At 40.9% G+C, this 144179-nt stretch overlaps 5 protein-coding genes across 6 annotated transcripts; 4 read left to right on the top strand and 1 right to left on the bottom strand.

Moving 5' to 3' along the window:
• Positions 1-22644: 22644 nt before the first annotated feature.
• On the top strand, positions 22645-40712 carry LOC117393820 (glutamine synthetase-like). Of its 2 annotated transcripts, none has more exons than XM_033991830.2 (9): positions 22645-22817; positions 23181-23327; positions 23656-23799; positions 26278-26402; positions 31115-31314; positions 31394-31448; positions 38875-39073; positions 39153-39459; positions 39618-40712. In XM_033991830.2, exons 1-9 carry the CDS (start codon positions 22649-22651, stop codon positions 39766-39768), a joined length of 1497 nt encoding a protein of 498 aa, XP_033847721.2. In that variant the 5' UTR covers positions 22645-22648; the 3' UTR covers positions 39769-40712. The 2 variants fall into 2 exon arrangements, with proteins under 2 accessions (XP_033847721.2, XP_055076977.1); XM_055221002.1 differs by having other exon boundaries at positions 39153-39450; positions 39618-39768.
• A 562-nt stretch (positions 40713-41274) lies between these two features.
• LOC117391178 (guanylyl cyclase-activating protein 2-like) lies at positions 41275-45825 on the top strand. The gene is made up of 4 exons (XM_033988916.2): positions 41275-41630; positions 42103-42252; positions 45362-45458; positions 45704-45825. Exons 1-4 carry the CDS (start codon positions 41436-41438, stop codon positions 45823-45825), a joined length of 564 nt encoding a protein of 187 aa, XP_033844807.1. The 5' UTR covers positions 41275-41435.
• Positions 45826-49991: 4166 nt separating this feature from the next.
• LOC117393821 (guanylyl cyclase-activating protein 2-like) lies at positions 49992-55743 on the top strand. Its single transcript, XM_033991831.1, has 4 exons — positions 49992-50204; positions 52129-52278; positions 53974-54077; positions 55617-55743. The coding sequence occupies exons 1-4, from the start codon at positions 49992-49994 to the stop codon at positions 55741-55743; spliced, it is 594 nt and encodes a 197-aa protein (XP_033847722.1).
• Positions 55744-58949: 3206 nt separating this feature from the next.
• LOC117393822 (golgin subfamily B member 1-like) lies at positions 58950-103056 on the top strand. The gene is made up of 29 exons (XM_055220986.1): positions 58950-59095; positions 60347-60406; positions 62788-62937; positions 63502-63627; positions 64135-64242; positions 64563-64709; positions 65563-65742; positions 65861-65983; positions 66659-66772; positions 67739-68063; positions 69653-69768; positions 70712-70829; positions 71333-71424; positions 72249-72399; positions 77202-77311; positions 78233-78365; positions 80185-80318; positions 81381-81428; positions 82082-82191; positions 82869-83037; positions 83829-83933; positions 84811-88980; positions 98103-98173; positions 99004-99043; positions 99543-99674; positions 99841-99974; positions 100303-100395; positions 101588-101693; positions 102210-103056. Exons 2-29 carry the CDS (start codon positions 60362-60364, stop codon positions 102366-102368), a joined length of 7509 nt encoding a protein of 2502 aa, XP_055076961.1. The 5' UTR covers positions 58950-59095; positions 60347-60361; the 3' UTR covers positions 102369-103056.
• A 2769-nt stretch (positions 103057-105825) lies between these two features.
• On the bottom strand, positions 105826-119168 carry LOC117385803 (NLR family CARD domain-containing protein 3-like). The gene is made up of 11 exons (XM_033983135.2): positions 119076-119168; positions 118018-118074; positions 117094-117177; positions 112682-112736; positions 112214-112403; positions 109946-111749; positions 109263-109430; positions 108741-108908; positions 108511-108675; positions 108351-108397; positions 105826-107864 (listed from the first exon to the last, which is right to left on the bottom strand). The coding sequence occupies exons 2-11, from the start codon at positions 118068-118070 to the stop codon at positions 107299-107301; spliced, it is 3300 nt and encodes a 1099-aa protein (XP_033839026.1). The 5' UTR covers positions 118071-118074; positions 119076-119168; the 3' UTR covers positions 105826-107298.
• Between the last annotated feature and the right edge of the window lie 25011 nt (positions 119169-144179).

Raw genomic sequence — 144179 nt, forward strand, 5'->3', positions numbered from 1 at the left:
TATGTAAAACCACATCCAGTTTGATCTTTAGCAAAGATCTTTAGCCTGTAGGTTTCATAGCACATTAATGCATCTGAGCAGCACCTTACAAATCCAATGACCTGGCATTTAGAAGCACATCTCTACAAGTTAAGAACTAAACAGAAACACCATGCTCTTCAACTTCATCCTCTTTCTCCTGCCACTGGCCTGGTCTGCACAACTTGGCAAGTATGTTTATATTCAGCGACATGTGGATTGGTACACAGCTCAGAAATATTGACGGAAAGACACCAGTCTCCTCCAACAACTTGCTAGCTTCTCTACTAAGCAATTCTGGTTTGGACTACAGTGGAACTTCACCAGCACCAATGAAAAGGCATGGATGTGGTCTGGAGGCAGCAGGGTGAGGACAATGTTCTGGGGTTTCAAACAGCCCAACGGTGGAGAGGATGTTGGATTGCTCATCAATTATACTTGGCATGATTTTCCACCAACCTTATTACAGCCTAGTTTCTTCTGCTATGTTGTGACATTCATGGCAGAGCTGAAGACTTGTGATGAAGCTCTCCAGTAACAACTAGAAAGTGTGATGACTGTTTTCTGAAAGTAGGTCTATGTTAAGTAAGCACTTGAAATATATATTGATGAGGATGTATGATGTCATTCTCTCAGACTGGGGCAAGAGCCAGTTTTCTCTAGTGGTTACATTGTACTTTGCCATGAAATATCCAAAAGGTAAATTTGCAAATGTTGAATCTGATGATTTATTTTAGTGACTACACCCAGCAACTCACTGTATTGCCACAAAAACCTGCATTTTAACAATATTAATTTTAACTGCCCCCATCTGTATTAAATATGACTGGCCTATTGCATTTTTCAAATCTTACTGCTCTCCAGTGTCCACTGCACAACTGTGTCAGAGATTTAAAAAAATTAAAAAAAAAAAAAAAAAGCAAACAAAAGCATACGCAGAGGCTCGTAATGGCCTGTAATAAGTCAATGAGATGCTGCTGAAGGTCCCTAGACAGTAGTGCCAGTCAACTGTTTGCTAACTGTGGTGTACACGGTTGTTCTCCTGCACTTTGAAATCTGCAGGACAGTTTCATGAGTATTGGATCTTCAAAAGGTTCTAAGTAGTGCTTTAAAATGCAAAAACAAGTGAGTGAGACAAAAATAAATAAATAAATTGAGTAAGTAATTTATTGCAAACAACCATTAAATTGAAATAGGCTGTTCATCAGCTCATCAATAGTTTAAGACCACATCTCAAAAAAAATCCCAAAAACCTAAAATAGAAATACAATTTTCAAAGAAGGACTCAGTAATGAGTAGCTGCACCATTCTTGTTGATCACCTGAAAAATTTGTTTCGGCATGCTTGATGCTAGTGTTTCCAGGAGGTTAGTGGGAATGTTGCTCCAAGTGGGGAAGATGGCTTCATGGAGGGCATCCACTGTCTGGAACTAGTGTCCATTTTTGTAAATTTCCCTTGCCATCCAACCCCAAATTTTCTCAGTTGGATTTAGATCAGGGGAACATGCAGGATGGCTCATAAGAGTGATGTTATTATTCTGGAAGAAGTCCTTTGTCAGGGGGCACTGTGAACTGCAGCATTGTCCTGTTGAAAAACCCAGTCATTACCACACAGACGATGGCCTTCAGTCATGAGGAATGCCCCCTGCAACATCACCACAGCTGCTGTTTGACGCCTCTGCACAACCTGAAGCTCAGTTGTTCCATTGAAGCAAAAAGCCCCCCAGATCATGATGGTGTCTCCTCCACTGTGCCATGTAGAAAACTTCTCAGATGGGATTTCCTTGTCATGCCAGTAATGTTGGAAGCCATCAGGACCATCAAGTTTAAATCTTTTCTCATCAGAGAATAAAACTTTCTTCCACCTTTCAATGTCCGATGTTTGGTGCTCTCGAGCAAACTCCAAACAGAGTTAATAAACATTGTTAAACCTTTCCCCGAGTTCTGTCTCTTTGGTCCCCACGTCAGTCGTTATGACACATACCCAATGTTGTGTTTTGTTTCATTCACACATGTTTAACACATAAATCCTGCATCTTTTAGTTTAGAGTTATTCTCTCAAACAGAAAACTCTCATTTCCACCTTGTGATGTCACGTGGTAATACAGGAAGTGCTCCACTGTGTTTTTAAACTCCACACACCTTCACTAACATCATTTGGATCATTTCAGCCCTGGAATTTTGACAGACAGATTGATAATAAAGGGTTACTGAAATATGTGTGATTCAAACCAAATACAACTCCAGGTATGCTTTTGATGAAGTAACAAGATTATAACTGTTTACATTTACTCACAAGAACACAGTGACAGATGGATTTTCAAGTGTATGTGACTAACTGAAAAACAGCTGACTAATGTTCAATGTTGGGAAGGTTATAAATTATAAAAATCCATATTGTGAATAATAATTTTAAGCAGCAGTATTGCAGTACAGTTACTCTTTTTTATTTTATTCAGAATACAGTAACTTTTCTAAAATTAAAGCAATACCTCAGGGCACTTTATCAAGAAATTCTGTGTTGAAACTGCCACCATTATGAGTGCAAATGACAAAAAGCAGTTTTAACTGCAGATGCTACAGTATATCGATTATCGGTGATATCGAGTATTATACTGGTAGTTTTTCTGCACTGCACCAGTCTGTGTGCCCATGTGTCGTTCCCAGTTTATCCTCAAAGCAGTAGCTTTGTCTTTTTGTCATTCATGAGGGGACATATGAATTTATATCCCAGATAAACCTCAAAATAACACGTCCCAGGAGACCCCGGGGAAGACCCAGGACACGCTGGAAGGACTATGTCTCTCGGCTGGCCTGGGAACGCCTTGGGATCCCAACCGGAGGAGCTGGAGGATGTGTCCGGGGTGAGGGAAGTCTGGGAGTTGCTGCTTAGACTGCTGCCCCCGCGACCCGGCCCCGGATAAGCGGAACAAAATGGATGGATGCAAGAAAATAAAAGTGGTCGATAAAATTGTTATTAATTTTAATTTTCTGCAGTTCATTCCATTTCCATTTTTACTCATTACTACCTCTAGTTAATTGTGTATATATGTTGTTGTTTTTTTTGTTAATATATGATTAATTATATGTATAAAATGTAAAAACATAAATTATTTACACTAAACTGTATATAATTTTGCCAATTTCCTCACCTGTAATGTATACAACACATGTTTTTTTTTCCTTCTTTAATTTACCGGAGTACATTCCCCACCCAAGCACTTGAACAGGGACTCACAACAAACACCTGGTCAATTCTCAGGAGGTGTCACAATTATGGCAAAACATTAGTTTGCAAGTTAAATTTCAAAGGAAAAATGCACATGCCATCAATGTGACGTAGGTTTAACGACCAAATTAGACAATACAAACAAATATTGCCACTATGACAATGCAATGCATTCCAGAGAGAGCATCAAATCAAAATATTTCAGTGACAAAAAGTAAGTAAGTAAACTTTATTTATATAGCACCTTTCACAGATAAAATCACAAAGTGCTTTACAGAGTGCAAATAAAAATAGATTAAAAATAGATAAAACAACAGCAATAAATGTTCAACAGATAAAATAAGACAAAGAGTAGTAAATTAACTAAAAGCTTGTCTGAATAACAGTGTCTTCAGCTGCTTCAACAGAGTCAGCCACACGAAGAGACAAGGGCAGGGCATTCCACAGTTTAGGGGCTACTGCTTGAAAGGACAGGTCTCCTTGAGTTTTAAACCGGGTTTTAGAGACCTTCAAAAGGTTTTGGCCCGAAGACCGGAGGGAGCGGCTAGAGGTGTAAGGAACCAGCATTTCCGAGATATATTCAGGGGCCTGTCCATTAAAAGCTCTAAAAGTCAAGACTAAAATTTGGAAAGCCCTTTAGTGAACCAAGTGTTAAACTTTGTTTTCTCATAAGTACCTTAAGTTTTCCTTCCCAGATTTTTTGTAAAGCTTAAAAAAAAAAAAAAAATATTGACCTCTACACTTCCTCATCTAATAATGTTAGAGCTAAAGCTAAAGCTTTTTTTTTACTTGTAAGAAAGTGTCCAGTGATTCACTGTATTATTTGTTGAGATGAGAGCTGCTTGGCTGTTCATGGATAAAACCAGTGCTTCACTTTTGCGTTTGAAAAAATCTGTGTTCAAACAATCTATGTTTTATTGGTCCCTGTGCCAAGGACCAATAAAACATGCATGTGATTCTAATAAGACAAAAAGGTTTGTGAGTGTGAGAGAGATTTACTATTGTAAATTCTTTGGATGCAGTTTGAGGCTGACCAAACAAATCGCATTATGTATGAATTATATTTTGACTCATCTTTTGCAGGCACTGCAAAATGGTGACATTGATGTGACCATGGCAGTCATTGCAACACCTACAGACGTCAAAATATTTCTGGAAGGTGAAATAGTCATGATTAATCCAGTCGCTGATTAAAGGGTTTGTCATGCTCTTTAGACTGATCTACGCCCTTAAAATGAGGTATCCTAAAAAGTGCAAACGCACATGTGAGTTTATCCAAAAAGTGCTTCTGGGACTGGATGGGAAAAAATTTGTACAAAAGTGCACAAAGTGAGTTTGCAACATGGCAAGTAGTTCATTCATCTGCTTTCAGAAAAGTTTTACACATTTTACAGTTTTGCTCTTAAGCCATTTGTATGAAGTTACAGCAGAAAAAATGTTAATGTTATTATTATTGTTTTGTTTTAATGGTTTGTAGAGCTCCTGCACCCATTATCTTTGTTCCAGCTATGGCCGAGTTGTGGAGCTCTACTGAAATAATGCCATTTGGGGTTTTTTTTTAGAAGGTCTCAGAGACCCATAGCTTTTATTGTACAGTGTCAGTTTTGTGCATGCACTGTTAATAAAAAGCTAAATTATCAATGTGTCATGTATTCACTAAGAATATAGGACAACAATATTGAGGTTTGAAATGCATTACAAAGGACTTTAACTCTTTTAAATTTGCTTAATTAATGTTGAAAATTAAGGTGACATAATTTTCATCTTGAATGTTGAGTGTGTTTGGGGACATGAGCGCTTCGCCCATGCACATCATTGCGGAAGAAATAGGCCCTACGCCCTGTATGGGCTCGGGCCTAATAAAATAAAGGTGACACATTACTACATGGGAAAATATATATATATGTTTAAAATCCCATTTGTTTAATTGAAGTCTTGCATTAGAGATGTATTAGATTGCGATCAAAATGAAGCTATAGCCTACACAGATAGGATCAGCAAGAAATGTTCACTTTTTAATCTATACATTTATCCCTCTCATTCTAGACAAATAAAAGGCTAATTTTGAGCATAAAAACTATGTCAATAAATTTACCAAGTATGGTGCAGCTTTGGCCACAAGATGCCAGCGCAGAACCAACAAATCTTCCAAAATGCAGTCTTTTTTCCACTCACTTTGATTCAAATTCAATAGTTCAGTTTAGACCACTTAGTTCTTGAAGAATTTGATCATTTCGTTTATACCGCCGATCTTTGCTCTACATATTTTTAAATCAATAGTATTAATGCTGTTTATTTTAATGCCTTCAATCTAAGGCAACGTCCTGCGTTGTCATGGCAATCAAGCAAATCAAATCCAAATTTCTGGTAAAGGGTACGCTACCTGCTTGTTTCTTTGGACACATTATTGCTTTGATTAGAATGCTCCCCAGTATGACAGTAAACCTAACGATCTCCACAGAGACAAAAAGTTGATGCCCCCCGGCCAAGTTACAAGTTACATCTGTGGAGAGGCAGCCCTGCGCACAGTAAGAACGCATGTTTTTTGCTGATTTTTTTAGCACTTTAAAAAAGACATAATTTATAATGTTAAGATAGCTAAGTTTTTATACTATGTAGCTTTCCAGGAGACAAGCATGTAGCGGGCTTCCCAAAATTATATAATACTCTTTTAAGTAAACTGTACAAAAAATATTTACATTTGTATAACCCTTAAAAAAACACGTAAGAATTCCAAATCGCAGTTCTTCTCTTTATTGACAGATTTCCAGACATTCTTTCAGGGTACTCTTCTAATCAGCTCCATCTTGCTTTTCATCTTTATCTTCTGGAGACACAGTTCCTCTCGTCAGCTTCAATATGTCACTTCTGATCATCACTTCTTCATTCTTCATTGCAGGACCACAGCTGTCCCCTCCAAACCAGTCACCATAGAAAAAGAAAGAGACAGTGGTAAGACACTGAGTAAATATTCAAAAGCAGCTTCTATGGAATTATTATTATTTTCTTACCTAATGTTTGTGATCAGTTCTTGCACTTCATCTTCTGGAGACACATTTTTTTTCCTCAGCCTCATTAGATCGCAGGACCACAGCTGGCCCCTCCAAACAAGTCACCATGGAAAAAGAAAGAGAGACAGTGGTAAGACACTGAGTACTCATTCAAAAGCAGCTTCTATGTAATTATTATTTTCTTACCTAATTTTTGTGATCAACTCTTGCGCTTCATCTTCTGGAAACACATTTTTTCTTGTCAGCTTCATCAGATTACAGGACCACCGCTGGCCCCTCCAACCAGTCACCATGGGAAAAGAAAGGGAGAGTGTTAAGACACTGAGTAAACATTTAAAAGAAGTTTCAATGGAGTTATTACTTTCTTACCTAATTTTTGTGATCAGTTCTTGCACTTCATCTTCTGGAGACACATTTTTTTTCCATCAGCCTCATTAGATCGCAGGACCACAGCTGTCCCCTCCAAACCAGTCACCATGGAAAAAGAAAGAGACAGTGGTAAGACACTGAGTACACATTCAAAAGCAGCTTCAGTAGAATTATTATTATTTTCTTACCTAATGTTTGTGATGAGCTCTTTCACGTCATCTTCTGGAAACACAGTGGTAAGACACTGAGTACACATTCAAAAGCAACTTCTATGGAATTATTATTATTTTCTTACCTGATGTGTGTGATCAACTCTTGTGCTTCATCTTCTGGAAACAAATTTTTTCTAGTCAGCTTCATCAGATTACAGGACCACCGCTGGCCCCTCCAAACCAGTCACCATGGGAACAGAAATAGAGAGTGTTAAGACACTGAGTAAACATTTAAAAGAAGTTTCAATGGAGTTATTCCTTTCTTACCTAATTTTTGTGATCAGTTCTTGCACTTCATCTTCTGGAGACAAAATTTTTTCTCGTCAGCTTCATTAGATCGCAGGACCACAGCTGTCCCCTCCAAATCAGTCACCATGGAAAAAGAAAGAGAGACAGTGGTAAGACACTGAGTACACATTCAAAAGCAGCTTCAGTAGAATTATTATTATTTTCTTACCTAATGTTTGTGATGAGCTCTTTCACGTCATCTTCTGGAAACACAGTGGTAAGACACTGAGTACACATTCAAAAGCAACTTCTATGGAATTATTATTATTTTCTTACCTGATGTTTGTGATCAACTCTTGTGCTTCGTCTTCTGGAAACACATTTTTTCTTGTCAGCTTCATCAGATTACAGGACCACCGCTGGCCCCTCCAAACCAGTCACCATGGAAAAAAGAAAGAGAGACAGTGGTAAGACACTGAGTAATCATTCAAAAGCAGCTTCTATGTAATTATTATTTTCTTACCTAATTTTTGTGATCAACTCTTGCGCTTCGTCTTCTGGAAACACATTTTTTTTTGTCAGCTTCATCAGATTACAGGACCACCGCTGGCCCCTCCAAATCAGTCACCATGGAAAAAGAAAGAGAGACAGTGGTAAGACACCGAGTACACATTCAAAAGCAGCTTCAGTAGAATTATTATTATTTTCTTACCTAATGTTTGTGATGAGCTCTTTCGCGTCATCTTCTGGAGACAAATTTTTTCTCGTCAGCCTCATTAGATCCTAGGACCACAGCTGGCCCCTCCAAACCAGTCACCATGGAAAAAGAAAGAGAGACAGTGGTAAGACACTGAGTACACATTCAAAAGCAGCTTCAGTAGAATTATTATTATTTTCTTACCTAATGTTTGTGATGAGCTCTTTCACGTCATCTTCTGGAAACACAGTGGTAAGACACTGAGTACACATTCAAACGCAACTTCTATGGAATTATTATTATTTTCTTACCTGATGTTTGTGATCAACTCTTGTGCTTCGTCTTCTGGAAACACATTTTTTCTTGTCAGCTTCCTCAGATTACAGGACCACCGCTGGCCCCTCCAAACCAGTCACCATGGGAAAAGAAAGAGAGACAGTGGTAAGACACTGAGTACACATTCAAAAGCAGCTTCAGTAGAATTATTATTATTTTCTTACCTAATGTTTGTGATGAGCCCTTTCACGTCATCTTCTGGAAACACAGTGGTAAGACACTGAGTACACATTCAAAAGCAACTTCTATGGAATTATTATTATTTTCTTACCTGATGTTTGTGATCAACTCTTGTGCTTCGTCTTCTGGAAACACATTTTTTCTTGTCAGCTTCATCAGATTACAGGACCACCGCTGGCCCCTCCAAACCAGTCACCATGGGAACAGAAAGGGAGAGTGTTAAGACACTGAGTAAACATTTAAAAGAAGTTTCAATGGAGTTATTACTTTCTTACCTAATTTTTGTGATCAGTTCTTGCACTTCATCTTCTGGAGACACATTTTTTTTCCATCAGCCTCATTAGATCGCAGGACCACAGCTGTCCCCTCCAAATCAGTCACCATGGAAAAAGAAAGAGAGACAGTGGTAAGACACCGAGTACACATTCAAAAGCAGCTTCAGTAGAATTATTATTATTTTCTTACCTAATGTTTGTGATGAGCTCTTTCACGTCATCTTCTGGAAACACAGTGGTAAGACACTGAGTACACATTCAAACGCAACTTCTATGGAATTATTATTATTTTCTTACCTGATGTTTGTGATCAACTCTTGTGCTTCGTCTTCTGGAAACACATTTTTTCTTGTCAGCTTCCTCAGATTACAGGACCACCGCTGGCCCCTCCAAACCAGTCACCATGGGAACAGAAAGGGAGAGTGTTAAAGACACTGAGTAAACATTTAAAAGAAGTTTCAATGGAGTTATTACTTTCTTACCTAATTTTTGTGATCAGTTCTTGCACTTCATCTTCTGGAGACACATTTTTTTTCCATCAGCCTCATTAGATCGCAGGACCACAGCTGTCCCCTCCAAATCAGTCACCATGGAAAAAGAAAGAGAGACAGTGGTAAGACACCGAGTACACATTCAAAAGCAGCTTCAGTAGAATTATTATTATTTTCTTACCTAATGTTTGTGATGAGCTCTTTCACGTCATCTTCTGGAAACACAGTGGTAAGACACTGAGTACACATTCAAAAGCAACTTCTATGGAATTATTATTATTTTCTTACCTGATGTTTGTGATCAACTCTTGTGCTTCATCTTCTGGAAACACGTTTTTTTCATGTCAGCTTCATCAGATTACAGGACCACCGCTCCAACCAGTCACCGTGTAAAAATAGAAACACAAAACACAAAAGCAGCTTCTACGGAATTATCATTTTCCTACCTCATGTTTGTTTGATTATTATTATTAAAGTGAAATACTTTTTATGTTCAGATGAATTAGAATAAAACACCTAAATCTAATTATAGATACAAACACAGTACTTACTTAACAAAAAGACACAAAAAAAAAACATGTACATAATGTCTGAAACAAAACAACAAAAAGTGGAGAAGCAGGGAGTGTCCCACTGACCCACGAGTCAGTGAACACACCCAGACCTCAAGATACAATCATTTAGAACAGTGAGAATTATTATTTCTGAACAGCCTCCAATCAGACTGTTTACAAAGGCTTAAAATTTATAATTAAAAAAACAACAACAAAAAGGGGAGAAGCAGGGAGTGTCCCACCGACCCACGAGTCAGTGAACACACCCAGACCTCGAGATACAATCATTTAGAACAGTGAGAATTATTATTTCTGAACAGCCTCCAATCAGACTGTTTACAAAGATTTAGAATTAACTAGAAAAAAAAATGACAACAAAAAGAGGAGAAACATGGACTGTCAATCTCCAAAGAGACTGTTTACAAATACTTACAGTAAAATAGGATTTGAAATGGTGCATTACCATCATACAATTTGTGTCCAACATAAAAGGGAGAAATTAGTGAACAAAGCCACATCTCCACGTATTATTATTATTATTCACCCACAATTATTATGTGAGGAGTCAATAATTGTGCTTACACTTTGTGTAAAGGCTGATATTGTGTCTGGGTTACTACCTGCTCAAACAATAGATTGTTAGAATACCCCAAAGCCAGTCACATTTGTAATATAATGTAATATGACTACTACTACTGTCACTACAACAACTTTTTTTTTGTATTTTTAGTATTTTTTGTGTCACACAAATACAAATTAGTAGTTGTACTACTAAGTACTATAAAGCACACTGTCACCTCTAACCCTTCTATCCCCAGAAAAGCACACATTTAAAGTAAATGCAAGGTGTACTATTCAGGACATTCTGTCAAACTTTCATATTAAAATTTTGTGAATCAATTAGTACCCACTTTTTCAATACAAAATAACCTGAGGCCCAGTCACATAATGTTATGTGTGGCCATGGGCTCTGTCCCTATGTTTAAGAATCGCTCAATGAGATCACAGCCAATCATAAAATTTTATATTTTGTCATCAGGGTTTCTTAAGTTTTTATGAAATCCTATATAATAATCCTTGCATTCCTTTATTACTTAAAAACTATGTTTCACCACTGACCCTTCTATGCCCAGAAAGTACAAGGTGTACTATGCAGGAATTTCAGTAAAACTGCAATACTCAGATTCAATTCAGAAAAGTAGTTACTCTCAACTCAACAATTTAAGGTGTTTGTTGTTTTATGAAATCCTACATAATATTCCTTAACTTCAATCTAGTTGTTTTTAAATCAATCAATCAATCAATCAATCAATCAATAAATAAATAAATGGGATGGTGGGCCTGGTGGAAAGTGGTAAATGTTGCTGCATTGAACCAAACTCTGAGTCTCAGGGGCTGAGTTCAGTCTTCGTCTGACTCAGAGTCTTGGAGTCTTGAAGCTAAACCAAAACCACTCTCACCTCTGACCCTCCTATGCCCAGAAAGTACAAGAAGTGCTATGCAGGAATTTCGGTAAAACTGCAATACTAAGATTCAATCCACAATAGTAATAAACTAAACTCAAGAGGAAGTTACGTGTTTATCATAAATGTTTGTTGTTTAATGAAATCCTACATAGCATTTCTTAAATTCAAACAACTCCTTTTTAAAATCAATTAAAGAAATCAATCAAGAAATCAATCAAGAAAGGGGTTCAAGGGAGGAGAAGCACGGCCGCTTGGAGCAGGGGTCTTCACTGTCTTCATCTCTGCTGCGCTTGCGTCCGCCGAGGGGAACGAAGTCCAGAGTGGGACTCGCAGAAGGAGAGCAGGAGGAGAAGCACGGCCGCTTGGAGCTGGGGGCTTCTTCGTCTTCGTCCCTGTCGCGCTTGCGTCTGCTGAGGGGAATGACGTCCAGAGCAGAAACCACAGGAAGAGGGCAAGGAGCAGGAGGAGAGCAGGGTGCTCGCTGCTGAGGAGAGGGGGTCGGGGCACGACCCTCTGGCTCCACAGCTTGAGCAGGAAGCCCCCTACAGTTCACAGACCACAACTCCAAGGCTCTGACGGGGAGACACTCCTCTGCGGTCTCTTCTTCCTCTTCGTCCTTCTCCTCCACTTCCTCTTCATCAGAGGATCCAGAGTCGTCACTGGAGTCCTCTTCATCAGAAGATCCAGAGTCGTCACTGGAGTCCTCTTCATCAGACGACCCAGAGTCGTCACTGGAGTCCTCTTCACTACAATATCCAGAGTCGACACTGGAGTCCTCTTCATCAGACGACCCAGAGTCGTCACTGGAGTCCTCTTCATCAGAAGATCCAGAGTCGTCACTGGAGTCCTCTTCATCAGACGACCCAGATTCGTCACTGGAGTCCTCTTCACTAGAAGATCCAGATTCGTCACTGGAGTCCTCTTCATCAGACGACCCAGAGCCGTCACTGGAGTCCTCTTCATCAGACGACCCAGAGCCGTCACTGGAGTCCTCTTCATCAGACGACCCAGAGCCGTCACTGGAGTCCTCTTCATCAGACGACCCAAGTGTAGGCCTGTAAACACCTGCAACTAACTCACCTAGGCCGTCCGAGGAGTAGAGGTCTGGACGCTCCTCCTCCAGAAGGTCTGGATGGTCCAGAGGGTCCTCAGGCTATGCAACAGGTTTGACAATGTTAAACACCCTTTAAATTGTAGCTCGAGTAAGTCTACCACAGGACTACTACTACTACTACTACTAGTACTACTCCTCACAGCTACTTAAGTGAGTGTTCAAACTAACTAACAGTCCTAACTGTAGGTGCATGACATAACTTCTGACCAGTTCAAATTACATATTTTACTGTTACAGCTACTATTTCACTGGCGTGTAACTCATTATTTGTGGTTTATTCCAAATACTGTATTGTACGATTCAGACCTGTTGAATTTGGATATGTATGACGTCCTGAGGTACTTTGGGTAATTAAAAATGCATGTCTAACAGTGCACAGTTTTCTCACATCATTTTTGTAAATGGGCTATTAAGAACAAAACAGTATTATTGTGAATTTATACTTGAGAAGAAATATTTTGATTAACTAGGCCAACATAATTGTAGTTTTTGAGAATATAACATTAGGCTACACTACATTTTACTTGGTTCACGTGGGCCTATTTAATGAATGAATTAATAATTATTCATATAGAAATGGATTATTAATTGGACCCAAGCACGTTTTTATAGCCTATTCCAGTGGTTCCCAATTGTGATACCCCTGGGGGTATGCGGAGCGTCAGAGGGGGCACAGTAGGCGGTGGCCATGTTGCACTTTGTCCGCACTTATGTTTATATTGTTTGCCTATTTTTACCCCACGTCCTGTATGAATACGAGGCCCTGAACACGAGCAGGGGCAAATGAGTCTAGGCTGATATAATTACAAAAATTCCAAATAATATATAACAGACCGTGTGTTCAGAGTCAACAGACATTAAGTGTGTGGCAGTAACAAAACTCTCAGGGGTTCACCACTACAGAAAGTTTGGGACTCACAGGGCTGTTTCATAATCTCTTTGGTTGGTCCTATGTGTTTTCTTACAGTGCTTAGAGTCTGGCTTTTCCTCCTTTGCACAGACAGTCAGCTACATACACATTCATACTAATTAGCCTATCTATATGGTATGTTAAAGCCATCGAAAACAAACAAACCCCACAGAGAAGGCTCAAATTAAAACAAAACAACAGCGTTGCTATGGAGATAAAACAAGCATTTTTTAAACATTCTATTTTAGAGCGGCTGACCGGGCGCCATTTTGTTTCAAAAAAATTCACTGGAGCCCTGATGAATCTCGACGCCCACCAAATGAAACACACGTGATTTCCCATAAATGTGACGATAACTCTTGACTTCGCACTGTGCTGATATATTTAGACCAGTTTCACCAACTATTCATCATTATCCAAACTGAAATCTCCCAGTAAATGTCTCAATTTATCAAATGTAGCTGTCACTTTTGATAAATTTGAAAACTACATTATATTAGGGGCTATGTAGCATGTGGATAAAACTGTTCTTAACTCATTAAGTATTTGGCCAATTTTGTTAATAGTTATTATAATAGATCATAATTGATCATAAGTAATCATAATTGAATGATATTTGATAGATTTTACCTCCAGGGAGGGGATCCAGGGCTCTACGGTGTGGCGGGCGGAGCAGCGAGCCATAGCAATGAGCGTTTTCACACTTTAAAAAAGCAAAAAAAAAGTGAGATCAGAGAGTTAGTAAGTGAAGGGTTAATAAGAGATGAATATCAAAGTTACGTACAGTAGTCCGCTGAGCGTTCAAGTGAAAGTGAGGAAATGGGCGAGTAGTCCGCTGAGCGTTCAAGTGAAAGTGAGGAAATGAGCGAGCGCGGCCCTTTATATAGTGTGCTGGGTTGCTATGGCACCGACGCACCGCCTGACCGTGCGTCAGTATTTGTTTTCACCCCAAATGTAAATCAACTTTACATTACATTACGCTTTCACTTAAACTGAAAGTAGCTCACTATTTATAGTAAAAGCCAAAAGTAAAATCTGTCAACTGGACAAAAAGGTTATAAGACTGAAAACGTTTCCTGGCTCATCCAAGCCGCTTCTTCAGTTCTGGTCAGATTGCTGGTGGACACTGCCTTATATACACACTTATATACACACTTATTTTATTTTTTTCCAAATTCATGTAATGTACAAGTTCAGCCACAAGATGCCAGCACAGAACCAACAAATCTTCCGCCAAACTGCATGGATGGCTCGGATACTGGAGTCAGTGCAGGAGGCGACTCGCTTCGTGCGCAACTTCGTCAAAACAATCTGCAACGTCTCAGGTCGTCCCCGTTAAAAAAAAGTCTGTCTCGGGCCTAAAAACATGAAGATGTGCCCAAATCATCATAATGACTAATAATAATTGCATGTGTTGTAAGTGTAATTGACAGAACTGAGGTAGCGCTGAATGACCTTTGCATTTGATGCATTGTGCTGCAAAATTGTATTATATGTAAAACCACATCCAGTTTGATCTTTAGCAAAGATCTTTAGCCTGTAGGTTTCATAGCACATTAATGCATCTGAGCAGCACCTTACAAATCCAATGACCTGGCATTTAGAAGCACATCTCTACAAGTTAAGAACTAAACAGAAACACCATGCTCTTCAACTTCATCCTCTTTCTCCTGCCACTGGCCTGGTCTGCACAACTTGGCAAGTATGTTTATATTCAGCGACATGTGGATTGGTACACAGCTCAGAAATATTGACGGAAAGACACCAGTCTCCTCCAACAACTTGCTAGCTTCTCTACTAAGCAATTCTGGTTTGGACTACAGTGGAACTTCACCAGCACCAATGAAAAGGCATGGATGTGGTCTGGAGGCAGCAGGGTGAGGACAATGTTCTGGGGTTTCAAACAGCCCAACGGTGGAGAGGATGTTGGATTGCTCATCAATTATACTTGGCATGATTTTCCACCAACCTTATTACAGCCTAGTTTCTTCTGCTATGTTGTGACATTCATGGCAGAGCTGAAGACTTGTGATGAAGCTCTCCAGTAACAACTAGAAAGTGTGATGACTGTTTTCTGAAAGTAGGTCTATGTTAAGTAAGCACTTGAAATATATATTGATGAGGATGTATGATGTCATTCTCTCAGACTGGGGCAAGAGCCAGTTTTCTCTAGTGGTTACATTGTACTTTGCCATGAAATATCCAAAAGGTAAATTTGCAAATGTTGAATCTGATGATTTATTTTAGTGACTACACCCAGCAACTCACTGTATTGCCACAAAAACCTGCATTTTAACAATATTAATTTTAACTGCCCCCATCTGTATTAAATATGACTGGCCTATTGCATTTTTCAAATCTTACTGCTCTCCAGTGTCCACTGCACAACTGTGTCAGAGATTTAAAAAAAAAAAGCAAACAAAAGCATACGCAGAGGCTCGTAATGGCCTGTAATAAGTCAATGAGATGCTGCTGAAGGTCCCTAGACAGTAGTGCCAGTCAACTGTTTGCTAACTGTGGTGTACACGGTTGTTCTCCTGCACTTTGAAATCTGCAGGACAGTTTCATGAGTATTGGATCTTCAAAAGGTTCTAAGTAGTGCTTTAAAATGCAAAAACAAGTGAGTGAGACAAAAATAAATAAATAAATTGAGTAAGTAATTTATTGCAAACAACCATTAAATTGAAATAGGCTGTTCATCAGCTCATCAAAAGTTTAAGACCACATCTCAAAAAAAATCCCAAAAACCTAAAATAGAAATACAATTTTCAAAGAAGGACTCAGTAATGAGTAGCTGCACCATTCTTGTTGATCACCTGAAAAATTTGTTTCGGCATGCTTGATGCTAGTGTTTCCAGGAGGTTAGTGGGAATGTTGCTCCAAGTGGTGAAGATGGCTTCATGGAGGGCATCCACTGTCTGGAACTGGTGTCCATTTTTGTAAATTTCCCTTGCCATCCAACCCCAAATTTTCTCAGTTGGATTTAGATCAGGGGAACATGCAGGATGGCTCATAAGAGTGATGTTATTATTCTGGAAGAAGTCCTTTGTCAGGGGGCACTGTGAACTGCAGCATTGTCCTGTTGAAAAACCCAGTCATTACCACACAGACGATGGCCTTCAGTCATGAGGAATGCCCCCTGCAACATCTCCACAGCTGCTGTTTGACGCCTCTGCACAACCTGAAGCTCAGTTGTTCCATTGAAGCAAAAAGCCCCCCAGATCATGATGGTGTCTCCTCCACTGTGCCATGTAGAAAACTTCTCAGATGGGATTTCCTTGTCATGCCAGTAATGTTGGAAGCCATCAGGACCATCAAGTTTAAATCTTTTCTCATCAGAGAATAAAACTTTCTTCCACCTTTCAATGTCCGATGTTTGGTGCTCTCCTGCACCTCCAAACAGAGTTAATAAACATTGTTAAACCTTTCCCCGAGTTCTGTCTCTTTGGTCCCCACGTCAGTCGTTATGACACATACCCAATGTTGTGTTTTGTTTCATTCACACATGTTTAACACATAAATCCTGCATCTTTTAGTTTAGAGTTATTCTCTCAAACAGAAAACTCTCATTTCCACCTTGTGATGTCACGTGGTAATACAGGAAGTGCTCCACTGTGTTTTTAAACTCCACACACCTTCACTAAAATCATTTGGATCATTTCAGCCCTGGAATTTTGACAGACAGATCGATAATAAAGGGTTACTGAAATATGTGTGAATCAAACCAAATACAACTCCAGGTATGCTTTTGATGAAGTAACAAGATTATAACTGTTTACATTTACTCACAAGAACACAGTGACAGATGGATTTTCAAGTGTATGTGACTAACTGAAAAACAGCTGACTAATGTTCAATGTTGGGAAGGTTATAAATTATAAAAATCCATATTGTGAATAATAATTTTAAGCAGCAGTATTGCAGTACAGTTACTCTTTTTTATTTTATTCAGAATACAGTAACTTTTCTAAAATTAAAGCAATACCTCAGGGCACTTTATCAAGAAATTCTGTGTTGAAACTGCCACCATTATGAGTGCAAATGACAAAAAGCAGTTTTAACTGCAGATGCTACAGTATATCGATTATCGGTGATATCGAGTATTATACTGGTAGTTTTTCTGCACTGCACCAGTCTGTGTGCCCATGTGTCGTTCCCAGTTTATCCTCAAAGCAGTAGCTTTGTCTTTTTGTCATTCATGAGGGGACATATGAATTTATATCCCAGATAAACCTCAAAATAACATACATTTTGTTATATCTTCCCTTACTTCTCAGGTAAGATAATGAAGAGAAGGAATCTTGGAACAACGGAATTTATTACCTCGTGTGGCAGGCATGAACATACACAGAGCACTCGGTGTAACAGCGCATTAATACATACAATGTTGTGTGTTTAGTAATACGTAACTACAGTTACCAGAGAGGGTCAAAATATATAACACATTTGGTCTGTACTATAAGCTTAATATGGGAATTGGCAAATATATGTTATTGACCATAACAGCATCATATTGAACTTTCTCTAGTTTTAATAATATGTAAGGTTTTTATGCTATAATAAACATTCCAAATTAATGTGTCAATCAAATACATTTAATGCAAGTATTCAGTACTTTGCAACATAATGCATTTTCAAAGTATTCTTCTCAACATGGCCAATGCTAGCTACACTGTAATGTTATTTGAGAGAGATTTAACAACACAGATCAGCTCACCTGTTGTAGTTTTAACTAAGACTCAGATTAAAGTCTAACTTGAGTAACAGATTCAGACAAAGCAGTGCCCCCTGTTTTAGATGACATCATGTGAAAGGTATCAGTATTCTTTTGTGAGTGCAGTTTTGGCCCCATCAGACCATCCAAAGTTTATATTCAACTTATGGCCCGCTACCCACCTTCCAAACATTCTCCTGTTTGCTGGTTTAGTTAGTCCTGCTTTAGACCTGGTTTTACTCTGGGTTACTACTAGTGTAGTCCTGGATTTGTCCTGGTTCAGTCCTTGTTTAATTCTGAGTTAGCCATGGTTTGACACCAAGAAGTGTTAAAATTGTTCTCACATCTTGCACCTGTCCAGCCCAAAAGCCACACCCTCTGAAAATCTGATCCTTGTGCAAATTTGGTTGAAGTCCTTGCTTATACTGTACTCTGGGGAAAAACAATCACGTCACTACTATGGAAATTGCCCTATCCTCATCCGTATATATACACATACCCTTTTTTAATTAATAAAGTAATTAATAGTAATTAGTAATGTTTATAGTTATCTGAGATGCTCTGCCTGGAATACCCAAAATTGTGGGATATTTAAGGGGGGGTGGCTTTTCTACAAAGCTATGGGTTATATATATATATATATATATATATATATATATATATATATATATATATATATATATATATATATATATATATATATATATATATATATATATATATATATATATATATATATATATATATATATATATACATATATATACATATATATATATGGCTGTGATGATGTTCTTACAGGTGGATGTGAACAGAGGCCTTTAACAGTTGTGACACCAGAGGCAGAGGGGTACACTGGGGCCCTTCTGCAACTGGCAAGTAACTGTGGAAAATCTACCCTTTATATAGTGCCTCTCCAAAACGATCTGGATTTGACACCATTGCTTCTAAGCTCCAAGGAGTTTCAGAACATGTCTAAAGCAAGTTGCAGCAAGTGCAATTTTTTTCTAGCAAGGAAATGTCTCCTGCCCCATTTGCCAAAGGGAATTTTTCTGAAGTTGTAGAAGTGCATGAAAGTGTATGTGGTGAGAGGTAGGTGCAATACAGCTTGATGAAACTAGTGAGTTCAATACCAGCCCAAAGGATGAATGAAACAAAGGTAATCATCAGTACTTCACCCCTCCTTATGTTGTTTTTGTGGCATTCATGTGAACTGCACCACTACTGCTGTGGCCTGATACCAGGACCCTGCGGCTCAGTTCAACTCCTACGTTATCAAAGTATATTCTTTGTAGCAGTATGTTATTTACAACTTTATATATTAACTTGTGTTTCAAGGTCAGGGTTTTAACATGTTTATTACATCAGATGTCACTTTAATCTTCATTCAACAATTTTTTAGACCTGCAGGAAACAATGCAAGTTGCTGGTGGAGCGAGTGGAGACTAGAGGTGGGCCCTGTAAGAAATGCAGACATAAGTGGAATCAAGTTGCACTACTTCGAAGCTGGCTCCGACAACCAGGGGAAGAACCCTATCTACTCAGTTAGTGTCTTGAAGGAGAATAACTTCAGGTTTTATGCTTCTACCATGTCTTCACAAATCAAAATTTTCTATACAATATTAAGTAAGACTCGATACTCTCTAAAAAGCATTACACCCCAGTGCAGTGCTCAGAGACCCCTCTCCAGATCTTGACCTGGGCTTAGTCAGAACTAGCTGTGGGGATTTAAGCTATTATGCATGGTTTGTGAACAAATCAACATTACATAACAGATGAATGAATTATATGTAGCCTGTGCACTACAGTTTTAAAAATCGTATTAGCAGTATTAGTGGAAATTAGCAACAAAAATGAGAGACTCATGTGAGGCTCATTCTGCTTTCTGATTGGATGAACGCCAGATTATAACATAAACAAATGTCTGATGTTTTTGTAATTAAGAATAAATCAGCATTACAATTATTAGTTGTAGTTAGGTCATGTTGACAAATTCCTTCAATAAAGCATGTTTTGTGTCATTTTCCAGATACAAAGGAACTTAAAGTTTATGTTTTGTTTTTGTTTTTTTAAATTCATGTACACCATTGTCACATTGCCCCCCCCCCCACACACACACACACTCCCGCACACCCACACACATACACCCCCCCCCCCCCCTTCTCCCCCCCCCCCCCCCCCCCCCCCCCCACACACACACACACACACACATACCATCCATAGGTACTGCAAAATATGATAGTTGTTCTTAGGTAGGGGCTGCTGCAAGTGCAGAACTCCTTGGTTTGTCGGACTATCTGTTATCTTGTGGATATACAGGTCTGATAAACACAGACAAAAAGGACACCATAATAAGGTAATAGTAGTTGCATTTATCACTCGTAGTGAAACTGACGTTGTTGTTGTTGTTGTTGTACTGCTGTTGATCTATATTTTTAGAACTATCAGCCTTCACTCTTTGGACCGAATTCTGCCCTTACTAGACCAGCTTCGAAAAGACTTTATTATGGAAAGCTGCAAACCCGAGTTCAGTGAGGAAGGCACAACAAAACAGACTCTTGAGCGAGCCATTATTAACCATTTCCAGGATTATCTTCAAGAACTGGAAGATGGTGGTAAGAGACCAGTGCATTTGTGTTTGTCAGTTTGTTATGTAAACAATACAAACATTTTATTTACTATTAGATGAGGTCCCTGGACACACTGAGCAAAGTGAAGAAGACACTGAAGAGATAAACTCCAAACCACTCACAGTGACAGCCTTGCTCCGATGGATGACAGACCAAGCAGACAAGCCAGGACTGCCCAGTGAATGAAACGTGTTTGAGATTCATGTCAAGTTTAACCATTTCTGCCAACAAGATCATGAAATATGCTTTCCTGTAGTTAGTGCATGCACTAATACCATAACATTCCCAGTTGCACATATGCTCACATACAGTGAATTCAAACATGTGCTATCACCTGCTGTGCGTTTTGGAAACACATTTGGCAGAGTTTAACAGACACACACAATATTAACAGTTCTAGCAATGTTCTACATATTTGCCCCTACAGCCGCTGATGTTGTCCTGTTCTATAACTTAGTTAAACGTTTAAAGTGACTAGTACAGTAATTTATTTTGTCAAAATACAAACATCTTTGCTCTAGATTCTAGATACTAAAGAAGAAAATTGATTCCAACCGCATTTTTTTAAACAATATACTGCAATTTATTTATAAAGTGTTTATTTGAGTACCAGTAATTTCTTTACAATGGGTTCTTATACAGATTACATTTTTGAGTTTTGATACTTCAGACTGCCCAAATAAAAGGCTGCAAAACACAAACAAAGTTTTAGATGTCATCCATGCATGTTTCAGTAATTTAGTGATTTCTTAGGTCCTATTCAAACCCCCCTTACAGTTAGCTGTAAGATTCTGTACAAGGCTCTGCCCACAAGCCTACATCACCCATGCTCGCACGCGACAATTCTCCATAAATGTAACAAAACATGATACAAAACTGTACACAACAACGTGACAAAGCTGATGTGATGTGCAGTAGTTTCAGGTAGTTTTGGGATGTTTGCCGATTGTGTAGTGATAGTGCTATGAACGAAAGTGAAACTTACAGAATATAATGGCTTACACTTGTAATGCACTTTTTCAAAGCCTCTCAAAGCCCTACACTATAGTCATTATTCATTCATTTCCACACTTGGTGATGGTAAGCTACTATTGTAGCCACAGCTGCCCTGGGGCAGACTGACAGAAGCAAGGCTGCCAATCTGCGCCATCAGCCCCTCTGACCACCACCTATCATTCACACACACACCACTTTCATACTAGGCAATGTGGGTGAAGTGTCTTGCCTACAGACACAATAACAGAGCAAATCCTCCGACCTTCGGGTTGAGGGACCAACACTCTAACCACTGAGCCACTGTCGCCCCTAATAGGTTAATACGTTGTTTTCGGTGAATATAGTATTTTCAGAAGAATAGAAGGTAACATGGTTATTTTCTAAATATGTTATGTGTTAGCAGTTTATACCACAGAGAATTAAAATACTCTCTCTTTAAACACTTGTACCACTTTTGTTTTTGTGTAGCTGAATACATTTTCAGTTTCCCAAAAAGTGATCCATGCACAATGTACAATGTTCAAATAAATGTCTTTTCCGAAGCACTTAGATGGTCCTCGAGGATCAATATTTCTTTGTAGCTGTTCCATTTCCTCAGGTGTAAATGGGATCAGAATCGCAGGAACCTCAATTCAGGACAGGATTCAGCGGGAATGCCTGCATCCTCCCAGCGAACAGAATCAACCCCATCAAGCTGTAAGACAAAGGAAATATTTTTGACAGTTTTTGAGAAACACATTTACAATTTTAGGGCTGTTTTTTTACCTTCTGTGGGAGTTTACTTTACTTTTTTAATTTACTTTTTTCTGTGTAAACACATGTATCCCTTGTAATGCTTTTACACTGTTACTATTCACTTTAGTAAAGTACAAGCTCTCTGTTATATCACTACACTTGTGATGATTTTAAGTGGCTTTGAAGTCTTCTATCCTAATTGGTTCTGTAAACTCAAACACTAAACAAGGATGAGAACAATGTGAACCAGTCAGAAAGACCTGTTCTGAGACATGTTATGTTATTCATGGAAAGTTTACTGAGCCAGGTTTGGCGAAGCTCTGCCCCCTTCTTCTCAGCTCCTTTAAACATCTGTGTAGGTAAGTCTCACTCCACTCAGGGGTCGACTGGTCTCTGTGTCACTTCACATTTAAATTTAGTGATTTTTTTGTAATTTCATTTTTTTTAACTATTTGAGATCATTTTCTTTTAGATTTTTGCAGAGATGTCTTTGCGACCGGACACACTGTGCCTTCACAAATTGGCCCGGATGCGTTACCTCTCCCTCCCCACAGCACCACACTGCCAGGTCACCTACGTCTGGATAAATCAGGATGGGACCAACCCCAAAGCCAAGACCCGGATTCTAGACTCTGAGCCACAAAGCCTCCATGGTGTGACTCTGCTCCTGTCTGCTCCTCAGGCTCTGCTCCTCTGGCTCTGCTCCTGTGGCTCTGCTCTTCTGTCTCACTGCTCCTGTGGCTCTGCTCTTCTGTCTCACTGCTCCTGTGGCTCTGCTCCTGTGGCTCTGCTCCTGTGGCTCTGCTCCTCTGGCTCTGCTCCTCTGGCTCTGCTCCTCTGGCTCTGCTCCTCTGGCTCTGCTCCTCTGGCTCTGCTCCTCTGGCTCTGCTCCTCTGGGTCTGCTCCTCTGGGTCTGCTCCTGTGGCTCTGCTCCTGTGGCTCTGCTCCTGTGGCTCTGCTCCTCTGTGTCTGGTCATGTCTGCTCCTGTCTGACATTGTTGTTGCTTTGTTCCCAGATGTGCCACAGTGGTATTCGACGTACTATCTGGACTGCGTTTATGAGATGACTTTGATCCCAGTTCAGATGTTCCGGGACCCGTTCTTGTTGGACCCACACAAACTGGTTCTGTGCGACACACGCCAACTCAACGGAGCACCAGCACGTAAGACAAATGTTTAATTTTCACGTACCCACGATTTTTACTTTTATTTAGCCAGCAGCTTTAACATAAAGAGTGAGCACTGTAAACTTTGACTAAACCAGGACTAAACCTGGTCTAAAACAGGTCTAAACCAGATCTAAACCAGGACTAAGTAAGGACTAAACCAGGACTAAACCAGGTCTAAACCTGCACTAATCCAGGACTAAGTCAGGACTAAGCCAGGACTAAATCAGGTGCAGACCAAGGCTGAACCAGGTCTAAACCAGGTCTAAATCAGGTCTAAGCCAGGATTAAACCTGGTCTAAAGTTGTGTGTTGTTTGGGTGCAGCGGGGAACAGGAGGCCAGAGTGTGCGGAGGCTATGGAGGCTGTGAAGGACCAAAAGCCGTGGTTCGGGTTTGAACAGGAGTATCTGCTCAAGGCTCTGGATGGACTGCCTTTTGGATGGGCCTCCACCTTCCAAGACAACAACAGTATGACATGTTTATACAATGTTTCTATGGTAAAATACATGGGTGATTTTCAGATATTTTTATTGATTAAACTTTACCATGAATTATCCAAAAGATAAAGTTACAAATGTTGAATCTGATCATTTTAGTGACTAGACCCAAGAACTCACAGTTTTACAACAAAAATGTGCATTTGAACAATATCCATTTGAACTGTCCCCAGTGATATCATGCTGGGGGTGTTCCACATATGTCTGTAGTGGAATGTTCAGCAGTTACCACGGTGATACAATTTTCAGTATAATTTTCAGGAGTCTGTGATCAATATAAGCCTTCATGGCCCTATTTCGGTGTTTGATTTTAAACAAAAAAGGTAAGAGTGACTAAATGAAAAACTGTTGGCTAGTGCTAGCTAGCTTATGAATGTAATTTTATGTGCAAGAGACTTGTTTAAGTACACAAATCAGCTAACCTGTTATAGTTCCAACTGGGTCATTACATTAAAATAAAGCTCACATTAAAGTCTAACTTGAGTGCAAAGCTGCAAATATCAATATACAGTGAATTTCGACTATAGAGCACACCTGAATAAAAGTCACACCAGCTAAATTTTCAAAGAAAATCTATTTTGTACAAACATAAGCCACACCTACATATGAGCCGCAGGTTATCATGTTGTAACATGAGATATTTACACAGAAATACAGTACAGTGAAGTTGTTTTTTTTTGTTTTAATTTAGCACGCTTGAAAGGCATCAAGACGGGATGAACAAACGTGCGTGTTTAGAAAATACAACTGCACTAACACGGCATCAACAGGACAGTAACACGCTGGTTAGAAAATAGAAAACACTTTAACCTACTTGAAAAGTCACTGGTCACTATCTTCATCTTCCTCTTACGCACTAAAGCCACTGAAGTCGTTCTTCAGTGTCTGAGTTGAAACCCCCAGAAGGACTTTGTCAGCTCTAATCTGTCTTTCGTTATCGCTCTCAGAGTCACTTTCGTCTTGAGGCACGTCCACCTTGAGCTTGTTCTGTCCTCTGTGTTCGCCGCTAGTCATCCAGGCCTCCCACTCAACTCCGAGTGCCACTTTAAATGCACAATTTACGCTCATGTCCAGTGGCTGCAAATATTTAGTTGCGCCCCTAGGAATCACAGCTGGAATTGAATTGTTCTCTTGAGGGCTGCTTTCACAGAATCTGCTCTATGGGCCCTCATGCTGTCTATAATGAGCAATGCTTTTTTTGTGAAAAATCCTCCCGGTCACTTGGCGTAGCACTCCGTAAGCCGTTCCTTCATTAGGCTTTCTACCGTCCACCCTTTCGTGTTGACTTCCACTACGATTCTTTTTGGGAGTTTTTCTTTTGGCATAGTCATCTGCTTAAAAGTCACTATTGGTGGAAGCTTTGGTCTGGATGCTGTACAGCTCAGTACACAAATGAAATGCATTTGCTCCTGGCCAGGTGTTTTCAACGTGACCGCCGATTCACCTTTCCTGTTAACATTCCTAGTGTGAGGATTCACCTTTCCTGTTAACATTCCTAGTGTGAGGATTCACCTTTCCTGTTAACATTCCTAGTGTGAGGTAAGTCAAACGTCAAAGGTAGTTCATCCATGTGTATGATGTTGTCTGGTTCAATGGAATTCTGGGCAATCTTCGTTTGAGTGAATTTGCCGAAGTTTGTAAGTTTTTCCTCGTAGTCGGGAGGGAGTTGCTGACACAGAGCCATCCGTGTCCTGATGGAGAGGCCTTTTGGTCTCATAAACCTGAAACACCACAATGATCCACCTCTGAAATCTTAAGTCTTATTTCTGGCCGCAATTGTTTTTGCTTTCAGCCGGATCTGCACTGTGGAAACACCTCGGCCGTCTGCTCTATGTGCGCTGAAAGCTTGTCATCTTTTTATATTGACTAACTTCTTCCCGCTGCCGTCTCCAGCGTTGCACCGTTGATTCATTAATGTCAAGCTTACGTGCAGTGGCTCTGTTTCCTTCTTTGATGGCCAGATCGATTGCCTTTAACTTAAAAGCTGCATCATGTGCATTTCTTCGTGTGTTTTGCATGATGATGGTGTGTGCATGATGCGCAAAATGACTGTTCAAAATTAAAGTAGTGTATTCTTCAACGCGTCTTTCCCGAGGTCTTTTGCATTTAGTGGTAGAGAGTGCCCCCCGGTGGCCGTTATCCAGTAAAACTCTATAAATAAGCTGCACCATGTTATAGGCCGCAGGGTTCAAAGCGTGGGAAAAAGGTTGTGGTTGTCAAAAGTACTGAAAATCATATACTATAGATATAGAGATATAGAGATGTACTTTGGAGTTAGGCATCAATTACAGTATCGAAATCAAGTTTAAAATTTTAGTATTGTGATAACTACTATATTTATGGTACCTCCCCTCAACATCTGTATATTCTTGTGTGTTTAAATGTAGCAGGTAACACTGTTTGGAGTAAATCATCAGGAGGCTAACCACTCTGACCACTCTGCCCACAGCTGCCTCTGCCCATGTCGGGTTGAATAAGGTCTTAGGTCGAGACGTGAGCATCAGTCACTGTAATGCCTGTCTGTACGCAGGGGTGAAGATCACAGGGATAACAGGAGAGGTCATACCTGCACAGGTAATGCATGCCATTGAGTTAAGAGTGATGTCACTTCCAGGTCCATCAGCTGATTGAAAAGAATGAACATGTTTCCAGTGTCCTCTTTTTGTGTGACAACACGTCTCAACTTAAAAAAAGACTTTAAAGTTAACAAGCTAACAAGGTTGTAAGCATGGATTTATGTTCATAATTGTGACAGAAAGGGTATGAAGGAGGTCAAGGTAAGAAGCCAGAAGTCCGTATAGATTGATTCTTGCTACATTTTTAGATTGTAAAAAAGCTGCAGATGTTATTGATTTGATGTGGCTGTTAAAGTTCAAGTCTAAGTCAGTTTTTACCCTTAGATTTCCTGTAGTTTCTATAAGAGGATCCCATGATCGACAGTGTCAAAGGCAGCACTCAGAGACTTTGCCTGCATCAGTTGTAGCACCCTCAAGGATTTAGTATGAGCACGAGGTAGAGAAGACAGGGTTTATTCTTCCTTTTTACAACCCGTGAGAACTATCACGAAAAGAAATACAATAAATAAAATTCATACATTACATGAAACTTAAACTACACAAAAATAGAAGTACACAAACCTCGTGAACCGACATCCATGAGGGGTAACTGGTATCTTGGGCTCTTTCTTCTTATTCAAATAAAAAAAAAAAAAAAGAAATTCTAAATACATACATACAATAAAGATGTCAAATGTTTATTATTTCTATATTTTGACCAATTTATTATCTTATCGGAGATCTTGAAAAAGTGGCTGTGGCAGAGCGCGCATCTAATTAGGGTCAGGCGGAACTTTATTTAAAATTGTTTGTTCTGTGGTTTTCACCACTAGATGGCGTAAACCCAAAATTTAAAAGACAAACATTAAATTGAACATATAAATGTGAGGGACTGTTACATCAGTGTTTATGTGGATTTGTCACCTTGATAAGAGCAGTCTCAGTGCTGTGGCGGGGTCTATAACCTGACTGGAAAACATCAAAAGGAGTTGCTGATTTGTAGAAACTTAGTATGCTGTTGGTAAACAACTTTTTCAAGGACTTTGCCTAAAAACAGCAGATTTGAGATTGGTTGGTAATTGTGAAGTGACATGTGAACTATACAAGTGAGTGTGTGTTTTGAAAGTCTGCTCAACAGTTTGCTATCACCAAAGTTACAGAATTCAACAAATCAACATTGTAACATGAGGCAGGTTCTAATGTTAATTGAAGTGTATCATTTCCATGAACAGTGCACTTGTTTTATCATTTATGTGTCTCCTTTGAACAACAGCAGGACCAGTCCCTGGTGGAAGCTGCGGTGCCAGCGTAGTCCAAGGAGCAAAATCTGGCAAAGAACAAGAAAGTCCAACTGAGTACAAAAGCATAGTTCAAAAAACGAGTGAGCCAAGCAAACAGTACCATGACAGTATGCTGATGATCTGGCGGCGAATGTAGGAATCCTCAGCCTCTCAATACGCCCCAGGTGAAGGCTTGATTGCTTGATGAGGTGCAGGTGTGCGGAGGTGGTGCCAGAGTCTCCGCCCAGCTCCAGGCATAGACAAAAGGAGGGAGGGGAAAGACAGCACAGAAACACAGGGGCAGACTGGACTCATGACAGTATTTCCCCCTAAAGGACACCTCCTGGTGGACCCCCAGGCTTGGCAGGACAGGCCAATTGAAAGTCTCTGCCCAAGTCAGGATCCAGAATGCGAGCCCTAGGCACCCAAGTACACTCCTCGGGACCATACCCCACCCAGTCCAGACACTGCAACTCCCTCCCGCACCAGCAAACGTCAGTGTGCCGCCAGACAGTGAAAGCGGGGTACCCATCCACAACCCAGGTGGGAGGAGGGGGCTAGGCTGGAGGGCACCGGTTTAATTTGGGACACATGAAAAGTGGGATGAATACGGAGGGATCGGGGCAGCTCAAGGTGCACGGCAGATGGGCTAATGATTTTTGTGATCTTGAAGGATCCCAAGAAATGAGGAGAGAGTTTTCAGCAGTGAGCCTTAAGCGGAATGTTCTTTGATGAAAGCCAAACGGACTGGTGCTTGTCCGCTGCGGCCTTAGTCTTGGCCCCGGATTGAAGGAGAGCTGCCCTGGTTTTCCTCCAGATCCTGCGGCAGCGTTGGAGGTGGTGCTGGATTGAGGGCACCGCCAGATCCTTTTCCTCAGCCGGGAAGAGCGGAGGCTGATACCCTAGGGAGGCTTGAAATGGAGACAGACCGGTCGCGGAACTCAAAGAATTATGTGAATACTCCAGCCAAGGGAGGAATGTATTCCAAGTAGAGGAATTAGCGGACACGGCACAGTGTAGTGCGGTCTCAAGGTCCTGGTTAGCCCGTTTGGTCTGTCCATTAGTCTGTGGGTGAAAACCAGAAGTGATATTGACTGTAGCGTCCAGCCATTCACAGAAAGCATACCCAACCTGGGATGTAAATTGTGTCCCCCCATCAGACACTGTCTACGGGAATCCCATGGAGCCTGAACACGTGGAGATTAATATAGTTGGCTGTTTCTTTGGCGGTCGGGAGTTTTCGAAGAGCAATAAAGGGGGCCACTTTGGAGAATTGGTCAACCACTGTGAGTATGACTGTTACCTTGGGATGCAGGGAGACCAGTTACAAAGTCGATGGCGATGTGTGACCAAGGGCGTTTCGGGATGGGCAGTGGCTGGAGCAGGCCGGAGGGCAGCGAATGAAAGGCCTTGCCCCTAGCACAGATCTGGCAGGCGGAGACATAGGCTCTGGTGTCCCTGTGAACGGTGAGCCACCAGAAATAGCATTTAAGCAGGGAGAGGGTCCGGTTGACCCCCGGATGACAGGCGAATCCTGTTAGGGCTAGGACCCATTCTATCACCTTGGAGCGGACAGCGTCTGGAACAAAGAGACCCAGCTGGGCCATTACCTGAGTCAGGCTGAGTACGTTGGGCCACCCGAATCAGACTCTCGATCTTCCAGCTTACGGCCGCGACCACACACACACACACACGAAAGGGCATCTGGCTTGACATTACGAGACCCTGGATGGTAAGTGAGGGCTGGGTCAGGGGGTGATGCTCTGGCACGGGACAAGATGAGGTGGATCAGAGGCGGAGGTGCACAGGTAGTCCAGGGGGCAGGGTGTGACAAAAAACAAGAAAGTCTGACTGAATACGAGAAGCAAAATACAAAAATGAGACCGAGCTAAGCTGACAGTACCACGAGGATACACTGACAATCTTGCAGTGAGCGTAGAGATCCAGAGCCTCTTAATACTCCCCAGGTGAAGGCTTGATCGCTTGATGAAGTGCTGGTGTGAGGAGGTGGTGCCAGAGTCTCCGCCCAGCTCCAGGCATAGACACAGAAGAGCAATAAGGGCAGACGGGACTCATGACAATTTGAGTAACTAAATGATCTCTAAAAGAATGCACACAGAGACCTCCACCCTTTTTATTTGCTTGTGTCTCAGATTCAAATTTGAAGTTAGGTGGAGTTGATTTCACTAGAACTGCCTTATCTGTGTTTTTGTCAAGCCATATTACGGTTAGAAATGCATATAAACTCAAGTTTAAAAGAAGAAATTAAATTAATTATTGATTTGTTACATAAAGATCTGACATTGAGCACAGCAAGTTTCATATTAGTTTCAGTAGGACTGGATTTTATCTTCTTACAGGGAATCTGAACTGAAACACTGAAATGTGGTGCAGTTGAAACGAGAAGTTGACATAATATATAAAAAGACATGCACTTTTTTCTCACTGTCTGATCTGATTTTTCCTGTTTTAGGTCATTTAGAATTATACAAATTTGAGTGAAGGAATTTTGTTTGACAATTTTTCATTACTTTCTTCCAGTCCAAAGTTTACATTCATTTCATTAGTATTTGGTACCATTGCTTTTAAATTGTATGACAGTGCAAACATTTTGGATTTCCTTCCACAAGCTTCTCACAATAATTGGCAGGAATTTTGGCCCATTCCTCCCGACAGAACTTGTGTAACTGAGCCAAGTTTGTAGGCTGCCTTGCTCGCACATGCCTTTTGACTTTCCCATGGTGTTACACAAAGAAGCACTGTGTTTCAGGTGTGCCTTCAAATACACCCCCAGGTGTGTCTCACATGTTGTCAATAACTTGATCAGTAGCTTCCAAAGACATAACATCATCATCTGGGTTTTCACTGTAGGTAACTGTACATCAGTGTAAGTCACTGTAGATCACTGTAGGTCACAGTAGATCACTGTAGGTCAGTCTAGTTTACTAGGTCAGTGTAGGTCACTGTAGGTCAGTGTAGATCACTGCAGATTACTGTAGGTCAGTGTAGCTAGATCACTGTACGTCACAGTAGAGTAGTGTTGGTCAGTGCAGTTCACTGTAGATCAGTTTAGATCTCTGTAGGTCAGTGTACATTACTGTAGATTACTGTAGATCAGTGTAGATAACTGTACATCACCGTAGATCACTGTAGGTTAGTATAGATCACTGTAGGTCAGTGTAGATTGGTGTAGATCACTGTAGGTCACTGTAGATCAGTGTAGGTCAGTATAGATCAGTGTAGGTGTGATCCAGGCTGCAATATCAGTGAGCAACCACAGTGCACTACAGCACTGAGGTTGGTTCAGGAGCACCTCACTGGAGGATGAATCTGTTGTGTTTATGGTTCATTAGGGAAAGATCAGACACGGGGAGAACATGTAAAACAGAGGGACTCTCTGGCTGTGAGGTGAGAGTGCTTCTCACACTGACACGTGGTGTCTTGTGTACAGTGGGAGTTCCAGGTTGGCCCCTGTGAGGGCCTCGCGCTGGGGGACCACGCCTGGATGGCTCGGTACATCCTCCACCGAGTCTGCGAGGACTTTGGGGTTGTTCCCTCGTTCCACCCGAAGCCTGTGGAGCACCCACGCTGGGCCAGTGGAGGGCACATGAACTTCAGCACGGAGAACATGCGAGCGGAGGGGGGCATCACGTGAGTCACGGCCAAACATTGCTGCAAATCTACAGCCTAAACTAAGAGTGCTTTAAGTTTGTGTTTTGTTTTTCCATAGACACATCCACACAGCGATCAAGCGCCTCGCCGAACGGCACACTGAGCACATAGAGGTATACGGCAATGAGAACAACAGGCGGCGTCTAAGCGGTGTGGGGGTGCACTCACACTTTAGCGAGTTCACCTTCAGGACCGCGGACCGCAAGTGCAGCGTGCGAATCCCTGGGCACGTCAACCACGCAGGGCAGGGCTACCTGGAGGACCGCCGGCCACCTGCAGACTGTGACCCCTACTTGGTCTGCAAGGCCCTGGTCCAGACCTGCATACTGCCCCCTAGTGACCACACGCTGAAGGAGAAGATGTCACAATGCAACATCTGAAATGTCAACACAGGTTTATCTTCCGAAGACCTGAGCTCTTGCATGACAGGCTTTATTAATTTCACTTTGTTATTTGGGCTGATTGGGACCTGATGAGTGTAAAAACAAAGAATTATCTTTTTACATTATGTAGTTTCTGAGAAAAGTGATGTAAAACAAATATCCTCATATGTGCCCATTTTAATCATTTTGATAAAACATTTGAACAATGATTTGCAAAAACTATTTATTTAAGTGCCTGAACACAGCAACATTTGTCCTGAATGTAAAAAAAAAAAGAAGAGAAACAACAATTGCGCCTCTTGGAACAATGTGTCTCATGTGAAGTGCTGCTGACAGGTGCAGGAAGACATATGCCTTAAAAAATAAAAAATAAAAAAAAAAAATAAATAAATAATTAATTAATTAAATTAATTTATGATAATAATTTGTGAATCTGAACATTCTAAACCAGGGGTCATCAACCTTTTTTAATCTGAGAGCTGCTTCATGGGCACTGAGTCATACGAAGGGCTACCAGTTTGATATGCTCTTCTGAAATAACAAATTTGCTCAGTTTGAATTTAGTTGTACATTAATAATGAGAAATGATAATCATCTATGTGAAAACACTGATCACGTTAATGTTTTCTCACACTAATTATCAACATTGAGCAAGGAGGGAAACGGATTCAGCACTTTAACTTTACTAATCTTAATTGTTACATTTCCATATGATCACTTACATCACTACATCTCAGAGGAAAAGTGTCCCATTTTCACTATCCATTGACAAACCTTTTTAACAAAACATAAATAATATACATTGCACCATCTTTCAAAAAGTTATCAATTATGTAATGTATGTAATCAATAATTTAATACTACAGAAATATCAACTTACATATTGTAAGAAATGTTCGTTCCTGGTGCAAGCGTCAAAGAGGACTAAGAGACTGAAATATAAGTCAGAAGGGTTTAATGAGTTCGTCACAGGTAAAGTTAACAATGGAGCACTGGACTCTCAGGAAAGGATAGGAAGAGAGTCCTGAGATGTTTGTGTTTCCAGCTTTTATAGGCCTCCCAGTGCGTATGTGTGAGGCGGGACTTCTTCTCGTCAACATGTGGTTACACATTAAAAACCTTTTGGCAGAATCCCTGAATGTGCGTTTTTAAGTCAATCAATCTCATTGTTTTATGACCCTCACAGGATGGGGGGCACTCAGTCCTTGGTGAACAGGGCCACTGATAAGAAGTGGCCCTGGTCATAGGTGTTATCTTCTTGGCCCCAGTGCTGTAGATTGCTTTATGACCCTCTCAGGGTGGGGGTCTTTGGTAAGTAGGGCTACAGGCATCTGGGGTAGTATTACATTGTTAAAAAATACCTTACAATATTTTTTAATAAATCTCGGCTGCTTTGTGTAACTTTTTCACCGGTTTCATTAAAAAAAGACTGTTACCCAAAGCTGCCTTTAGCTCAGGGCTTGTTCTGCCCATAGAGCTCGTCCCCGTAGGGAGTTAGTGAAGTGTCTCTCCACATTGTGCTGTTTTGCCGTCATCACAGTCGCCCCGCAGATGAGACACGCGCAGGTTTCTTTTGCAGTCTTAAATCATTGTGAAAGTGATCTCTTTTTCTGCCATGTTTTGGAGTAAGAAACTGTATTCAGCGCATCTCCGCGGCGCTCACGAGTGGAGCACTGGTTTTGTCACGCGCACAACATTGACCTTTGTACTGAGTAGGTCAGAGTTCACCTTAACTTATCTAAACATCACGTATAATATATTGAGATATTGTGATTTTTAAATGACAAATGTGATAAAAAAAAATAAAAATAAATAGCAACAGAATAAAATTACATTTTAGATTCAGCTCATTGAGTTGTGCTATTTCAGAACCGGCCTGCGGGCGACTCGTGTAGGCCTTGGGGGGCGATATGGCACCCGCAGGCACTGTGTTGGTGACCCCTGTTCTAAACTCTTAAAAATATTCTAAATTGAACATTTTTGCATTGTTGCTGTTCTTCTGCTAAAAAGTTGCATTGTGGCCTAGACAACCCAAAATGTGTTGTCCACATATGTGGATGCAAGGTCCTAGGAGGTTAAAAGGAGATGTTTTTGATACAATACAGTCTACAATTTATGTATATGTTGTAACCAGCAAGACGGAGGGACCAAAACTGCGCGACTCACAAAGGTTTAACAGAGTTTTATTCACAGAAATGTGCAAATAGAAATCAAAGTTAATTAATCCACAAGGCCGGGGAACAAGGATGCTTCACAGAATGGTGCAACAGGTTAGTCATAGTTCATAGATCCAGAGGTGCTGGGGAGCGTGGGTGCGGGTCCATGACCAGGGAGATACACGAGTGCAAGACGAAGACAACATGGGATCATACCAGGGTAGATGTGCAGGTGCAGGCGCGGGGGTTCTGGAGCTGGTTCTCGGGCAGAGGTCTGGGGAAGAGCAAAATTTCCAATGAGTCAAAAGGTTTACAAAAATACCAAGATACTAAGCCAAGCAGTTGTATTCACATGTAACACGCGGACGTTCCGGCGCCGAGTTTTTGGTCCTGACTCCTTTTATCCACAGCAGGTGATGTTGATTGCGTAGATGGGCTGCAGGTGCGCGCAGGAGGAGCAAGGACTCTGCCTAGCTCTGGAGATAGGCAGGTGAGGGAGGAGGGAGCACAGCACGGGAGGACAACAAACAGGGATCACGACAGCATATTGTTGTAATATATGACCTGTATAAATCTCTTTCAATAAAATTTATGTCACGAGTTTGAAATCTCTCAAATGTTAAACCATAAATTACCCCAATACTGTTTGTCAGATGCCCTCACATCCTCCTGTATTCCTGTGTCAGATGTGCTCCCATCCTCCTTTTCACTGATGGAAATGATGATAAAAAATTTGTGGATTTGACTTTTGGAGATTTCTGATGAAATTTGAATCTTGACTCCTCCATAGAGGGACACCACCCACCACCATCTGTACTACAGGCCCTCTAATGCTCTCAGATATAACTGTTTTTGTGGCTGGCTCATTTAGATATACACATATGAAGCAACAAGCATTTGTCAGTTTAGTAGTCGTCTTGTATTACACAAAATTGACTCTTGTTGTTAATTTGTTAGAATGGGGTTGTGTTTTGAGTTGATGTTTGTGTAACCCTTGATTATTAGCCTGTTTACATCTCCAAAGCTCAAAATGCTCTGTTCCCCCTTGTGATCCCTTGTGAATTGCGCTACATTGATAACTTTGATCTATTCTGGAAACGAGCAGACCTGTTCAAGGGAAATAACCCACACCTGAGCAGAGGTGGAGTGAGAGTGCTGACTGATAACTTCCTCCACGCTCGGAGGCACCAACCTGGACACAGTCCTGGGCCAGTGAAAGAAAAGAGGAATGAGAAAAACATTCCTGCTGTGCAGCCAGAGAACGAGCCAATGTGTTGTGATAGAAATTTAAGTATAGTCATGTTGTGTATTTAAAAAGCATTTGATCTGTGTCAGTCTGCCAGACCCAGACCAGACATTAACATGTGTGAAGCTCTTCTCCATCCCACAGGAAACTCACTGTTGTTCTACCTGTCTAAGTGTAAAAGTTCATTATCATATGGGTGTGAAACAAAAGTCACTCTGCTTTGAAATGTATGTAGCATTGTCATTCTGGTATAGAATAGTCAGAGCTCAGATGCTCAGGGGTGGTTGGTTGGTTGGTTGAAACTTGGACTTAGAGGGAGAGGGGAACTGGGGGAGAGGCCGGGAGGCTACCGGTATGTGGCCAGGACCCCCATCACCTCCCCTGTCCCCAGACCAGCCCTGGGTCCCCTTTGCTACATCTACTCCCTCTAAGAACTCTTCACTCTCCTTTTACTCCCCACCTTAACGCATGGCCCTTCTCAAGCATCTAGAAAGCCTCATCAGATCAAGAATTAAGATGGCTCCCCTCACTCCTAATATAGCATGATCAAGTGTTCTTGCATCAACAATACTGAACTCTTCCCCATGCAAATCTTTGCCTGTTTCACCACCAAAGGCCCTCTCACCTATCCCCCCTCATCTTTCACCCAAATTCCCTCCTGCCCCACCTCCTCGGCCCTCACCTGGTCCCTCACCCAAACTCACTGCTTGCCCTCCCCTGCTTTTCCCCAGAGCTGTTATCACCAAGAGCTAGGACACACAGGGCCTCTGCTGCCCCAGGACATACAGTCATGATGAAGATCATATCATACTGAAGCAATGTTATGGAGCAATATCTGCAGTTAAACCACATAAATAGACTGATTAACAGAAGAGAGTTAGACTGTCCAATCAGAAAAATTTTGTTCACATTCCCTGTAAGAAGGTAACATCCAGTTCTACTGAAACTAATCCGAAACTTGCGGTGCTCAATGTCAGATCTTTATGTAACAAATCACTTTTAATGAATGATTTTATCCATTCCATCTATCTATTTTCTTCTGCTTATCCAGGACTGGGTCATGGGGGCAGCAGGGACTACCAGACTTCCCTCACCCCAGAAAGGTCCTCCAGCTACTCCAGTGTGACCCCAAGGTGTTCCCAGACCAGCTGAGAGACATAATGACTCCAGCATGTTCTGAATCTTCCCCGGGGCCTCCTCCCGGTGGGATGTGCTCGGAACACCTCCCTAGGGAGGCATCCAGGAGGTAGCCTGAACAGAAGCCTGAGCCACCTCAGTTGTCTCCTCTCGACATGGAGGAGCACTGGCTCTACTCCAAGCTCTTCCTGTGTGATTCAGCTCCTCACCCTATCTCTAAGGGAGTGCTCAGCCACCCTGCGGAGGAAACTAATTTTGGCCACTTGTATCCACGATCTTGTCCTTTCGGGTCATTACCCAAAGCTCATAGCCATAGAAGAGGGTTGGAACATAGATTGACTGGTAAATCAAGAGTTTTGCCTTTCGACTCAACTCCTTCTTTACCACAACCATTACAGCATTAAAGCATTACAGCAACCGCATCACTGCGGATGCTGCACCGCCTGTCTATCTCATGCTTTATCCTTCCCTCACTCATGAACAAGACCCCAAGATACTTGAACTCCTTCACTTGAGTCAAGGACTCTCCACCCTCACCTGGAGAGGGCAAGCCACCTTTTTCCAGTCGAGAACCTTTGGCCTCAGATTTGGAGGAGCTAATTCTCATACCAGCCACTTCACACTCGACTGCAAACCGCTCCAGTGCCTGCTGCAGGTCCTGGCTCGATTAAGCCATCAGGACAACATTATCTGCAAACAGCAGAGATGAGATCCTGTGGTCCCACTCTAGTCCCCAGCTGTTCCTAGAAATTCTGTTCTTAAAAACAACATGCACTGAGAATAGATCTGGCTTGCTGTCGGCAATGCGAACACAGCCCCTGCTCCGACCATACAGGGACCGGACAGTCCTTAGCAAAGGGCCCCGGACCCCATACAACTGGTCCAGTGTTCCGCAACTGAGCATAAAACCACACTGCTCCTCCTGAATTCAAGGGATTCTCCTCTCCAGTACCCTGGAATAGACCTTGCCAGGGAGGCTCAGGAGTGTGATTCCTCTGTAGCTGGAACAGCAGAGGAGAACATCCAGGGATGTAAGATACTCGGGACGGTTCTCATCCACCCCTGGAGCCTTGCCAAAAAGGAGCCAGGGTCCCCAGTCTCTGTTTCCTCCTCAGAAGATGTGATGGTGGGATTGAGGAGATCCTCAAAGTGTTCCTTCTAATGTCCTGCACTGCTTACTCCGCCTGAGACGTCGGATAGTCTGCCAGAATCTTTTTGAGGCCGACTAATAATCCTCCTCCATGGCTTTCCCAGTCCATTATTAGCCCTAGATTTCTAGCCTGATTTAAATGTTTTAGAGAGAGAAACTGGAGGTGACTGTTGACACGACACTTTCTTTTTGTTTTTGCAGGTCAGATGATGACTTCAACCTTGTATGAGTTAAGCTGGAGAAAGTTGTTTTGCATTCACACACTGATGGACTGTTGGATGCAGTGGCAGAGTGAATCCATTGGTCCATATTCATCTGCTGCCAGTGAGACATAGATCTGAAAGTCACCTGCATAGTTATGGTAGGACACATTATTGCTGCATATTAGCTGGCCTAATGGCACCATAGGGACATTGAACAAAAGGGGTCCCAGGATTGACCCCTGTTGCACCCCACAGGTCAGAGCCATGTCATCTGGGACAGTTTCCAATCTCAACAAAGTACTTCCTGTCTTCTAGATAGGACCTGAACCAGAGATGCCCACCCAGTCCTCCAGTCTCTATAAGAGGATCCCATGGTTGACAGTGTCAAAGACAGATCTAATAGGATCAAGACTGAAACTTTGCCTGCACCAGCGTTCAGGTGGATGTTATTTGTCACCTTGATAAGAGCAGTCTCAGTCTAAAACCTGACCGGAAACATCAAAGGAGTTGTTTATTTGGAGAAAGTTACTAAGCTGTTGGGCAACTTTTTTAAGGACTTCATGAAGCTTGAATTTATACCTATCTTGTTTCAGGTAAAATATGTATAAACTAAAGGAGATATCAAATTAATAATTAAAATGATTTGTCACATAATTATCTGCCACTGAACCCAGCAAGTTTCAGATTAGTTTCAGTAGGTTACCTTCTTACAGGGAATGTGAACAAAATTTTTCTGATTGGACAATTTACCTGTCCTTCTGTTAACCAGTCTATGTGGTGGAACTTCAGCTATAGCTCAGGGCCTCAGGCTGATATTATCTTCATCATGACTGTATGTCCTGGGACAGCAGAGGCGCTGTGTGTCCTAACTTTAAATCATTGTAGGTCATTATAAATCAGTGTTAGTCAATGTAAATCGCTGTAGGTCACTGTAGATCAGTGTAGGTTAGTATAGATCACTGTAGGTCAGTGTAGATTGGTGTAGATCACTGTAGGTCACTGTAGATCAGTGTAGGTCAGTATAGATCAGTGTAGGTGTGATCCAGGCTGCAGTATCTGTCGTTAAACCTCAGGATCAGTGAGCAACCGCAGTGCACTACAGCACTGAGGTTGGTTCAGGAGCACCTCACTGGAGGATGAATCTGTTGTGTTTATGGTTCATTAGGGAGAGATCAGACATGGGGAGAACATGTAAAAACAGAGGAACTCTCTGGCTGTGAGGTCAGAATGCTTCTCACACTGACATGTGGTGTCTTGTGTACAGTGGGAGTTCCAGGTTGGCCCCTGTGAGGGCCTCGAACTGGGGGAACATGCTTGGATGGCTCGGTACATCCTCCACGGAGTCTGTGAGGACTTTGGGGTTGTTCCCTCGTTTCACCCGAAGCCTGTGGAGCACCCACGCTGGGCCACTGCAGGGCACATGAACTTCAGCACGGAGAACATGCGAGCGGAGGGGGCATCACGTGAGTCACGGCCAAACATTGCTTCAAATCTACAGCCTAAACTAAGAGTGCTTTAAGTTTGTGTTTTGTTTTTCCATAGACACATCCACACGGCGATCAAGCACCTCGCCGAATGGTGTAGAGGTCTACGGCAACAACAGGCTGAGTTTGAACAGTGTGGGGCTGTGCTTGCATTTTTGCGTTTTCACCTTCATGACATCATTGCAGTGTCAACCACAAGGGGCGGGGTTATCTGGAGCACCGCAACTCACACACAGACTTACCCACAGACCCCTACCTGGTCTGCAAGGCTCTGGTCCAGACCTGTATCCCGCCCCCTACAGACCACACACTGAAGGAGCAGATGTCACAGTGCAACATCTGAAGTGTCAACACAGGTTTAAAAGGTTTTTGTTATAATACAGTGTACAATTGATGTATATTATTGTAATATACATACCTGTTTTAAAAACTGATGCCATGAGTTTGAAAATCTCTGAAAGGTTAAACCATAAATCACTCCAATACAATGTCTTGACCAATTGTATCTGTATTGTACCTGTAGACAGGAGACAGCGCGTGCGGCTGGGGAAGAATGTCTCGGACACTCGGACTATCAGCACAGGATCTCCACAGGGCTGTGTACTTTCTCCCCTGCTCTTCTCCCTGTACACCAACTGCTGCACCTCCAGCCACGACTCCGTCAAACTGGTTAAGTTTGCGGATGACACCACCCTCATCGGATTCATCTCGGACAGCGATGAGTCTGCCTACAGGAGGGAGGTGGACCGGCTGGTGTCCTGGTGCAGCAGCAACAACCTGGAGCTCAATGCCCAGAAGACAGTGGAGATGATTGTGGACTTCAGGAAAGTCACAGCCCCCCTGCCTCCCCTCATCCTGACGAACTCCCCCATCACCACTGTGGACTCTTTCCGCTTCCTGGGCACCTGCATCACCCAGGATCTCAAGTGGGAGCCGACCATCAGCTCCCTCATCAAGAAAGCCCAGCAGAGGATGTTCCACCTGCGGCAGCTGAGGAAACTCAAGCTGCCAGTCCAGATGATGGTGCAGTTTTACACTTCCATCATTGAGTCCATCCTCACCTCCTCCATCACTGTGTGGTTCGCTGGGGCCACTGCCAGGGACAGACAGAGACTGCAGCGCATTGTGCGCTCTGCTGAGAAGGTGATTGGCTGCAGCCTTCCATCTATACAGGACCTGTACATCTCCAGGACTCGGGGGCGAGCAGGCCATATAGCAGCTGACACTTCTCACTCTGGACATGGACTATTTGAGCCACTTCCCTCTGGCAGGAGGCTACGGTCCATTGGGACCAGAACCTCTCGCCATAAGAACAGTTTCTTCCCCTCTGCTGTGTGTCTCATGAACACTTTATAATATCTGCACTAAACTGGACACTTAATAACACCAGTCACTTTAATAAGCCACTTTGCACTGTTGTTCTGATGCTGCTGTTGTACATATTTTCTCCCTTTAAGTATTTCATTTGATTTTTTTTAAGCATATCTTTTTAACTTGTGCATGCCTTTATTTGTGTTTGTATTTATTCAGTGTGTTTATGTTGCACTTTTTCACCGAATCAAGTTCCTAGTTTGTGAACTGTGTTCACAGACTATGGCAATAAAAGTATTCTGATTCTGATTCTGATTTATACGACCAACATCAGACTGAAAACATCCCACGTGTCACAACTACTATAGTCAGAAGAACAGTAGACAAACATATAAGTGAGGTCAAGATTTTTGAAATTATAGTGGATTTTGAGTGGGTTTACATTTACATTATAAAGTGTCCTTGTAAACACATAGCTGCCCTCACCTCTGCCTGACTCAAAAACAAATGTAGGCAGCAGCAGATATTTTGCTACTATAGATATAAAACAAATGTAATTGTTTGAGAGGGACATTTAGGCTGCTGTAAACACAAAAGCCCTGTTTCCAATAAACCTTTATATATTATTTTCAATGTAAATGTATGGGCTCTGGGGGGCCCTCTGCTGGCCTCGGGGCCCTAAGCAGCTGCTTAGTCTGTTTATAGGCTGGGCTGGCCCTCGTGACGGAAAAAAGTTACACAGTGCACCTTTAACTGGATCGCTCTATTCCCGCTGGCTCTGCTCTCGCTGCGGATCATGAGCCAATGGATCGAAATGGGACAGTGTGAGGGCACCGGATTAGCCCGGATTAACGCGGCTTGACTTCGGTTTCCTCACCCACAAGCACCGAAGCTCTTTCACAGCTCTTCCACTGCGCGCTCACGGCACTTACACCTGCCCAAACCAGCCCAGAAACCACGGGAAACGTTTCACCAAAGCTCCGGTACGCATTGGAGCGAGGCACCGGGGGATTCACAAACAGACGCCGACATGGGGCAAAAGGAGAGCCGCAACGAGGAGATGGATTTGGCGCAAGTGCAGGAGCTATGCATTATTTTCATGAAGGAGTGTCCGAGCGGAGCGTTACATTTGCACGAGTTTAAGCGGATCTTTGGGGTCCAGAGTAGCAGCGAGGAGGAGTCCACCTACATAGAGACGGTTTTCCGCTCGTTTGATACAAATAAGGTAATTTCAATTTTTACGCACAGGTTTAAGAATGATGTGTCTCTCAGACGGAGCAGAGACAGTTTTCTATTATATAAGAAATCTCCAAAAGTCAAATCCACAAAAACATTTTTTTTCTATCAGTGAAAAGGTCCATTCTCCCGCTGTCTTTCTTCAGATAACACAACCACAACATCTGCAGAGTGACTGGAGACCTCTGACCTGCCCCCATCTCAGGAATATAGAAGGATGGGAGGGCATCTGATATACAGGGATACAGAAGGATGGGAGGGCATCTGACACACAGGGATACAGAAGGATGGGAGGGCATCTGACTCTCAGAGATTTAAGAGGATGGGAGGGCATCTGACTCAGAGAGATATAAGAGGATGGGAGGGCATCTGACTCACAGAGATATAAGAGGATGGGAGGGCATCTGACACACAGGGATACAGAAGGATGGGAGGGCATCTGACACAATATTTGTGTTCAGGATAACAGACTGGACTTCCTGGAGTACGTGGCGGCGCTACACCTGATCCTCAGAGGAAACCTGGAGGACCGTTTAAAATGGTCCTTTAAAATGTACGACAAAGACGGCAATGGCAAACTGGACCGCAGCGAGGTCAAGAACCTGATACGGGTAAGAAATACTACGACGACTACTACTACTGCTGCTACTGCTACTACAACTACTACTACTAATACTACTACTGCTGCTATTACTACTACAACTATTGCTGCTGCTCCTGCTACTGCCTCTACTTCTACTATTACTATTATTACATCTACTACTACTACTACTGATTCTATTACTCTACTGCTATTGCTACTACAAGAGTTACAACTGCTACTATTATTTTTAATGCTACCTCTACTACTGCTATTCATACTTCACTCCAAAAAAGATCTCCTAGGCCTTTCTGTGTGGAGTTTGCATGTTCTGCCTGTGTCTGGATGGGTTTCCTCTGGGCACTCTGGTTTTCCCCATCAACCCAAAACATGGTGAAATCCTCCAGCACAGGCAGTCCTGACCAAGACTAGCCCAAGATCTGGAGATGGGTCCCACTGCTCCTGACAGGTTTAACCCAGAAACTCTGTAAAATGGGTCAAATGCAGGTTTAACTCAGAGACATTGAAACATGGATCAAATGAGGGCACATTTCCTTACAGGGACAATAAAGTGTACCTTAGATTACCTTACTACTGCTACTATTTCTGCTGCTCCTACTGCGACTATGAATGCTACCACAGCTACAGTTACTTTTACTACTACTATTATTATTAATGTTCCTACCATTTCTACTCCTGCAGCCACTACTACTGCTAATAACTAATAATAAGTACTACTACTGCAAAAAGGTCTACAATAAGTGTTAGTATTGCAACTACTACAAATACTTTTTCTACTCTTATACGCATAACAGAGAGAATATAAGAAAGAGCCAGAGTACAGTTTGTAATTTGATTGTGTGTTAGAGGAATCACATTAAAATCGAAATTACAGTTTGAGTGGACACAATAAGCAAATCACAAAAGCACCATAATTTTCCTCCACAAATAACAAAATATCCTCTCTTATTCTGCATAAAAACTGCTCACCCTGAGTTTAAGGTGTTTGGACACTGCAGGTTTCATAAGGACATAATCTGCTTTGGCGGATTACAGATTATATATGGATGAGAGAAGATTATGAAGACAGGTGAGGAGCTATTCTTACCTAACCCCCATCTCTCTCTCTCTCTCTCTCTTTTTTCCGTTACTCTCTCTCTCTTCTCCCCCTCTCTCCGTCTCTATCTTCCTCTCTCACCCCCATCTCTCTCTCTCCCTCTCTCCCTCCTTCCCCCTTTCGCTCTCCTGCTCTTCCTTTCTCCACCCCCCCTCTCTCTCCCTCCTCTCTCTCACTCTTTCTCTCTATTTTTCTCCCTCCCCCATTCTCCCCCCTCTCTTTTCCTTCCTCTTTCCGCCTCTTGCTCCCCCTCTCTACATCTCTCTCTCTGACTCTTTCTCTCTATCTTGCTCCCTCCCCCTGTCCCCCCCTTTCCTTCTTCTTTCCCCCCTCTCACCATCTCTCTATCTTGCTCCCTCCCCCTGCCCCCCCTTTCCTTCCTCTTTCCCCCTCTCACCATCTCTCTCTCTTACTCTCTCTCTATCTTGCTCCCTCCCCCATTCCCCCTCTTTCTTCCTCTTTCCCCCTCTTGCTCCCCCTCTCTACATCTCTCTCTGACTCTTTCTCTCTATCTTGCTCCCTCCTCATTCTCCCCACTCTCTCTTCCTTTCTCTTTCCCCCTCTCGCTCCCCCGCTCTACATCTCTCTCTCTCTGACTCTTTCTCTCTATCTTGCTCCCTACCCCATCCTCCCTCTTTTCCTTCCTCTTTCCCCCTCTCGCTCCCCAGCTCTTCATCTCTCTCTGACTCTTTTTCTCTATCTTGCCCCCTCCCCCCGTCCCCCCATTTCCTTCCTCTTTCCCCCTCTCACCATCTCTCTCTCTATCTTGCTCCCTCCCCTGTCCCCCCTTTCCTTCCTCTTTCCCCCTCTTGCTCCCCCTCTCTACATCTCTCTCTCTGACTCTTTCTATCTTGCTCCCTTGCCCCATCCCCCCCTTTCCTTCCTCTTTCCCCCTCTCACCATCTCTCTCTCTTACTCTCTCTCTATCTTGCTCCCTCCCCCTGTTCCCCCTCTTTCTTCCTCTTTCCCCCTCTCACTCCCCCTCTCTACATCTCTCCCTGACTCTCCACCCTTCCCCCTCTTGCCCCCTCTCTCTTTCTACCTCTCCCACTCTTTCACTCTATCTTTCTTCCTCACTCCCTCTCCCCCTTTCACAACCCCCCTACCTCTCTCTCTCCCTCCTCTCTCCTCTCTCCCTCTCTCTCCACTACACCATTGAAATCACAGCTATTTAATGGAGAGGGAATGTCAAAAACATGATTCCATGGAAAGTTAAAGCCATACTTCGGGACATTCTCCATGCAGATAGATAGGTGAAAGACTATAGCCAAAGGAACAACATATCCATGGAAACAAGGAGAACAAGGCTATCCTCCAAGCCAAATAAGAGTCAGGTTTGTGTAGATGCAAGTCCACTCACAGTAAGGATACATGTTCTTCAATGCAATAAACACAACCAAAATGAAAAAAAATTGTTTTATTTTAGTTAAATTTATGCCTAAAAAGTTACACACTGTGGTTTAAAAAAAAATAAAGAAAGGAAAGACCTCATATATTTTTGTGACATTTTATTTTCAAACCTGTGTGTGTGTAGAAAAGTGGGATTCCTCCAGGTTTTGAGTGACCACAGGACACGCGGTTGTGTACCTGATTTGCTGCATGTATTTGAGCTAAATGGGTCTTGCCCCAGTACAGATATGTTGTATAAGCGGCTCTTGAGGTCAAATAAGTCCACTGTGTCCTGTCTGCATCTAATTATAAAGCCTTTTATTGTCAGAGAATAAGGATGTGCGCGTTAGCATGTTTGTTGTTAGCAATAAGATGTGAAAAATGCTTATAAACTCATCATGGTGAATAATTAAGATGCTCTGGATGCATAAGGTAAGTGAGGAGTAACTTTGGACCACTGCAAACTGTTTAAATGAACTACCGGTAGTTCTATTTTTCATGTTTTAAATCAGCTACATTAATGATAACTGTACAGGGATATAGGAGGATGGGAGGGCATCTGTATTGCATTAAATAAAAGTGGGATTTTGTTCATTTTTCCCGTATTTATTTATTTATTTATTTATTTTTTCAGGTAATCCAAAAAATCCGAGTCCACCGGAGCGACATGGACATGACCCCAACGCAAATCTGTGACAGAATATTTGAACTGGTGGATCAAAACCACGACGGTATGATTCTCTCTCCCCCCTCTTACCAGGAGGTTGTGGGTTAGACTCCTGATCTGTCTGAGTAGAGTGTTCATGTTCTCCCTGTGGCAGAGTGGTTATCCTGTCTCCTCCCTCTCACCAGGAGGTTGTGGATTAGACTCCTGATTTCTCTGAGTGGTGTGCCTATCTGCTCTGTGTTACTGTAGTTATCCTGCCCTTCTGTGACGAGGTTGTGGGTTGAATTTCCTCTCTGTCTGTTGTTCCAGGTCAGATCACATTGGCTGAATTCATGGAGGGGGCCCAAAAGGACGAGTGGGTTATGCAGCTTCTCAAACTGGATGTAAACGCTACAGGATGGGTCATACAGAACTGTGGAAAACTACCCTAAAAGTACCACAAATACAAGCACAAGTACACAGAAGTACTCTGTTTCTCTGCTTCATCTGAACTCTCGACTCAGCATTGGATTTTGTCTCATTTTTGGGCAGCCTTGGTGATTTCTGGGTTGATTTTTTTAAAGACTTTTTTTTTTAAATGCAGTAAATTATAATTTTTTGTGTGAAATATTCTCTGACGATAATGTAAATAATGAAGCACAAACAGGAGCAGTACAAGTGAAGCTGCTCTGAGATGGATCTAAAAATAGCTTAACACAACAATTCATGGTTTTAGCCATGGTCAGGTCCTGGTTTAGTCCTGGTCTGGTCCTGGTTTAGCCCTGGTCTGGTCCTAGTCTGGCCCTGGTTTAGTTCTAGTTTAGTCCTGGTTTAGTCCTAGTCTGCCCCTGGTCTGGTCCTGGTGTGGTTCTGGTTTAGTCTTCGTCCTGGTCTTGGTCTGGTCCTACTCTGGCCCTGGTTTAGGCTTAGTTTAGTCCTGGCTTCATCCAGATTTAGTCCTGGGTTAGCCCCTGTTCAGTCATGGTTCAGTCTTGGTTTAGTCCTGGTTCAGTCTTGATTCAGTCTTCGTTCAGTCCTAGTTTAGTCCCGATCTTGGTTAGACCTGGTTTATTTCTAGTTTAGATCTGGCTTAGACTAGCTTTCAAAAACAGAAAAGCTTTTTTTGTCATCATCGGTGAACAAAAATTCTTAAACTACAAACTGACAGCGTGTAATACCTCATTGGTCCAGCAGAGGCTTTAGTGGCTTCATCTGGACTGCCACATTCAGTCCGAGGAGGAGAAAGCTCTGGATTTCAAAAAACAACTACCTTCTTTTTTTTTTTTTTTTTTTTTTACCACAAACTTGCTTTAATACTATGGTGCAACATAAACCAAGGAATCACAATTGTAAATATAAAATAGTAAAACATGAAATAATATAACACGTCTGCGTAATACCTCAGTCATCCAGGGACGATCTATAGCCAAAAAACAACAACATTCAAATCTACCATATGGACAAAAGTTTTAGAGTGAAGACGTTCGCTGCTCTTCCCAGTGGCTTCTTCAGTTCAGGTCAGATTGCTGGTGGACACTGCCTTATATACGACAGTCCATCTTTGAACAGGAATGGGTGTCTTAGGCATAATTTATCTTCTATTTATAACTACATCCTTAGATCTAAATCAACACATAAAAAACTATAGTGCTAGGCAGTATGCTAATAGGAGTGAGAGCACCCATTATCAGCCTGAACGATGATGCAAAATATGACTCAGGTACAGTTCATGTAGCTCATTAAACCTAGCCAACAGACAGAAACTGTAAACAAATAGATGTGCTAGTTTCAGTGTGATTAGCTCCTCCTTTCAGATAGATATAAAGCAGTGTCCACCAGCAATCTGACCAGAACTGAAGAAGCAGCTTGGATAAGTGTTGAAATGTCTTCACTCAGAATTGATTTTTTTCTTTTGCTATGGATCATACCTGGACGACTGAGGGATTATGCAGACAATAGTAAAAGTCATGCATAAAATAAGTTGTTAGAATAGAAATTGAATGTAAAAATGTAAATAAGCAGTATGGACAACAGTACAAAAGTAACCGTTCATAGTAAATAGGTTCATTATGGTTCAAGACTGTTCAAAGAGACAGTAATTAGTGTTACTGTTACTGTCACTGTGTTAATACTTTGCAGCTGATGTCATCAACATTCTCTGGGCTTGTGATGCTGAATAGGAGCACTGCTCTGTCAGAAGCTCTGTTCCTCAAGTTAGACTTTAATCTGAGCTTTGTTTTAACACAATCTTACCAGAAAGAAGTGACTTAGTTGGAACTACAACAGGTGAGCTAACATTAGCCAACAGTTTTTCAGTTAGTCACTCTCACCTTTTTGTTGAAAATCAAAGTCCTAAACAGCGCCATGAACGCTCGGATTGATCACAGACTCCTGAAAATGTGTTGTTTAAATCAATTTTGTACTTTTTCTTGAGTTTTTAGACTGTCTTTGCTAATGTCTGCATTGTGTCACCATGGTAACTGCTGAACATTCCACCATAGAGATGCAAGTAGAACCCTCCCAATGTGAAGTCACTGTAAAGTATCAATAGACTGTCTTCATGAGTGTAACACCAGAGGGGTTCTTCAGTGTTCTTCTGCCTGAGGGGAGGGACTCAAATTGTCTATGTCCAGAGTGAAAAAGGTCAGCTGTGATCTGACCTGTTCATCCCTGAAATCTGGAGACATACAGGTCCTGGAGAGATGGTCACCTTCTCAGCAGAATGCACAATGGTCTGCTGCAGTCTGTTCCTGTGGCCCTGGTGTACCACAACATGATGGAGGAGATGAAGATGGACTCACTGATAGCCCTGTAGAACTGCACCATCATCTGGGTTGGAGCTCAGCTTTCCTCAACCGCCCCAGGAAGTACATCCTCTGCCGCGATATTTTGGTTAGATTTTTTCTCTGCCTCTGACTGTTCACTGTTCTGGAGTGTGTGGAGTACACTCATTCAAGATGCCAAATGTTAAATTAATATACCTCAATCCAACAGCCTAAGAAAGTAACATGTTTTCTGTCAAACCTACGTTGCCATTTTGTCTGTAATGAGTTTGTGTGCGTGTTTTGCCATTAAATTATTTTATGTAAGAATGTCTTGAATTTTCTGAGCTGAACGGATTACTAAAACATGCAGGAATCACTCAAACACAGGTCTGAGAGAGCTCATAATGAGGAAACACAAGCTCAAACATCCTTTTTCATATCCCCTGTCTGTCCCATATTTCAAATGCCAATATTAAGGGTAAAAAACAATATTTTTTGGAACTCTTTATTGTGTTGATTTATGTGCATACAATACACCAGAGGAGCAGAGAAGAGGGTCAGAGAAGCATAGAGAGGGTTAGATGGAAAAGAGGAGCAGAGGAGAGGGTTGAATGGAGAAGAGGTACAGAGGAAAGAGACAGAGGAGCAGAGGATGCAGAGGAGATGGATAGAGAAGCAGAGGATGAAGTGGAAAGCATCAAATTAAGTGGAGAAAGGGTCAGATGGAGCAGAGGATGGAGAGAAGAGGGTCAAATGGAGTAGAGGATGCAGAGGAGAGGGTCAGAGAAGCAGAGGATGCAGAGGAGAAGGCCAGAGGAGGGGCAGAGGAGAGGGGCAGAGGAGCAGAGGAGAGGGGCAGATGGAGCAGAGGAGAGGGGCAGACGGTGCAGTGGATGCTGAGGAGAGGGTCAGAGGAGCATAGGAGAGGGTCAGAGGGAGTAGAGGATACAGAGTAGAAGGTTGGAGGGGCAGAGAGAGGGTCAAATGGAGCAGAGGATGCAGAGGATGCAGAGGAGAGGGTCAAAGGAGCAAAGAGAGGGTCAGATGGAAAAGAGGAGCAGAGGAGAGGGTCGAATGGAGAAGAGGTACAGAGGAAAGAGACAGAGGAGCAGAGGATGCAGAGGAGATGGATAGAGAAGCAGAGGATGAAGTGGAAAGCATCAAATTAAGTGGAGAAAGGGTCAGATGGAGCAGAGGATGGAGAGAAGAGGGTCAAATGGAGTAGAGGATGCAGAGGAGAGGGTCAAAGGAGGAGCAGAGGAGAGGGTCAGAGGAGCAGAGGAGAGGGGCAGATGGAGTAGAGGATACAGAGTAGAAGGTTGGAGGGGCAGAGAGAGGGTCAAATGGAGCAGAGGATGAAGAGGAGAGGGTCAGAGAAGCAGAGGCGAGGCCACTTTGACCTGTGGGGTAATTATATCTTTGCACTGGTCCTTTCAGGTTAATGAACAAGGTCGAGACCACGACTCTCTGACGTCAGCGCGTTAATCCGCAGCTTGAGTCTTCACGACAGACACAATCTTTTATCACTTCACTTTAGCGCGGCTCATTGCGTCACATCCACGGGGCAAGCGTCCAATATAGGAACTTATTAGAATCTGTAAGGGAAATAAAAACACAGATTTGACAAAAAGAACCGGAATCGTTGTGCAGGATTTGAGCCAGATCACGAAAGCCAATTGGATTCATTAGAAAGCGAAAAATAGCGCGCACTGAGTCACTGAGGAGATGATGTCTGACAGGGAATACCCCGCGTTGCTCCAGGAAATCTAAACTTTATACTTATATTTGAGCGTTTTTAAAGTTTTTTGCGTAAGTCTTTTTTTATAGTTTTTTTTTTGTTCTTTTTTTTTGAGATGGGTCAGAACCAAGCGCACGGCGAGGAGGATCCGGACTCTGAAGTGGCTCTGCAGCACATCCAGGAGCTGTACCGAAAATTCGCCAATGAGTGCCCCAGTGGGAACCTGCACCTCCACGAATTCAAGAAGATATTTGGATTCAGCAAAAACTCCACCGAAGAAGAGTCCGCCTACATGGAGAACGTGTTCCGGAGCTTCGACACCAACGGGGTAAACAGCACTGGTGCAAAGTTACTAATTACAAAAACTCACGTTACTGTTGGCCTAACTGAGGAGATTTTTGGGCTGATTCAGTTTTATGAGTATAACTTTAAACCTGTACTTGCACTTGAGTAAAATTCTACTTTCTTAGGTGCCCATATTACTCTATGTTCTGAACTATGTTATAATGTTATTTCCTAGAGTTGTGTTTTGTTTCATTCACACACGTTTAACACACAAACCCTGCATATTTAGGCTGAGTTCTTCTCTCAAACAGAAAACACTTTGTTCCACCTTGTGATGTCATGTGGTAATACAGGAAGTGCTCCTCTGTGTTTTTAAACTCCATACAACTTCACTAGAATCATTTGGATGATTTCAGCCCTGGAATTGTCAATCTCTAAAGGTAAAAGGTAACGGTTAACTTGAAAACTACCACTTCATGACATCACAAAGTGAAACAGAGCATTTTGAGCTTTGCAGATGTAGACAGACTAATAATAAAGGATTACTCAAACACGTGTGAATAAAACAAAACACAACTCCATGTATGTTTTTGAGGTGGTAACGACACAATAGCATGGCTTAAAGCTCACAAGAGTCAGTTTTGTGTAATATAGGACCTTTAAATCATAGACGTCCCTGAGTAGTCTATTATACAGATCCCATTTGCCCTAATAGATGGATGTCTCTGTTCTGTACCATAAACACATAACAGCACTGCATCGTCTGCTCTGACTGGCCAGCCCAGAACTCTTACACGTTCTGATTGTTAAGGTTTTGTATAAAGCATGACAAAAAATGCCTCTAAAATTGGCATGACTTGTACCAACTACTCTGAGTAATATTTTGGAGTTCTGTCATCCTTTAATCGTTCGATTGATTGTTTTATTTAGATGACAAGGATTTATATGGGACAACAGCTGAAAGGAGAAGAGAGTGATTGAGCTGAAGATTTAGTATTGTTTGGTATTTATCTGTAAAAAGTCAGATTAAACTCATGATTCACAAGTTGAATCTGTCTTTATGTAAATACTTTGTTTCGTTCTTTTGCGTAAATAACTGTTTTTGAATTAACTCCCCCTGCAGGTGTAGTGTTGTGAGTGCAGTTTGGGTCAGATACACAGAGATACATTATAGTTTTGAGAGCTTTTGCCACGCCCCCTTTTTAATCGACTAATCGATCTGCAGGACATGTCTTTAGTCCAACAAGAATTTCTGTACTCAAGTAAAAGAAACTCTGAGTACACATCTGTTTTCATCATCAACATTTAGAATTGACGCTTCTTCTGTTGGATATTGTAACACGCCTAGTGATCTAAACCAGTACTCTGTAACTTTTCTAGAGAGAGAGGGTCAACCTTCTGCTTGTCTCCATGGAGATGTTAATGCTATTGCTTTGCCAGGCATGTTCCTCAGAATGGCATTAAATTTATATCTTCAGGGGGTTAAGCAGCTCACGGTAGAAGGCACCATCTTGAGTAAATAAAACATAGGTTTAATGTCATACTGTGGAACATTCCTGGCAAAGCAATAACATCTCGGTGCACATCTCCATGCACAGGGAAAATAAAATACAAGGGCTTCACCAACAATACTTTGCCAAATTGCCAATCCAGTACTGAACCCATATTAAACTAATAACAGTTGCAATTGCTTCTGAACCAGGACTAACCTAGAATTAAAACAGATTTCCACCAGTAAAGTTAATTATACTACACTAGATATTCAGAACAGTTAATATTTGTCTCTATTGTGCTCTCCTCCCCCCATTCTCTCTCCCCTCTCTGTCCCCCCTTCTTTTTCTCTCACCTTCTTTTCCTTCCTTCGCCCCTATCTCCTACCTCTCTTTCTCCTCTCTCTTATTCTCCCACCCTCATCTCTCCATCTCTTCCTTTCTCTCCCTTATTCTCTCTCTTTCCTCTTCTCTCAGGATGGACACATAGACTTCCTTGAGTACGTGGCTGCGGTGCATCTGATTCTTCGGGGGAAACTCAAAGACAAACTGGTGTGGTCCTTCAAAGTGTTCGACCGCGACGGCAACGGTTCCCTGGACCGAGCCGAGGTCGGCCTCATCATCAAGGTCAGACACAGAACTAGGGCTGTCAAAAGTAGCAAAAATCTGATACTGAAACTAGTATCAAAAGTAGATACTCATTTGAGCAAGTATCGATATTAAGTCACGTTCACAGGACAGAAATGAACCTTTCCTGAATATCTTTAGAATGATCTTGAGCTGTATAAGAACAAGTATAAGACACATAGACTAGTATACACCATGGAGCACTATGGAACCGACCTGGACGGAGGGATTACACAGATATAAGGCCACATGGGAATAGTAAAGACAGTACTGCCATTTAGTGTTGAAAATCACATTCTATTGTCTAAAGAAATACTGTTTTTTACAATCACCGTGGTAGTCCATTCCTTAGTGTCAAAATTTTCGTATCGTGACAACACTATACCGAATAGTGCTGGTTAAAGGAGCACTGTGGAACTTTTCTGGTAGAACGTTTCCATGGAGACATTATTGCTTTGCTGAATGTTCCATAATGTATCATTAAAGGTGCTGTACCTGATTTTTTTTTAACGGTTTGCAATGGATTATTCACCACAATGAGTTTATAAGCACTTTTCACAACTTTCAAAAACCAGAGCGGAGTTTACCGTGACAGTAAAGCTAACAACAATATAAAAATAAAAATTCTTTATAGTTACATGTAGACAGTACACTGCAGGCTTATTTTATTATATATATGTATATATACAGGCCAAGTTACAAGTCAGATCTGTGGAAAGGTTTTTCAAAGATTTCTTTGAGCATTAAGTCTCTCTGTAATTGAATAAATGCTAGAATAAGTTTAATGCCATATTGTGGAACATTCCAGGCATAGAAATAACATCTCAGTCATGACAACAATGTAACAGCCCCCCCACAAAAGTTACATAGTGTACCTTTAATCTATCTAATTACTGGGCCTATTGCATGAAATCACTGTAGATGTGATGATATGGTCAAAAACGATCATTGCAATTGTAGTTTTTTAGGGGAATTTATTTATTAATTAGAATATTGGGTATATAGTAATTAATAAAAGCTATAAAAAAAATAATTTTGTAAGTTTTTGTTTTTGCACTTGTATTTAATTTTACAGTGCATTCAGGTTTTCTGTGAGACTTGAACAACATTTATGATGGACTGCAAAATGATGGTGTAATATTATTGATAATATTGCCTGATAAAGAAAAATAGAGATTAAAGAGGAGATATTATCCAAAATTTGACCATGTAATGGCATTGTTCCCACATTGCAAGCATGCCTGAAGAGGTTTTAGATCCATGCACTTCAGTAATCTCCTTATCCTTCGAACTCTCCTTATGGTTAGCAGTGTACAAGGCTCCGCCCACAAGCCTATGTCACCCATGCTCCCACATGGCAATTCTCCATAAATATATAAAAACATGATACAAAACTGTACACAACAACTTCACAAATCTGATGTGATGTGCAGTAGTTTCATTACCAGGATGCACACTGATTGTGTTGTGATAGTGCTCTGAAAGGCGAGGGACTGAAGCAAGAGGTAACTCGGTGTCAAAAACAAAACTGAAACATGTTAATTCATTGTTTTTCAGTAACTGTAGTATTTTTTTTGTCAGTTTTATCCATGCCTAACATAAACCTGCCTCAAAATAGAGTAATATGTCAACAAAGAATAGAGTACTATGTGAACACAGTCTGGACACTCAAACGGCTTTACTTGTGTTTTTCAGATCATTGGAAATATAAAGCAGCCGCAGGAACCAAACAGCACCAGAAACGTGGATGAAATCGTGGAGAGAATCTTTGCTCTGATTGACAAGAACAATGACAGTGAGTCAAAGGGATTATTCAATCAGGCTTTATTTCAGACCTAAAACAGACAGAAGACAAATACAACAATAATAATAGTGTGTAGGTGAAGTGAAAGTTTTCAGACTGTAGAATGTGATGATGTCATACTCACAGATGGAGGCAAGACAGAGTTTTTCCTATTGATTACATTGTACTTTTCCATGAAATATCCAAAAGGTAAATGTACAAATGTTGAACCTGATTATTTCTGTTAGTCACTAGACCCAAGAACTCACTGCATTACAACACAAATCTTCAATTAAGCTATATTCACTTTATCTGCCCTCAGAGAGAGGGAGCGAGTCTAGAATAGTTCTGATTTTTTACAAATGAACTCTCCCTCCCAGTCAAACAAGACATTTTTCAACTTATAAGTGTTCCCTGCTTAGTCAAATTCACACAAAAAAAAAAAATAAAAAAAAAATCTTAAATATAATGATGTTAACTTTGTTTCTAACCTGTTGTACGTGCTTTAAGTACTGAAGGAGGAGGAGAGCGTTCAATCCTGGTACAGTGAGTCCTGAGCCTCGGGTCTGTAAACAATGCTCTTAAAATATCCTGGATGAGCCGCTTCTGCAGCTCGGCTCTGGGATGCCCACCATAATCTCCACCCCCATTCACTTACCAAAGGCTAAACCTGTGTGAAAGGAGTAGACTGACTGAGCTCAACCAAAAGGCCAAAAAATACTATTACTCCTGTTAGAGTACTAATTGATACTGAAACTTGTATTAAAACTAGATACTCATTTGAGCAGGTATCAATACTAAAAAAGTCACATTCACAGGACTGAAATGAACCTTTAGCTTTAGAATAATTTTGAGCTGTAGCAGATTAAGTATAAGACACACAGACTAGTATACACCCATGGACCACTATGGAACCGACCAGAGGGCCAGCTCCAACTGAACTACTGTTGCATAAAAAAAAAAAAATAGTACCAAGTTGTTTGCCACTATACTTTTTATTTCTTGGACTACTTTTACAATTGTAATTGATTCATAATTACAAAAACAAAATAATAATAATTTTATATATATATATATATATATATATATATATATATATATATATATATATATATATATATATATATATATATATATATATATATATTTACATATATATATATATTTACATATATATATATATTTACATGTTGTATTTGTGTCAGAAAGCAGAATGAGCACTTTGGATTGCCAGATCCTATGACTAAAACCAGTCTCAAACAAACCCGAACATGCTCTCTGTAATGATAGAATCTTGTTTCCTCATCAAAAACACATCAGGAGTTCTCACATTTTAAACACACAATCCCTGCATATTTAGAAAGTGAAAACACTCCACTGTGTGATGTCATATGGTAATACAGGAAGTGCTCCACTGTGTTTTTAAACTCCATACATTTTCACTAGAATCATTTACATAATCATGGTCTACTGAACTAAAGGTGAAATGTATCTGTTAACTTGAAGGGTAATTCCATAATGTGTTCATAATATGTTTGTGTTTTGTATCAGGCAGGATATCTCTGGAGGAGTTCATAGACGGTGCAGAGAAGGACCCTTGGGTGCTAAACCAGCTCAAGCTGAACATCGGCCCGTGTGAGTGGTTCATGGAACAGCAGGAGCGGAAGAACTCAACCAGTTGAACGCAGACTGCCTTTGACAAAATCACACATTTTTATTTACAAACAAATCTGCATTTTAAAGGTCCTATATTATGCAAAATTGTCTCTTTTGAGCTTTACGACTTGTTAGAATCCTGTTAACTCATAAAAACATACCTGGAGTTGTGTTTTGATTCATTCACACACATTTGCGTAATCCTTTATTATTAGTCTGTCTACATCTCCAAAGCTCAAAGCACTCTGTTCCAGCTTGTGATGTCATGTAGTGGTAGTTTTCAGTTTAAGAGCTCCTTTTACCTTTAGTTCAGTACAGATTGAAGATTCCAGAGCTGAAATTGTCCAAATGGTTTTAGTGAAAGTGAGTGGAGTTTAAAAACACAGTGGAGCACTTCCTGTATTACCACATGACATCACAAGGTGGAAAAGTGTTTTCAGATTGAGAAAGGAACTCAGGCTAAATATGCAGGGTTTCTGTATTAAACGTGTGAATGAAACAAAACACAACTCCAGGAAAATAATGTAATATGGGCCGTTTAAGCAAAACAAGTAGTGATATGTTCAAAAGGAAGGAGGAGTAAATATACTTACTCAGTCCTAGCCTTATTTAGAGGTGCACTATGTAACTTTTCTGGGGAAGGGTCTGCCACCTGCTTGTCTACGTGGAGATATTATTGCTTCACCTGGAATATTCTACAGTATGTCAGCAAACTCCTCTTCTATCTTCTAGACGAGGTAATCAACTGGCCAAGTTACCTGTAAATGAATAAATACCAGATAAATATTTAATTAAAAACTGTGGAACATTCTAGGCATTAACATCCATTGAGATAAGAAAGTGACAGATCCTCATCTAGAATATTTATACAAGTTACTTTAACTACTGCTGTTGTGGAAATCAATGGACTCCTCAGAAGCCTCTGTAAATGACATTCTGAATCTTTAGAGAGAGTGTATTCTGCAACATATATATATTTTTTCACCGGTCTACCATGTTATAACATTGTACCCTCATCAGAAACATGCCTGAAGGTTTTAAATGTTATCCATGCTCGTTTGAGTAATCTAGCGATCTCTCCTGGGCCCTGTTCAGTCCCTCTTTACAATGTTTTGCCCACAAGCCTACATCACCCATTGTCCCACATGGCAAGTCTCCATGAAAATTGTATGAAAGCATGAAACAAAACTGTACACTACAACTTAACAAACCTGATATGATGTGCAGTACTTTCAGACAGCTCCAAGCATCAAAAACAAAAGTGAATCTTATTAAACAGGATAATACGCTGTGTTTGGCAAATATAGCAGCATCGTGATCTAAATATGTTATATGTTAGCAGTTTATAACCCATAGAAGTAAAATAGCTCCTCTTTAATCTAGGGTAAAAGTAGATGATACAAATCTACTGATGAGTTACAATTTGTCAAAACTACAATAACACCTATTTGTAAAATGAGCCGCACATTTAAATGGCAAATATATATTTAGTGATACTGGGCATTGTTTTATGTGGCTTCCAGGTGTATGTGTGTGTGGAGGAAAAAAATGTATAAAAACATATTTATTTGATTTGCCTGATCATTTGTAGCTAGCTTAAACTCCTTTGGGTCATACGTAAAAACTGTGGCAACTGCTGCTTTGAGAAATCAAGCCTATCTTTGAGCTCTGTGCTGTAATGAAATGCTTAACAACTTTGATTTTTTTATTTTTATTTTGAATGTCTTGTTGTGGGTTTGCCCGTAACAACAAAACACAAACACCGAATACCTCCTGGGACTCTGTAAATAATCAGATGGAAGGAATCTGAATGTTGGATCAATAAATCGATAAAACAAGATGCTATCAGTGAGTGAGCAGATCACATTAATGTTTTACATTTAGGTAGAGTGACACTGAAGATTTTTACTATTAAGCATTCACAATGGAAGCACAGTTACAAAATCATAATAATAATTGCCCAATAGTAAACAAAATAAACCAAAAAGGGTTAATTCACTGTAGTAATAAGCCTACAAACATTGTTATGTGTATTTTTCCAAGGTTAATCAAACAGAAGACAAGGCAAGTGTATTTGTATAGCACAATTCGTACACAGTAATTCAGTGCTTTACAGAATAAAGACTTTAAAATCACACAACTCAAAACATAAATAATCACAAATAATCTTCATATAATTACCATTAAAACAGAAGAGTGTAGAATAAAAACTTTTCAGTCATATGCACAGAACTGTTTTGAGCCTGGATTTAAACATTGTCAAAGTAGAGGCCTGTCTCACATCTTCAGGAAGACTGTTTCAGGTTTTAGCTGCATAAAACTGAAATGCAGAGTGTCCTCAGAGTGTGAGATGCTTCATATGGCACTAACATGTCGGAGATGTACTTTGGTGCTGGGCCATGGAGAGACTTGAACACATGCTGAGCTGCTTTAAAGTCTATTCTCTGAGCCACAGGAGCCAGTGCAGAGACCTGACCACAGGACATATGTGCATTTATTTCCTAGTTCTAGTCAGGACCCGAGCAGCAGCGTTCTAGATGCACTGCAGCTGTGTTAACGCTTCTCTGGAGAAGTCAGTGAGCAGGACATTACAGTAGTCTAACCTACTGGAGACAAATGCACAGATAAGTCGCTCTAAGTCTGGCTTTGAGAGTATACACCTTCGATCTTTGCAATGTTTTTAAATGGTAAAAAGCTGCAGATGTTATTGATTTGATGTGGCTGTTAAAGTTCATGTTTGGGCCTATTATTACCCCTAGATTTCTAGCCTAATTTGAAGGTTTTAGAGAGAGAGACTGGAGGTGACTGCTAACGCCTTCTCTATGTTTCTGTGGGCCAAAGACTATGACTTCAGTCTTGTTTGAGTTTAAGCCAAATACTAAATAATATTTCAACGCACCAAAATAAATAAATAAATAAATAAATAAATAAATAAATAAATAAATAAATAAATAAATAAATAAATAAATAAATAAATAAATAAATAAATAAATGAATGAATGAATGAATGAATGAATGAATGAATGAATGAATGAATGAATGAATGAATGAATGAATGAATGAATGAATGAATGAATGAATGAATGAATGAATGAATGAATGAATGAATGAATGAATGAATGAATGAATGAATGAATGAACGAACGAACGAACGAACGAACGAACGGTTGTGTTAACCCATTTTTAAAGGTCTGAGCGCAGACTCTGTGGGTGAGTGCACGGGGCATGCGCAGACTCCGGTTTCTGTTGACAAATGTGTGTGGACCGATGCTAACCTGAAAATCTTAAAAAGTGCCCCTTTTCGCCCCAAAACTGGAATAAAATGTAAAGTGCGCGGGTCAAAATACTACGGAAACTGGACGGATCCCTTTAAACCCGGTAGGTATCAGTTTGAACTAAATGACACGCATGCATTTAATTCAACAGTTTTGAGTGGTCAATGAAAGGCTTCACTGTTAGCATGATGCAGGTTAGCTAAATAAAGTGACTTCTCTGGTTTAATTAGTATCGTTACAACACTTTACCTTCTTTACACGTTCTACTGCCTTTTATATGTTCCGTAATGTAATAAAATACTGTCATTTCTCCATTGATAAACGCTTGGATGGTGTTGCAAACCCAGCTAGCCTCTTTGGTTATGCTAATGTCAACATTGCGCCTACTCTTAGGCAATTTAACGATTATCCGACTGTATTTTTAATCCCGAGACACTGTAGAGTTACTTTTCCAAATATACAATCATTTTCTTTGGTCTAAGGCTTTGTTGGATTTGTTTTTAGTTACATTTTTTGGACGATATGAAGAGGTCCGAACCGAAGCTAGCAACATCCTGCTAAGTAATTGTACATTTTAGCATTGCATTAAGTCGTTTAAGCTCTATTTGAACATGTTTTGAGTCGTACATTCTCCATATTTGTCGAGTTTGTTGAGATCGCGTGAGAGAGGGATTATATCTGGAGTTTTGCATCGGAATGTGAGCAAACTACTAACACGCCTGTCACATCCTTATTTGAAAGCGATTCAGATTGGACCGAAAAGACCCCGAAGTCTCGTTTATCTCGTGTGTCTCGTGTGTTTCGAGTTTGTGGATGTCGTGGATTGGACACATATTGTCCTCGTGTCCCTTAGGCCCTGTGGCGCCGCTGATGAACCTGTCTTCCGGGTAGTGAAGTTAACGTGACTCACCTGACGTTCTGGTTTAAGATTACCTGTTTGACAGTAGCGCATTGTTAATGTGGTGTGGGCCTTTTGTGCATTGAGCCCAAACGCAAAGTCAGATTGGTCAGTTTTATTATTAGTAGTAATGGAGCAAAATTGTACCAATTGCTGCTGCTGGTGCTGCTACTAGTACTACTACTACTACTACTGCTATAAATTACAACAACATATTGCTATAATCTACTACTACTGCTGCTGCTGCTTCTAAAATAAATAAATATAAACTTTATTCATTGTGTGTCTGCTATACCTAACCATCTCCTCTGCATCCTGTGCCCCATCTAATCCTGTCCTCTGCCTCTCATTTATATTCTTGTACTAATTGTAAATTTGACCCCCCAAAAAGTCTACTACGAACTGTCTAAACACCGTTAATTGGTTTATAGCAATGATGTATTCCTGTTGTTCTAGTTCTGAGTCGGAGCCATGTTGAAGTGGCTCGCTGGAGATGAAGGGGCGCCCGGGTCTGCGGTGAGTCTGTGGTCATGTGATACTCTCACTTTAAAATGTTTAGGGTTGCATCGATCCGATACTGGTTTCAGATATCAATGCCGATACTGAAAACATTTCTGGAACAGATATTCGCTTCCAAATATTGGTCCAGCCAATGTCTTGGTTGAACATATACATGTATATTTCCTGACAGTTGGCCCAGAAAGTCTCATAATGTTGAAATTTTATTTAATACAAAGCTGTTGCTTGAGTGATGCATAACAGCCACATAACACATTGGGATCAGTTTTGTTTTATTTTAACGGAAATAAATGTCATTTTCAAGCTCGGCACTGATATCATTAGATATCAGCATCAGCCAATACTTGAAGTATTGAAATTGCTATCAGAACTGAAAAAGCAGTCCCTAAAATTGTTAATGGCAGATTTGTACTTTTTAAATGTTTTTTTTTTTTTTTACACATTTATTGTGTGTGTGATGTAAATGTGTATGACTAGGGCTGTTGGTCTTAGATTCCACCGACTGATTAATCGACTAATCAACCAAAATGTGTATTAGTCAACTAATGATTTTATTTAGATGAAGGTTTTATATGAGACAAGAGCAGAAAGGAGAAGAGTGAGAGAGCTGAAGATTTTTTATTTTTGGTATTTATTTGTTAAAAAGTCAGATTAAAGTCAATATTTATATATATATATATATATATATATAAACACACACACATATATACACACATACACACACACACACACTGTTATATAAATACGTTGTTTCCTAGTAGTTTTTGCATGAACTCCCTCTGCAGTTGTAGTCTTGTGAGGGCAGTTTGGGTCACATACATGGAGATACAGAATAGTTTTGAGAGCTTTTGCCCTTTTCAGAGTGCTGACCAGGCTGCCTCTGTGTGTCCTGAGGCAGCTCTGTGAAAGAGGGATTCATTTCATTCTCTGCAGTGAAAACATGCAGCTCAGACTGTTTCCGCTATCACATCCTCAACAAGACAATCCTGAACAAGCCAATCTCACAAACACCTGTATCATAACAAAAAGTCATTCTGTTTGATTTACATTGGGGGTATTCCAAAGTGGCTTAACAAATCCAGGCTTACGCCTCAATCAGACTGTACCCGGTCCAGCTGTTATTCCTGTGTCGGACCGCTTTAGTTGCGGTGTGACATAGCTAATGAGAACTGAAGGCTCTGCTGTGCTGGTCACCCCCTTTGAAGCTGCATGCACGAGACCATGTGTTCACATGATAACTATTTATTTATTAAGGAAAAGGGCCCGCGGTTGTCTCCAGTGTCCTGAAAAAATTGAATCCAAAGGCATTAATGCAAAGTTCCTCTGGTATTTTTTTTTACCATATGGAATACTTGTGGCCAGTGGACCGGAGCTGCACCATGTGCACTTTGAGCCCAAGGATATCCTGAAATTCTGAGCTGAAACTATCTCCATCTCCAGTTTAAAGGGACAATATTATACTATTTGATGTTATAATGTTTCCTCATCACAAACATACCTAGTGATTAGTGTTTTATTTAATTCACACATTTAACTGACAAACTCTGCTTATTTACACCACCTTGTGATGTCATGTGGTAATACAGGTGCTCCACTGTGTTTTTAAACTCCATACACCTTCACTAGAATCATTTGAGTAGTTTCAGCCCTGGAATTGCCAATCTCTACTGAACTAAAGGTAAAAGGTAGCTGTTATTTTGAAAACTGCCACTATATTACATCACATGGTGGAACAGGGGATTTTTTGCTTTGGAGATATAGATTAATAATAACATGTCACCCAAACATGTGTGAATGAAACAAAACACCACTCCGGGTATATTTTGAACATTAAAGCTCACATAGTCAGATTTGTGTAATACAGGACCTTTAAGCCTCAAGTCATTCCATGACAGACATAAGCACACATGCTGACACTTTTGATTAAACACTTTCTTTAGACCTTCTTGGAGACGAAGCTTGACAGTTAGCCTAGTCCCGACCAGGTTTATACCCGAATGCTTGTTACTACGACAACTCAGCGCCAACTCTGGTTAGTCACTTTGGTGGAACGGAGCTGAGGATTTGATGAACCTGGATTTCCCAAATAAGCCAGTGTTTGGCTTACGATTGCTTCATGGAAGCTATAGTACAGTGAATATCATATATAATGGGATGGAAGACTTTGGAGGAAGAAAGTGGATTATTTTTTTGTGTTAATTGGCACTGCTTAACACTTACCTTTTTTACCACATTTGAGAGAAGACTGAAATCTGAACTCCAAAACTATGTTTGTAGTGATCTAAACTACAGGGATAGCAACTTTTACGCTATAGTTTTCCTTCATGGTGACAATAGTGTCCAATAGTATCTGTTGTACCCCCCCCCCCCCCCTCCAGGGCCCCCCTCCTCCAGGCTCTCCTTCGGGTGCTGTTGTTGTGGATGAGATGTCGGAGCGCCTGACTCAAACTGAGCAGCTGGTCTCTCAGTTAAAGGACCTGATCCGAGAGAAGGACGCCGCGCTCAGGGCCAAAGATGAACAACTCAAGGTACACTTTAAAGTCTCACTACAGAACCTTTCTCATCTCCTTGGAGAGAAGCATTTGTCATCACCAAGGAAAGTTACAGGTCAGATCTGTGGAAAGGCTGAGTGTAGCCTGCGCTTTTACATTTTAAAAAGGTTCTACAGTCATGACTGAACTTGGGTTGTCAATGCTTTAACCTGCAAATAAAGACACATACAAGTTTTTCTCATTCTCAGTTTATGGACAGGCCATGCTTCATCTGAAAGCTCCAGAATTCACTCACTGAGCTAAAGAGGCTGTACTAACACCAATTTGATGATTGGCTGCAGGTACTGGGATTTAGATAGTGACCATTCAGATCAGAGAAAATTTCAGCATTGAAACTAGCAATCTAAATGTAGAATTAATTTGAGGCTCATTCTGCTTTGTGATTGGATAATCGTCTTGAACTAAAACACCAGATTATAACTTTAAACTTGTAGTGTATACTGTAAACCTGTAGTTCATTTATAAATCTTGGTACAATACATTTATATTTATTACAAATGTAGATGTACTTTAATAAAGTATATATTCTGTCTGTATCAGGCAGAGAAAGAGGCTTGTGAGGCCAAACTGTCAAAGCTCCGCCTCCAGAACAAAGCCAAAGTCACATCTCTGAGCTCACAGCTGGAGGAGCTCAAGAAGCACCACGGAGCACCCTCGCCAAAAAAGGTACTGTTTGCTATACACACACTCACCGCAAGAAGGTACTGTCTGTTATGCACACACAAGAAGGCACTGGTACACCGACTTATAGCCAGATGTGGGTAGTTACTTGAGTAAACCCTTTAAAAAAATTGTACTTCACAGTAGTTAGCAGCATACTTTTACTTGAGGAATATTTTGACTGAAGGAACTGTACTCTTACTTGAAGTTGTAGTTCCTCTTCCCACTGTAAATCTACACATGACTTGAGACAATATGCAATGATTTGAACATTTGTTTCTTGCAGCTCCATCAGATATGATTTATTTTGTCTCATTTTTGTATCTGTCTGAAAATACCAGATTTTGTGCATAATTTAAAGCTTTGTCTGTCACATTAAATTCAGATTAAATTAATAAGTCGAGGTTACGTCCTGACAGTTACTCTTTAAGTTAGTCTTACTTGGATAATAATTTTCCCAAATACTTTTTTACTCTTATCTGAGTAATTTCTTGGATTTCTTTTAACGCTCAGGGTGAGAACGGAGACCAGGCAGCTCGAGGGAAAGTGGTGCTGCTGAAGAAGAAGGTGGAGGAGCTGGAGCAGACGCTGAGCCAGAGAGACCAGGAACTCAAAGTAAAGGTGAGAGAAAACTAGAGTTGCACTGTTGACATATACGCAGAGACCCTGGAGATTAATGCCTTTAAGTGTTTGTACCTTTGTATTAAACGACATTTGTTCAATCTGAAGCATTGTTATTGCCAAAAATCCACTCACACCCTCATTCTTACAGTGAGTGGGGTTGCCTCTCCATGCATCTGACTTGTAAGCTCACAAGAGTCAATTGTGTGTAATATAGGACCTTTAGAAGTTTAGTATTTGTTAGATCACTATGAGGTTAATACAGTAACATTTGGATCTTGTTTTGTGTTTTGGTAAATCTTTCACTTTTGTTTTTACAGAGGGAGGAGTTGGAGTCTTGGTTTCGGCGTGGGGAGGAGATAGATCAGATGCTAATGGAGAAGGACAAGAAGTTAGCTGAAAAAGAGGCTTACATCGTGCACCTGCAGACAGCGATGGGAGGAGAACAACCTACAGTGCCACCTAAGGTAAAGGGTCCTGAACAATGAGCTAGAGGTACTGAGGTACTCCTGACCAGGACTCTAAACCACCACTAGTTCACACCAGTCCTACCATAGGCCTCCACATGACATAGGATTTGACTGCAGATGCGATGATTAATCGAGACTTCTTGAGCATTAAAATAACCCTAATCATATTGTTGTAATAAATGGAATATACAGAATCTAAAACAAGCAAAAAGACTTTATATACTTTATAAAACTACTACAGTAAATCGAGCTGTGTGGCAACTCTGAGTGACACTACAGACATCTTAAAGCAGACATACTGTGCTTGTTTCTGCTCTATAGTTATAATCTATGATCATTATGTTATAATATGGACATTTAAATCACAACATTGATCTAAAACGACTTAATAAAAGTAACAAGTCCGCTGACTTATATGTTAGAAAACTGCAGTGCCCAATGGAAGCTGACTTCGCCATAAAGGTCATTACAACAAAGTATGCTGCCGAACCCTCCTATAGATGGCTGCACATCACACTAGCGAGTACATTTTTTTTTTTTCATTTGTACCAAAATTACTACGCGATGCTGACGAATCCTGCGTGTGACAGAGATTAAGAAAATAAAAATGCAGAACAAAGTAAGCACAGAGTGAGTTTGTAACAGTGAAAATGGGAGTAGATTGGCAAAGTGGCGTCTTGAAATTAAGCAATAAAAAATAGCTAAAATGTGCATGAATTACTCTAAATACAACTTCAGAGGGTCAGTGAGAAGGAAACAATTATAACATGGCTAAAAGCCATAAAAAGTTGATTATAGGTCTTATCTGTATATTTATCTGTGTTATTATCTGTTTTTGTTTGTTTTTCAGGAAACAGAGGACAGTGGCTCTCTGGTGGACCTTCAGAATTTGGTCCAGAACTTGACGAAGAAGATCGGAGAAGCGGAGGAACGTTACAGCCTTCTACAGGAACAGACAGAGAGCCTCAAAGAGCTGCTATCTACAGAGCAGGACAAGTTCAACAAGAAGGAAGAGATGTACAAGCAAAACGTATGTCTGACCTGCCCCTCTACACCTCTTCTCTGCTCCTCTGACCCTCTTCTGTGCATCCTTTGCCCCTCTGACTCTCTCCTCCGCTCATATTTTCTTATATTTGTTGTTCTTGCAGATTCAGACCTTTAAAGACATAATTCTCCAGAAGGATAACCAACTGATGGAGATGAACCAGATGCACGAACAAGAACTTTTCAAACTCGCCGCTAAATCTGATGCCAGCGCAGACTTGGAACAGGTCTTAAATCTTAATGAATTAATCTAAATTCATGTTAATAGCAAATCGGAGTAATCGCACAGAAAGCCCCTATGTGGTTAAGGAATCACATCCTTGTTTAAAAGGGCCCATATTGTGCTGTTTTTTAGTCTGTTAATTCACACCGGTTTAACACATAAATCCTGCATATTTATTTCTTCTCTCAAACAGAAAACACCGTTCCTCCATGTCATTAAGTGGTAATACAGGAACTATTACTGTGTTTTTAAACTCCATTCACCTTTATTAGAATCATTTATTCATTTCAGCCCTGGATTTACCTACGAACTACGAACTTACAGTTATTGTTTTAGCTGCATTGAAACTGCTTCACTCCTCGGTGCTTCAGCAGATATTAGAGGCTTTCTATTGACAATCTCAACTGTACAAAAGGAAAAACATAAAAACTGTTCAAATGAGGCTAAAAATAGCTTTTAATTTGAGAACCACCGCCTCATGACATCACAAGGTGGAACAGAGCATATTGAGCTTTGGAGATGTAGACAGACTATTAATACAGGATTACTCAAACTACAGGTATGTTTTAGATGAGGGAACAACATTATAACACAGCTTAAAGGTCACAAGAATCAATTTTGTGTAATATGGACCTTATTAATATAGGATTTTTGTAATAGTTCTGTATTTTTCCTGCAGCTTTTGAAGGCCCTCAAACAGAAGCTCCACGAAAAAGAGGAGGTGCTTCTAGGTAAAAACCAGGTTATAGACGTTCTACAAGGAGAAGTGGACACCAGAGATGGACAGATCAAGGCAAGTTCTGCTCATAGTGAATCCTCTGCTCCATCTACTCTCAGAAAAGCTTTTAAGTTATTTTTATAACCCATTATGAGACAAGATGCATGGATTATTCCAGCCACAACTTTCCAACCCAAAAAAAGATTAAACTTCCCTTTTCCATATTTGAAGCGGCTCATCGAAGTACCTGCGTATATCCCCAAGGACAGCTAATGTGGACTTGAGCTACACACACACACACACGTACACACGCACACATGCACACGCACAGCACAGCACAGGTTGCAACAGTTCTATTGATGTATGGCATGCGATTAAATACATTGTCAAATGGAGGTTTCAATAGACCAAATATCTACAAGTACCAATGAGGTTTACTCCCTGGTTTAGTCGCCAATAAGTCAATGAATCACTGCCAGAGAAATTTTAAAATCAGTTGGTTCTTGGGGGTCACAAAGACAAACTAACCCAAAATCACTCTTACCAAATAGGATTGTCAAATGTCAGACATTAATCGATGCTAAAACTGCTATCAAATCTAGATACTCATCTGAGGAAGTATCGATACTAAAAAAGTCCCATTCACAGGACAGATATGAACATTTCCTGAATATCTTTAGAATGATCTTGAGCTGTATCTGAACAAGTATAAGACACATAGACTAGTATACACCCAGGGACCACTATGAACCTACGTGGACGACTGAGGGATTACACCAATAAGGCCACTTGGGAATATAAAAGAAAGTACTACCATTTAATGTTGAAAATCACATTCTACTGTCTAAATAAAGAGTTAAAAGAAAGTATCTAAATAAAGTTTTTAATATCATTGTGGTATTAGAATTGAGTCTATTCCTTAGTATCAAAATCAAGTTTGAAATTTTATTATCGTGATAACACAAATACCAAATTACTTTTAGGGAACTTTGATCATGTGGACATGACTTTAACATTGTTGTACTGATGACATGATTTCAGGAGCTGCTGGAGCGTCTGAAGCGTGTGCAGGTGGAGCAGAGGAGTCTGGAGTCAAAAATGGAGGCAGAAAGACACGTGATGAAAGCTCAGATCAGAGACCTCATGGACAAACACCAGAGCGAAGTGCAGAGGATGAAGGAACTACACCAAGAAGAGATCTCCAAAACACAACAGGAGATACTGCACAGGGTGGAGGAGAGGAGGAGAGAGGAGGAGAGCACGGGGGACCAGAGGAAGAGAGGAAAAGAGGGGACAGTGACACAGAGTCCAGAAAAGACTGAGGCAGATGAGGCAAAAACTGCACAGAGGATTGCTCAACTGGAAGGTAAATAATACAGGGTTATTTTTCAATGGGATGCAAAATTCGACCGTGTCCCTCGTGGTGTCCTTTGGGGGGTGCTCTGGGAGTATGGGGTCCGGGGCTCTTTGCTAAGGGCTGTCCGGTCCCTGTATGACCGGAGCAGGAGCTGTGTTCGCATTGCCGGCAGTAAGTCAGACCTGTTCCCGGTGCATGTTGGACTCCGCCAGGGCTGCCCTTTGTCACCGGTTCTGTTCATTATATTTATGGACAGAATTTCTAGGCGCAGCCAGGGGCCGGAGGGGGCCTGGTTTGGGAACCACAGGATTTCATCTCTGCTGTTTGCGGATGATGTTGTCCTGATGGCTTCTTCGAGCCAGGACCTGCAGCAGGCACTGGGGCGGTTTGCAGCCGAGTGTGAAGTGGTTGGGATGAGAATCAGCTCCTCCAAATCCGAGGCCATGGTTCTCGACCGGAAAAAGGTGGTTTGCTCTCTCCGGGTGGGTGGTGAGTCTCTGCCCCAAGTGGAGGAGTTCAAGTATCTCAGGGTCTTGTTCACGAGTGAGGGAAGGATGGAGCGGGAGATTGACAGGCGGATCGGTGCAGCGTCTGCAGTGATGCGGTCGCTGTATCGGTCCGTTGTGGTAAAGAAGGAGCTGAGCCGGAAGGCGAAGCTCTCGATTTACCGGTCAATCTACGTTCCTACCCTCACCTATGGTCATGAGCTCTGGGTAATGACCGAAAGGACAAGATCGCGGATACAAGCGGCTGAAATGGGTTTCCTCCGCAGAGTGGCCGGGCGCACCCTTAGGGATAGGGTGAGGAGCTCGGTCACACGGGAGGAGCTCGGAGTAGAGCCGCTGCTCCTACACGTTGAGAGGAACCAGTTGAGGTGGCTCGGGCATCTGCTCAGGATGCCTCCTGGACGCCTCCCTAGGGAGGTGTTCTGGGCATGTCCCACCGGGAGGAGGCCCCGGGGAAGACCCAGGACACGCTGGAGGGACTATGTCTCTCGGCTGGCCTGGGAACGCCTTGGGGTCCCACCGGAGGAGCTGGAGGACGTGTCCGGGGTGAGGGAAGTCTGGGAGTCCCTGCTTAGACTGCTGCCCCCGCGACCCGGCTCCGGATAAGCGGAAGAAAATGGATGGATGGATGGATGGATGGATGGGATGCAAAATTAACTTTTAATAGCTTAAAGACTAAATGTTTTCCAAAATACAGTGCAATCACTGAAAGTCAAACCCTGAGCAAAAGCTAATGGCCCAGACCCTTTTTGTTATTCATGAAATGGGAACTGGTACTGTAAAAGGTACAAGAAATTGTAAAAGGTTCCTATAGTATGCCCCTATTAGTGATTTAAATATGAATTTAAAAAATTGGATCTCACAATTTAATATACATGATTACAAAAATCTTATCTTGTCTCGTTCTTTAAGAAATTGTGTCTCATCCCAACCCTACTACAGGAAATACAGTAGGGGTGGGTATATTTGTCATCGGTATATTTGTCATGTACTGAACATGGTTTGGAGCTGTACTGTCCTAGTTATTGTTTTTAGAAATGTGTTTTACAAACTTTCAAAGGAGTTTGATTTTAACATGTTCCTATTTTTCAGCTAAAGTGAAGGAGAAGGTGGAGGAGGCGAGTAAATCTGAGGCAAAATTCCTGAAGATAAAGGCCTGGTCCAAATCCAGAATCAAACAGCTGGAAGAGGAGCTGAGGAGGAGCCAGGTGACCACCACAAAATGATTCTCTCTTTCAATTATAATCTTATGAAAATGTTTGTAGACTGCGGAACTTTAGCTTGTTAGAGGACTTGAAAAATATGATTTCTTTAAATAGTTAGTCAAGATACTCAGTACTACCTACCTCTAACTCGAAGTGCTTTTCTAGCAGCATGCTTTTACTCTGACTTGAGTAATATTTTTATTAAAGTAACAGTAGTCTTACTTGAGTAAAAGGTGTGGTTGAGAAGTACGTTTCCCAAATCCTTTTTTTTACGCTTACACGAGTCATTTCTTGGATCACTACTTAGTACTTTTACTTGGGGAATATTATTTTGAAGTAATCTTACTCTTACTTGAGTACTATTTGTGGCTACTTTACCACCTTCTCTCAAAACAGATAGTTAAAACTCAACTTAGCTGGAGGATGTGTCAGAATTCTATGGTAGAAATGGCTCTGTACACAACAGCTAGTCCCATGCAATCTGACAGTTAAACAGTAAACTCCACCTGAGAATGCTGACCCGTTTCCAGCTCAGGTTAAACTATAGAGTTGTTAAGTGATGATGTCACTTCCCGGTCCAGCCAGAAACTTCACAGCTGATTTCTTGATTTGTTTTATGGTCCTTATTTTGTTCCTTATCCTTATTATGTAAATAAATATCTCACTAACTGACGGTCACCACCAATGCTTGCTTAGTCTAGCCTAGCTTCTTTCCTCAACCTCGCTCGTACACTTTCTGTCACAGTTATAACCATAGGTCCATGCTTATAACTGTTTTAGCTTTAAACAGGTGAAGTGTTGTCGCTCAAAAACATTGTAAACATTGTAAACATGTTCATTGTTTTCAATCAGCTGATAGACCCGGAAGTGACATCACTCTTAACAATCCAATAGCTACAATGTGCTGATGTCATGTGAACAAAACTTGTTGACACACTTTGTCCAGGCTGGATCTGCTTCTCCAGACCTCATCTCTCTTCAGTCTCAGATCACAGCACTGGAGGAGGAGAGGGAAGAAAGCATCTGGAAACTGGAGCACTACGAAGAACTCAGAGCAAAAAACGGTCAGATACCCATCCTTCTATATCCCTGCGTGTCAGATGCCCTCCCATCCTTCTATATCTCTGCATGTCAGATGCCCTCCCATTCTCCTATATCCCTGCGTGTCAGATGCCCTCCCATTCTCCTATATCCCTGCGTGTCAGATGCCCTCCCATTCTCCTATATCCCTGCGTGCCAGATGCCCTCCCATTCTCCTATATCCCTGCGTGTCAGATGCCCTCCCATTCTCCTATATCCCTGCGTGTCAGATGCCCTCCCATTCTCCTATATCCCTGCGTGTCAGATGCCCTCCCATCCTTCTGTATTCCTGCGTGTCAGTTGCCCTCTTATCCTCCTATATCCCTGTAGTGTTAGACTGAGATGGGGGCAAGTCAAATGTCTCTAGTTAAGGGAGAATGGACCTTGTCACTGACAGTAATGATCAGGGAAAAAGCATTTGTTGATTTGACTTTTTAGATTTCTGATGAAAACAGCAGAAGATTATTTCTCTATTGTCTTGTTTCAGAAATGCTTGAGGCCAAACTGGTGTTGTATGAGGAGCAGCAGAGAACGCTACAGGCCGATCTGGAGCAGTTCACCAAGAGAGCCACTTCACAGGTACAAACAGTAAATGTCTCTGTGTGTCAGATGCCCTCCCTGTGTCTCAGTGGGGCCTTTTTATGTGTAAAAGCTGCAACCCCTGTAGTTTAGACTGCTACAAATATGTTCTGAAATGCACGGGCTTCTTGAATTAGTTTAAAGTGCAGATTGTAGTCTTCTGTCCAGTCTTAATGTGGCTGGATGGATGGTCCCCGCGCACAGCATTACGACTGAAGGATGGGTCAAATGCTAAGGACAAATATATTAGGGGACAATAAAGTGTAACTTAATCTGAGCCTTAAAGAGAGGGTATCATGCAAATGGACTTGTCTGGAGCTTTTTAATGTAGTTCTCTCATCCAAAACAGGCCTGAAGAGGGTTTAGATGTAATCTAGCGATCTCTCCCGAGCCCTATTGGAATCTTCCTTACGGTTAGCTGTACGAGTCTGTACAAGGCTCGGCCCACAAGCCCATATCATCCATACTCCCACACGGTAATTTTTCATATAAATACAAGCACATGATACAAACCAATACACTATAACTTCACAAACCTGATGCGATGTGCAGTAGTTTCATTAGTGGGATGCACACTGATTGCGTTGTGATGTAACTTTGAAGGGGGAGTGACACAGAGGGCAAAGGGAGGGGAGACTCAGATCGTTAAAAATAAAATAAACATTTGAATCGGTCTGAAAATGCAATATTTGCCAAAAACAACAAACAAAATGTAACAGAATGATCTAAATATGTTATGTGTTATCAGTTAATACTCCCTCTATAAAGATAAAATTACTGGATGACTTGATTATACTTGATTTTTGCCCTGATTGTTGTGCCAGGCGAGTGAGTCGGGCAGTGCAGACGACCCACACTCTCAGGTGCTGGAGTGGCAGGAGATGGTGGCAGAGGCCGTCAGTGCCAGAGACAGAGCCCAAGAAGAGAAGAATGCTCTGAGTGTGAGGATCAGTCACCTGGAGGAGGAGAAGGAGGGTAAGCTCATACTCTGTATGTTCAGACCAGCTAATAGACTGGAAGCATGTCTCATAAAAAAAAAAAAAAAAGAGTTTAGATTTTTGCATTGGAGAGTTGACTTTTTGTTTTGTACAGTTTTTCTGAGATAAACAAGGTGATACACATACATCCTATCATAGGTCAACTAAATTGGCATGACATTTTTGTCGACTGAAATTAAAAATAATTACTGGACTAAATCTGTACTAAAACTAATACACAGGCTTTGTGCACAGCAGAATGCCAGCTAGCTCACTGTCTCTCAAAGCTAATGCTAACTTTGAATAAAAGTGTAAAATGACTACCCAACAAGCACTTGTTTCAATATTTATTATGCCTCAAAAATTGGCATTAGCAACAAACATGTCCTTTTGTAAACACAGAAGTTTATTATTTGTGTAGTGTTTAACATGTCGTCAGTGACATCCACCCGCAGCTCCCTGTCCACTGCCTAATCTTTAAATATTATTTATTTTAGCACGACTTGAGAAAAACGTCATAGAAATAAAAGTGCATAGAGTCTATTCTATTAAATCCTTCTTCAGAATTGTTCTCTCACGTGAGGTGAAACATGGGCGGAATGTGCATATATCCAAGAGAAAATCTACAGTAACAATATAATTTACACTGGGCTCTGTGGCCGTAATATTCTGATCCATGCAGAAGGAAAGACATGTATTATTTCTCTGATAAAAAGTGAACAGTGCCATAAAATGTTTAAAAAGTGCTGCTATACAAGCCAATAGTGGCATCTTCTTTACAGAAGAACTATTTGTATTATCAGTCATTGCATCGTTCTTTTGTCATCACTCATCCCTTTGTTCCTTTTGTTTTTCCCGTTTCTGTTTTTTTTCTCTGTACTATGCGGGGCATGTTTGTCACATGACCGCCGGAGACCACACCCCTTTTGGCCACGGCACTTTAGGCCACACCCCTCCAGCCCCTGTGTAATTGGGGATGGGAGCAGCCTAAAGAATGCAGTTTCCCATCAGTTTTGTGCATGCAGGCCTCCCTCGAACACACCACGGTGCGTTCAGGTTACTGCACTGGCTCCAGTTCTCTGACGTTTAAAGAGAGAGCTGGAGACAGTGCAGTAACCGAGCGCACCGAGGCAGACATCTTTCCCTACCCTCTCTTTCCTTTCTTCTCATTCTTTGGTTTATTTTCCATATGTAAAACAATACTTCTTAGTCCTTCTTAGCTTAAGGACTAACCGGTGGTGAAATGAGAAATTAATACTTAATTAAAAGGCCCATATTATGCTATTTTTGGATCCAAGTTATATTGTGTCTTCATCACAAACATACCTGGAGTTGTTTTGTTTCATTCACACATTTTAACACACAAACCCTGCATGTTTAGGCTGAGTTCTTCTCTCAAACAGAAAACACTCTGCCCTAGAATTGCCCATCTCTGAATTGAATTAAAGGTAAAATATAGCTGTTAACTATTGCTTCATCACAAGTTGAAACAGAGCATTTTGAGCTTTTGAGATGTAAACAGACTAATAATAAAGGAAACAAACATGTGTGAATGAAACAAAACACAACTCAGGTTTGTTTTTAATTAGGTAACGGCTAGGGATGCTCCGATATGACACTGGTTTTGGTATAATTTTCTATGTTCTATAAACTACAGAAAATGGTCGAATCTGAAAAGATTGTATTGTGATCATATTTAACCTACTAACCATTGGGGAGATATTTTATGAATGAGATAAAACAAATTGCAGCATGGCTCTGTGCACCATTGAGCAGCCTTTCATGAATCTTTAATGCAATTTACAATGGAGGAAAGTGGGGGAAATAAAAATCAGGGTTTTTTTTCTAAACAAATCGATTTGAACTTCAAATTTTTTGCCCAGTTCTAGTCATTTGTCAAAAATGACAAAGGTGGGGCATTGGTGACATACGGAGTAATGCTTTCATGAGGTTGACTCCACCCACATCTGCATGTCTCTAATGCCCTTGCCAAACTGTAATCATTTTAAATTCTAACAGTAACAGTCTTTTAAGGTGCACTGTGCAACTTTTTTGGTGAAGAGTCCGCCACCTGCTTGTCCCCATAGAGATGTAATTGTTTTGTCTGGAATGTCCTGGTATGGCATTAAAGTATTCATCTTGCCTTTACAAGGGTTCTTATTGACCTAAAAACTTCCATTCTTACTGTGAGTGGGCCTACCTCTTCACAGATCTAACATGTATCTTAGCCCTGTTTACCGTTGGCATAGAAATAAATGTAATGCCATACTGTGGAACATTCCAGGCAATAGTTCCACAGAGAAAAGCAGGTGACGCTCCACTAGAAAAGTTCCACAGTGCATGGGAGTGACGGAGTCCTGTCTCTTGGTGAAGGTGGAGCTGACACAAAGTCACTGTTTTGTTTCACGGTCAGTGTAAAGTAGATTTTAATCCTGGGGGAAATATGGTATTTATCTAATCTGAATCTACAGTGAAACATCACATTAACTGCTGCTGCTGACGCTGCTTTGCCTCTGTATCTCTCTAACATCAGTCAAGATTGAATCAGTCTTATCAGGTTCTTGTCTTTCCCTCTTGTCTACATGGGGCTGTGGTATAATTCATGTATATTGCTTATTTTCTTAATGATTTTATAATTTTCTGCTGCACTCAGTGCTACCAACTAACCATGCTGCTTTTATTCTAACATTTCCCATATGTGTTGATCATTCTGTGATCTTCAGATTTATGTTCATTCAAACCTAAACTGGTGCACAGTAACTTTTTACTCTTCTCTTATTCTCATTTCAAATTTATGGCCCTTTGAACTTCGGTGTTAAAGATCTACTATGAGTGTCTGCTACAGACTTGTCTCTGTGGAGATGTTATTGCTTTGCTCGTAATGTTCCACAGTATGACAAACTAGTCTCAACTGAGAGAAGCATGTGACACTATCAGACCAAGTAATGGATCAGATCTGTGGAGATGCGAGCCTGCTCGCCAACACAATACATGTTTTTCAAGTTTTATTTTATTTTTTGCAGTAAAACTACAAAAATGTAATGCTATACTGTGGAACATTCCAACCAAAGCCGAACAGGAACCTGCTGAAAACCACTTTTTAACCGATAAATAAAAAAGAAAATCTTTTCTTGTATTTGATTTTACTTTTATTTGAGCAACAGTTAAACTGTACAATTTAAATTAAAGCAGTAATATCCATATGGAAACAAGAATGTGGTGGACACTGGATCAGAAAAGTTCCATAATGCACCTTTGAGCAAAAAATAAACTCAATCAATCTACCACAGTCCACATGTTGACCTCTCCCTCCTGTCTGCCGCCCTCTGCTGTCGAGTTGTGCCTTCTCTTGTTGCCTGTTTTTGACCTTCATCACAAAACTGATGGGAAATGATGTCACTGATTTTGGCTGCTCCGTCTCTGCCCTCTTCTTCCTAAACTTTGCTCACTCAAACTTCTCTTCTTCCTCCTCCTCCTCTTCCTCACCTTTTAAATGCATCCGCCCTGCTCGTGTTCCACAGGTTTGCACTGCTTTTGCTGCTTGTGTGATGTGAAATCAAAATGCAACGGCCATTTTGAGGACTTTGGGTCTAACTTTTCAATTCACAGTATTGATGTAAACTCAGAATCAATGTACAGAAGAACTGCAGTGGTTAAGGGCGATACTAGTCCTGGTTTAGTCCCACTTTAGTCTTGGTTTAGCCCTGGTTTAATCCTGGTCAAGTCAAAAATCTAGATGGGAATAGGTCGGGAAACCAGGGTCGGGAAACCAGGGTCGGGAAACCAGGGTCGGGAAACCAGGGTCGGGAAACCAGGGTCGGGAAACCAGGGTCGGGAAACCAGGGTCGGGAAACCAGGGACTGGAACCTGGACTGGAACCCGGACTGGAACCAGGACTGAACCCAGGACTGAACCCAAGAGGCTTTCCATTAACCCAAAACCCAGGCTTGTGTAAATATTATAAATACCTTTTTTGTTATCTTGGCTGCATAAACCTGGGTCTTCCCATGTTTTGCTCCCTGGTTTATGGAATAAAAATTACAAAAATAAAGCCCAACTTGTTCACATAAGCATGACTTGTAACTACTGGTACCTAGTGGTGGAACTGCTCCCTTGTCAAATCCGATTACATCCAATTTTACTCCTGGTTTTTGTCCTAGTTTAGCCCTGATTTAAAAAAACAAAACATTCCTGGTTTAGTCCTGGTATGTTCTTGGCCTAGACCTGCTTTAGTCCTAGTTCAGATTTGGTTTAGTTCTCTACCTTTACCCAAATATATTTAAAGGAGAACTTTGTAATCTTTCTGGTGGCAGGTCCGCTACCTGCTTGTCTCCATGTAGATGTTTGTTTCCCTGATATGTCTCCATGGAGATAGACACATGGACAGCTCCATGGAGGCAAACAGATGGTGGGCCTTCATCAAAAAAGTTACATAGTGCATCTTTAAAGGGCCCATATTGTGGTATTTGGTAATCTATGTTATAATGCTGATTCCTCATCACAAACATACCTTCTGTTTGTGTTCTGTTTTGTTTCATTCACACATGTTTACCACACAGTCCCTACATATTTAGTTTGAGTTCTTCTCTCTGTTTTTGTCCGCTACGTTCCACCTAAAGCCCATAGAAGTGGTCGAAGACATTTCTGTCCTCTTAACTTCCAATTTTCACTTTTCCATCACTGAATATTTCCCAAGTTTTCCCACCTCTTTCGGTCATAAAAACCTGTAGTCCAACACTTTTCCCTGTGGCACAAAACTGATTGAGGATGACTGGTTCTTTCCTGGCTGCTCCGATCCAGCTCTGGCCACTCGGCACCAGGAGTTGGAGGAGGAATTGGCCCAGAGCCGAGGCCTGAGTCCGGGCAAAGGATCCAGGAAGTCGGGGCGCGTTGCTGAGAGGAGCCTGCAGGTCAGTGGAGCTGTGGAACTACTCTATCAAACAGGAATCATGGTTGAGAAGTAACCATATACAAAATTTTAGTGCCATTCATATTGTAGTACAAATGATTAAAGTCGCTGTGCCTGTTTTTTAAAGTGAAAAACAACTAGTTCATTTTAAACTGTTTGCAGTTGTGCCTGCAGTTATTCCTCACTTACCGTATGCATTCAGAGCATCCTAATTATTCACTACGATAAGTTTATAAGTGCTTTTCACACATCTCTGAGAATAGAGCGGAATTTTGACGTCACTGTAAAGCCAACAACTGGCATGCTAACACGCACTTCCTGATTATTGGACAATAAGACGCAGGCAGCACAGAGACTTATTTAATATTAGCAGCTCTTGTGGTCAAAATAAGACACATTCTACTCAAATACATGGAAAATATGAGGTAAAGGGCCTTTGTTCATGTTGGTTGCACCACAGTGCCTTTTTGTCAGTATTGACCACAATATAAAAAATATTATATTAAAATATTTTTAAGTATATTTGGGGGGTTTGAAGCATCTGTCATCTCCCCTGCAACTTGACCAACTCCATCCACCAAGATACATTTCTTGAAAACCCTGGTTTGTTTTTTAGATAAGGCAAAATTGTATGTCTTTGTTTATCATTATGCTGCCTTATTTCAGTAAAAAAAGCTGCAGGGGGAGCTCTATTGCTGAAGTTACCAAGTTCTGCTTTAAAAATGAATGGACAGTAAAATTAAACATAGACGTATGGAAATTTAAAATGCAAGTTTCTGTTAAAATTATTGCTCCTTTTAAAAGTGTGTTTATATCATTCAACATTGGTATTTTTAATAATATTTAATATATTAGAAATTTACTTCTGTATTATATGTCAGTGTTTTAACATGCACTGTTTTGATTACTGTCATGTTTTCAGGAGGACTTTGAATTGGATGGACACGCCCCTCTGTTCCCCACCCCCCACAGCCCCGCGGACAGCGCCGCCCAGGTGGAGATGGAGGGAGAGAACATGGGAGGTTGGTGGCCCGAGTTCAGTTCACCAGACCCAGGTTTGGTCCCAGTGTTTATTCTGGCATGCACTTGACTCCACATGGTCCTCACATGGTCCACATATGGTCCTCGCCGTCTATGGGGAAACTCCATTCACTTTTGGTTTGGGCTGTTTTAACCATGGCAGTAAGCATCATTCAGCGCTGGGTTTTGTCATTAACACTTCCAGAGGTGGGTAGAAGTTGGTTGTATTTTATTTATTTAGCATCCTTTACAAGTAGTGTTGTCACGATACAAAAATTTCAAACTCAATTCCGATATTTAGGAATAAACTCAATACTCAATACTGATTTCGATACCACGATGATAGTAAAAAATACTCTTAGAATCCTCAACATTAATTGGTAGTACTTTCCACAAGTTACCATGTGACCTCATATCTGTGTAATCCTATCGTGGTCCATGGGTGTATACTAGTCTATGTGTTTTATACTTGTTCTGACACAGCTCAAGATCATTCTAAAGCTATTCAGGAAAGGTTAATATCTGTCCTGTGAATGGGACTTTTTTAGTATCGATACCTGCTCAAATGAGTACCTAGTTTTGATACTAGTTTTAGTATCCATTAGTATCAGATTTTCAATACTTTTGACAACCCTACTACCCACCTTTTGAATATTTCATATGCAAAGCTTCACATTTTGGGTATTTGCTTAGTCTGGCTTTTTTTTCTAAAACATGGTTCAGAATCTTCTACTGAACAAACTGTTTATTTCGTATTAAATCAGTAAATAAGTATATCCAGATCAAACCAGATTAAGCACTGTTAAAATGACCATTTGTGCATATTTGATGTTTTTCTGTTTTGTGTTGGGTCATGTGCATGCTGGTGTAAGCTGGTTCTGTTTAAGGGTCATTCCATTGAGTGTAATACAGTATCTATGCTGCTGGTGGTGCTGCGTGGTAAGTTTTGGTTTTCCATTGTTTTGCATGAGCAGCTGCACATTCACAGTCATGTTTTTTGTCTCGCAGAATGTCAATAATGAGATTACACTGTATAGACTAGACTATTTTTAGTCTGTTTAATGAATACAATTTAGTTGGTTGTTTTGACCTTGTTTAATTGAATAAATTATTTTTTATTATTATTGAGCTAGTCGTCTAAAGCTTGAATGACTTGGACTCTGTAATACTGACTAGAAGCACAAGTCTCTGTACCTGATTTTTCCTGTCTATATAAACATGAAAAACAGAACAGTTCATTTTAAACAGTTTCCAGTGGTCCAAAGTTATTCTTCACTTACTTTATGCATTCTGAACATCCTAATTATTCACCTCAATGAGTTTCTCAGCCCTTTTTACAACTCTGAGAGCAGAGCGGAGTAAAGCTAAAAACAACTGGCATGCTAATATGCATTTCCTGATTATTGGATAGCTTAAATAGTAAAAGCGTTATAATTAGATGCAGACAGAGCAGACTTATTTTGACCACAAGAGCTGCTTGTACAATATATCAAGACACATTTTGCTCAAATACATGGGAAAAATCTGGTACAGGATAAGATAATGTTCCAGTCATGATTATCTTAGAAATCTCCTTTTAAAGTGGGACTAAACATTAAATCAACTTTTTTGCTACTAAACTGTATATATGGTGTTTGAAGAGCAACTGCTTTAATATCTACGGTTTCTAGTCATTTTCTGCTAATTTTAGGGCAAACCAGGTAAATTTGTTTTGCAACTCCATTTGAAATATGGTTTTGGGCAGAGTTTAGCCGAGTTTAGTTTTGGGCAGAGTTTTGTCCCACTTTAACCCTCCCTCTGTCTCTGCTAACCTCAGATGGTCCTCTTTAACCATAACCCTGTGTGCTGCCTCAGGTGGGCTGCGGTCAGTGGTGGAGGAGCTGGAACTGGAGCGGAACCAGCTGCAGGAGCAAATCCTGAGTCTAGAAGAGCGCTGCCAAGACCTGGAGGACAGACTACAGCTGCAGGCGCGGATAGAGACCCTACAGGTGCTCAGAACTGTACTACTGTTGTGACTATAGGCCAGTATAGAGACCATACAGGTGATCAGAACATACAATAATACTGTACTATAGACCCTACAGGTGATCAGAACTGTACTATTTATATTTACTATTATTATTTATATTACTGTAGGCCTGGATAGAGACTCTACAGGTGTTAAGGTCTATACACTTGACCAGAGCATAACTGACTGCAGGCCAATTTAGATGGTCTGCAGGTGCTCAGAAGAGGACTACTATCAACAGCATAGAGGAGGCCAAAAACATTAAACATTAGGCCAGATTTTAATACTTCACTCTTGTATCGAGATCATACTGATGAACACAACATCACAGTACTCTTGCGGAATCAACACCTTATGGATGCACCAAACTACTACTATACTATACTATAGGCCACAATTAAGAACTTTAAAGGCGCTCAGAATACAGACTACCGAATAGCTGTAAGGTTTGGGCTTATGTTGAGGAAATAATTACAACTTTAGGGCATGATTCACTCCACTCAGGCCGAGATTGTAAAATTCTCTACACTAGAGCAGTCATAACACACCAGAATATAGAAGATTCCTTTGCCCTCTCAGTGTCAAAAAAAGTCCGGGAACACTTTTTGTTCTTATTACGCAGCGAAGGCTAATAGACAACATGAGTAAATGTTTTTCAGAGCAGATGTAGAGAACAGACATCATAGACATAGGACAGGATCTCTAACTCAAAGCTGATATATACAAATTAAATGGCACCCGCTTCATCTATAGCTATGTTCATATGCACACCATTATCTGGTTAAAATCTGATGACGATCATGGTCTGAAAGAAACCAGATGATGTTGATGTTATTTTAAATTTGATTTTGAGCATGTAGCCTATGTGCATTTCACTTTAGACTTAAGCATGCAAATTAACTTTTCCTCACATCTTCTAAACTGAAAAGAACTTACTATAATAACTCCTCTTATAAAGCAGCGCCCTAAATCTTCTTAACTTAAACCCACACGGAAGCTTATTGTTTGTTTGTTTGGGGTGTAACAGAGCCTTCTAACACAGGTGACGTTTGGGGTAGAGGAGGACGAGCCGCCATTTTGGGTACCTCAGGTTTGTGTGTGTGTGTGCACCCCGAGGTGATGCTAACGGTGTGGAGTGCTACTGACAAAAACTAAATAAGTAACACGTCACAAGAGGAGAGGTTTATTTATTTATTTCTATGTTAATGTTTAGGTGCATATTCACTGGGCACGCAAAGGGAGCACCAGGGTTCCTCACTCAAAATGGACAGTTGGGATACACTTTATAAACATTAGTTGATTAACTGATTTGACCAGTTTAATGTGTATATGACATGCTAGTTTGAAGGGACTGAATTGAAGAGCCTATACCAGATTGTTCCCATGTATTTGAGCAAAATGTGTCTTGCCCCAGCACAGATATATTGTATACGCAGATCTTGAGTAGAGAGACTGATATTCTTGACTGATATACTATACCGTTTAAAATGACCTAGGTCTGTTTTCAACCTTCTGTAAAATCATGTACAGCACCTTTCAATGATAGAAATAACTTACACCAGTCAAGTAGCAGATGCTGTATTATATTAATATACATACTGTTCCTACCAAATCTGAAATCTTTAGGGTCATTAGTGTCACATGACTTTTGATATACCTGTAAACATTGTAACTTTTGTCTGTGTGCTGTTTTGGTGCTTATCTTTATACATTTATTTTTAATGTCTCTTTTATTGTCCTCAGAATGAAACCGAGCGCCTGCAGGGTCAGCTGGCGAGTGTGAGGAGCCAACAGAGCAGAGAGGCTGAGAAACATCAGCTCCTGGTGTCCAGCCTCAACCAGCAACTCAAAGGGTAGGCATTGTACACAATCATGCCACAAATTATTTTATATCCCAGATAAATAGATTTTTGTTGCTATTTACAAAAGCGAAAATTTAAATTGTGATGAATACTATAACTTAACATTGAGTTTTGTAAAAACTTACTAGCCACAACAGTCAGCTAAATATCAGATTCGGCTATCAGCTCAAAAAACCCATATTGGACCAAGTGATATAACAACCAGGCCAAGATCGAATAAAAATGCCAGCTTCTATCAACAAGCAAACCAATGGCAACTCTTCTCAACAGTGGACAGGTTTAAAATATACACTGGGATGAATCTTCATTTAAAAATAATACATGTAATTTTCTCCCAGATCTTCCAGTCCTTTTGTAAGTATCACTTAGTGATAGAGTTGTCATGATACAAAAATGTATCTATTTTGATACTAAGAAATAGACTCAATACTTGATACCAATTCCAATACTACGGTGATAATAAAAAAATACTCTTCATAAGACCACATAGTAATATAAAAGAAAGTACTGCAATTTAATGTTGAAAATCACATTCTATTGTCTAAATAAAGAGTGTTTTTATTATCATTGTGGTATCAGAATCGGTACTGAGTATCGAGTCTATTCCTTTGTATTGAAATTGAGTTTGAAATTTTAATATTGTGACAACTAATGTTTTGTGTTGTCAGACTGAGTGAAACACAGGAGACTCTCGAGACGTCTCTGTTGGAAAAGGAAACGTCTTTGGCCCAAACCTCTGAGAAACTGGAAGTCATAAATAGCCTGAAGGGGGCCCTAAGAGAGAGAGAGGAGCAGAACAGAGAGCTGAGTGATCGCCTCACACACACCGAGCACAATGTAAGAAACAGTATCATATCGCAGTTTTGCTTTTAAAGTATTATATATTATATATATTTTTGAAAATATACAAGAATTATGGACTTATTTACACAGGTTTATCTGTTAGCGCCATAGCTTGATATATAAGTGGACAGAAGGAGTATGATGTCATCCATAGCGTTGCCTGTTGCTCTGACCAAGCTCAGAGAAAGAAGGCTTCTGATTTATCTGTTACTGATATTCACGACTTATTTATGGACAAAATAGTGAAATAAAAACACAATGATCATGTAGAGTGGGTTAAAACAAACATTTTAAGGTCATAATGACGAGACTGACAGCAGGAGCTACAGAGAGAGAGCGGCAACCATTTTTTCAATAGAAAGTGAATTGGACCCAAATCGTTCCCATGCTCACTTTCTATTTGGAACATGACAGGTTAGTTATGTCCACTTATATACACAGTCCAGAAATCAGAATATAATAACACTTACTTGGGTTTTCAGATTTCAATTTTATTCAAAGTTTAGGTACATACATGTTGTGTCCCTTTAGAAACACTTGCCAAATAATGGCCAATATTAAGCTGACATAATTGGCAACAAACCTTAATTCGTTAAAACGTTAATTATAACGTTTTCAAGAATTCTGTTCAGATCTTAAGTAGAAACAATGATTTATTTCTTCAAGAAAAATGATAAGTGTCCTAAAGGGACCCAACAGCACATAAGGCTTTAATATATATTACATTTTTGCATTGTGCATATTTCTTTGTGTAAATGAGATTGTTTGTTGTCTTTTGTTCACAGTTGGAGGAGGTGTCGAAGAAATGCAGCATCTCTGAGAAGCGATGCTCTGAGCTGAAGGCTGAAGTGGAAGACTTAACACAAAAACTCACCGCCCTCAAAGAGAAGGTACAGTTACAGTTCTGATAAACCTTTAGGATGAAACCTTTTAGAGTAACCTTCACTCATACATGCACCCAGGCAAATATGTGATAAAATTCTGTAAAACATTTTTCAATTTCAATTAAAGAGGAATTGCATTATGCAAAATCAAGCTTTCCACCATAACACGTATAATCTTTCCTCATCAAAAATATGTCTGAACAGTTTTAGATGTCATTCATTCAAGTTTGAGTGGTCTAGCAGTCTCTCCCAAACACTAACCGTAAGGAGGGTTTGAATAGAGTGCAAGCATGTAAATTTGGGCTCAAACTAGTTAGTTGATTAATCACAGTTAATTGATTATTGAAGTAACTGAATTAAGATTATTGAACTAACTGAATTAAGTAATCAAATAATTACTATCTGGACTACACTCCAACCCATGCAATGAGCTGCATTGGAAAACTGCATCTTAATCTTAAAATTATTTAATAATTTAAGTCTGCAGTATGTAAGTTTTTGAGCCAAAAATAGACCATTGCTTTTTTGTTAGTGCATCCTTATTCTGAGTGGGCTTGCATCTCCACAAACCTGAGTCTTATTTGACCTGGGAGAGTGCCTCCTCCTGCTTGTTTCCATGGAAATGCTGTTCTTTTGGCTATAATATTCCACAGTATTGCATAAAATGTATCCATCTCCATGGAGAATGTTCTGTAGTATGGTTTTAACTTTAAAAACCTGAATTTCCATGGAATCATCCTGGTGACTTGTCACTTCCAGAAAGTTGCATACTGTACCTTTTAACAATGTATTTTCACAGGAATGTTTTAATATAAAATGTGTTAATGCCTAAAACATTCTTAAACATTTTATATATTTTTTTCTTTTTCTTCCTTTTTTTCAGGCTCAAAAACAAGAGTCCACAATTGAAACTTTACAAACTGAACTGGACCAGACCAATGAGGACCTGGATAAATTAAATTCGTCTCATTTGGAGGAACGTGCTCAACTCATCCATGACCTCCAAAGCTGCGAACGTGAAATCGACAACCTTAAAGACGTGCTGTGTGAAAGAGACAAAGAAATCGCAACTTTAACCAGCAACATGACCGAGTACTCAGACCAAATCACTGAACTGAAGCAGGAAATCAGACTTAAAGAAAACAGTTTGGTCCAAGTCGAAAATGCGCTACAAAAGGCCGAACGAGACGCCATGGTTTTACGAGAGTCACAAAGTTCAGACCAGCAGGTTTTGCATTCTAAAATATCAGAAATGGTTGAGAAAATTAAGGATTTTGAGACGGAATTGAACAAAATGAAAGAAGAGGGGGACGCAAAAGGAGTTGAAATAGAGCAATTGGTTAAACAAGCTGATGAGGACAAGAAATTGATACAAGAATTAAGATTAGATGTTCAAAAACAAGCGAATAGTCACCGTAACCACCTGTCTGAATGTCAAACACATATTAATTCACTTAAAGACCAATTAACATCTGCTAATGATAAGCTAAACCAAGCGGGAGAGGAAATTTCCAAGTTGAATTCCAGTCAGGGAACACTGCAAGAGAAAGAGGAAATGTGGGAAAAAGAGTTAAAATCCCAGAAAGACGAAAATAATAAACTTTTAGCTGAAGTTGACAAGTTTAACTCAGAATTTAAAACTCTCAATGAGGATTTTAAGCAAAAACTCACGATTATAACAACACTAGAGAGACAAATTGATGAGGAAAGGACAAAATATAATTCAGAATTGCAAGAACGGGATTCGGAACACCAGAAGATAAAAAACGAACTGCAAAGTAAGTCGGAAAACATGTCCAAATTGAAAAATGCATTGAAGAATTTGAAATCAGAAAAAGGGCAACTGCAAGAAAAGATTACAAGTTTGAATCAACAGTTTGATTGGGAAAAACAAAATTTAAATCAAGAAATTCAAGATCTCAAAGAAGTAAAATCTAAATTTGAAAATGAAATCAAACAGCATCTTGGCACGATATCTGGGCTTGACAATGAAAAAGTCTGTTTAAATGCAAAAATAGCCCAACTTGATGCAGTGTATTCGGAAAACACAGCAACTATTGAAACATTACGTAAGGAAAATGAAGATCTAAAAATTCAAACAGGCGATTTGAACAAAGTTTTGGAGCAGAGTGCACATTCAAATTCAGAAATTTTACTTGCAAAAACAAATGAATGCACGCACCTCAGCCAGGTATTAAGAGAGAAGGAGGAGGAGATGATGAGACTGCATGAAAAAGTGAGCAATTTGAGTTCCAAAGTTGGGAATCTTGAGCAAGAGTTAACAGAAAAAGATAGCTGCATTTCTGAACTTAGAAGCAAATTAGATGTGCTACAAAATCAGCAAAAACAACTTGAAGAATCCTTGTCCAAAATGGAGCAACAAGAAGAAAATCTCAAATCGGAATTGTGTCAAAAAGATGCAATATTGAAAGAAAAACACTCAGAAAGTTTGAAATTTGAGAATGAAGCTACAAATCTGCAAAATGTTATATCTAAGCTAGAAAGTGAGATAGAAGCGCTCCACTTGGAAAACTTAAAATTTCACAAACAGGCTGATGAAAAGCATGAGGAATTCCAAAACTTGACCAAAGAATTCCAGAAGCAGAGAGACGATCTGGACAATGCCAATGGTTTAGTGCAATCTCTCAAGTCCCAAGTTGGTTCAATGGAGGACAACTTTAGAAAATTGCATTCAGAACTTGAAACTAGCAGAGCAGAATTCCTGAATTTGCAAAGAGATATGCAATCAACTATGGCAGAAAACCGTAATCTCTCCAATAATGTCGAATCCAAAAACATAGAACTTGCCCAGGCCATTGAACAACAGGCAAAGCTAAACACTCAAGTTAGCAACCTCTTAGAAACCAATAAAAAATTTGAACAAGATATGGAACAAAATTCACAAGAAATTAATGCTCTTAAAAGTGAGCGAAGTTCATTACAAGAACAGATTTTGAGCGATAAAACGCTTATTGAAGGATTGGTAAAGGAAAAAGACGATATTACACTAACAATTATGAAGCTAAACAAAGCACTAAATGAAAACGAAATCTTGAATTCTGAGAAAACAAATGAATGCGTGAATTTGCTAAGAGAAAAAGAAGAATTTGTTCAAAATTTACAAAAAGAAACTGGTGAACTGAAAATCGAAATTGATCGATTAAACGGGGCACTATCAGAATCCAAGAACCAGCATTTGCAGCTTGAAGATACGGTTTCGATGCTCCAAGAGCAAGGTGCAGTGCTAAAGTCTGCGCTAATGGAGAAAAACACTATGCTGACTCAGAAAATTGACGAAATTAAGCTCCAAAATGAAACTATTTCTACAATGCAAAAAGATCTAGATTTGCTTCGGGAAGACAGTCAACAAAAATCGAGACATATTGAGCAAAAAGAGTTGAATTTAACTGAAATGACCAAAGAACTAGAAAGCCACAAAGATGAGTTGGACAAAAGGAATGAGTCTGTTTTGGCACTAAGCAGCCAGCTAGGTGCTATGAACGAAAATACAGTTGAAATGGAAACTGAACTGAATAACTTAAAAGCAACTATGGAAAAGCTAACTTCTGAAAAGGCACAGTTGGTTCAAGCTGTAGAGGAAAACAAAGCTAAAGTGGTTGATTTTGAAGATAGCATCCAACTTTTGAAGGACCAAAATTCTAGTTTGAAAACTGAACTGCTAAAAAATGTAACAGAATTGGAGACATTGAAGGTAGAGATTGAGAATTATAAAGCCACAGTGAAAGAAAGTGAAACTAAAATATCTTCTTTATCTGATGAGTTTAAATTGGAAAGAGAGAGGCTTAGTTTGGCAGAGAGGGCCAATGAGGATATGCTAAAACAACAGCAAGACTTGGTCCAGAAGCTAAATGCTAAAGTTGGCGAACAGCAACAGAGGAACAGTGAGAATGAGAAATTGGTAGTGCAAGTTTCTGAACTAGAAAAATGTATTGGGGAATTTCAAATAACAGTTCAAAATCTTACATCGGAATCACAGTTACTGAAAGCAGCTTTGGAAAATAAGGAACAATCAAGTCTGGAATTGGAAAATGCATCATCTACTGCAGTCAAGAAGTTGAGTTCAAATCTGCAAGACAAAACGGTTGAATGTGAAAGCTTAAAAGAACAGATTTCCAGTTTAGAGGAGGTAACGACAAAGGTAAAGAGCAGTCTTCAAGTACAAATTTCCGAAACGCAAAAACTACAAAAATCATTAGAAGAGAAGGAAATAGTTTTAGCCGAGCAATCCAAAAACATCCAAGATTTGCAAAGGAGAGAAGATGAAGCATTGATGTATAAATCGCAGTTCGTGGAAAGCACAGAGTTGGTATCGAAACTACAAAATGAATGCAGCAATTTGAGAACGGAAGCACAAGAAACTCAAAGTGCCTTTAAAAATCTACAAGAAAAATACGCCACACATTTAGAGGAGTTACAAGATGTCAAAAATCTATTGTCCCAAAAAGACGACGCTGTTCTGAGTTTGCAGAAGTTACTTGAAAATAGAACAACTGAACAACAAAACGCCCAAACAACAATAGATAGACTAAAAACTGAGTTAGCAGATGTCTATAAACAGCTAGAAAACGCACAAAAATCCAGCACTACATTGGTCAAAGAGAAAGAAGCAGCGCTAGCATCACATCAGGAGAACGTTGCTAAACTAACTGTGGAAATAGACAGGCTAAAGTCGCAGCATGTTCAAGTGGTGACCCAAATGGATGCGCTGACTAGCAACATCGAGCAGCGAGAGATGGCTCTACATGCTATCAACAACCAGTACGCATCGCAAGCTAAGCATACGACGCAGTTGGTAGCGCAGATTCAAATGCTAGAGGAGCAGAATGCCAGACTACAAGACAAAGCTAAAGAAATTGAGGTTGTTAGCAAGGAGAATGCTAAATTGCAAGAGCGGGTTAGAAAACTTGCCCAGGAGAGGGAGGATTTGTTGATAAAACGGGAGCAAGTTGAGGAAAGCAAAGCGCTAAAGGAGCAAGAGTCCAGCAACGCAATGGAGAGGCTGACAACCGAGAAGGAGAGCCTGCAAGTCAAGGTCAGTGCACAAAACGAAGACATATTCAATTTGAAAGAAAATATTGTTAAACTAGAACAAATTTTGCAAGATTCTGAGAAAGAGTGGCTTCTAGTTTTAGAGACAGAAAAGCAAGATAAGAATTTGATAACAGAGCAGTTAAAATGTGTTGAAAATGAGATTAAGTGTAAAGATGTTAAAGTTACTGCACTGAAAGAGGACTTGGATAGTTTGCAAGAGAAGCTATCAGAGGCCATGTTGGCTGTGAAGCAAGGGTCAGAGCAACTTTTAGCTAAAGAACAAGAAGCAACAATGTCTAAAGAAAAGCTAGAAAATGTGTTAGCTTTAATACAAGAAAAAGACAATCTTAATAATTATTTGCAGCAAACGTTTGAGATTGTCGAAAGAGAGTTGTGGAGATTAACGGGCAGAACTGATAAATGTGACGATCGTAAAGAGAAAAGTACGCATTTACTGGGTTTGGTTCAAGATTTGGAGCAAAGTTACAATTGTGAAATAAATGCCTTAAAGAGTAGCTTAGATGATACTATTGCCAAGTTGAAAAATACAGAAAGCAATGTTGAAAAAGGTGATTTTGAGAAGTGCCAGCAGATTTCTGTACTGCAAGAATCGCTAAACCAAGTGCAAAGAAGACTCGATGCTGAAGCTGAGAAGGTCCAAGAAGCCACAGAGAAATATGCCTTACTTTATCGGGATGTTCAAGCTAAAGATGAGTATATAAGCTGTTTGAATGTTCAGATTGTCCAACAAAAAGAGCTACTCACGGGTCTAAGTCAACAATTAAAAGAAAAAGACATGTCCATTGCACAACTTATTGAAGCAGCTGCAAATGAACGAGTTAAATTTACCGAAGAAATAGCTGATTTGAAAAATAAACTTGAAAAATCACAAAATGAACTCAAAATTTCTGCAGAAAAGAGTCAAAGGGAGGTCGATTCAGCGAATTTGGAGACTGACAAAAAGATTGAAGAGTTAAAATCAGAATTGACGAAAGCAACAAAAGAAAGAGACGCAGCTAAAAAGAAATTACAAGCTGCACTGGTTGTTCGAAAAGAACTCATGAAGAAAATCGAAACTTACGAAAATGTGGAAATTGTCGGTTATAAAAGTGAATTGTCACAGTTGAATGAACGGTTGCAGGAATTGGAAAAACAGCTTGAAGAGGGACAGAAAAAGTTTGTTGAAAATATTGATCAGAAAGATAAAGAAATCCAAGAATTCCAGGCTAAAATGTATGAATTTGAGCTGGAAATTGAGAATTTGAAGATTGTGATAAATGATAAGGAATTATGCCTATCTGAGAAGGACTCCTCTATGCAGCTACTAGAAGCTAATCTTATTGAAAAGGAGAATGTATTTGGGCAAGAAAAAATCGGCTTAATTTGTCAACATAACACAGAAATTGGAAGACTCGAGACAGAAATCCAAAGTTTGAAAACAGTGATAGAAGACAAGGAGCTAAGCCTGGTTGATGCAATGCAAAAAGTGGACACTAATAATTCCACAATTGAGCAACTTCAGGCTAACCTGACTGAACTACAGCAAGAAAAAAGCAACTTGATGTTAAAATTGGAAGAGGTTCAAAATGAAATCAAAACTGTGTCCGCTACATCCACTTCGGTAGCTGAATTTGAGAATGAAATCACCCAATTGAAGAAAGAGAAAGCCACAATGCAAAAGAAGGCACAAGCAGCCATGTTGGCTCGCAAAGAGACGTTGAAAAAATCCCAGGAAAACGATAAGAAGCTAACACAAGAGATAGCGGAGTTGAAGGAGGAATATAGCAAACTTATGCAGCAAAGTGATGAGCAAAAAGTGGTGAGGGAAAACTTGGAACAAAAAGTTGATGAAATTCAGAAATTATGTAATATGTATAAAACTGAACTTGAAAATTTGAAGCTACAATGTGAGGGGAGAGAAAACAGTCTACAGGAATTGAAATTACATCTTGAAGAAAAAGAACGCCAATGCCAAACTTTGTCAAATGAGCAAAATGAACTTGCAGTACTCAAAGTTAAAATGGATACATCCCATTCAAATGAACTGGAAATACTGTCAAATGAACTCAAAACTGTTAAAACTAAAATGGATGACCTGCTTTTGTCCCATTCAAATGAAATCAAATCACTGAGACAACACATGGAGGAGAAAGAGAGAAATGTACAAGATTTGAAATTGCAGCTTGAAGAAAAAGAAAGCCAATGCCAAACTTTGTCAAGTGAATTTGCAATACTCAAAGATGAAATAAACGTATCCCATTCAACTGAACTGGAAGAACTAAGACAACAGGTAGTGGAGAAGGAGAGGAGTCTGGGCAATTTTAAAATGGCGCTTGATGAAAAAGATGGCCAATGCACTTCTTTACAAAATGAACTACAGCAAGTCAAAGCTAATATGGATAACATATCTTCATCGTATGCAAATGAACTGCAGTCGTCAAAACAGCAAGTAGAGGAGAGAGATGGAAGTCTGCAAGAATTAAAATTGCTGCTTGAAGCTAAAGAAAGCCAGTGTCAAATGTTGTTAAATGCACAACAAGAACTGGAACTGCTCAAATCAAAAATGGAAAATACATCACTTGAAATGGCCAGAAAAGATGAAGGTATTGTCGTCTTGAATGAGCAGGTTGAAGAACTAGAATCAAGACTTAAAATTTTCAAGATCGAACTGGAGAAAGCACAAAAACAAGCGGAAAATGTTACAATTCTGGAAGAACAACTTGAAACTTTGAAACAGCAACATTTGAATGAGAATGAAGCTAGAAATCAGGTGTTGGTTGAGGAAAATAAAATGCTATTGGAAAAATGTGACCAGCTAAAAAATAAGCTAGAAACAGCACTTGGAGAAGAGCTGGAAGTGGCACGTCAAGATTGTGATCAGATGCGAAGGAATTTTGAGATGGAAAAACAAGAAAAAGAGAGATTGACTAAAGAAATGACTTTGCTTAAGATGCAGTTGGTTGATACTAAAAAACAAATTGGAGATATTGACGAAAGAGCGGTTGAAAAAGCAAACTTTGACACCTTATTGAGCGAAAAAGATGAGATAATCTCACAAAAATCTGCAGAAATTCTACTTATTCAAAAGTGCTTAGACGAAATGCAAAGAGACAAAGATGTAATGGCCACAAAACTTACAAAAATAAATCAAAATTGCACAAAGCTTTCAAAAGATTTAGAATTAGAGAGACAAGAGAAAGAAAATGCGTTGGGATTAGCAGACAGATTTAAAGAAGAGATTACGCTGCTTGAGATACAATTGAACGAGTCCCAAAAGCAAAATATTGAACTTCAAGAAATGAGCAAGGACAAAGCAGCAACCATACTGGAACTGTCTGAAAAGAAGGAGCTTATAGCAGCACTTGAAAAACAGCTGGAACAACAAGTTAAAATACATGAGGTTGCAGTTGAAAAGATGAAAATTGAGACGACCGAGGTGCAGAAATCTGGTGAAGATGCTACTAAAATAAAGGAGATGGAAATCAAAATAGGTCAGCTAACAAAAAAACTACAAGCAGCTTTGGTGTCGAGGAAAGAACTCCTTAAGGACAATGCAAAACTTAAAGAAGATGCGGACTTGCTGTCTTCCAAATGTGATGCAAAAGAGGTGGATTTCCAGGCCATAGAATCGTCAAATTTGAATCTAAAACAACAAAATTTTGATTTGAAAAATGCTCTGGAAATTGTAAACAAGAAGAAAGATCATTTGAAAGCAGAGTTTGAAGCGATTGTTGTTGATAATCGGAACTTGTCTGCAGCTTGCGAAAGTCTTAAGCAAACGATTGAAAATATTACGCAACAAAAGCAAGCTTTTTCGTGCCAACTGGAATCGCTTAAAGATTCAGAAACAGAGGAGCTGACAAAATGGAAAACCAAACATTCAGAATTAAAGCAGGAGTACGAGTCTCTGCTACAGGCGTATGAAAATGTGAGCAGTGAAATGGACAAAATGAGGCAACTTTTGGAAGGAGCAAAACGTGAACGTCAAGAAGCGCTCCGAAAAAATCATAAACTGGAAATGGATTTTGAAAATTTAGAAAAGCAGCTCAAAGATTCAGAAGAAGAGAATGGAAAATTAAGAGACGGGATGCAAGGAGTTTCTCAGGATAAAATCAGAAGAATTGCAGAATTGGAAGAGGAGATTAAAATAATTGGACAATTTGAAAGTGAAAAAGCAAGATTTTTGGAGTTGATTGAAGATTTGAAGAAAAAAGTTGATACGTTAGAGGCAGAAAAACTGAAATCGGTTGAAAATTTAAATAAACTGACATATGCTTTGGAAGAGAAACAGCAAGAAGCTAAATTATACGCAGGAAAAATGCAAACCAAATTGGACGAAGCTTTAAATTTGAACAATTCTCTTACTGTGCGAATCGAAACTCAAAAAACAGAACTTGGTGCTCAAATTGAAATCAACCAAATTCTGCAAACTGAAAAGCAAAATTTGGCAGAAAAAATTGACAAAATTCTAAACGATCATGAAGTGGAAGTGACAATGAAAGAGGAGGCCATCAAAGAATTGAATGAACTTATCGCTCAAAACACAAAAGAGACGATTAGCTTGAATGAAAAAGTTCGTATCCTTGAAGATGACAAGTCTTTGCTCCAGGAAGAGCTTGAGAACGCACAAGAAACATCTGATAAAGTTAAGAACGAAAACGAATATTTGGAAACTGTAATTCTTAAAAATTCTGAAAAAATTGACGAACTAACAGAGTCTATAAGTATGATGCAGAGCCAGAGCGCACAGTTATCTTCACAGCTAACATCAATCAAAGAAATGAGCGACAAAATCAGGCAGGAAAAAGAGCAGGAGCAGATCAAATTAGTGAAAGAATTTGAGGAGAAACTTAAAATGATGCAAAGAGGCAACGAAGGATCCAAAAACGTCAAAAAGGAGCTGCAGGAATTACTAAAAGAGAAACACCAAGAGATAAATCTATTGCAACAGAACTGTATCAAGTCTCAAGAAGTCATACTAAACCTGGAAAGTGAACTCAAAATGTCCCTATTAAAGTGTGAGCAATCCAATAAAGACCTTAAACAACACGTAGAAAGGATATCTAACTTAGAAGAGAGAAAAAAGCAGCTTGAAAATGAACTTGCAACCTGCAAAAGTCTTTTAAATGATGCTAAAGATAAGAGTTTGAGATTTGAAGCTGAGCGCGATCAGTTAAGAATTCAACTGGAGCAAAGCAAAAGGAGGGAGCAGGAAAAGTTATCGAAAAATATTGAAGAAGTTGATTTGTTTGTCGAGAAAAACGTGTTACAACAGCAAATCGCAGATCTCAAAATGTTAAGTAACACTGAAAGCCAAAAAGTTATTGAGTTACAGCGTAAAATGGACTCACAAGAGCTGCAGATAAATACTTTGAAACGAGACGCAGAGACAAAGGACACGAAATTGAGTGCGCTGACGTTATCAGGTGGAAGTGATGCTGCTAAAATGTGGAATGATTTGTACCAAAAAGCATTGAGTGAAAAGGACAATCAACTTCTCGAACAGGGATTTGTTATAAAACGATTTTTGGAAGAGACTAGATTAAAGGAGAAAGAATTAAACGAATTACAAGTGGCAAAGTCAAAACTGGAGCGAACGATAAATGAGTACTCTGTGGCAGCCGCGGCGCACCAAAGACAGCTGTTTGTAATGAGTGCTAGCAATGCAGAGCTAACTGAGATGCTAGAAATGCTAACTGCGCAGGTTAACGAGCTAACCGCGCAAGTCGAAAGATTGGAGCAGGATAAAAATGTATTGACCAAACAAGTTGTGGACAAAGAAGATGTGATTTCTCAAATACAGCTAAAGTTGGAGCAGATAGAAAAATTGTATGATGATTCTGAAGCGCAGTTGAATTTATTACAAGCTCAAAATGATAAACTCCAAGTGGAATTTGACAAGCAAGAAGGTATCTCTCAACAGCTGAAAGTCATTCTCCAAAGCAAAAATTCAGAAATCTCCTCTTTGCTGTCGTGCAAAGAGGGGCAGATGTCCGGGTATCTCGAACAACTACAAGCTAACTACCAATCGCAAATGTCCGTGTATGAGGATAGGCTAACCTCAGCGCGCTATCAAAGGGAAAAATACACCAAAGAAATAAGAACTCTAGAGGCAAAAGTTAAAAGTCTACAGATTCAAGTCGGCAAAGCTGTTCAGGAGAAGAATTCCATGGCAGGAAAGATGGAATCGTTCAAAAATTCCCTGGTCTCTTTGCAAAATGAAAGAGAAAAATTGATGTCGGAATATAAACTTCTTGAAGCAAAAAATCTGACGGGTTTAACGGCTAAAACTGGGGAAGAAGGAGGAGCTACCAAAGGTTTAAAACATGAAATTCGAAAACTTCTGCACCAAATGGATGATTTAAACTCTGAAAATGCAATGTTGAGGGCGCAGCTAGTTCGTTACAGAGAAGATTTGAACCAGGTTCTCTCCTTAAAAGACAACCAGCTGAAAGTTCTGCTCAAAAAACAGCAGGATACAATAAAACAGCTTGAAAATGACAAGATGGTGTCCGAAAAGCAAATCAGAGAAGCCAGATTGGATTCAGAAAAGAGAGAAGAGGTGAATGAAAATTTAAAAACTGATATTTCCAAACTAAGAAGTCAGATTTCAAAATTGGAACATGACCGGAAGGAGATGGCAACATCCAATGAAGGAAAAGTGATTGTAGATTTACAGAATGCAGTTGTAGCAAAAGCAGCGGAATGCAATGATCTCCAACAAAAACTTACATCTGAGAAAAATTTGAAAGAGGAATTAAAAATAAAATTGCAAAAAATTGAAAACGAGACTGACAAAAAGCTAGCCGAAGCTGAGGACAAGTACAACAGCGAACTGGATAATTTTGAACGCGAGGTGAATCTGATGCGAAACGAGAAGGAAACTGCAGACCAAAGAGTTGCCGAACTCGCAAAAGACTTACTCGAAATTGAACAACAACTTACAGAGGCAAAAACCCAAAACAACGATTTCAAAACACAAAATGAGTCCTTATGTAAAGCTATGGCCGCTCTGCAGAATGACCGTGACCAGCTAATCGAAGACTTTAAGATTTTGAGAAACCGATATGATGACGAGCTTAAGGACACCCAAGCGAGTCTGAAGAAGATGGAGCACAAATTTACAGACGCAACTTCGGAACTTTCAGCTTTTGCAAAACAACGCGACATCCTTGTCCATAAACTGAAAGCGTTAGAAAGTAAAGATGTCCAAAATGAGACAAACCGATTGGTAGACGAACTTGGAAAGGCGCTGTCTGAAAAAGAGGGAGAGGTGACACGTTTCAAAATGGAGAATGAATCCTATAATCGCCAGTTATCCGCTTTTTCCAAGTCTATGGCCAGTCTCCAAAATGACAGAGACCGACTGATGGAAGAGCTCGCGGGGGCCAAAAGGGACGCAGTGGTGGCACCCCCTGTAGACAAAAGCAGTGCCTTACAGGTCGAAAACAAGGGGCTGGTAAGTCCTCAAATTTGGAAAAAAAAAAGTTTGTTGGGCTTTGCTTTGTAGCCTGGCCAACCAAACCTTTCACAGAGTTGGTTTAAACTTTTATCACGGCATAGCACGGAGTTATATTATCTAATTGTAATTAATGAGAAGTAACAATATTGAAATTTGCAATATTAATCTCAGTAAGATGTTTTTTTTTTTTAGAGGTGTACTTTGTGTTGAATTTGCATGTTCTCTCCGTGTCTTGGTGGGTTTCTTGCAGGTGCTCTGGTTTCCGTCTAAAACACATGCACAATAGGTCAAATCCTCCAGCGAGGTACTCTTTGACCAAACCTACATACAATGTAATTAGGGCTGTCACGATAACACATTTTGATATGTTGCTGAAGAAAATATAGACAACATTTGATTGTATTAAAAGTAAATTATGCCACCGAAGCATCTCAAAAGTGTATGTACTAAAAAAAATTAAACAGTACCTCTCAAATTTGATCATACAGTAAAATAACAAAAACTTCTCCACTATTTTTGATGACAGGTCTAAGTGGTAATGTACAAGTAGTTGTTTTTTTATTATTGTGTTATAATTGTAGCATTTTCTTAACAAACATAGCAAAGGAACATGGTCTGTGTAGTTCTGTCAGCTTTTTTACTGCTGCAATAAAACCTCATCAGCCCCATCAGCTAATCACTTGATATAATTTTTAATATTGTGAATTTACAATATTGTTACTTCCCAAAATAACCCATGTTTATAGTTATCATAATCAAAATAATCAAACTTTTGAATATACATTGTAGAGTTGTTTATTTTCATGGTTGGCCAGGCTGTTTCCTCTGTTGCGCATTTATCTTGGTTTGGCTCGTTGTGGCTTGGTTTGATGGTTTGGTGTTTTGGGTCATTGCTTTCGCTGGCTGCCTCTGAATAGTTTCTGTTAATGTTTTTGCATTTCTTTGGATGTATTTGGTAGCATGGTTCATTGCATTTATATTTGCTTCTCTTTCATTTTTTTGACATGGTCTAAATCTTAAAGGGCCCATATTACGCCATTTTCTGATCTATGTTATAATGTTGTTTCCTCATCACAAACAGACCTGGAGTTGTGTTTTGTTTCATTCACACATGTTTAACACACAAACCCTGCATATTCAGGCTGAGTTCTTCTCTCAAACATTAAACACTCTTGTCCACCTTGTGATGTCATGTGGTAAAACAGGAAGTGCTCCACTGTATTTTTAAACTCCATCCACTTTCACTAGAATCATTTTGATAATTTCAGGCCTGGAATTGTCAATCCTACTGAACTGAAGGTAAAGGGTAGCTGAAAACTACCTCTTCATGACATCACAATGTGGAACCGAGCATTTTGAGCTTTGGAGATGTAGACAGACTGATAATAAATGATTGCTTAAACATGTGCAAACAAAACACAACCCCAGGTATGTTTAAGGAGGTAACAACATTATGACATGGCTTAAAGCTCACAAGAGTCCATTTTGTGTAATATAAGACCTTTTAAGTGTTGTATTTTTAGGCTCGGCATGTTGCCAAAGCATGGAAATCTGTAGGTTTGAATGAGAACACATCAGTTCTGTTTTTGTGACTTAATTATTTGAAATGAAGTTAATGTTTTTGTAATGTGTGATATTAAAGGTCCTTTGTTTTTTTTTAGGATGCAAGACGCAAGATAAACGACACAGAAACAGGAGTCCACATCGCTCGTGAAGAAATGACTCCTTTGAGGTATATAAATTATCTGCAATTGTTACTGTGGAGAATGTGACTATTTTAAAGGCTCTGTTCCTGATTTTTATGGTTTTGAAAATGTCAAAAACTCATTCATAGTAGTTCATAGTAGTTCATAGTAGTTTCATCAGTTTGTAGTGGTCCAGAGTTATCCCTCACTTAATGCATTATGAATGTCCTAATTATTCACCACGATGAGTCACTGTAAAACTTAACAACAATTAGCATGCTAACAGACACATCCTGATTATTGGGCAATGGAATGCTTTATAATTAGATGCAGACGGTACACTGACGACTTATTTTGGTATATTGCTTATACAATATGTCTGTACTGGGGCAAGACACAAACTCTGATACAGGTCCTTTAAATCAGATTTTGATTTTGACTTAAATTTGACCTAATTAAGCACTTGTACAAAACTGATGGACTGATCTGGCTTATTAAATGTCAAATTACTTCACTGATAAAAGGAGCATTTACATTTAAAAGCCTAAATTGCCGTATTATTATGTGAATTGAAACTAATGCAATACACTGTGCTAACAATGCTAACGTCTAACCTGGTGTTTATTGTCATCCATATACTGTATCTATCTTCAGTCACTTATTGTACTTAAATATATAAAGATGTTTTAGATTACATTTAAACATTACATTCATAATTCTTATTTTCTTCCCTAATTTTAAGTTTTTAATTATTTTTGTCTTGAATATTTTTCATACCATGTTTATTGCTGCAGTTCTTATACTTACTAATGGAAGGTCCCCACTGTTGGAGCAACAGATATTCTAATCTAATCATGATTTTTTTTTTTCCTTGTAGGTCAGAGCAAGGAAAACCGGACATGCCTCTTCCAACTACAGTAAGCTGCTACTTCCTAACTTTTGTCTTATTTTATACTAGTGTTGTCAAAATACTAAAATGTCAAACTCTTTTTGATACTAAGGAATAGACTCGATACTGATTCAGATACCACAATGATAGTAATTACAAAAGTAAAAAAATTCAGTAAAATGTGATTTTCAGCATTAAATGGTAGTACTTTCTTTTCTATTCCCATGTGTCCTTATATCTGTGTAATCCCTCAGTGGTCCAGGTAGGTTCCATAGTGGTCCATGGGTGTGTACTAGTCTGTGTGTCTTATACTTGTTCTGATACAGCTCAAGATCATTGTAAAGCTATTCAGGAAAGGTTCATTTCTGTTTTGTGAATGTGACTTTTTTAGTTTTGATACCTGTTGAAATGAGTATCCAGTTTCAATACTAATTTTAGTATCTTTTGTATCTTTAGTTTACACCAGGTCTTCTGTAATAATAGCTGTTCTGTCCTTTACTGTAACACCTGCACACTTGTTTCCACAGTCTCAGATGTCTCAGATGGAGCAGACAGTGAGTGGTCTGGAGAAAGAGAGGACTCGACTACATCAGGACTTACAGCAGTGTCTGTTTGAGATCCACCGCAGAGACCAGTACATTCAGCAGGTGGCCAACAAGGTAAGAGCACTGTCAAACAGACACTCACAGACACCCGGCAGGCCGCCAACACGGTCAAAGGTCATTGATTATTTATTACATTTATGTCAATGTTTTCATAGTTACAAAGATATTTTGGGATTTGTTTTCTTTTTAGATGTTCATTTATTTTCCTGTTGTATTCCAGCTGCAGCAGGTGGAGCAGGAGAAGGCTTCACTGTGTGCTCAGCTCCGTCAGCAGGGGGCGCTGTACACTGAAGTGGCCCCCGGAGCGCCGCAGGAGAGGAACAGTGAGGCAGAGGCTGCTCAGCTGTCAGACAGGTGAAGAAGTAGATGCGGGTTTAGACTATTACAGAATATTATAAAGAGTTTGAATCTCTCTAATGTTTGTATGAGACACTCATGTGAGGCCCATTCTGCTTTGTGATTGAATAATCGACTTGAGAAACAAAAGACCATCTAATTAAGAATAAATCTTATCTTATTAGTAAAACTATATTTGATTTGAACATGTTTAATTCATATTTAGGACAGTTAGGTCAAGTTAGTCCCTTTAAGGAGAACATTCTTAGCTCGGTGTAGTGTGTTGAAAAAGCAGCTATAGTTGGATTGTTGCTGTGGTTCCTGATCCTCTGTTTTTTGTTTCCAGGCTTCAGGAGCTGGAGCAGAGTCTGTCTGAGGAGAGATCGAGGAGAGAGGCAGCAGAGGAGGCTCTGTGCGCTGCAGAGGACAGGGCCAAACTGTATGAAACAAATCAGTTCTCTGCAACTTTTACACTCCATAACCTTTGTTTTAGTTCTGTCTGAGTCCTGGTTTACCACCAGATCAAAACTGGGTCCATAGAAGGACTATATCAGGTCTAAACTGGTCTGACATTTGACTAAACTATCACTAAAGTAGTTCTAAACCAGATCTAAGCCAAATGAGGAAAAACATATTAATTACATTTAATCCAAATTGAATTAAGAACTGCAGAGGACCCGAGTATCAGTAGAAGGAGCCCAGGACCACAGATTGAGAATCACTGGTTTAGATTATTTGATGTTTTGATATTTGTAACAGGTTTCAGTCAAGTCTAATTTTCTTAGTTATTTACACAAAATTAAGTGTCCATGGAGTAAGAAAACTTGATTTAAAGTAAAAACACAACCGCTTTTCTATCAATAAATTTGCCTGCTCTAGAAACAAAATGTTTTAACAGTTGTATAGGTGCTTTTCAGACTGTAGAATGTGATCATGTCATACTTCCAGATGGAGGCAAGAGCCAGATTTTCCTTTTGATTAAATTGTACTTTGCTGGAATGAAATACCCAAAAGATAAATGCACAAATGTTGAACCTCATCATTTCTATTAGTGACTAGACCCAAGAACTCACTGTATTAAAACACAAATCTGCATTTTGACTTTTATCTGTATTAAATATGATTTTGGTGGATTTGCTTGTCTCCATAGAAAGTTTAATGCCATACTGTGGAACATTTCAGGCAAAACAAGAACATCATCTGTATTAAATATGATTGGCCGATGGGATGTTGTGATGTTATCTCAAACACTGCGATAAATCATTTGGGGCTTAATTAGATTCCTTCCTCCAAGATCCATATGATTCTAAATGTGTGAATTCAGAATAAGTATCTTAGTATAAGTGGCAAGGACTTCATTCATTTTGGGCTAAAAATATGGACATGTTTTAGTACGGTTCCTAACAACAGCTTGGTCTTTTACATATTAGCATTTTCGATAGAGTAATTGTAATCTGGTGCTGGTTTAGACCTGGGTTAGACCTGCTTTAGACCTGGTTTATGTAGATTATAAATGTCAGAATGTCTTATACGTGCATGAGCAGACCCTAACCCAAATATGTGTAACCAGGCTCCAGTCTTTAGACCTGGTGTACACCTGGTTTAGATAATTTAAATGCAGTTTTGTGCAGGCTCCAGTCCCGAGAGACTCAGAGGGACTTCAGCATCGACATGGAGCCAGAGGAGGAGTGGGATGCAGTGAGTTTGGACCCCAACCAGCCCCTCCTCACCAGGAAGGTAACTATCATTATACCAACTATTCTGATGCTACTGCTGCTACTGCTAATACTGCTGTTATTACTTTTTCTCCTATTATGGATCTTAGTAAAATATGAGTTTAAAAAAAATGCTTTTAAAATTGCAGACAGTTGTGGGCTGTGCTTTCTCAAAATCAACTATGGGCCCAAGGGAGAGGACCAGAGCACTGCAGATAAAACAGTTCAGGTCCACAGTCTGCTGTTCACATTCATCTTAAACCCACAAATCAGCTGAAACGTGACACGAAAAACAAGTCTGACTATAAGAATGTATAAAGGAGGGATGCCCATAGTTTTGTCCTCATTGGTCAAAACAAATGTGCATTATCAGATCGAGGGTGTTTGCTCATAAAAATGTTCTTCTGCAAAAATATATATGATTAAATTTAAAATATTAGAAAATAGACAGAATTGAGCTCCCTGTCATCTCCAAAGTAGATTCTTCAGTTTGTTTTCTCTCCTCTGACCTCTCCTGACCTTTGACCTCTCTCTGCAGGTGCGCGGTTCGCTCCTGTCCTGTCGGCAGTGGCTTCGTGGGAGGAGTTTATATTTCTCACGGGTCCTAAGGTCTCGATCCCGTGCGCCGTACCTGTTCATGGGTTACCTGCTCACTCTGCACGTGCTGCTGCTCATGTGCCTCACTGGAGCCCTCTAGTGGACTCGCTGGGAATCGCACCTCCATGTGTCTGAACTGAAACTAAACATGAAACAAACACCTCCAAATTTCATAGCAAGAATGAAAGTCCAGATTAGTTGACCTTAATCTTAAATATTGATGTTAAACTGAGCAATTTTCAGATGTTTTAAAATAACTTGCACTACCAGTCAAACATTTGGACACACTTGCTTGTTTTTGTCTTTATTTCTGTGATTATTTCCATTGTAGATTCTCACTGGAGCATCAGAACTATGAATGAACACATACGGAATGTAGTAAACAAAAATTAAACTTAAAAAAACCCTCAAAACTTGTTTTAGATTTCAGATTTTTATTTTTTGTTGTTTTCTGTATAATTCCATGTATCCTGCATATCTGTTTGTATATAAAATGTATAAAGTAGTAAATCTAAAGAATGGCAAGGTGTGTCCAAACTTTTGACAGGTTATGTAAATACAGACATGTGTACTATGTCTCTATGGAGATGTTACTTAATTTTTGGTGTCTTATTGCCAAAAATTACTTTGTTTGGTGGATTTGCTTGTCTCCATGGGATGTTTAATGCTATACTGTGGAACATTTCAGGCAAAACAAGAATATCATGGAGAATAGAAGGTTTTGCACCCGCCACCTTAAAACCAACATAGTGAGTGCACTTTAAAACTGAGACTAGTAAAGAAACATCAAGAGTGCTATTCAAAACGAGTCATTTTAACCAAATTAACATAAAGAAGTTGATATTAAAGTTTTGGTAGTTTAATGTTAATTTAAAAATGTAAAATAGTTATAATTGCTTAGTTTTCAAAGGGCAAAATGTCTATACCCTTTAAGCTACTTTACACAATGGATATAAAGCTCTTTGAAGGTCCTATTTTACACAAAATTGCCTCTGTGAAAACAAACCTGGAGTTGTGTTTCAGTCACATGTTTGAGTAACTCTTTATTATTAGTCTGTCGACATCTCCAAAGCTTAAAATGTTCTGTTGGACCTTAGGTTTCTAGTTCACAGCTCCCGTTTACCTTTTGTTCAGTAGATTGTCAATTCCAGGGCTGAAATTCTCCAAATGATTCTAGTGAAGGTGCGTGGAGTTTAAAACCACATTTGTGTTTTGTGTGTTAAACATGTGTGAAACAAACAAAACACAACTCCAGGTCTGTTTGTGATGAAGAAACTTTATAACATAGATCATAAAATAGTGTAATATGGGCCCTTAAAGTGAAACTGACATTACAGATGTATTATATTTAAATGCTTTGGTCCATATAAACTGTATTTTAGTGTGGCTCACCTGCTGCCTAAACTTTTGCACATAAAAAATCTGATGCTGAGTTTGAACTATGCACTACCTTCTGTCTGAAAAAAAGCTCCAATGCAGAACATTTCTCCTTTAAGAAACTAGTGTGAGCAAATGTAATACAGTAATGCCACCACCAAGGCACAATACACTACTGCAGTATCGTACTTGAAGTCTTTTATATCACACTTTGAATTTAAAGAGGAGGTATTTTACTTCTATGGGGTATTCACTGTTAACACATAACATATTTAGATCACCGAGTCACCTTTTATTGTTTTGTATATTTATGGAAAAGGGCCGTGCTGGAACATGGGTGACGTCGGCTTGTGGGGAACAGTGGACAGAATCTTACAGCTAAACATAAGGAGGGTTTGAATTGGGCCCGGGAGAGATCGCTAAATTACTCAAACCTGCATGGATGAATCTCAAACCTCTTCAGGCCTGTTGAGGGAACAATGTTATAACATGGTAGAAAGATGAAAAAAAGTTGATCTTGCATAACACCCTCTCTTTAACTGTTAACATGAACATTTTACCAAAACATTCAAATTGTGTCAAATGTCCTCATAATATTGTCTAAATATTTCTGTCTTTATTTAGTCCTTAAATTGTAAAACTGAAGCTTTTTCAACATATCATAAAGTATACTATGTAAGCTAACAGCGTAATAACAGAAATATATAGACTTTTAGCCTAAATAAATGTGTGTTTTTGGCAATAAATTAAAATCTAATTTGTCTCATCAGATTTTGGATTTTAAATACTGTTGAATTTCTCACTTTTTAATTTTTTTACTCTGAAAAAACATGTTTGAATTTTTTATTCTGAATTTCAATTGTCTGAAATTTTAAGAATACGTTTTAATGTGTTAAAAAAAAAACACTTTTAAATATTAACCAAATATATTTTTAAAACAGTCAAAATTCAGAGTAAAATTCGATGCCAAGATTCCAAGGCAAAAACAAAAAGTCGATCATGTGTGACTGATGAGGACAGAGGCTGTTTCCTATTGGCCTTTCTCTTCTGTGGGCGGGGCTTATACTTCAGGATCAACGAGATGAGGTTTTGATTAGACTAAATCTGACCAATCAGATCTGTTCCTGGCAGCATTTCCTGGTTATCACTAAGTTAGCTCGACTCACTTAGGATCGATTGTTTTTGCCTTGGCCCCTTAGAATTAAATGCTTTCACTGTAAATTTTATACTCTGAATTTAAACTGTTGAATTTAAGGCTTTGGAAATATTTGTGCTGAATATTTAAAAGGTAAATTTTTTTTATTCTGAATTTTTAAGCACATTAAAGTTTTTATTCTGAATTTCAGTAGCTGAAATTTTAAGTATAAAACTCAACTGTGTTTTTTCAGACCCGTGACAAGTGAAATTTGTTGGCATTTAATATTCAAATCTGAAACAAAAGATCTTTCATGAATTTGTTCTCATATTTAAGATGTGTTATTATATTGTACCATTGTAAACACTGGCTTTACCAAGTGCTCATTTCTGGTACGATTCTGTTGTTCTGAATGTAAATACATTATAATGACTGTACATATGTGATTGTAAAGAGACTGGAATCAAGTGTTTAAATCTGGCTGTGTTTTGTAAATATGACAAATGAGACTTATTTATGAAAACTACTGAATGAGGTGTATTTTCAGAGCTGCCTGTATTTTTGACCTGAGCTGTGAGGCCAGTTCAGTGCAATAACCAAACCTGCAAAACCCTGAATAAAAGAGGATGATTCTGCACCTGGCTCTGGGATTTCTCATTTGTGATTTTTGTATATTTTTACCTGCAGTTGAACTAAAGACAACTACATTTAATATGACTTAAAGACTACACGCTGTTTCTCCTCACAGCAAGAAGGTCCCAGGTTCAGTTCTCAGATTGTGCAGGGTTTTTCTGTGTGGAGTTTGCATGTTCTCCTCATCAAAAACATATCTGGACTTGTGCTTTATTTCATTCACACATTATAGCATGAATAAAACCTCAGTCAATTTTGCAAAATATGGGTCCTTTAACCCAAGACACTGAAGGATGGGTCAAATGCAGAGCAGTTTTTGTTTTTTTGTTTTTTTTTTATTATTGATGTTTGTCCAGCTCCACAGTCTCTTGCTTCCGGTGGCATCTTCAACATTCATGAAAATAAACAGACTTGGGCAAACATAAATACAGTGTACAGACCACATGTAAAGACCTTAAACTTAATAAATATTCATGGCTTTCAGATTCCTGTTCTATGGAGCCATTTTGAGGACAGTTGACCATTGACAATTCAAAAGATACATTTTGTTTTGAAATGTTAAGTTGTATGGTAACGGTCCAATCTTTTTATCATTGTGAAACCCATGGATAGAAAACTTAAAACATGTTATTTACATTGTGTGAAGTGTGAGCTTTGGACAAACGGACTCCTCTAGGTCGATGCGGAAGAACCAGGTCTGGACCAGGACTGAACACTGACAACTAAGTGGAGGAGAAATGTTACATAGTGCACCTTTAAATTGCTTTAATTGCTGCTTTTCACATAGATTTACAGTGTCTCCTGACCGCCATCTGAGATTTGGACATCGCCAGTGGCCATGTCCTCCCTGTGTTCCTGTGGCAGAGTGGTTATCCTGTCTCTTGCCCTCATGAAGACAATGAGCGGGGCAAGAAGATGCTGTTTCATTCTCATATAGTTTTGTGCAGGTTTTTAGTTGATGCACTGGACGTGTCAGATCCTCGTGTGGATTGAATACATGTGTTCAGTTATGGGCCATTCTAAACAATAACCTCTCCATGGAAACAAGGCTGACCCTTAAAGGGAAAGTTACAAAATGCACCTTTAACTACAGCCCCTGTAGTATCAGGACAAACCTGTAGGACACTGGGTACTGTGAAACATCCTGTGACCTTACCGCGTACTTAAAAGTATCATTGTTGCTGTTTTTAGGTGTTTGTAACCACCATTATATTTTTTGTTGGTTGTGCTGTTTTTTATAACAAGATTGTACTCAGAAGAACTGGGCTGCTCAAGGAGCACATGGATGACAGAACACAGATTTGACTGAAGTAAATTGAAATGTATTTGGCAAAAGTTCTAATATATGGTAGTTGGGGTAATGTTTAATTAAATAAAATTGAATAAAAATAAAACCTTTTTAAAAACAACAAAAAGAAAGGCAGTCCCATGTCAAATATTTTAGAGAGTTGAGTTCATTCCCTTTTTTAAGATTTGAGTTCAGTTCAAAATAACTCAAATTCATATTACAGTTCATAATCACGCAAGTCCATAATCCACAGACCACAGGGCAAAAACTAAACTGGTTAGTCCTACAGCAGCCATCAGACCACAGTCCCACCAAAAAAACTGACCTGAAAACACAGTCAAAACAGGGTCTCAGTTCATAGTTACTGGGAACATTTCATCATTAAACATTCTTCATTCAACATCATTTCAAGAATCAAAACATTTACAGAAGAGCGCCACAGATTAAACAAGCAGACAATATGACTAATAATAATGATAATAATAAAATGATTATTTAAGTTAAAACAACAGATGAGACAAGGACTGAGGACCACATGAATACATGCTCAGCTCACAAAGCGGGGAAGTCCTCCAGAGGGCGCTATAACCTCCCCATCTATAATAGAGAAGCAGAACTGCCGAACCACCTCAGTCCAATCCCCAAAAACAGAGGCTCAGTGAAGGAGGCGCTGAAGGTGTGGAGGTGGGACAGTTCTCCATCAGAGAGGACCTTAAAGAAGGACAGAGCTCCAGCCTCAGAGTCCAGGAACACACCCACTCTGGGGATCATAGAGTCTGGGATGAAATGTTTCTTATATGCATAAATTATATTGAAGAGCAGAGAGTCAGGCATTTTTCTCTCATTGTGTAAAAATTCATATTGTCCATTCTTGATCCTCAAAGCCCAGGACTGATCATTGTGTCCAAACTCACAGTCCTCACCACGTCCTCTTCTATTGATTCCTCTGTAACTCACTGCTACATCAACATCCCCTCTGCACTCCACCTCCCAGTAACAGCGCCCCCTGAGGCCGGAGGAGCCCAGGACCTGACGATAGTCTCTGAATCTGTCCTCATGATCTGGAGCTTGTGATGGTGTGTCCCGTGTCACAGTCCGTTTGTCCTCAGACACTTTGAGCTCACAGCGTGCTGTGTTTGGATCCAGGGTGAGCTCACAGTAATCTGAAACACATCAATCTAAAGTTATAAAGAGTATGTCCTGAGTGACTGAAGAAAACCTTCATATTATTGTAATGTATTATAATGTCTTTATATCAAGAGGAAAAAAGGTAATAGAGTGTGTTATGATTGTTTGTAATGATTGGTTTCATACATTTTCCTATAGTTTTAATGGCATCTGTGTTTCTTCCAAAAGGTAAATAAATGATAATTAGACCATTGTATAATTTTTGTTGTTAGATGCTCATCTTAGCTCATGTCAGGCTTCAAAATCCTCTTTGTTTAGATCAGTTCAAAAACTTTATTGGTGTTTTCAATTGTTAAAAAAATCATGTTCAAATATTCTTCTAGTGATAAAATGTCTGAGTTTTGAGGAGGCCGCAGCTTGTCTAATGTGTTCCAAAAGTTCTTTGGAAGAAATAAATATAGATCTATTCAGACATGTTTCGGTCCTACAAATGAAGTTGCACCAATTAAAATAATACTCACATTTTCTGGGACCTGGGACCATCCAGCGCTCTCCAGAAGGATCCAACCTGGAACACACAAGTCCAGTTTAGATCGACCAGAGACCAGACCAGGACAAACCATGGACCAGGACCTACTGAACCAGTACCCACACCTGACAGACAGCAGGGGGCGATCTCACCTGACAGACAGCAGGGGACAGTGGCCACATAAAGCGGTCAGGAGCCGTGCTGAGGGTCCTGGATGGTTGTAGCTCAGGTCTAACTCTCTCAGATGGGAGAGGGTGGAGCTCAGAGCTGAGGCTAGAAAAGCCCCGCCCCTCTCTGAGACCAGACATTCAGACAGCCTAAAGACACAGCATTACACTCAGGTGGACACAAGGGGGCAGAGTACATCGTGGGAGCATCTGACCTGAGAGTCTCCAGTCTGCATGGCTCACTCTTCAGCCCATCACACAGCAGCTCCACTCCTGAGTCCTGGAGGTCGTTGTTACTGAGATCCAGGTGTGTGAGACTGGAGGAGCTGAGGACTGAGGCCAGAGGACCACAGCTTTGAGGGGACAGGCCACAGAAGTTCAATCTAGGGAAAAGAAAAAGTTATTCCACCCCAAAATAGCAGATAAAGAGCCAAAATGCAACGTCTTCAGCGGAATGTAATAGAAATGTCAAAAGACTACAAACAAACACTGGATGCTCATGTAGAAAAAGATGAAGTTTAAATCTGTCAACTAGACAAATCCTTGCAGGACTGAAGACGTTTCGCTGCTCATCCAAGCCACTTCTTCAGTTCTGGTCAGATTGCTGGTGGACACTTCCTTATATCTATCTGAAGGGAGGGGCTAACTACACTGAAACTGTCAACAGCCATTGTCTCCAGTTTCAGCCTTAACGACCCTATTCAACCACTGGAAGAGCAAAGTGTAGGTGACTGAACCTGAGTGTCTCCAGTCTGCATGACTCACTCTTCAGCCCATCACACAGCAGCTCCACTCCTGAGTCCTGGAGGTCGTTGTTACTGAGATCCAGGTGAGTGAGACTGGAGGAGCTGAGGACTGAGGCCAGAGGACCACAGCTGTGCTTCGTCAGATTGCAGACGGCCAGACTAAGGAGAGAGAGGGACATTAGAGCTCAGTGCAGAGTAAAGTTGTGCTGAGAATAAAAAAAATTGATAGGTCGCGATCAAAACTGGTCAATCTCGATTTTAAGGCGAGTGCATTTTAATGGACAATGGGGCAACATCTCCAGATTTTGAGCCACTTGAGTCTAACTCTTGACTTAGTTTGACACTTAACGCTTAAGTGTGAAAGTGAAGACAGACACGTGAATTCACTGCAATGTCCCCACGGGGACAAATTGTCTTCATCTGCTTTTTAGAGTTTTAGTCTCTGTGGAGCCTACACAGTCAGTGTTGCTCTAGGCTTTAGCTGTAGCATTAGCCACAATATGTCTCCCTCCCCTCACAACTGGGAATAAAATGAGCTGCAATATTGATATTGATTTTACAAATTTCATGTCATCCCCAAATATATCACCATAGATCTGTAATGATATGTTCCAGTCCTAACAGCCCTCTCGCTGTGAGGTGTGAATGCTAGCCACCATGCAGTCTGGACTCACGTGGCTTTGGTGGAGGCCTTGATGACCGGGAGCAGATTCAGCAGAGCCTTCTCTGAGGGACAGAATTTCCTCAAGTCAAACTCCTCCAGGTCTGAATTTGAGGACAATAAGACGAAGGACAGAGCTGACCACTGAGCAGGAGACAGTTTTTCTGCCTTCAGACGTCCTTCTGCCAAGTTCTTTTGGATCTCCTTCACCAAACTGTGGTCGTTCAGCTCGTTCAGACAGTGGAACAGGTTCAGGCTTCTCTCTGCAGACACACCCTCTTCATTCAGCTTCTGTTTGATGTACTTTACTGTCTCCTGAGTGATCTGTTCACTTCCTGTTTGAGTCAGTAGACCCTGCAGCAGCCTCTGATTGGTTGGCAGAGACAGCCCCAGGAGGAAGCGCAGGAACAGGTCCAGGTGTCCGTTTGGACTCTGTAAGGCCTGGTCCACAGCAGAGCGGTAGAAGGCTGCCTCAGACTTAGGACTCTCAGAGGAGTGTAGTGGCTCCAGCAGGTTCCTCCCAGAGCTGTAGAAGGTCTGATGGACGTGAAGAGCAGCCAGAAACTCCTGCACACTCAGATGGATGAAGCAAAAGACCTTGTCCTGGTACAGGCCTGGCTCCTCTCTAAAGACCTGTGTGAACACTCCGGAGTACACAGAGGCCTCTGCAGCATCCAGCCCACACTCGCTCAGGTCACACTCGTAGAAGATCAGGTTTCCTTTCTGCAGCTGCTCAAAGGCCACTTTTCCCAAAGACCACACCATCTCCCTGGTCTCTGGAGTCCAATGAAGGTCCGCCCCTGATCCCTGGTGATACTTGATGTTCTTGATTTTGGTCTGCACCACCAGGAAGTGAATGTACATCTGTGTGAGAGTCCGGGGCAGCTCTGTTTTCTCTGTTTGTTCCAGAAGCTTCTGTAGAACTATGGCGAGGATCCAGCAGAAGACCGGGATGTGGCACATGATGTGGAGGCTGCGGATGCTCTTGATGTGGGAGATGACGTCTGTGGCCTCGTCTCTTAACCTCTTCCTGAAGTACTCCTCCTTCTGAGGGTCAGTGAACCCTCGTACCTCTGTCACCAAGGAGACACATTCAGCAGGGATCTGATTGGCTGCAGCAGGGCGCGTGGTTATCCAGAGACGAGCAGAGGGAAGTAGACTCCCCTTGATGAGGTTTACCAGCAGGACATGCACTGAGGTAGACTCTGTGGGGTCAGTCACGACACGAGCTCGGCTGAAGTCCAGAGGAAGTCTGCACTCGTCCAGACCATCGAAGATGAAAAGCACTTGGAGCTGTTGGAAGCTGCAGAGACCTTTGGATGGACTGAAGAAGTGGTGCAGCAGTCCCACCAGGCTGAACTGGGTGTCTTTGAGCACATTGAGCTCTCTGAAAGTGAACGGGAAGAGCAGCTGGAGATCCTGGTTGGCCCTGCCTTCAGCCCAGTCCAGACTGAACTTCTGAGTCAGCACTGTTTTCCCCACGCCAGCCACGCCCTTCGTCAGTACAATTCTTGGTCGCTGTGTCTCTGTTGTCATTAGTTCCTGTCTGGTCAGTTCTCCTCTGATTGGTCTGCGTGTGGGGAGTTTAAACATGTCTTCACACTTGATGACGGTCTCTGCAGCATCTGGTTTTCTGGCTGTTGCCTCAATGTGTCTGACCTCATGTTCCTCTGTGGACTCTCCTTCTGTGATGTACAGCTCTGTGAAGATTTGATTCAGTTCAGATGAGTTTCCTTCTTTGGCGATGCCCTCACACACACGGCTGAACTTCTGTACCAGGCGACTCTTCACTTCTCTCCTAATCTTAGAATTCTGACCTGTAAAAAGAGAAGAGTCTGCATAAGAAGTAAAACTCAGATATACTGGATTTAGTTTCTGTGAAGTCAGGATATGTTAAACCCAAATCCTTTTCAGCCAATACTAACTGGGGTCAATCAAACAACATTTATTTAATGCAGCCATGCAAGTATAATTTACATAATAAATACATTTACAATAGTGGCTTTATACTTAATTAAGAATGCTGCTCAGCCCCACTCTTCACCTGACTGTCGGCTGCTCTGCCATGACTAAACCTGATCTCTAAAGGGATCACTGCTGGTTTGGCCCAGTGCACATGCTGCTTTCAGGACAGAACTTCACCCTCTGAGAGATGATGCACATAAACACCACAGAAATCTTTGATTTATGTCAGCTCCACTTTGAAAGAGCTACAGTGTGAGGAGCCACCACACACTGCCCTTTAGACCTCTGGACCCTCACACCATCACATAGTTCTTACTGGTCCACAGACGCTGGACCAGATCGTTCTGGTCCATCCTCTTCAGGAAGTCCAAGGTGATGGTAAAGACTGCCTCTCTGCTCGGATCCTCCCCCTCACTCTCAGAGCATTCTGGGTAATCTGAGGCCAGGAGCCTGTGGAGCCTCTGCAGCTGCAGCCGGACAAATGCCAGGACCTGCTCCTCCAGACGCTGAAACATACACACAGGTTGGGTTTCCATGCTTCTTGTGGAGACTGACTTACCACACACACACAAACACACCCCGGCACACACACATGCACACACCCCCACAGGCACACACACACACCAATACACACACAAACACACCCCCACCGGCACACACACGCACACACACCCCAACACACCCCGGCACTCACACACACTCACACACACACACAGTTCACAGAGGAGCAGATCTTGTCCTTCCAGACAAAGCAGACAGAGGAGGAGGAGGTTCTGGTACAGACCTGGAAAATAGAGTCCAGCTCACAGTCTCCTCTGGGGCCCTCTGCGCTCTCCTCTCTGTGGGACAAACAAAACAATGATACTCTGTACTCACAGACTGTATAAAGAAGTGGACTGAGTGAGGGTGACGTCATCTATAACATTCAGCTCTAGCCAAATAAAGCCAATGGAGGCTAGCAGTTATGGAACATTTAGAGACAAAATACAGAAATATAAACCCCAGGATCATGTAGAGCGGGTTAATACACACAATTTAAAGTTACAATGACGAGCCTAGTGAATTGGAGCCAGAGCCAACGGAGCCAGAATTGGGCCCAAGCTAATTTCCTATTTATGGTTTGGTCTCTACATGAAAGATCAGAGTCAACAGGTCTACATTGTAATGAGAAAAAGACAGGAAGGAGACAAGGAGTGACAGGAGCAGAGAAGGGAGACAATATATAATATAATATAATATAATATAATATAATATATAATATAATATAATATAATATAATATAATATAATATAATATAATATAATATAATATAATATAATATAATATAATATAATATAATATAATATAATATAATATAATATAATATAATATAATATAATATAATTAATTGTCATTTATGTTATGGTTATATTTTAATTCACATGTATGTAACACTTTAATGTAAATGTCTGTGCATTATGCTGTGAAGAAAATACTCTTATCATCTCTTTGTGTAAATGCATTTGATCAGTGTCAGTCTGTCAGAGGCAGAGAGGACATTAACACGTGTGAAGACTCTGTCCCATCCTCCAGAAAACCTTTTGTTTTATCTATCTTAACAAATGAAACAACAACAAAACAAATAAAAAGCAGAAATGAAAAGTGATTCACATCAGAAAACTGTGCTTAAGTACAGAGTGTGACATCAGAAGTCAACTGTATGTTTGTGTGTCCCCTGATCAATCAAACTGTATGTTGTAAATTGTGCGTCATCAGAAAATATGTGTTTAATATTTGAGCCTTTTGTAAAAAATCAACAAGAAAATGACTGGATGCAGTTAACAGATTTTTCTTTATTTGTTTTGTGTTGTTGCCACATCACTGCAGTGAGTAATGACATGCATGTCTTAAGAAAAGTCAAGCTGGTACTAAAAATTGTAATTGGAAAGAAGAAACACAATTCCTCCAGGAATTCTCAAAATTTTAATGAGCTCTCTTAAAAACCAAATGAAATTCCAAAAATATATATAATTAAACATCAAAATAATAATTCGACCAAGTTGAATAGATGGGTAAGGCCAGAAGCCAGGCTGAAATACACCCCCCAGCAGAGAGCAGACCCCGACCAGGTCAGAGGGGTGCTCTGAAGGGGCAGGTGGTGCACCTGCTCAGCAAGCTGCCTCCTCAGGGTCAGGTCACAGCTGAGCTCAACAACTGGTCTTCACCGATCACACCCAATTCATTTGTATTTATAATAATAATAATAATAATAATAATAATAATTATTATTATTATTATTATTATTATTATTATTATTATTATTATTATTATTATTATTATTATTATTATTATTATTATTATTATTATTATTGCTAGTATAGCTTTCAGATGTACAGGTATAGACCCCAGAAGACAAAATGGTGGACTGGGAGACAGGGTGCGCCCCACTACAGACCCAACCTCTCTGCACACTACGTCTCAGAATGACTGTATAATCTTACACTCCCATAAACAATGAAATCTGCTTCCTGGGGCTAATTTACATGTGAGACAATCTGGGAAAATTCATTGAGTGAACTTGCTGTACATGTAGGGAGAGATGTAAACATTGTGTAAGATATTATATTGCATTATGTCGATTACATACTCATATTTTAGATGGAAATATCAGAATTTCCTCCCAGGCTTCATTGTCAATTGTTGTTTTAAGAAGAACATTCCATGATAATCGTAAACATTTAAGTCTGTCCTTCTTCATTTGAAGCTCAGAATACCATTTTGAGATAAAATGCCCACATTTATGACAATCAAGAATAGTTTGTTCAAGAAGATTAGTGTCCTGTAAACTCCAAAGATTTCCATTTTGATTTTACAAAAGGCCTAAACTGAAGGTATTTATTTTAAAAAGCAGAAATATTATATTTGGCTTTATTTCTTAAACTTTCCTTTATCCCGTAGGTCATGTATCCTCCTGAGCTTCCTGCCATGATCTGAGATTAGGACCAGCGCCCTCTGCTGCCAAATCTGGGTTGTCCACCAATGTGGTCAGAGTAGATTATTTCAGATTATTCCCATATATTTTCTTTAAAAGGCTCCATGTTTTAAGAGTGTTGTTAATCCAATAGTTGTTCTTAATGATAAGTGGTAATTCTTTGTCCTTTTTATCTAACACATTTACACAAAAGAAGAATTTACAAAGTGTTCTCTCCATCTCAAACCGTGGCATCTCATATTTCCACAGCCCCACACTGAGATGATTCTCACATGTTTAGAAAGCACATAGTTTTCAATCTTAGGCACAACCCAACGTCTTAATTCTTTTGGAAGTAGTAATATTTCCATTTTAATTGTAGGTTTGACTCCTGCCCAAATAAAATCAGATATCTCCCTATTCAAGTCATGGATGTTTTTGGATATAGCAAAATAAAAAGCATTGACACTGGACATACCGGTATAACTTTTGGGACTGTTTTCCAGCTCGCTTTTCTTTAACATGGATAATTGAAATATTGATATTACTGGCCGGTGTGAGGAGCATAATTCTGGGTCTTTGTCTTTTTTAGGTATAGGTTTTATGTAGGTAACAGTTATAGTAGCAAGATACATTCTCTGGTCTCTGGTCATTTCAAATAGCGGTATTCAAAAGATTTATTTAAAACTCTGCACTTGTTTTGCATTTTTCCCTTTTAAAACTCGACAAGATATCCATCAGCTCCAAATTTACCCAGATTAAGTGATGCAATCACCTTTTCAATTTCTGGTAATGATAAGTGAACCTTCTGGTGCTTTGGCTTGATCTGCTCATAGTTGAGCTTTATTCAAGTTGTTCAGGAAGCCACTTTTGTTCAGTCATTGATGTGTTTATTTTCTATATGCCGAACACCATGGTCATCAAGTATTGTTTGTTGCCAAATTAAGTAAAATAAATAAAAATAAAATAAAATATAAAATCTCTCTCTCAACTTTCTTTGTGATCATATCACTTAGCATTGCTAAGTGTCTTAAGTTCTAAGATGTCATTTGACTTAGTTGCAAAGTATTCCTACTCAATTCTTTTAATTTTACTTTCAAGTTTAGTTTGTTCTATTAATCGTTCCTTCTTCTTACGACTTGAGTATGATATTATTATATCCTGCATATTTGTAGGCACCCCATACAACACTTGAGTCAGCGTCATCATCACCATTAACACTTAGAGTTCAGTCTGCTCTTCCATAAGCTTAATAGACATCATCTAAAAGAAGTAAACTGCTCATCCTTCATAAGATTGTACATTTTAGCTGCCTTGGTGGTTGCATCAGGAGACAAACAGGAGTGTGATCAGAAAGTGCATTAATACCTATATCTGACTCTTAAACCAACAATATGTAGTCAATGCATGTCATTGACAAATGAGGCAGTGAATGAAACGTAAATCTTCAATGTAGGATTAAAATGCCTCCAAACATCCACTAACTCAAACTTATCTAGAATATTCTTTACTGCCCTCACTTGTTTTGAGTGTTTAGTGGAGGGGGGTCTGTCCATTACGGCAGTGGTCCCCAACCTTTTTTGCACCACGGACTGGAATAATGTAGGTTTTATCTTCACAGACCGGCCTTCTACATGTGGCAGATAAATATGACAAAAATAAGTTAAGTGCATAAACACTACAACTCACTATACGCTGAATCAGTGGGAGCCCTGCACTTGTTTCTTCTTTCCTTCTTGCTCATGTTTGTTTCTTTCAAAAAACTCTAAATCTTATCTTTTAATCCCAGGTGCTTAGTCTCCATGTTCCTAAGCAGTTTTGAAGGTTTCATTGCCTCATTTGCTTTTCCTGCATATTAGGCAGAGTGGACTCTGTGCGTGAGAGTCACCTGTGGCGACAAACCCATATTTTAAGTAGGACTCCTGGTGTTGTCTGTTAAATTTAGCTTTCTTTTTCTTAGAGGTCGTAGGCTCCTCTTCTGGGTCCTAGTCCAGGATAAAGCTCACACAGTCTAACGTTACTAAAGGCTGTATTTTACCTCACAGGAGATCTGCCAAGTTTCCTTTGTTTATTTGAATTGCATTTTTAGATACTTTGCTTTCACTTTCAACATCATCGATTATCGCAGTATTTTTAAGTAGCAATATGTCATGCTTTGAAATGTGTTAATGTGACAGGCTTACTCCGCCCCGACTGTGAGAGGGACTAAAGCTCTGAACTCTGATGAGAAGGTGCTATGGTCTTACCCAGTCTCTGGTCCTGGTTCTTTAAACTCTGGAGGAAGACCCATGGAGCGGTTACTCTTTAAGGACAGAACTTTGTGTCTGGAGCTGAAAAACATGAGTCACACCCACATATTATGCAAAATTGATTTTCTGAGCTTTCTACCATGTTATAACATTGTTCCTTTATCAAAAACACGCCTGAAGAGGTTTTAAATGTCATCCATGCATGTTTGAGTAATCTAGTGATCTCTCCCAGGCCCTATTCAAACCATCCTCACAGTTACCTATAAGATTCTTTGCAATGCTCCGCCCACACACCTACATCACCCATGCTCCTGAACATGTTGTCACTTAATACTCCATTGATATAAAATACTCCCTCTTTAACTCTTGGGTTGTCCTGGGACCCAAGTTGTTTTTATGACCCAAAAACAACTTTGTCACAGCAGAATTCTGTCATTTCTTCATCAAATGGGCTGAAAATTTGGTCAGTTGTTAATTTTTATGACAATTATCAATAATGAAAAGTTGAAAAATATGATACATGATAAGGATGTAGGGGTCAATTTGACCCCAATTTGATTTTTTAATTTTTCTCTAGATTTTGACAAATCTCACAATTGACCAAATAATATGTCAAGTACAGTGATGGAAATTAAGAGTTACAGGACAAATGCATTTTTTATTTAAAACAATCTGGCTTACTGACCTAAATTTTAAAACATTAAAATAAATGTGTTATTAGTACATTAGTCTGATGACAGGTTAAAAATAGTGCTCAAAATTATAAAAAAGAAGTTATTTTATAGATAAAGTATAATAGAAACAAAATGGGCTCAAATTGACCCCAGAACTTCATCTTAACTCTACTGGGAGAAACACACAAGGTTTAATCTGCTGCTGGTTCAGTGGATAATGAAAGGTTCATTTCAACAGTGCACTCACCTTGGATCAGTGCTGCCCCCTGGAGGCAGCTCCCTCACAGAGTCACTCATCATGGACCTGAGGAAGACCACAGGAAAACAGAGGACAGTAAGTGAGCATATTTACTCACACAAAGCTCACACCATCACCTGAACGAGCAATTCACCGATTAATCCTGACAAGTGAAGCCTTTTACAACAGCACAGTCAAATGACACTTCTGTCATTAGATCTGCTTTTTTATTATTCATTCTCACAGTAATGTCACTTTTGTCCAAGCCAAATGTAAACACAAGATTTTGTCTCTATTCAGAGTAAATTAATTCTCATGAGGCTCAGTGGAATTCTCTGAGAAACACTGTAGTTAATACATTTGGAAAGGCCTTTAGAGAAACAAATAAAAAGAATAAGAATAACCAAAGCTGCGGCATTTTAGTCCAGGATAAAGCTCACACAGTCTAACGTTACTAAAGGCTGTATTTTACCTTAGAGGAAATCTGTAGTTTCCTTCACTTTATTGAATCGCAGTTTTAAATCCTTTACTTTCACTTTCGTTTTGCCGCTAAATACACACGTCTGAAACCGGATTAAACCAAAACTAAACCCAGAGAATCTAAGTCAAATCTATGTTTTTAATTCAATTAGCTGTTTAACCCGAGCCAGCCTACCAAAGAAGAAACAAAATCGGCACTAAACTCATTAAAACAAGGCCCAGAACTAGGCCCACAACCAAGTCTAAACCAGGTCTAAATCAAGTCTAAACCAGGTCTAAACCAGGTCTAAATCAAGTCTAAACCAGGTCTAAACCAGGTCTAAATCAAGTCTAAACCAAGTCTAAACCAGGTCTAAACCAGGTGTAAACCAGGTCCAAACTAAGTCTAAACCAGGTCTAAACCAGGTCCAAACTAAGTCTAAACCAGGTCTGAACCACTGTGTGGCAGGCGCCGCTAAAAAGTTTCACTGAAAACCTTATCGTCACCTGTTTGTCTTTAAGAGTCAATGTGAACAAGGATGGAATACAGGAATCGAGGGCGCAGTAACTAAAAGCAAGAGATGAAAATGTAAATGTTAGCCCCAAACCTGTGGCGGAGCGCGCAGTGTCTGCGCCCGGTGCTGCGTCTCTGCGCACTGCTCCCCCCGCTCTCTCTTCCACCAGGATCCGCTCCGCCTTTTTTCTTCAACAAAAACACGTCATCAAAACAAGACCTCAACAGAAAGCAATTATGAAGGATCAGATTTAAAAACATGAATCAGTATTATAATGTATATATGTGTTCTTGTTCCCGGGGTTAGCGCACTAAGCACCAGGCACTGCGCAGAGGAAAAGCTGCAAATAGGTGAAGGGCTCCGGGAGTGTGACTGTGGATGGGCTGTCTGCGGGTCAGGATCCCCCTTTTTTGAGGCCGAGCTGTTAGAGACAGAGAGGTGACCACTCCCCACTGTCCCAGCGGGGCTGGAGCCCTCACTACAGACACTGCAGAGAGCGGAGGGTGGAGGTTATTTTCCGCATTCACGAGGGCGAGCAAGTGGAGCTTTGGAGCTGTACTACCGCATGGAGCTCCTCTTGGTCCTGTGAAGGGAACAGATTTGGTGAAAATCTCCTACACCTGTAAATATTGTGGATCAGTATCTTGTCCTGCCCAGGAGCGCTAAACGACACCACACGGTACGGCAGTCTGAGGTCAGGCTGAAACAGAGCCCAAAATAAGAAAAAGAAGAAAAATAAATTGGAGTCAAACTGACCCCTGAGGAACATAACTCTACTGGGAGGAGCACACAAGAGTTAAGCAAAACTAAACCAGGACTGAACCGGCTGACTACTGTAGGTCTAAACTAGGCCTAAAGTAAAACCAGGACTAAACTAGAATCATTTATCATCACCATCAATATGGTCCAACCAGGATTAGGGTGTGTTGTCCTGGTTAGACCAAACTTTGAGCTCAGTTTATGTAGACTTGGTTTAGTGCTGCTCCTGTCTGTGTTTAGTCCTGGTCTAACCTTCTTTAGTCCTGGTTTAGTTCCAGTTTAGTCCAAAATGAATCTACATGTTATTTTTGATTTTATATTTATTTACAGATATTTGATCAAAATTTTTAGAAACATTTTAAAAACATGAACCCGGGCTCAAAATATTCCAGTCCCAATAAACATTAATTGTCACAGAAAAAAAAAAACAAGGCATCTTTTCAACTTTGCAACTGAACCAGGACTAAACAAGGACTGAAGCAAGACTGAACCAGGACTAGACCAAGACTGGACCAGGACTAATCCGTAACTGAACCAGGACTGGACCAGGACTAAAGCAGGACTAAATCAGGATTAGACCAGAACTAAATCATCTCTGAACCAGGACTAAACAAAGACTGAACCAGGATTGGACCAGGAGTCAACCAAGACTTAGACCAGGACTAATCTGTTTTTTTCTGTGTGGAGGTTGCATGTTCTCTCTGTGTCTAGCTAAGTTTCCTTTCATAATTCTTAAAGGTCCTATATTGCACAAAATGGATTCTTGTGAGCTTTAAGCCATGTTATGTTATGTTGTCATGTTATAACACTGTTACCTCCTCAAAAACAAACCTAGAGTTGTGTTTCATTCACATGTTTGAGTAATGCTTCATTATTAGTCTGGTTACATCTCCAAAGATCAGCATGCACTGTTTCACCTTATGATGTCATTAAGTAGTAGTTTTCAAGTTAACAACTATCTTTTACTTTTTGTTCTGTAGAGACAATTCCAATACTAAATTATCCAAATGATTCTGGGTGGGAATGGGTCAAATGCAGGTTTAATCCAAAGACACTGAAGGATGGGGAAGAAGCAGAGAAGATAACTTTTTCTCTCAAGTTAAACATTGTGTAATGGGAGGGAGATGCCTCTAGATGGCACTTTTGTGTTACTTCTTATTGACAGTGATTTTTCTGAGACAGGTCTAAACTAGGACTGAACCAGGACTGAACCAGGACTGAACCAGGACTGAACCAGGACTGAACCAGGACTGAACCAGGACTGAACCAGATCTACACTCGGATTACGCCGTGACTGAACCAAGCGGAACCAGGACCAAAGCAGGACTAAATCAGATTTATACCAAGACTGGACCATGAGACCCAAATCAATAGATTCGAGTCCTGGAAGACAGAGGCAGGTGATTCTCATTAAATCCAACACATTAATCCTCCATAGACACAGAAAAAAAAACAAAAAAACAGTCGGAGTTTAAACCAGAACATAAATATTTTGATTAAATGCAGTGTTAAGCTGTTTGCCAATAACCAATCACATTCATGAACATTCAACTGATATAAAAAGTTCATGTTCTCTCTGTGTGACTGTAGCAGAGTGGTCATTCTGTCTCCTCCCTCTCACCAGGAGGTTGCGGGTTACACTCCTGATCTCTCTGAGTGGTGTGTGCATGTTCTCCCTGTGTGACTGTGGCAGAGTGGTTAGCCTGTCTTTGTTTCGCTGCATCATTGTGTTGATCTTATTTTAGACTCATCTGACTGTGGCCTCAATAATGCCCCACTTTTAATCAGGTCTCACACAACTGTAGCAAAAGAGAAGACTCCTCTGCTCCTGTGACCCTCTCCTCTGACCCTTTTCTCTGCTCTTCTGACCCTCTCCTCTGCTAAATATGACCCTCTCCTCTGATCCTGAACATCTTACTCAGTTTGGTCCAGGTTAAATCCTGCTTTAGACCTACTAAAGTCCTGAACTGGTTAAGTCAGAGTTAAGCTTGCATCCTAGTTTGGATCTGAATTTAGTCCTGGTTTAGTCCTGGTTTAGTCCTGGTTTAGTCCTGGTTTAGTCCTGGTTTAGTCCTGGTTTAGTCCTGGTTTAGTCCTGGTTTAGTTCTGGTCTTGTGCTGGTTTAGTCCTGACTTAAACATGTATTTGCTCCCTCTAGCCCTCTCCTCCTCTCCACAGAAGTCCTGTCTGCTGTCAGGATGCTCCGGTGACGTCCCAGGATGCTTTGCTTCTGTCCTTGTTAGTTTCCATGGCGACAGGGACCCCGTTAGCGGCATGTCCGGGTGACGTCCCGTGGCGCAGAGGCGTAGAGGTATTTTTACTCACGTGAGATAGACTCAGAGGAGCAGAGCTGATCCAAAACCACACAGCCACAAACCAGAGAGGGACCGAGGAGGGTCCTGATGATGTTTATTTAAAGGATCATATTACACTATTTCTGATGTTCTAATGTTGTTTCCTCATCACAAACAGACCTGGAGTTGCATTTTGTTTCATTCACACATGTTTAACACACAAACGCTGCATATTTAGGCTGAGTTCTTCTCTCAGACTAAAAACACTCCATTCCATCTTGTGATGTCATTATGTGGTAATACAGGAAGTGCTCCTCTGTGTTTTTAAACTCCATACACCTTCACTAGAATCATTTGGAAGATTTCAGTCCTGGAATTTACAATCAGCAAAAAGTTAAAAATACCTGTTAACTAAAACTGAAAACTACCACTTCATGACATCACAAGGTGGAACAGAGCATTGTGAGCTTTGGAGATGTAAACAGACTAATATTAAAGGATATTACTCAAACATGTGTGAATGAAACAAAACACAACTCCAGGTATGTTTTTGAGGAGGTAACAACTTTATAGCGTGTCTTAAAGCTCAGAAGAGTCATTTTGTGTAATATAAGACCCTTTTTAATGAACAAACACTGGAAAATACCTTATCAAGAAAAACAATGATTTGGAGTATTAATTTATTGATTTATTTTGACCTTATGATGTTTAAAAAAACCAAAAACAAATCTTAAAATGGTGTATTTTACTACCGTGGGGTATTAACTGCTAACACATGTATTAACATCTTTTATAAGTTTCATTTTTTTACTTTGTCTCTGCCTCTCATTGCTCTGTGACTGGAGGGCCCGTGTGGTGGGAGCATGGGGAGCTCTGCACAGAGCGTCCTGGTGATGTAGGCTTGTGGGCGGAGCCATTTACAGGCTCATACTGTAAGGAGCGGGAGAGATCACTAGATTACTCAAACATGCATGGATGACATCTAAAACCTCTTCAGGCATGTTTTTAATGAGGGAACAATATTATAACATGGGAGAAAGTACAAAAAAGTACATTTAGCATAATACATCTTTTTAAGAATACTCATAGATAGAATAAAAATTACAGCCTGCATGAACTGAAATAACAGTGTCCTTCCTGTTGTAAATGTTTCATCGAGCTCCTGTTCATTTCAAAATGTACCAAGAAACATAAATGTTCAAAACATTTCATATTTTCGACATAAAACTCACGTCACTTTAGACTTACTCACAGGGGGAAGAAATTTTACTCAAGTAAGAGTACTGTTACTCAAGTAAGAGTACTGTTACACTGTACGATATATTATAAGTAAGAGTAAGAGTATGCAGCTAGAAAGGTACTCTGAAAATTCTTTAAAGAGCTACTCAAGTAAATGTACCTGAATACTACCCACCTTTGTGTAAAAATCACATAACCTCTTCTGCTTGACATTTCCAGTGTAACCCGGTCTGGCCTGCTGTGAGTGAGTTCGTCATGTTGCCAGGTGGCACAGTTGTGACGGGTTGCCAGGTTTAGTAGCGGTTGCCAGGTTCGACAGAGTGGCTGGGTTGCCAGGTTACACAGTTATACCTGGTGGGTTGCCTGGTTGGGTCCACACTGACAGACTCCTCTTGGACTGGCTCCCGGATCTCGTTGGCTCCATTCAGACTTTGGGACCCCACGGTTTTAGGGCAGATTGGACAGTAGCGCCTCCATCAGGACACACCAGGAAACTGAGGCTAAAAATACTCAGGAGCATCTCACACGATGAAATCATCATGTTTGTGACAAGCTCTTCTTATTAAACAGGAGGTATTTTACGTCTATGGGGTATTAATTGCTGATACATAACATATTTAGATCACCATGTTACCTTTTATTGTTTTGAAAATGCTATATTCACCCATAAAAAGTACTCATATGTTTAATAAATTTGAGTTTACTTTTTGATGATCTGAGTCAAAAGTCACTGCCTTTTCAGAGTGACATCACAATACAATCAGGGCACATGGCTCTAATGAAACTACTGCACATCACATCAGCTTTGTGAAGTTGTAGTGTATTGTTTTGAATTATGCTTTTGTGTATTTATGGAAAATTGTCATGTGGGAGCATGGGTGATGTAGGTTTGTGGGCGGAGCAATGGACAAATGACTCTAGATTACTCAAACATACATGGATGGCATCTCAAACCTCTTCAGGCATGTTTTTGATGAGGGAATTATTTTCAGCTTCCAAAGGAACAAACGTTAAGAACAGACTGAGCTGTAAAGACGGTGAGGATGACTCCAGACGCACATTTAAACAGATTTAGAGTTCATTGGAGGAAAGCATGACATCACACTAGGGAAATTATTATTTGACGAATTAAATGATACAAAAAATGTGCTTTTTGTTGTAATTGTGCTGAACTTTTGGGCAGAATTCTCCCAGTGTGATGTCATCATTGTGGGACTGTAAAACTGAACTCTTTACTTCCTGTAATTTTCAACATATTTTTCAACTTTTCTTCATGAACAACACAACAGGTCTTATCCCACCAAATGAAGTAAAAATGAGAGAATTATCAAAACCTGTCATACACTTTATACCAACTTAAACCAAACATTGTAAGGATTTACTCAGCTTAAGCTTCATTCCAGGTGGTTTATTTCCACTGCAACAAACAGCAAATTTACAAGAACATTTGTCCTGCAGCATCTGTCTCACTGGTAAAAACATGTACCCACAAAGCCCTGCTGCCCACCCCCCCACCTTCACCTATTGATACTTTGCATTGACATCACACTGGGGGTTCTTTATGTATGTGTATGGTGGAATGTTCAGCACTTACCATGGTAACACAATGCACACGTTAAAAAACACTTGTGACTGTAATGTTATGTTTAAGAGGCATGTTTAACAGCACAAAACAGCTCATCTGTTGTAGTTCCAACTAAGTCAGTTGATTATGGTCACACTGTGTTAAATCAAAGCTCAGACTAAACTCTAACAAAGCCTTGGACAGACCAGTGCCTCTAGTTAGTGCCACATACTCAGAGAAGTTGATGACATCTGCTGCAAAGTATCGGTTTATGCAAATTAAACCCCAAGCAGGTGGAGTCAGTGAAGAAGTCGTATTATAAAAACGTGCCAATTGACAGATTAAACAAGATGCCCTCCCTGTCTCAACCAGCCACTTGACTGTGATAAAGAGGACTACTGAGGTGTCTTGCTCAGGGACACAACAAAGGTATGTGCTCCAGCGGGAATCAAACAAACACCAACTGCCATTCATTTTGATAACAACAATGTTTAAGCACAATTTAATTTATTTTTTTTAGATTAAAGAGGGGGTATTTTACATCTATGGGGTATTAAAGAGGGGGTATTTTACTTCTATGGGGTATTAAAGAGGGGGTATTTTACTTCTATGGGGTATTAAAGAGGGGGTATTTTACTTCTATGGGGTATTAACTGCAAACACATAACATATTTAGATCACCATGTTTCCTTTTATTGTTTTGAAAATGCTATATTCACCTAAAAGAATATGTTAACATGTTTTATAAGTTTCACTTTAGTTTTAAAGTTTCACTTTAGTCCTGAGTCTCCCCTCCCTTTGCTCGCTACACTAAGTCACCCCCCCTTCAGAGCGCTATCACAACACAGTGTGCATCCTGATGTAAATAAGAACATGAAAATGTTGTGCTTTTAGCCCCCCTCTCTTCTCTCTCTCCTTTTTCCCCTTTCTCTCCTCTCTCTTTCCCTCCCCTCTTTTTGTCCTCTCTCTTCTCTTTCTCTCTCTTCTCTCTTACCCTCTTCTCTTTCTCTCTCTTCTTTTTCTTTCTCTTCTCCCTCTCCACTCTTCTCTTTCTCTCTTATCTCTCTCTCACCTCTCTTCTCTTTCTCTGTCTGCTCTCTGTCTTCCCCTCCTCTCTCTTCGCTCTCTTTGTCTCTCTCCTCTCTCTCTCTTCTCTTTCTCTCTGCCCTCTTTCTCTCCCCTCTCCTTTTTCTCTCCCCTCTTTCCTTTCCTCTCTTTTCTCTCTCTCCTCTCACTCTCTTCTCTCGCCTCTCTTTCCCTCCCCTCAGTCCTCTCCCTCTCTTTTCTCTCTCTCCTCTTGCTCTCTTCTCTTTCTCTCCCCTCTCTCCTCTCTTTGCTTTCTCTCTCTTCTCTTACTCGCTTCTCTCCCTCTGTCCTCTCCTCTCCTCTCTTTTCTCTGTCCCCTCTCTCCTCTCACTCTCTTCTCTCCGTCTGTCCTCTCCTCTCCTCTCTTTTCTCTGTCCCTGCTCTCTCTGTTTACTCAGTGTTCAGTTTCTTTTCTGGTGTCAGATTCAGATGGAGCATAGGACAAACACAAATACAACTGGTGCTTAAAAATAGCTCCATCAAACTGTGAATTAAACCTCATAAACCTGAAGCATCTGCCCCTTCGACACATCTGGAGGAGCATTTTTTATAACACAACTCCAGTCTGCTCCTCTGCAGAGACAATGTTTTCACACACTTAAAGAGGAGCTATTCTGCAGAATGTAGGTGAATATTACGATTTAAAATGTGTAAATATGACATAATAATCCACGGGTGCCATAGATTATAACTATAGAGCAGACACAAGCACAATATGTCTGCTTTAAATAGTCTGGTGCCTGCTCATCCACTAATCCTGTTTGTTTACATGAGAAGAAGAAGAAAAAGAAGAAGAAGAAACGTACAGACTTTATTATCCCCAGAGTAAATATGTCCTCTGCCTCTGCTCCAACCTTCAAAGGGTTAAACCTGTCAGGAGCCTTTTTATTTCAACTTAGAAAAAATACTGTAACGTGCAGCCGGAGAGTAGTAGTAGTAGTAGTAGTAGTAGTAGGTGGAGGAGAGGTTGAGGAGGCTTTCTTTCTGCTGCTGCGGTGTCCTCCTGTGAGCTTCATGAGGGGGAGGGGGAGGAGGGGGAGAGGCTGAAGAGGCCGGTGTCTCTGCTGGTCTAGCGCCCTCTTATGGCCTAATGGAGAATGGTGACGGTGGAGAAGCTGGAGAGAAGGAGGAGAGGAAGAGGAAAAGGAGAGGTTGAGGAGGCTGTGTTTCTGCTGCTGCGGTGTCCTCTCATGGGCTGCAGTTTGTGGATGTCGTGAATCCCACACATTGTTGCAGGCGAAGTGAAGGAGGACACATCACGCACGCGCCTCTACTGTCCTTTACGCACGCGCACCTGCACTAGCCCCACCCCCTCTTCCCGCTCTCTCTCTCTCTCTCTCTCTCTCTCTCTCTCTCTCTCTCTCTCTCACTGTGGAGCGGCGCGGTGTGGAGCGGAGCGGCGCGGTGCGGAGAGGCGCGCACGGCTCTGGCGCGTTGGATCGGGTTTCCACGCGGAGCCTCGGGTTTCCTCTGAGCGCGAGGCGGATCGGGTTGAGTCTCGCGAGCACGGACCGAGGGAGCTGTCAGGACCGGTCAGGAGCGGACTCACCGGTGAAGGGACAGCGCGGGGGCCGACGCACGGAGCGCAGACACGGTAGGACTCCACGGTACCGGGTCAGTGGCGCTTGCGTTCCGTTAGCTCCCGGTAGATCTCACGGAAAGCGCGGGGAGGGAGCGCTTTGGCACAGTTTGGCAGCGGACTCGGGTCCCAAGAAGGGGCTTAGTACAGCTCTGAACGGGCATCCGGGTGAAGTGAAATTACGCACGCATCTTACGCACGTAAACTTTAGGCTCTAGTGAGGTTTAGTGGGTAAAACACGTGCGTTATTCAACTGAACGCTGTGGGGTTTCATATTTTTATCTGGTGAAAAATGTAACTTTTATCTGAGCTTCTTCTCCAAACGTCTTCACATCCTCAGCCCGCCTTCAGAACGCCTCAAGGAGATCACAAAGATATGAAACCAAGTAGACTTAAATGATTTTGCAGCGGAAAATTAAGTCGTTTACAAAAAAAAAAAGTAAAGCTGACCTAGGAAAAGCATCTTTAACCATGCATTTATACAAAAACAGCTATGAACAAGTGATATATTCAGACTGTCCCTGTGAATAAACAGCTAAATCTGTACTTCATTTGATTTGGCCCATATTTAACCGGGACTCTCCCCTGAGATTGTGAGTCGAGAGGAGTCCTGACCATGCGGACCATAAAGAAGCAGCTGTTTCTGTGAGTCATTTATCATTTCTGCCGCGGATCTAAAATACTGTCTCCTCTGACCCACTTTTCACGAGCCAAGTTTTCCACAATGTGTATGTAGGACCTGTATGTGAGATTTAGATTTTAAATGTCATAAACTTGACCTAATTGTGTCCTCAGATGAACATTATATTTGCCTGTGTTCTTCAATACTTTCTGAAGATGTGAGTCTGAGTCACCAGTGAATCTCCTCGTTTTCAGATGGGACTGAGCCAATCAGGGACACACATGGTCCGTCCATATCGGAGAAAATAAAAATATATATATATCACAGGGAGCTGAAAAACACAGTGGATTTCTGCAGAATCAGTGAGTGAAGCACAAAACTCTGTTCATCTGAGGGGAGAGAAGTGTGATTTTATTTGTAAATCATAGGTGACCAATGAGCTCCTTCGTTTCACATGTGTCATTGAGATAAACGGATCTGATTGGATGCTTATGTTTGGTTCTGGCTTGAAACACAAAGGAGGAAGTGGGGACAAAGTACACGTAGAAATCATTTGGATTTGACAGGCAAATTAAACATACTTATATATATTTTTATGCTATATTTTTACTGATGACACCTGTAATGCTGGTTTATTCTCAATTAAAACACATTGGACATGAGGTCTGTCCATAAACTTAGAATGAGACACACTTGTTTGTGTCTCTGTCTGCAGATTAAGGCTCTGGACACACAGGTTGGCCTGTGACTAGAGATGGACCAATATGTGTGTTTTATGGCCAATGCCGATACCGATTGTTTATAATCCGGAGCAACTGATGGCGAATAAACTCTGCTGATATTTTTTGGCCGATATGTGGGGTCGAATTTGATTATTTTCCCCAGATTCTGTAGTTTAAATTTACTACAAATTGACTTTTTTTTACCACAGACCTTTAAGAGAGCTGTGTGGTCATGTCCGGTGTGTCTCTTTGTATTTAAAGTGTTAATATAAAGCTTTGTGTGTATTTTGTAGGCAGCAGATTGACCAAAACAAAATATCGCCCTATGCCGGAGATTTAAGGCCGATAGCCAATACGCTGAAAAGTTCAAACATTGGCCTGATATATCGGGTAACTACTATATCACTCTATCTCTAGTTGTGATTGTAGAAACTTTTTAAAACTGTAAGACTGTAGACAGACCACTGTTCCTTTCATATTACCATCTTTAGCATTTGTAGATTATTGCAAAATCTAATTATTTTGAGTCAGAATTGAGATCAGTAAATCCATTGTGTGTAGGTTGATAAAGGCTGTTTCAAAATATTCACGAACCATAAAATGTGCGGTTTTATCTTCAACCTGGAGACACTGGGGCGGAGGAGAGGAGAGAGCTGATTGGCTTAGACAGAGAGGGTTATCTGTCTTTCTGTGAGGAGGAGGAGGTGGAGAGGATGCTGAGGAGGCTGTTGGCTTTGCTGCTGCAGTGTTTTCCACAGCCAAGATATCCATATTTCTTAATTTGGTCTTTCTTCAGTCTGAGTTAGTTCTGGTTAAGACTTGACTTTTTTGAAATACATTTATTTTTCAAGTAATATACTTAAATATGCGGCAATGTTATATTTTGTATTTTATTTTACACCTTTCAGGAGCAGTGGACCTAAGCCTGACACAATGACACAATTGAGAAAGAAGGGGTATTTTACTTCTGTGGGGTATTAACTGTAGCACATTTATTGTTTTGAAAATGACATATTTGCCCTAAACAACGTATTAACATGTTTCATCAAGTCAGTCAGAGTCAAAAGCCACTCCCCCTCTAGAGCGCTCTCACATTACAGTCAGTGCAGGTTCTGCGAATGAAACTACTTGACATTGCATCAGGTTTGTGAAGTTGTAGAGTATCTTTTTGTGTCATGTTTTTGTATATTTATGGAGAATTGTCTTATAGGAGCATGCATTATGTTTTCTTGTGGGTGGAGCTTTGGACAAATCTTAAAGCTAACCGTAAGGAGGGTTTGAATAGGGCCCAGGAGAGATTGCTAGATTACTCAAACATGCATGGATGACATCTAAAACCTCCTCATGTTTACATAATAACATGGTAGAAAGCTCCAAAAAGTCTCTTTAAAAGGCCTGAGCAACAACAAATAAAACAGAGTGAACCATAATTAGTCCTGGAGGTGACTTTTTCATCCTTCTGTAGATCAGATCTTAGTATTATACAAAAAAAGCTGAAATCTCCCCACTATTGCAGCAAAAATATGCACATGATAAATATTGAGAGGATGAGGAGATGGAGTGGCTGAGGAGGCTGTGTTTCTGATGCTGCGGTGTCTTCTTGTGAGCCTGATGTGAGGAGGAGGAGGAGGAGAGGCTGAGGAGGCTTTCTTTCTGCTGCTGTGGTGTCCTCCTGTGAGCTTGATGACGGGGAGGAGATGGAGAGGAGGGGGAGAGGCCGAGGAGGCTGGTGTTTCTGCTGCTGTGGTGTCCTCTTATGGCCTGATGTGATGAGGAGAAGCTGGAGAGAAAGAGGAGAGGCTGAGGAGGCTGGTGTTTCTGCTGCTGTGGTGTCCTCTTATGGCCTGATGTGATGAGGAGAAGCTGGAGAGAAAGAGGAGAGGCTGAGGAGGCTGGTGTTTCTGCTGCTGTGGTGTCCTCTTATGGCCTGATGTGATGAGGAGAAGCTGGAGAGAAAGAGAAGAGGCTGAGGAGGCTGTGTTTCTGCTGCTGTGGTGTCCTCTTGTGGGCTGCAGTTTGTGGAGGTGCTTCTTTTGTTAAACTCATTCATCTCATCTTTAGAACCATGAGTCACTGCTCCTTAAGAAATAAAATGTCTCAAAATAAAGATGAAGTGTTACTCTAGAGCAGAAGCGATTTTAACTGTAGAGCATCCCACGTAATGAGGGAAGCACTTTCACCTCACAGCAACAAGGTCTCCGGTTCAATTCCCGTTTCAGTTTCTGTGTGGACTTTGCATGTTGTTTTTGTGTACGGTTGGTTTCCTTCATCAAACCTAAAACATGTACAGTGTTCCTCCAGTTAGGTGGTACTGACCAGAATCCTGGCTGATAACTTAAGGGTCCAGTTTAGGGTTGTCAAAAGTATCGAAAATCAGATATTAATCGATACTAACACCTATATCGAAACTAGATATTCATTTGAGCAGGTATCAATACCAAAAAAGTCCCATTCACAGGACGGAACCTACCTGGACCACTGAGGGATTACACAGATATAAGCGACATGGGAATATAAAAGAAAGTACTACCATTTTTTATTTAATCATAGTATCAGAATCAGTATTGAGTATCAGTATTGAGTCTATTCCCACTGAAGAATGAGTCAAATGCAGTGGATTTAAATACAATTTTAACTCTCTAATATTGTCAAAGTACTTCTTCATGTCAGAACAGGTGCATCTGTTCCAGCTTTTGTGCAGGGTAGAAAACTGTGTGTCCTCAAAAATACTTCTGAAACTTGCCAATAAACTCTCACCTTTTATGTGCCCAAGAACTGTAAACTAATCCAAAAATCCCATCCACTTCAGAACAAACAGTCTAAACTACAAGGCTGGCAGCTTTTACACAGAATAAGACCCCGTGGAGTAGAGCCAGAGGAGCAGAGCCAGAGGAGCAGAGCCAGAGGAGCAGAGCCAGAGGAGCAGAGCCAGAGGAGCAGAGACACAGGAGCAGAGCCAGAGGAGCAGAGCTAGAGGAGCAGAGCCAGAGGAGCAGAGACAGAGGAGCAGAGACACAGGAGCAGAGTCAGAGGAGCAGAGTCAGAGGAGCAGAGACACAGGAGCAGAGTCAGAGGAGCAGAGACACAGGAGCAGAGACACAGGAGCAGAGACATAGGAGGAGACAGGAGCAAGGCCAGAGGAGCAGACTCAGAGGAGCAGAGGCAGAGGAGCAGACGCAGAGGAGCAGATGTAGAGGAGCAGACAGGAGCAGTGCAAGAGGAGCAGAGCCAGAAGAGTGAGTTAGAGGAGCAGAGCTAGAGGAGCAGAGGTGTGACAGGTTGTCAGTAGCTTTGGGCTCAGCTCTTTGTTCAGACCTGTTCAGACTTTGTGCTTTTTCCTTTTGGAGATTTCACATGAAAACACCAGAGACTGTGTCCCTCTCTCTGTCTGAGAGCGTTCAGAGCTAATCGAGTGGACTGATCCATGGACAGGGCAACACTTTTGTTGACTACAGTCCTATTGGCAGAAAAAGCCCCTCTTTCATTGGTTTACTCTCTGTTTTGCTTGCTGCTGATGTTTGTAAATGCGTCTCTTTGTGTGCTTCATGTGATCTTCCTGGGCCACCGTAGCTCTCATGGCACCTGTTGAGTCTCTCTGTGAGCAGTGACAGGAGCATGAATGTGTTTTTCAAATTCTGACTTGGTTTGGTGGGATTGCGGTCAATTTGTATCATCGTTTTACATCAGTTAAAAGGCAGTTTGTGAAGAAAAGTACAAAAATACAGGAAGTAGAGCTGAGATGTAAAACAGAATCCCTCTGCCTATGTCACTAACACAGAAAACAGTTTCCACGCAATTTTCTGACTGTTTAAACTAGGAGTGTCACTGAGGGCCACATCAGAAAAATGGCTGCCATCAAAGGGCCAGATAAATGTAAAATAAATGTAACTACTTTTTAAAATGATTAATGAACTGTTTCTGTAGTCAAGTCACAAATATTACATATGCACTGGCAACGATGTAAAAGTATGGCTGTGTAACTGTGTGTCTTCTGATGAAATGACATTTTAAGGCCATCATACCTTTCAATTTACCCAGTCAAGGGCCACATAAAATGATGTGGAGGGCCACATTTAGCCCGCGGGCCTTGAGTTTGACACATGTGGTTTAAACGGTCATTTGTGTACACCTCGGGCCATTATGAGTTCGGGGTCTTTAGTTTCAACTCGGCCCCATTTGGTCCAAGTCCCACCTTGAGTGAAATTTTGTGAGTCTGTCAAAAAGTAGTGTCATACAGTAATGAAATTTGTTACAGATCATATTGACATGAGGTATACAACAAGATAATCTCACAGGGGTGTAGGCATTTCTGTTTACAATTATTTAACCAGTTATACAAAAACATCCAAAAATTGCATTGTGAAGGACAAATCCTTTCCACAAACTCACTGACTGTGACACATTGGCATGGAATTACAGACAGGAGCAGAGACAGGAGCAGAGACAAGAGGAGGAGCAGATACAGGAGCAGAGACAGGAGCAGAGACAAGAGCAGAGACAAGAGCAGAGACAGGAGCAGAGACAAGAGCAGAGACAAGAGCAGAGACAGGAGCAGAGACAAGAGCAGAGACAGGAGCAGAGACAGGAGCAGAGACAAGAGGAGGAGCAGATACAGGAGCAGAGACAGGAGCAGAGACAAGAGCAGAGACAAGAGCAGAGACAGGAGCAGAGACAAGAGCAGAGACAAGAGCAGAGACAGGAGCAGAGACAAGAGCAGAGACAGGAGCAGAGACGGGAGCAGAGACAGGAGCAGAGACAAGAGCAGAGACAAGAGCAGAGACAGGAGCAGAGACAGGAGCAGAGACAAAAGCAGAGACAAGAGCAGAGACAGGAGCAGAGACAGGAGCAGAGACAAGAGCAGAGACAAGAGCAGAGACAGGAGCAGAAACAGGAGCAGAGACAAGAGCAGAGACGGGAGCAGAGACGGGAGCAGAGACGGGAGCAGAGACAAGAGCAGAGACAAGAGCAGAGACAAGAGCAGAGACAGGAGCAGAGACAGGAGCAGAGACAAGAGCAGAGACAGGAGCAGAGACAGGAGCAGAGACAGGAGCTCTAGTAAACATAATGTTCTCTCCTCTCAAACAGTCTCGTCTGTCATTATCTCCTCTGAGCCTGTAGTGACACACACTCCTACAGTTTACACCTGCACCAGGGGAAGGAGAGAGACAGAGATAGACAGAGAGGGGGAGAGAGAGGATGGTGTAGAGACAGAGGGGGAGAGAGAGATAGAAAGGAGAAAGGAGAGCTGTACCCCACACTCTTACCCTACACACTCTTAATCCACAGTCTCGTCTCCCACACTCTCCTACCTCACACTCTCGTACCCAACACTCTTACCCCACCCTCCCTTAGTCCACAGTCTCGTACCCCACACTCTTTTGCCCCACATTTTCTTATCTCACACTCTCTTACCCCACACTCTCTTACTCCACACTCTCTTTCCTCACACTCTCTTACCCAACACTCTTACCCCACCCTCCCTTAGTCCACAATCTCGTACCCCACACTCTCTTACCCAACATTCTCTTACCCAACACTCTCTTAACCCACACTCTCTTACTCCACCCTCTCTTACCTCACACACTCTTACCCCACACTGTCTTATACCACACTCTCTTACCCAACACTCTTACTCCACACTCTCTTACCTCACACACTCTTACCCCACACTCTCTTATACCTCACGCTCTCTTACCCCACGCTGTCTTACCTGACACTCTCTTACCACACACTCTCTTACCTCACACATTCTTACCCCACATTCTCTTACCTCACACTCTCTTACCCCACACTCTCTTACCTCACACTCTCTTACCACACACTCTCTTACCACACACTCTATTATACCACACTGTCTTATACCACACTCTCTTATACCACACTCTCTTACCACACATTCTATTATACCACACTCTCTTACCACACACTCTCTTACCACACACTCTTATACCACACTCTCTTATACCACACTCTTATACCACACTCTCTTATACCACACTCTCTTACCACACATTCTCTTATACCACAGTCTCTTACCACACACTCTCTTATACCACACTCTTATACCACACTCTCTTATACCACACTCTCTTACCACACATTCTCTTATACCACACTCTCTTACCACACACTCTCTTATACCACACTCTCTTACCACACACTCTCTTATACCACACTCTCTTACCACACACTCTCTTAAACCACACTCTTATACCACACTCTCTTATACCACACTCTCTTACCTCACACTCTCTTACCTGGCACAGTGGCAGAGTGGTTAGCTCACGCTCACCTCACCTCTCTAGTATTTGCTCCTGTTTCTGGTCTGGTCTCTGGTCAAGTCTCTGGTGTGGCCTCTGATCTGGTTCCACTGTGGAACTTTTCGTTTCATTAGAATAGGGTTAAAGCCCCACTACAGAACATTTCATCACTGACGCAGATTTGGTAAATGACTCAAATGAAGCAGTGACAGTAGACATTCTACCTACAGGGGAATGAAAGCTCTCCCTGTTTTCTTTTGGGCGTCTGCTTCCTGGTTTGGGGTCAAACTGGGGTCAGAGCATTGTTTGGGGTCAAAGCGCCGAGAAATGAGGAGCTCAGGTGGAGGTCAAATGTCACATCTGACGTGGAGACAGAGAGAGAGAGAGGAAGAGGTGACAGGGATAGAGATGGGAGAGGGAGAGCTGTGAAAAGACAGGAAAAAGGAACCCGATGAAAGAGGAGAGAGGGAGTGGAGACAGGGGGAGAAGAGAGAGGAGAGAGGTAGCATGACAGGGAGGGGAGGAGATTCGATCAAGGGAGGAGCGAGAGGGAGTGGAGAGTGGAAGAGAGAGAAGCAGAGATTGAGGAGAGGAGGGAGAAAGAGAGAGTGAGGGGCAGAGGGAGAGAGAGGGGAGAGAAACACATGAGACAGGGAGGTTGTGTGAGGGAGAGAGAGATGAGCAAAAAAGAGAGGAAGAGGGGAGAGAGCAGAGAAGAAGAGATAGAGGAGAAAGAGGGAGAGTGCAAGGTGAGAGGGAGAGGTTTATGGTGTGACGGAGGAGAGGCAAACAAAAAGGAGGGAGAGACGGAGCGAAAGAGGGAGGGGGAGAGGAGAGTTAGAAAGGGATATGAGAGAGAGGGAGTAGAAGGGGAGAGAAAGAGAGGGGAAGGAGGAAGAGCAGAGAAGGAGAGATATGGACGATATGACGTGATATGAGCGAGGGAGAAAGAGTGAGGGATAGCTGAGTGAGAAAGAGAGAGGGTAAATAAACTTGAGGATGATCACAGTTGGAGGAAAGAGAGAGAAAGAAGGATGGGGAGAAGGCAAGAGAAGAGAAAGAAGAGGAGCAGGAAGGAGAGAGATAAAGAAGAGGGAAGAGCAAAGAGTAAGTAGAGAATGGAGATAGAGAGTAAACAAATTTGATCACGGAAGGAGGATCACAGATGGAGGAGAGGTGGGAAAGAGAGGTCAGGAGAAAAAAAAGGAAGAAGAGAGAAGGAGATATGAAGTGGTATGAGAGAGAGGGAGAAAGGAAAGAGAGAGTAAACAAACTCGAGGAGCGTCACAGACGGGACTTAAACTGTTCTGGCTCAGGCTGAGTTTTTCACAAATCCACTTCAGTCTCTCAGGTCTGGGCCCAGATGAGAGAGAGGGAAGGAAGGAGGGGAAGAAAGAGGGGGAGGGAGAGAGAAAGAGGAAAGAAGAGGGGGAAGAGAGGGAGAGAGCAACCACTTGTCTCTCAGCTCTGGGACCATAGAGACAGAGAAAGGCATGGGAGAGGAAGAGGGAGGGGGAGAGAGAGGGAAAGAGAGAGGGAGAGAAAGGGAGAAGGAGACGGAGATGCAGAAACGGAGGGAGAGGTTAGAGGGAATGCAGAAAGCGAGGGAGAGGTTAGAGGGAGCGAGAGCAACCACTTCAGTCTCTCAGTACTGGGACTAAACTTGAGAGAGAGGAGAGAGGGACGAGAGGAGAGCGATTGAGAGACTGAGAGGGAGAGAGACGGAGGAGGTTATTAATATAAATCAGTTTAATTGTGAGCTGTTTATTCAAGACTTTATTGTCCCTGTAAATGTGTGCTCTTGGATCGTCTCAGGTCTTCAGGACTCGGTCTGTGATGGGAAAGTGAGTTTCTTTATTTTTCTTTATTTAAACTGTCTCAAAGCTCTGCCAGTGGATCCCTACTCCTCTCTTCCTCAATCTTCCGCTCCTTCTCGTTCTCTCTGTCTCTTTCCTTCCCTTCCTCTAACCATCCTCTCTCCCCATCTCTTTCTCTCTCCCCTCCTCGCTCTCCCGTTGTCTATTCCCCCCTCTCTCGCTCCAGTCCTCTCTCCTCTCCCCCTCCCTCCCTCTCAACCTCCATCTGTTTTTCTCTCATCTACTCCACCTCTCTCTTTATCCCTCTCTCTTTCTATCCCTTTCTCTTCTCTCCCCTCCCTCTACCCCTCTCTTTGTCCTATTGTCTATATCCCCCCTCTCTCTTTCTCCCTCTCTCCTCCCCTCCCTCCCTCTCACCCTCCTCTCTCCCCATCTCTTTCTCTCCTCTCTCTCCGGTTGTCTACCCCCTCCCTCCCTCCCTCTCCCCATCTGTTTTTCTCTCCTCTACCCCACCTCTCTCTCTTTATCCCTCTCTCTATCCCTCTCTCTTCTCTCCTCTCCCCCTCCTCTTTGTCCCGTTGTCTATACCCCCCTCTCTCTTTCTCTCCTCTCTTTCTCCATCACTCTCTTTGTGTCTCTCCACCTCCTCACTTCCTCTCTCTCCACTCTCTTTCTCTTCTTTTGTATTTCTTTCTCCTCTCCCTCTTCCTCTGTCCCCCTCTCTCCCCTTCTCTTCCTTCTCTCACATCAGCACCACAGGACAGTTAGGGATGCGGTAACCATAGCGACTACTATAGGATCAGCAGGATGACAGTCCACTGAGCACGCTCCCTGGGGCTCTTCTCCTCGTGCACGCTCCTCTCCACGTGCACGCTCAAAGCCCCGTGCACACTCGTGGCCTCGTGCACGCTCATCTTCATGTGCACGCTCCTTATTAAAGCGTGTGGTCTCTGTTACGCTGGTGTAGACTTTCATGTTAACACTAGACATTACACATTTTCTGACATGTCAAAGTGGCAGAGTGTTTATCAGTCTCATCTCACAGCCATAAGGTCACAGGTTCAAATCCCAGACCTCATGGAGAGCCTTTTTGCCAGTTTGCCTGTCTTGGTTCAGTCCTGGTTTAGTCCTGGTTTAGACCTAATTTAGGCTTGGCTTAGTCCTGGTTGAGTCCTGGTTGAGTCCTGGTTGAGTCCTGGTTTAGTCCTGGTTTAGTTCTGGTTCATTCCTGATTTGGCCCTGATTTAGTCCTGGTTTAGCCCTGGTTTAGTCCTGGTTTAGCCCTGGTTTAGCCCTGGTTTAGCCCTGGTTTAGTCCTGGTTTAGCCCTGGTTTAAACATGGTTTAGTCCTGGTTTAATCCTGGTTTAGGCCTGGTTTAGTCCTGGTTTATCCCTGGTTTAGTCCTGGTTTAGACCTGGTTTAGTCCTGGTTTAGTCCTGGTTTATCCCTGGTTTAGTCCTGGTTTATCCCTGGTTTAGACCTGGTTAAGTCCTGGTTTAGACCTGGTTTAGTCCTGGTTTAGTCCTGGTTTAGACCTGGTTTAGACCTGGTTTAGTCCTGGTTTAGACCTGGTTTAGTCCTGGTTTAGTCCTGGTTTAGACCTGGTTTAGTCCTGGTTTAGTCCTGGTTTAGTTCTGGTTTAGACCTGGTTTAGTCCTGGTTTAGTCCTGGTTTAGACCTGGTTTAGTCCTGGTTTAGTCCTGGTTTAGACCCGGTTTAGACCTGGTTTAGTCCTGGTTTAGTCCTGGTTTAGTCCTGGTTTATCCTTGGTTTAGTCCTGGTTTATCCCTGGTTTAGACCTGGTTAAGTCCTGGTTTAGACCTGGTTTAGTCCTGGTTTAGTCCTGGTTTAGACCTGGTTTAGTCCTGGTTTAGACCTGGTTTAGTCCTGGTTTAGACCTGGTTTAGTCCTGGTTTAGTCCTGGTTTAGTCCTGGTTTAGACCTGGTTTAGTCCTGGTTTAGTCCTGGTTTAGTCCTGGTTTAGTCCTGGTTTAGACCTGGTTTAGTCCTGGTTTAGTCCTGGTTTAGTTCTGGTTTAGACCTTTTGTGGCCTTATTAGTTTGTGTTTTCGTTTCTTGTAAAATCTGCCTGATGTGCAAAAAAAGACCCATCTATTTAACAAGATTTTACCCTCCTCCTCACCCTCCCTCGCTCGCCCTCTCACTCATAATCCCCCCCTTCTCTCTTTCATCTCACGTCCCTTTTACCCCTTTCTCTCTGTCTCTCCCCCATCTCTCCCACATCCTCCATCACTTCGTCCCTCGTTCTTTTCCTTCTTGCTCTCTCTCTCTCATTCTATCCCTTCTCTTTCTCTCTCTCCCTCCCTCCCTGCCTCTCTCTACTCTGTCTCTCCTCTCTCACCCATCCCTCTTCATCTTTCCCTCTTCCTCCTCTCCTCTCTCTCCTCCCTCTCTCTTAGTTTCTCTCTCTCCTCCCTTTCTCTTCCTCTCTTCTTTTTGCAGTACAAAGCGCTCTGTCAGATCTGACTCCATCTTTGATCTTCTGTTTATTCGTTTGTTTTACCCATAATCCTCTGGGAGCGAGCGCTGCAAAAAAAAGTTGGATGCCCTCCCCTTCCTTTCACTGTAAAAGAGGAGCAGAGCCAGAGGAGCAGAGCCAGAGGAGCAGAGCCAGAGGAGCAGAGCCAGAGGAGCAGAGCCAGAGGAGCAGAGCCACAGGAGCAGAGCCAGAGGAGCAGAGCCAGAGGAGCAGAGCCAGAGGAGCAGAGCCAGAGGAGCAGAGCCACAGGAGCAGAGCCAGAGGAGCAGAGCCAGAGGAGCTCCTCTAACCATCTCCTCTGCATCCTCTGCTCCTCTGTCTTTCTTCTCTGCTCCTCTGACCCTCTCCTCTACATCCTCTGCTTCTCTGACCCTTTCCTCTGCTCTTCTGACCATATCCTCTGCTTCTCTGTCTGTTTCCTTTGCTCCTCTAACCCTGTCTGACCCTCTCCTCTACATCTTTTGCTCCTCTGACCCTCTCCTCTGCTCCTCTTTCTGTTTCCTCTGCTCCTCTGACCTTATCCTCTGCTCCTTTGCCTGTTTCCTCTGCTCCTCTGACCCTGTCTGCCCCTCTCCTCTACATCCTCCGCTCCTCTGCCCCTCTCCTCTTTGTCTGCACACATTTGACATGATGAAAGAACAACACGGACTACCAAAGTGACCATTTTGTAGAAAGATTTTTAAACTAATTGAAGGTCTAAAGTTCAAGCTCTTAGAACAGACCACTTCAACAGAAAGGTCCTAACAGCACTCACACTTAGGCGGCACTTAGCACTTAGGCTCCCATCAGAAAGTATTGTAAAGAAACCTCCGTAATGAGAGGAGGAGACAGACTAACCACTCTGCCACAGTAACACAGAGAGAACACGCACGCTCCCATCAGAGAGATCAGGAGTCTAACCCGCAACCTCCTCACACTGTCCTCCTTCTCTCACCAGGTGCTGAGCTGCTCCGCTGCTGCTACAATGGTACGTGAGATTAGATAAGAGTAAAGTTTAGTAGTAGTGAATAAGATAATTAAGTTAATGTTGTAATCTTAAAGCCTGTTGTGTTTTTAAGAACGTTTCCTCATTGTATGTTCATTAGAGACATTAGATTAAAGGCGCACTCTGTAACTTCTCTGGTTAAATGCTTCATCTCCTGCTTGTTTCCGTGGAGATATATTAGATAAACGCTCTTGTACCTGTTGTTCCCATGTATTTGAGCTAAATGTCTTGCGGCATTATAGATAATCATTGTCTGAGTGCACATTAGCATGCTAGTTAGCTAGAAAACTCTGCTCTGGTTTCATTTTCCTGTCTAGGTGCCATTTTGAGGACTTTCTATCAAAATATCAAATTTGGATTACGGTTTACAGGCCCTGTACCCCGATATTTACCATGTGTTTGAGCTAAATGTGTCTTTCCCTAGAGCGTATATGTCGTATAAGAGTTTTATTGTCAGAGAATCAAGAAGTGCACTGTTAGCATGCTAGCTGTCTGGTCTCTGAGATTTGTGAAAAGTGCTTATAAACTCATTGTGGTGAATAATTAGGATGCTCTGAATGCGTAAGGTAAGTGAGGAGTAGCTTTGGCCCACTGCAAAACTAGCAAAGCAATGTCATCGCCATGGACACAAGCAGCCATGTGGTAAGAAAAAACACGTAATGCAGCTTTAAATTCCCCTAATAGAATTTTATCAGCCGAATCCGTCCGTCCAAAGATTTTCTCGTGCTGTGTAACGCCGCTTTTGTTGTCTTTAATGTTCCAATATCATTTTGTATTTTTAAATTAGGGCTGATACAGATTTGAGAGTTTATAAGTTTCACATTTTAAACACGTCCAGGAGAATTTAAGCCTTGATGATGATGAAGATCTTTTCATCTTGAGAATCGGTCGTACGTGTGATATGTCAGACTGACCAATCACAGAGCAGCATTGAGGTTTGTGTGGAAGCGAGCGCCAAATGAACCAAAACAAACATGGCGGCACAAGCAGACGAACTTCAGCCTGTTTTAGTAGAAAGACAGTTTTTCTGGTCTCGTGACGGAAGCTTCAGCTCTTTAACGGGATACGAATCTTTTGAATCCGTTCGCTTCAAAGAGCCGTTCAAAAGACTGGCTCTTTTTATATTTATTTCTATGACAGAAGCCAATGTGATTTGTGTCATTTTATCTACAAACTCATCACATGGAGAAAGGGCCAAAGCTCAGATGTGTTTGAAATGTTCCCTGATCCAAATCCAAATGAAATGTTGCACTACAATAATCACAATGTAAAAACTCTTATGTTGATACGCTTCTGTGCTCAAATCTCTCCCACGTGTCTGCTCTGCCTCGGTGCTGATTCTTGCGTCGGTTCAGCGTTAATCATAAAAATTCATAAAAAATAAAAAGCAAAAAAATGAGATCCGGTTCCAGACGTTTATGTCAAGATCACATGACTAAAAGGAAGCTCCGTGTGCATTTGAACTGAACTAAATGCTGATTTATCGACTTGTTCTGCTGTTGTGAGGCTTCGACCAATCAGAGTGAAGTCTTTGTTTGAACGCTCCGATCATTGGTTCTGATCAGACATCCCAGAGTAGAACTTTATTCACAGAGCGATGTGGAGAAAAGACTGAAATCTGAACTGACTAACTGAACAAGAATCACATTTCAGAACGTGTTTGTACGGATCTAAACTACAGGGTTAGACGTTTTTATGCACAAGAAGACCACGTGGAGACACAGGGAGGGCATCTGACACACAGGCATATCAGAACATGTTTGTACAGACTTAAGGGTTAGACGTTTTTACGCAGAATAAGACAGGAGTTTTTGTTTGTGTAGGAAATGATGGAAATTGCACTCTTTGCGATCCATTCAAATAGTGATCTGTATTTGTATGTGACAAGTGTGGCAGCTCTACTCTGAATGCTGTTTGAGTCTGGTTCACACATGGAGAGGCAGGGGCGGTCAACATCCCGGATCACGGTCCCTCTCCAGCGATTAGCCTGCTCCTGTTTAATGTATTCTCTGTTTGGGCGTTCGCCTCCACACATGAAGAATCATCGGCTTCTCTGGAGGAGCACGGCGCTAAAATAATCAACAACAAGCTACAAAAAAAACAAGGATTATCTGGAAAAAGGAAAGGATGAGAGGGCATCTGACACACAGGGATACAGGAGGATGGGAGGGCATCTGACACACAGGGAAACAGGAGGATGGAAGGGCATCTGACACACAGGGATACAGGAGGATGGGAGGGCATCTGACACACAGGGATACAGGAGGATGGGAGGGCATCTGACACACAGGGACAGGAGGATGGGAGGGCATCTGACACACAGGGACAGGAGGATGGGAGGGCATCTGACACACAGGGACAGGAGGATGGGAGGGCATCTGACACACAGGGATACAGAAGGATGGGAGGGCATCTGACACACAGGGAAACAGGAGGATGAGAGGGCATCTGACACATAAGGATACAAGAGGATGGGAGGGCATCTGGCACAAAGAGATATAGGAGGATGTAAGGCCATGTTCTGGGACTCATACCCAGGACCCTCTTGCTGTGAGAACTGAGGGCTAACCACTCTCCCAGTATTAAAGATTCATAACAGCGTTCCACTCATGAAACTACTGCACATTGCATCAGGTTTGTGAAGTTGTAGTGTACAGTTTTGTATCATGTTTTTGTATATTTATGGAGAATTGTCGCGTTGGAGCACGGGGGGCGTAGGTTTGTGGGCGGAGCCTTGAACAGAATCACACAGTTAACTTTAAGGAGCGTTCGACTAGTGCTCGGGAGAGATCGCTAGATTACTCAAACATGCACGGATGACATCTAAAACATCTTCAGGCATGTTTTTGATGAGGGAACAGTGTAGAAAGCTCCAAAAAATGGTTTCTCTTTAAAGCCTCTCTGATGTCCGTTCTTCAGTGTTGTCTTTCCTCTGACCCAGTTACAGTGAGGTGTACGTCGCATTCATAATTGATCTGCATTGTACAGTATAGTATAGTCGGTGGAGGGAGAGGGGCAAGAGCATGCACGTGACTGTGTGTGTGCACGTGACTCTGTGTGTGCATGTGAATGTGTGTGCACGTGATGATCAGTGAAAATATTAACCATAAACCAGGTCAACGCATCTGCAATCTGACAATTAAACGGCAAATAACGCCTGAATATTATGTCTCCAGCTCAAGAGACGAGTCGATTAATCGGCTGATGGAGTCTTAATCATTAATCGTTTTATTTAGATCATAAGGATTTATGTCGGACAACAGCAGAAAGAAGTAGAAATTTCTGCATAAATAGTAGTTTTTGCATGAGCGCCCCCCGCAGGTGTAGTGTTGTGAGTGCAGTTTGGGTCAGATACAGAGATACGTAATAGTTTAAAGAGGTTTTGCCACGCCCCCTTTTTAGTCGCCCAATTGATCTGCAGCTCAAGTCTTTAGTCCAGAATGTATTTAGTCGACTACAGGCCTAGAAACTTACGATGCAGCTGTGATTTTTATAAGGGAACATCATGACATGACATATGAATATATATATATATATATACACTGTCCAATATGGATTTTCTTTCTACCAATGTCTATTAAAACATGAAGGTTGGAGGTTCGATTCCAGCTCCGACAGATGAATGGTGTTGTTGTGTCCTTGGGCAAGACACTTAACCCACCTCACTTGTTTGTCCGCGTACACTGGTGTGCGAAGGGATGGGTGAGTGGTAAAGGTGTAAAGCACTTTGAGTGACTTGAGGAAAAACACTATATAAACCTGAACACTTT

This window comes from Periophthalmus magnuspinnatus, chromosome 3 (assembly GCF_009829125.3).
Source record: "Periophthalmus magnuspinnatus isolate fPerMag1 chromosome 3, fPerMag1.2.pri, whole genome shotgun sequence".
Classification (NCBI taxonomy): Eukaryota; Metazoa; Chordata; class Actinopteri; order Gobiiformes; family Gobiidae; genus Periophthalmus; species Periophthalmus magnuspinnatus.

What these genes read in the sequence shown, in the direction of transcription:
- LOC117393820 (XM_033991830.2), top strand. Translation starts at nt 22,649, where the DNA reads ATGTCTTTGCGACCGGACACACTGTGCCTTCACAAATTGGCCCGGATG. An exon ending in GAGAGGTCATACCTGCACAG is followed by an intron (nt 26,403 to 31,114) that starts GTAATGCATGCC and finishes TCTTGTGTACAG; the next exon opens with TGGGAGTTCCAGGTTGGCCC. An exon ending in TGTCAACACAGGTTTAAAAG is followed by an intron (nt 39,460 to 39,617) that starts GTTTTTGTTATA and finishes TTGTACCTGTAG; the next exon opens with ACAGGAGACAGCGCGTGCGG.
- LOC117391178 (XM_033988916.2), top strand. Translation starts at nt 41,436, where the DNA reads ATGGGGCAAAAGGAGAGCCGCAACGAGGAGATGGATTTGGCGCAAGTG. An exon ending in AGGTCAAGAACCTGATACGG is followed by an intron (nt 42,253 to 45,361) that starts GTAAGAAATACT and finishes TTATTTTTTCAG; the next exon opens with GTAATCCAAAAAATCCGAGT. An exon ending in GGTGGATCAAAACCACGACG is followed by an intron (nt 45,459 to 45,703) that starts GTATGATTCTCT and finishes CTGTTGTTCCAG; the next exon opens with GTCAGATCACATTGGCTGAA.
- LOC117393821 (XM_033991831.1), top strand. Translation starts at nt 49,992, where the DNA reads ATGGGTCAGAACCAAGCGCACGGCGAGGAGGATCCGGACTCTGAAGTG. An exon ending in AGGTCGGCCTCATCATCAAG is followed by an intron (nt 52,279 to 53,973) that starts GTCAGACACAGA and finishes TGTGTTTTTCAG; the next exon opens with ATCATTGGAAATATAAAGCA. An exon ending in GACAAGAACAATGACAGTGA is followed by an intron (nt 54,078 to 55,616) that starts GTCAAAGGGATT and finishes TGTATCAGGCAG; the next exon opens with GATATCTCTGGAGGAGTTCA.
- LOC117393822 (XM_055220986.1), top strand. Translation starts at nt 60,362, where the DNA reads ATGTTGAAGTGGCTCGCTGGAGATGAAGGGGCGCCCGGGTCTGCG. An exon ending in AAGAGATGTACAAGCAAAAC is followed by an intron (nt 65,743 to 65,860) that starts GTATGTCTGACC and finishes TTGTTCTTGCAG; the next exon opens with ATTCAGACCTTTAAAGACAT. An exon ending in CTCAACCAGCAACTCAAAGG is followed by an intron (nt 82,192 to 82,868) that starts GTAGGCATTGTA and finishes TTGTGTTGTCAG; the next exon opens with ACTGAGTGAAACACAGGAGA.
- LOC117385803 (XM_033983135.2), bottom strand. Translation starts at nt 118,070, where the DNA reads ATGATGAGTGACTCTGTGAGGGAGCTGCCTCCAGGGGGCAGCACTGAT. An exon ending in GAACCAGGACCAGAGACTGG is followed by an intron (nt 112,737 to 117,093) that starts GTAAGACCATAG and finishes TTTGTCCCACAG; the next exon opens with AGAGGAGAGCGCAGAGGGCC. An exon ending in TGTCCCCTGCTGTCTGTCAG is followed by an intron (nt 108,398 to 108,510) that starts GTGAGATCGCCC and finishes TGTGTGTTCCAG; the next exon opens with GTTGGATCCTTCTGGAGAGC.